At 41.0% G+C, this 119212-nt stretch overlaps 1 protein-coding gene across 3 annotated transcripts; it reads right to left on the bottom strand.

The window, feature by feature from the left end:
* Nucleotides 1-3974: 3974 nt before the first annotated feature.
* Nucleotides 3975-105183, bottom strand: LOC113144503 (A disintegrin and metalloproteinase with thrombospondin motifs 2-like). 3 transcript variants are annotated; one of them, XM_026330598.1, is made up of 22 exons: nt 105001-105183; nt 103038-103462; nt 60143-60311; nt 31454-31659; nt 23433-23516; nt 21595-21751; nt 20806-20911; nt 20396-20539; nt 19966-20098; nt 17891-18004; nt 17646-17791; nt 17233-17408; nt 15449-15582; nt 15238-15361; nt 14796-14876; nt 14527-14690; nt 14219-14375; nt 13966-14101; nt 13560-13767; nt 13214-13343; nt 12785-12871; nt 3975-9487 (listed from the first exon to the last, which is right to left on the bottom strand). In XM_026330598.1, exons 1-22 carry the CDS (start codon nt 105086-105088, stop codon nt 4923-4925), a joined length of 7734 nt encoding a protein of 2577 aa, XP_026186383.1. In that variant the 5' UTR covers nt 105089-105183; the 3' UTR covers nt 3975-4922. The 3 variants fall into 3 exon arrangements, with proteins under 3 accessions (XP_026186383.1, XP_026186384.1, XP_026186385.1); XM_026330599.1 differs by lacking the exons at nt 103038-103462; nt 105001-105183 and adding an exon at nt 85788-85997; XM_026330600.1 differs by lacking the exon at nt 3975-9487 and having other exon boundaries at nt 12000-12871.
* Between the last annotated feature and the right edge of the window lie 14029 nt (nt 105184-119212).

The raw sequence follows: 119212 nt of genomic DNA, 5'->3' as shown, positions 1-119212 counted from the left end.
AATGGGGCAGCAGGTGTTTGGGTGATCGGCTTTTTTTATTTTCCAAATGCAAAGAATGAGTTGCTCTCCTTTTCTTTCAAAGCATTTTTTTGACACTTTGACAGGTTTTTAGATACTCTTCTATTGTACAAAATTACTTTTAAAGACCCAATTCAGGAGGAGCTTATACAATACACAAATATGATTTTGACCCACCTGTCCAGGGTGTACCCCTGCTTTCCACCCAAGAAGAGAGCTGGGACAGGCTCCGGCAGATCCCTGTGACCCTGGTTAAGGAATAAGTGGGTATTAGAAGATGGATGGATGGATTTTGACCCCCATTTTTGCAAATTAACAAAGAACATTTGTTGTAATGTTTCTGATGTTACAGTTCACTGAATGCCATAAAAAATGGTTAAAACCAAACATCTTGTTAATGCAATAATAACCCCAGTGGATTTATACACAAGAACCCCCTTGCTTTATATTGTCCAATCACAAATCTGCTCCTGTGTCTGGGGAAAAAGGCTTAATGTCTTTTTTAAGTGAGTGTTTGAAAGTGTGTGTGTGTGTGTGTTTATGTTTGTGTATTTGTGTTGGGGGCAGCATGACCCCCAATGAGTCAGATGAGTCACGTCGTCTTTCCATCCTTCCTATATAAAGATTTTTGGCTTTTTATGGATCTTTAATGGACTAGTCACAAGGAACTAAATTTGCCTCAAAGACACACACACACACACACACACACACACACACACACACACACACACACACACACACACACACACACACACACACGCAAACACAGTCACGCACATGCCCAGTATGTGGCGTTTTAAGTCTTGAGAGACTGTCAGGCACCACACTGACTGCATTCATCGATGTGCTTATAGTGACAAACACCAGGCATACATCTACCAGGCTTCATAGATGTAAATTCATGGGGAAAAAAAAAAACAAGTTTAAAACACCCACTTTGCTGGTATTTATATCTATTACTCTGTATGTGTTTACAGTGAAATGATTATCAGCAGGTATAGCAGGCATACTAAAGAGATTACAAACAGGTCCAGTTTTCGGATTACTTTCAGCAGTAACACCAACTGACAATGTATAAGCTGAAAGTTTTTCATTTTTAGTCCAATACTTAAAAAAAAAAAAAAATTCTCATTATCCACATCAGACACAAACAGGCCCTTTATGCAGCGGACATTTTGACTTTTTGAGAACAGGCCTTACTAATTGCATTAACAATGGCTCAGATCTCCCATTAACCCGTAACAATGTGACAACACCAGGAGGCTGAAACTAAAGCAGCTGTGGCGTTTTTATTTACTGTAAACCCACGATTTTCCATATGAAAATGTCTTGAAACAAGACATTAGATTTCATCTACCAAGAGATCAAGATTAAATACTCAGTCAATTATCGAGTTCGAGCTATTGTCTTAAGTATCCAGTTCACAACAGACTACAGTTACTAATTTGGAGTATTTCATCCCAGTGACAAACTATTTTTTAAACAATACTGTAAATCTGTAGCAAAAATACTAAAGACATGATGGTTTTTGAAAAAGTAAACCTTGATATTTAGTGAAAAGGAGGTTTTACCACATCCGGTCTTCCCCCCCCCCATCTACTTATGAGCTAAATAAGAATTAGATTGATACAGGAGGATGCTTACGTTTTATGGGTGTTAAAAGCGTCAGTGTGTAGGAAAAGAGAGCTGGACCCTTTGAGATGAAGGATGGATAAATGGAAAGACTCCGATTGTTGAGGTTGTTTATTGATTTTTATCACTGAGCTTCCAGCTGTTGGAAGAATTCTGAGAAATGGTTTAACAGTATATCTGTCTACTGAAGACCAGAGGGGGTGTTTCCTCAGAAAGATGACTACTACTTCCAAGAAGTTGTTTTGAAATAGTTCCAATAGTTTTAAAATAAAATTTCACACAGCGCAGGAAAAGGATCACAGTGCAATGTAGTGTAATCCAATACAAATGATAAAAGTCTAAAAGAAGTATTGTAATATTCATAATTTGACACTATCCGTGTGGCAACTGTATTGCATTAGACTCTAAAGTGTTAACCTGCTTTATTATTTTGTCCACCCAAAATGAGTCAGCAGAGTTATTTTATAAGACCAGATTAAAGGTCCTTGTCATACTTTAGTAAGAAGAAAACATCAGTGTTTTTAATTAGGATTGTAATTAATCATATCACACTTCCAAGCATTCTGTTCTGCTGCTCTCAAGGCTTTGAGTCATGTAGTCCTTAAAACCCATCATTCCTTGGTTTGAATAAATTAACAACAAATATTTGAACAGCAAAATAGTCACTATTACCTCCTACTGTATACAAAATCCCTCTCTATTTGGGACTCACTTTACTCTGAGCTCATCGAGATATGAACAATTTTTGGGGGGGATCTAACCTTTATATCTTGATATGTTATTTTCCATTATTATTTGGACACTATGCTTTTTGCTTGTCTCCTTGGGGGAAAATGGTAACTGGCACTCAGGATTATTGACCATGCAGTACTAATTAGCTGCACAGCGTTCCCAACAAGATTTTATGAGTAATCTAATATTCTGATGCCAGGCATGTTGTTTAAAAGTACTGACAGACACAGTAGAACCTCTGATGACTGTAACAAGAGTGGCGTAGACACTTTACAGGGGTCACTTAAGGCCAGCTTTGGAAAACAACCAAAATGGAAAAATATATGACAGAAAAATAATTGGCTTATGAAAAATATAAACAATGAGGGGTCAATTTGAAGTTTTGTATGCTCAAGGAATGAGAAAAATGCTCTTTCCTGTTTGTTTACTCTCGAAATGTTTAGTGTTGCATATTGAAAGGAGGAAAATGTAATTTTTACTGTCAATAAACCAAAATATGAATAGAGTGCAACCACATGCAATGTTAAATCCTAAACCTGGAGAACACAGTGAGTGCAATCCAGTGGTATATGTTATGTGCCACAGTAGTTTTTGGGCTCATTTAATACAGAAGGTCAAATAACCCATATCTGACAAAGCTCATCTTTACTATTTATTAGTTTGAGTTTTCATAATCACTGACATTATAATTTATACTTTTTATAAAGACAATTGTGTCCTGACCCCGACTGTGTCAAGATAAATGAAAGCAACAAAATAGGTGGGTTTGAATGAATACAGTCATTTTAAATACAAGCGCCATGTCTCCCCCTGTGTACCATTTATTGAATTACATTACAACAATACAACAGTGTGGGCACTAATTCCTCCCGTCATTAATTTGACCACTGTATTGCTGTAATGTAATTCATCAAATAGCAGACAGGGGGAGACACAAGACTTGTATTCATCTTGACTGTATTCACTCAAACTACCCGTTTTGTTGTTTCTCTTTATCTTGACAGGATAAGGATGTCAGGGTCAGGGAACACTTATTAATGTAAGATTAATACACTGTAAAGATAAGCTCAGCATTAGTTTTACCTAATATACTGCCAACTGAGTGTAGACTGGGCAAGAGCTCGTAAACATGCTACTGTATTGATCATTTCATGAGATAGTTGCTTACAGGAGTAGAATAGCTGTTTCCCACATTTCAGAATTGACAGGGTGATATAACTATTAGTTAGATAAGAAGATAAAAGATGGTTAGTATGGTTGTTGTCACTAAAACAAAATCACACACACAGAATGTGCAAAAGACCACAGGCGCTTGAACTTTAATAAATATTAAACATTTTTCATATGTACAGATATACAGAAAGATCCATAGATGCTTCTGCTGTTGCCGCATGCCGCATGTTATACCAATGATAAAACTTTTAGAAAAGAAAATATATTCGTCCCTCAAAGCTTCTCTGCCGATACAGGTAATGCAAACAGGCTTTTTAAATAGTGTTTTTTTTTTGTACATGAAAGAATGAGGGACATTGCTTTCAGCACCACTGACAAAAAAAGCACCATACTTACACTGACCATTAAAAAAAAAAAAAACAAGAAAAAAAAAAGCTTTTTTTTTTTTCTGCTTTAATTTTATTTTTAAGCCTAGCTTAATGAGATATGAAAATATATCATCAAAATCCAGGAAGCACCAAGTGTTTGGCAATGTCCCTCAACAGTCTTCAACAGGGTATCTTCACATCCCGAGAGACAAGAGATCCCCTTTTTTTATTTGCTTTGGAAAACGCGACACAATCTAAGCAGTGCAAAGTTTCAGAATGCGATTAAACCAAAGGAAAGGTGTGTGTGTGTGTGTGTGTGTGTGAGAGAGAGAGAGAGAGTGTTTGGCATTACTGTATTGCTTACAGATCTTCAGATGGTCCAACTTGCAGTGGGTATAAGGTCTTCAGAGTGTTGAAAAGGAGACATTTTCATCTAAAAGTAGCCGTTTTTAAGGGCTGAGATGTACTCATATCTGTTTGGGGGAAATGAGCTGCAGTCCTGGGCTGTAATCTAACATGGGATAGAGTTTTGGCTTGTTGTTGGTAGATTTTGTTGTGCTGGAAGCGCCAGGAGGGATAATACCATTTTACAAACTACATTATATCTTATCAACATCATCCACAGAGTGAATCCTCAAACAAGACTGTGGATGGTTTGGCAGAATAAACGCTGGCATTGTAAAGTGCTGGTCAGACTGGATGCACACTTTTCATCCCTTCTGTTTCTCATTATTGTGTTTACACAGGCGAGGCGATTTGCTTCAAATCTGCAACAGTCTGTACTCTAAAGGGCTTTTCTTTATTCAGAGCAACTGTGCAAACATTTGGCAATGATATTCTCTCTCTGAAACAGTCCTGATTGTAATGATGGTGATACGACAGAGGCTTTTTATTAAGACCTGAAGAAAGCATCATGGCAGTTCAGAAGGTTTTAGACAAGGCTTACAAAAGTCTGTAAAGAAAATATTAATCTCTATAAGAGAAATGAGAAGGCTTTCTCTATTTTGCTGTGTGGCCTCTCTTCATCCTGAGGAGAAAGTTACGCTTCTCCTCCAGAAGGTCCTGAATGCGTTTGTTCCTGGTTCTTTCTCTGAGGTCGACCCGACGCTTTGGAATCAGGTTGTTCAGCAAGATGTCGTCCACACCGGTGATCTTGCTGTATAAGATGTCGATGGAGTTTTTCTCCCTGGCTGTTTGGTGAGGTCTCACAGGAGAGCTGGTGGTGGTTGTGATGGACGTTTCTTCTCCTGTCGAAGTGAATATGGTAGGTGGTGCGGTGGTGGCAGGATCTGAGGTTAGAGGGATGAACTCAGACAGATCCAACCCAGCTGAGGAGGCAAAACTTGCCATGTACTCAGAGTTAATGGTTGGTATCACTGTGGTTAGATGGTCGTCCAGCACCATCATGTCTGTAACTGCTTCCACCTTGCCATAGGACACACTCATGTCATCACCGCTGAGGATGGTCTCGCTGGTTTCTATGACATCACCGCTGCTGGTCACTGTGACATCACTAAACGCAATGGTTCCACTGGGCGTTGTGAGAGCATCCCAATTAACGGCACCAGTGTGTGCTACAAGATCATCAAAAGTGCTGCGTGTCGTCACTCCACTGTCTGTGCTGTCATGGTTCCACAGCAGAGTTTTGTCTGTAGCAGCTGTGTTGTTCCTGATGAATGTGGCATTGATTCTTGTCTCTTGAAAAGGTGAGCTTGCTGTATCATATACATTAGTGCTAGAGGAAGTGGAAGAAAAGTATTCTCTTGATGGTTCTGGGCTTTGAAAAGAATAGGGAGATGTGGTGTAGTAAGATGATGTTTGAAGTATTTTCTTTTTTGGATTATTTTTTTTCACTGTGGCCTTATTCTGATTAACCTTTACGTGAGAGTTTGCCACAATTTTAGGTCCAGGTTTTGGGTTGTTTTTGGAGTTCGTGCTTGTTTGAGTTTGTTTTGTCACTTTTGTCTGCATGTTCTTTTTGGGACCAACCTTTGGCGGAACCTCCTTCTTGGGCGTGGATTTTGGTTTTTTCATAGGAGCAGTCTTTAATGGAGGAGTCTTTTTTAGAGTGGTCTTTATGGGAGGACTCTTTTTGGGAATAGTGTTTGCTGTAGGTTTCTTCTTGGGAGGTATTTTTTCTGGAGTAAGCTTTTTGAGTATCATGTTTGCAGAACTAGTATTTGTAGGAGTTATGTTTGCTTGAGTAGTGTTTGAAGGAGTAGTATTTTGGGAATTTATGTTTGTTGGAGCAATATTTGTGGGAGCCATGTTTTCAGTAGTAGTACTTTTGGGAGTGGTATTTAAAGGAGTATTTTTAGGAGTAGTGTTTGGAGGAGTTGTGTTTTGGGAAGTAATGTTTGCAGGAGCGGTATTTGTGGAAGAAATCGTAGAAATAGTATTTTTGACCGCAGTGTTGGCTGAAGTAGCATTTTTGGGTGTAATATTTGCAGGAGTAGTATTTGGATAAGTCATGCTTTTTGGGGTTATACTTTGGGGAGTTGACTTTGCAGGGGTCATATTTTGGGGAGTCATGCTTGCAAAAGTAGTATTTTTGGCAGTATTGTTGGCTTTTGTCTTCTTAGAAATAGTTTTATCTGGAGTACCTTTTGGAGTTTTTTCTGGAGTAGGCTTTTTGGGGCTCATGCTTACTGAAGCAGGCTTTTTCAAAGTGATTTTTTCTGGAGTAGGCTTTTTGGGGCTCATGTTTACTGAAGTAGGCTTTTTCAAAGAGCTTTTTTCTGGAGTAGGCTTTTTGGGGCTCATGTTTACTGAAGCAGGCTTTTTCAAAGTGCTTTTTTCTGGAGTAGGCTTTTTGGGGCTCATGTTTACTGAAGCAGGCTTTTTCAAAGTGATTTTTTCAGGAGTAGTCTTTTTTGGAGTAGTGTTTGCTGTACTAGTTTTTTTGGAAGGTGTTTTTGTTAAAAAAGACTTTTTGGGAGTTATTTTTTCTGGAGTAGTCTTTTCAGGAATACTGTTTGCAGGAGTAGCATTTGTGAGAGCTGTGTTTGCTGGAATAGTATTTGCGGATGTAGTGTTTATAGAAGCAGGATTTGGGGAAGTCATGTTTGCTGGAGTAGGAATTTTTGGAGTAGTGTTTACTGGAGTAGTAGTTTTGGGAGTAGTGTTTGAAAGAGTAGGATTTTGAGAAATCATGTTTGCTCGAGTTGTATTTGTGGGAGTCATGTTTGCAGAAATAGTATTTTCTGGAGTACTGGTTTCAGGAGTAGTAGCTTGAGAAGTTGTGCTTGCTGGAGTATTATATGTGGAAGTTGAGTTTGCAGGGGTTGTATTTTGGGGAGCCATGTTTGCAGTAGTAGTATTTTTTTGAATGGTGTTTGCAGGAGTTGTACTTATGGAAGTGCTTGCTGTAGCATTCTTTTCGGGACTTGTTTTTTCTGGAGTAAGCTTCTTTAATGAAGTAGGCTTTTTGGGAGTAGATTTTACAGAAGCAGACTTTTTGATAGTTTTCTCTGGAGTAGGCTTTTTGATAGTTTTCTCTGGAGTAGGCTTTTTGGGAGTAGATTTTTCTGTATTAGTCTTTTTAAAAATTGTTTTGATTTGAAAAATCTTTTTGGGAGTTATATTTTCTGGAGTGTTATTTTTGACAATATAGTTTGTGGAAGTGGCATTTGTGAGAGCTGTGTTTACAGGAATAGTATTTTTGGTAGGAGTGTTTTCAGGAGTACTACTTTGGGAGGTGATGCTTGCTGGAGTTGTACTTCTGAGAGCTGTGTTTGCTTTAGAATTCTTTTTGGGAATGATTTTTTCTGGAGTAGGCTTTTTGGGAATGGTGTTTGATGTACTAATCTTTTTGGGAGGCTTTTTTTCTGGAGAAATCTTTTTGGGAGGTGTTTTTTCTGGAGAAATCTTTTTGGGAGGTGTTTTTTCTGGAGAAATCTTTTTGGGAGGCTTTTTTTCTGGAGAAATCTTTTTGGGAGGCATTTTTTCTGGAGAAATCTTTTTGGGAGGCTTCTTTTCTGGAGAAATCTTTTTGGGAGGCGTCTTTTCTGGAGAAGTCTTTTTGGAAGGCTTTTTTTCCGTAGTCGTCTTTTTTTCTGGACTACTGTTTTTGGGAACTGCATTTGCACCAGTAGCACTTTTGGAAGTTGTGTTTGCAGGAGTAGTATGTTGAGTAGTAATATTTGGGGAAGTAGTATTTTGGGAAGTCATGGTTGCTGGAGTAGTATATGGGGAAGGCATGTTTGCAGATGTAGTACTTGGGGAAACAGTATAGGAATGAGTAGTAGTGGTGTTTGGGAAAGTAGTATTTTGGGAAGTCATGTTTGCTGGGGTAGCATTTATGGGAGTCGTGTTTTCAGTAGTAGTACTGTGAGGACCGGTGTTGGCTGTAGTAGTAATTTTGGGAGTAGTATTTAATGAAGTAGTATTTTGGGAAGTCATGTTTGCTGGGGTAGCATTTATGGGAGTCGTGTTTTCAGTAGTAGTACTGTGAGGACCAGTGTTGGCTGTAGTAGTAATGTTGGGAGTAGTATTTAAGGGAGTAGTATTTTGGAAAGTCGTGTTTGCTGAAGTAGTTCTTTTGGGGGTAGTGTTTGCAGGAGTAGTATTTTGCGGAGTAATGTTAGGAAGATTAGGGGTTTTGGGAGTAGTTTTTGGAAGGGAAGTACTTTTGGGAGTGATGCTTGCAGTAGTATTTTCAGGATCTGTATTTGCTGGAGTTTTCTTTTTGGGAGTTTTGTTTGCAAGAGAAATCTTTTTGAGTGTAGATTTTTCTGGCTTATTTGTTTTGGGAATGCTGTTCCCAACAGTAGTGTTTGTTTTCTTTTTTGGATTGATCTTTGGTGGAACAGCCTTCTCTGTAGTATTTTTTAGTGGAGTATTCTTTTTTAGATTAGTTTTTGGGAGAATCACCTTTTTGGGGGGTTTCTTTGGAGGAACATTCTTTTTTGGCTTGGATTTCAGCAGGGTGTCTGGTTTGGTGCTGCTTTCCGCTGGGTTTATTATTGTTGGACTGGTTGTTGCTGGAAGGTCTGTGCTAGTTATCATGCCAGATGTTGGACTATCTGTAGTGCTCTGTAATGGTGGGTCTGTGCTCTTGTGTATGTCTGGGAGAGGCACGGATAGTGGATAAGCAGTACTGCTGGGAGAGGTTGTATTAACTGAGGTGGTTGCTGTGGAAAAGCTAGTAGAGAGATCAGGCGCACTGGTGGAAACAGGTGGATGACTGGTAATCATTTCTGTGGTGCTGAGTGAAACTGAAGCAGAATGTAGAGCAGTAGTGCTGAATGTAGGAGGATCAGTGACAGACCAGGGACTTGGCTTTAGATAGGATTTGGTTAAAGCTAAAATGGTGGTGATGACAGATGTTTTGGGCTGGATGGTGGTGAAGCCAGAGCTGAGGGTGCTAGTGGGCAGAGGTGCTGTTGCATTGCGCTGGCTGGATGTGATGGGGGTGGACCTGGAGGTGGAGTTGGATAGACGAACTGTGACGGTGAGATTGCTGCAGGACTTGCAGCACATGCGCCGGTACTCCGGTAGGGAGCAGTAGCGTTTCAGCACCTCCATACGACAGAACACAGAGCGATCTCCATGGCAATGCTGGCCTGCGAAGGAGAGAACACACAGCTGAGACTGGGCATAGCCAGGGTCAGATACTATGTGGGGGTGTGCGTGTGTGTGACTTCAGGGGTCTTTTTGAAAGAATGTGCAAAAATAAAAGTCTATATATAAAAGTGTATTATTTAGCAGTAGACTGTGACTGTTTATACAGTACATAAAGTAAAAGCACATGTGTAAGTGTGTTGGTTCGACACCGTGCAGAGAACAGTAGTAAAGCCAGACCAATAGCAGAGGATGCATGAAGAGGAGGAGGAAAAAACCCCAAACATTAAGTCATAAGATTAGTCCAGGAGAACTGAAATGGAAAAAGAAAGGCCACCAGTCTTGTGTTGTAAATACTGTGTTTCAGACATGACGCTGCAGCGTTGTGTTGCCTTTGCCTCAGGTGTGCATCATTCAGCAGTTAGGTTTTAATCTTTTACCTCTCGACTTGTCCCCTTCTAGTACCATGCTTTCAAACATCCGTACTCTCCTGACAACATTTGACATTTTCTCTTACAAAGAATCTTATCAGTGAACATTCCTAGTGAGAAAAAGATCACTTTTTAAAACATTTTTATTGATACAACTTTGCTGTTGAGAATGACAGGAACTGAAACAATGAGATGTACGCCCCCCCCAGCTCAATATATAGATATATTCTTTTCTTAAGAAAAATAATTCAACTGTATCGAAAGGTACAAGTTCACAGTCACTTTGGTAAAACACTTCATTACTTGGAAATCAACCAGTCAATCTGTTCATCGATTGACAAAAACCTAAATAAATAAATAAAAATAAAAAACAGAACCAAAAAAAAACATGAAGTACATAAATGATATTTGCTGTTTAAATAAAATACAGAATTTCCATGATGATGTAAAAACTGGAATGGCACATTAAGTGTCATATGAAACATTTACAAAACATTAATAAAATTTCCCTGATAAATCAAAGTGCATATAGACGCAGTGCACGTAGTCCATCTGAATGTTTCTTCAACGTTAGCCAAATGTTAGCCAGCCCCACGCAGCAGGCCAGTGAAGCCACAAAACAGTTACCCATAGTATAGAATATTATAGAAGAAGATAACAGTCATGAACATTATTAAATACAGTCAACACCAATGTTATATACACTGCTAGGTCTGGCTTGGTCTCAAACAGTCCAACTCCAGCAGAAGGAAACCTTGGATAGCTCGCTACATAGTCACAACAGAAATATGTGATCACAATACAATGACAAGTCTGAAGTGTTTTTTTTTTTTTTTTTGTTTTTGTTTTTTTTTCTAGATGCCATATGTGTCAATACCCTAGGCCCTTTGTAAACCCTTCCCAGAAGTTGGACATTGGTCCAACATCACCTTGGTAGGATTGATGGTTGGCGGGTGTGAGTTTGTTAAGTTGGTTTGAAGCTGCCTCTATTCCGAGTGAAACTTTGAATGAGTAAAGCCATCTCTTTCACAGATAAATGCCATTACATTCAATCCAAGATAAGGCATTGTTCATGTGGTTCATGTTCATCAAAGTAAAATGAGATCATCGGACACTCTCAAATCAAAGTTTATGAGGTATTTCTGTATCTGATCGCGAGGTGTAAAAGCCCGAATGATGAAGCACCCTTACATACACACAGACACTCAGGCACACAAACACACACACACACACGCACGCATGCAACCACATACACAGATTTACACAGATGCACCACACACACACACACACACACACACACACACACACACAAACAAACACTACAAACATTAACAACCAAGTATTTCACATTTACTCACACATTCATTTACTCACACACCTAAGCTTACACATCGGACACACATGCATGTATACATCCATACACACACAGATGCATTTACACACATATATGCACACAGGTGATGGATGCAAATGTGCATGACAAAATGTGATTCTATCCTTAAAGAAAAGAAGTGACAATAAATCACTGATCCATCTGAGAAAATGGAGAGGCAACTAACTGACCAAGTCCTGCATAATATAGATCTAACCCCTTCCCCCATAACACTTTACCTTTATTAAATATTCTTCTGTATTCATGTAAAATCAATAAAAAAATACACATAACAGTCAAGGATCTATGCGATCAATAGCAGTCCAAAGGTTTTAGGCAAATAAGCTACAGCTTATTTATGGTAAAACATTATTTATATTATTGTTACTCATATAGATTTAGATTTATAGGTGTATATATATATATATATATATATATATTATATATATATAAATACAAATATATTAATAGATGTATTTGTTTAAATTCTGCAAGCACAAATAAGCTGCATTTATTGAACTTTAGTATAACAGTCAGAGAGAATGGCTGATGATGAGGTGAAATGGGAAGCAACCTCAAGCGGTCAGACTACCCTGTTTATTTTTTTTATTTGCCTTTATGTCAAGACTTCACCTCACAGTTCCCTCCCCCCAAAAAATCGAAAATGTTAACTTATGTCACTTCCTGTTCCTGTGCTGAGTTCCTGTCAATCTGAGAAGGGAATGTAGAATGAGACGCCATTCTCATCCCCGAATGGAACCAGGATGTCAGATGAGCACTTTAGCAAAGATGTCCTCATTGTGACAAGATCACATTCACAATAAAGCTTTCATATTTTTAAAACTTTTTTTCTATATAGATATTTATATACCTTTTCTGTTTCTTTTCACACCTGTTTCTCCCCACAATGACAGTGCGCTACAAAAAGAAAAAAGCGCATCTGCATCTCGGGAGTGGTAACCCATGACAACACGCAGCTAGTTGGCGCAAAACATGGCCGCCATATGCAGAGGGGCCCCTCACACATGAACGGCTCTTTGACACGTCTCGAGAGGTGTCCATAAAAACCTGTTCGCCTTGCCACTTCGAATCCGTTTCACATCAAATTTTTTGTGTTTCTTTTGAGTTTTCGACTGGCCAGCGGTTACAACACAATGCTCCACAAAGGAGAGAGAGAGAGAGATAGAGAGAGACAGAGCAAGAGAGAACCAACTAGCACACACAGGAGCCAGAGACCTCCCCCTAGTCAGAGCCGTCTCAGACACACAGAGAGAGAGAGACAACATCCCCCCCAAAAGAGAAGCAAAAGCTTTGCCGCTCGCTCACGGGCGTGGGCACAGGCACGGGGCATGTGGGAAGGGCGGGTCAGGGGGCCAGCCGAGGCCAGCCCTGCAGAGACAGGAGAACAGAGATGGGCAGGGCCCAGCAGAGGACAGACATGCAGCTGTGGCTGCCGCTGTGGAGGCCAGGCTGGGAACTATAGAGGGAGGTTTTACGTGAGGAGATCTTCGGGAAGTTGGGGTTGGGGCGAGACAGCCACTGGATCAGGATGTTGCCATTCTTGTTGAGGTCTGATGAGCCCTCTGCAGTGAAAGAAGGAGATAATAGAGGAGTTAAGGTGGGAATTAAACACTTATTGTATTTTTTTGTCTGATCACCTTCCCCTCTTTCCCTCTGTACTCATGTCAGGTTCTATTTGCTGTTGTTACCCCATTTTGTGCCCTTGAATAGCTTCAGGTGTTGGCTGTCTGACAGTGTTAACATCATCCTTTCTGCATGCCCTATTTTTTCTCTGCATCCCCCAAAATTCTTTATTATCAGCAGTGTTGAAGAGGTTTGACACTTCTGTGCGTGATCATTTACTTCCACATAGTTTGGTTTACGCTGACAGAATATTCACAGATTTGAGTTTACGTAACACTCACTGGGACACGGATCCATGCGACAGACCCTGATGGTATCCGGCTTACTGTCCAGACAAAGGCCAATAGTGTTGTCCCTGGTGTGGCACAGAGCCTGCCTCTGCTGGGTCCCATTACCACATGTCACTGAGCACTGGACATACAGGACATTTACACGAACTGTCACATTATAACAAATCACTTGTGGACATAAAGTGTAAAGTAGTACAAATACACTAAATGCACACAAATGTCCTAAAATCACAAGTACAAGTACTTCTCTGCATAAACATTTGTTGGTCAAATGTTATTGTATAACTTTTCAGTTTCACTTTTGGAAACCTTGTTGACCTATGTTCAGCCTGAATACCTGTGACCAGGGTCCAACTCTCCACTGGGTGGGACAGGGGTGTCGGTTGCAGGGCCTGCGGCTCTCAGGTCGGTCGTCACTGCAGTGTTTATTGTGGATGGAGCGTGTGCTGTTGTCATCTGACGGCTGGACACAGCTGACAGAGCGGATTTGCATGCCCGTCTTTCCACATGGTTTGCTGCAGTTCTGCCACTCCCCTGTCACCCAACTGGAGAACGCCGCAGGAAAATACAGAAATAAGAGCACTGAGGGCATTAGAAATGTCACAGTGCTGATTAAAACAATCAAAGAGGAGAAAAAAAGCCCCAGCTGAATGTAGAGAAAGACTAATGTTGTCTTTATCACAGTTTTGCTACATTCCCCAAGTTATATTTTTACAGTTGGTGAGATATAATGCAGTGCATACATTGGTGGAGGGCATGGCTTCTGGTTGCAGTCTCTGATGTCTCCTCTCGGTTTCATGTTGGACTTGTTACAGAAGCTCTTGTGGACCATCTTACTGTCAACTTTTCTTCTGCATCCATAACGCAGGTATTGCTTCCCTATAGTAGGTGGAAAAATATAAATGTAAGAAGAGAAACATAAAAACACGAATGCAAAGTGCACATAGGTGATCTCAAAGACGTAATTTCACAAGTATTATCCTTGCTGAACCATACCTCCCCCGCAGGGCTTGGAGCAGTAAGACCATTTCTTTGGGGCCCATTCATAGGCGCTGTCCTCTACCAGCATGTTGTTTTGAATGGCAAAATCACTATCCATGTTCATCATGTACTTATAAGACAAATTTACATCCTCATCTCCATGTAATTTCATCTACAAACAGAAAGAGCATCATAAAATGAGGGGAAACTTAGAAACTTATAGAGAACAGACATTAGTTCATGCAAAAAGTGCCATCATGCAATGTGTAATTTAGATCATTGCATAATGTGCAGAAAATTAAACACTATTGACGTTAATTTACCATGACAAGAATTCCATGTCTGAGAGGGCCTGTGGTCTGAAGCGTCTCCTTGTCATTGTCATTCTCATATTCCCACTCCACACCTTTCTCTATGATGGAGCAGGATTCTGGGTATTCATCTTCCCCGTTCAAGAAGAACAGTCCTGATGCTACATTCTTCACAGCTACAGAAGTGTCAAGTATACATTAATGGCATTTATGATACACACAAACTCAATCATTTACTATACCCGACACATACATACACACACATAAATGAAAACAAATACCCAGTGTGTGTGAGGTTGCCTTCAGTTCTTGGATCAGTAAGTGTCTCGCACCTCTGGGGATTTCAAGAACTTTGAGAAAACCTGAAATGAAACATACGTCTGGTTAATTACTTCAACATCATCAAGAACTAATTTACAACTTACCAGACAAAGAGTCTTTACTGTTTTTAACACTGAGTAAAAATTTGATTGATTGTACTATAATATAAAAAAAATATTAATATTAGCTTCCATGCAACTTCTTGGCAGACCTTGTCTCACATGGAAAGTGTTAAAACTTCTCCCCTAGAGGGCGATATTTAGCTAAGCATAATACATACAGAGGAAAAGGACCAACTATTTTTTTTGTGCATTTACCACCATGACAGAGAGCTGCTACACTGATGGGACCAATTCAAGTCTTTCACAGATTTAGATATTCTGACCATTAGTGTTTGTTCACCTTGTTTCTTGGCTGTGCGTGTGATGGTGTCTTTGAAGGTTTTGCAGCTGGAGTTGTCACCTCCACACACTCCACACTTGTCTTCCTGCTTTGAGGAGCTGACCACACCATCGCAGCCCACTTTCTGTTCATGAGGACGCAGAAAGTTTAACAAGAAGTTCTGAACATATGCACCTGTCTCGCTCACACTCGCACACACAATATCACTCACCTCACACTCCCCACGCACACACACACTGTGCGGGTCCTTATATGAGCAGCGTGTCCCATCCAGGACCATTCTCTGCATGAAGACCACATCTCGTGTCTCCTTGGATTGACAATGCAGGTGGCAGCGTTTATTAGCTGGGAAACACACACACACACACACACACACATTACAAATAATCCAATATTCAAATGATGGTCAGGTTGGCACATTTCTGATCTATTCCAAAGATACTGCATGAGCCTCTTCTAAAGTGAAAACAGACTGATAATAGAGGGGTCATGTGTTGCGTGTACATCATCATGCTACACTCTAAGTGAATTTTGATAAATGTATACAATTACATATGCTTTTAAAACACAATAAACCCACTGAAGCCCAGCAGTTTTACATCAACATTGCACAAATAAATATGTTGTGATAAATGAGAATAGCTACTGAAAACATTTTAAAACACCTTTCTTAAAATTATTTCCAAACAGTCTCAGCACATGGCCATGTTCATCTAACTGTATACTGTATGGATTAGCAATTGATTTTCAAGGTTCAATGAAGTCCAGGATGTTAATTTAAGGGGCAGAAGCCCTCTGAGACACCCCATATTTTGCACAATGTTCTGCAAGACATTTTAGGGGACATGAGATCCAATCTGTGCAAAAACAGCAAACAATGTCCCCACATTGTTTGCTGTTTGGATCTAATATGACAGACCAAAAGGTTGGATGAATTGGTCTAACCAGTCAACTGAACGGCCAGTCATTTATCTCCTGTTTCTCTGCTCAGGAGTATTTTAGAGTATATCTGTTGAGTTGGGAAAAGGCCCAAATAGAGACAAAAAAGCAACACTGTGTCAAACGTCTCTAAACAAATAGTACAATTTCACACTCAGAGCAGACACTCTTTTCTCGCCTCATACTATCTGGAACTCAGGAGATGACAGACCATGAATGGAATTCAATTTCACCTCCCTGTTCACGTTTTTCCTCTTTCTCACGCACACAAAAATGCATGTGCCTGCTCGCACACTCACACACGCTCAGGCAGAAGTAATTTGAGACTGAGAAAGCGTTGCTGAAAAATATGGCATTTAGAAATGATAAGAACGGAGAAAAACAATTTAGCGTGGTCCCTCTTTAGCTGAGTGTGCGTAGCGTGACCTCCGATTAGATATGAAGACAGCTCAGCACTTTTCTCTAGGGCTGCCCTTTAGTTGGATGATTATTTAATACATAACAGGAAGGCAGTGACACCTCCACTTAGAGGCAGGGTGGGTCTGACAGCTACACATACACACACACACACACTTTAAAACTTCTCAATAGTGAAAAGTGGTTTTGAATAATAAGTGGATAACTTTGGGATGAATGTGATGGCATGTCTGCATGCACCAGCTGATGCGTAAATGGAGAAAAAGATTGAGGAAGAGGGGGTTAATGAGGCTTACATGCAATCAGTGAATGTGTGGAGAATGTGTTCAAAGAAGGTGATTTTTTAAAGACATGAAGTGTCTTTATGGGAGGGTGTTGTGGTACCTCAAAGCTGTATTTAGGAGTACAGGCAGATGTCAATGATCATAACAGAACACAACCTACAGTATATATGAACCCTTTAATAACCCAACCTCATTCAAACTTATGTTTTAGTTCCCTGGTTTTTCATTTTATTTGTATTTTATCCATCACTTACGGTCTGTCATTCTCAGGTCGGTGTCTCTGTTTTCACAGCCTCTTTGTGTGTCATCTTAAAATGAAACTATTCAATTCCCTTTCCTGTGGGTGTGTACTCACAGTCTGGGTGCTCATAAGGCAGCCAGTGGTGCTTGTCGCTGTAAAATTCAAGGCGAGGGTCCCAAGCATGACACTGCTCCTCTCGCGGGTCACTGTAGATATCCTCGCATTCCTTGATGTTGCACATCTGGAACTGGTAAGTCGCTCCCACGCAGGTACGGCCCCCATTGGCTGGTCTGAGATTTAGGCAGGCCAGCAAAACAAGAATATTTTACTGGTCAACTGGTCAAAACGTGTGTTTGGCTTCAGATATCAGAAGCCGACACTTCATACTGAAATATGCCTCCAAATAAAAAAAACCCTTAGAGGTTAAGGTGAATTTTGCATAATTAAGCCCAGACTGAAAACTTGGAATTTCACTTTTTACCTACACATATATAAAGTGCAATACACACTGGGAAAGTGCTTCATACCTTGGATTGTCACAGTCACGTGTGCGAAACTGTACTCCTCCACCACAGGTGCGGGAGCACTGGCCAAACTCACTCCACGAGCCCCAGTTTCCATCTTGCTTTATGATGTCAGGGGTCAACCAGATGCAGTGACCTTTAAAGCAATGCTGCGATCGGCCAAGAGCACGATACATGGTTAGTATTTCGACACAGCATGCCATCATCTTCTACAGAGTGAATGTTAAATTATACTAGTGTATAAATACCTTCCCATTTCCACACATAGTGCCGTCAATGGGCGGCCCTTTCTTGGTCTTGCAGAAGAAGGGATTGTCTGGGTGGCTACACCACAGCTGCTTACATGGGTCAAATGTACGATACTGCAGGGCACAGAGACAAAGCTCTTCTTACAATTGAAAGGTATAACACAAGGTACATAGAAACAGTCTGACCTCCAATAATACAAGTCAAACATTATGAGACAGCACTGAGACTAAACACTGAAAATAGGAAATAGAGAGAAGACAAGATAGATATCACAACGACAACAACCATACCTGTATTTTAACAATAACAACACCGACCCTGTGCTGTTTCACTGCACTGTACACTACGCTCCACTGAGAAACACACTCATGCAAACTAAATCAAAGGATGACACAAGACTCTCAAAATGAGACAACCCACAGTTTAATTAGGTCACAAGGGAGGTCAGAGGGCAAAAAGTCAAAAGGCCAAAAGGTGAGGTCTCAATGACCTCTAAAATGCCCCTAGACACAATGAAGTACCAAATTTTCCTCATGTCTTATATGAGCCATTGATGAGGATCCCACCAACGTAACCTGCAGCCCAGTGTCTGGGGGCTGTGCCCTCCTCCCTCCTTTCCACAGACTTTTCAACCCACCATGACCCCAGGAGACATTTGCAAGTCAGAGGGTCACGATCAATGGCTAGGCTGTGGTAGGTAATCACCAATGACATCAGACTGAAGGATCCTAAAAGCTGTGAAACATGGAAACACAGCCTCTGTTCTGGCTCAGCCATTTTACCCCAGATGGAAAATCCTTCCAACCTTTTCTGTTCGTTTAGAGTCATGTGTGTGCCAATATATTGAGGCTCCTAAAGCCAGTGCTGCAGTGGTTTAACACAGATTGCAAGAAAAGTCAGGGTGGTGCTCAAATTTTGATCTGCACTGAACCAATGAACCAGTTGTCACAGGTTGACAGGGCCAGATTTACTAAGGCCTTTGTGCCTGATATTCAGTTACAGAATATCACGTGCTGTACTTAAAGAGTTGCTGTGGGCTGGAGTTATCATTTGTGCGGATCTCTATAGTGTCCATCTCACTCCTGTCTATGGATTTAGACAGGTAGAGCTGATCTTTGGCCAAGCAAATATTTTCTAATCATCACATTAGAAATTTTTTCATAGTAAATCTGGCCAACACTGTTTTAAGATACTTTAAAGCCACTTTGTCTTGAGCATTTTAGAATCCTGCAGACTAACATCCAAAATATGACAATGGGTAGAACAGAGAAACAAAGTATAGTAAAAAAGAAACATAAGTAGCAACATTACAGACAATTACAACTTTTAGAGGACAAATAAAAAAGAAAAAAAAAAAAAGTCTGAGAAAACAAATGATGGGCCACATGTGGGGTTACCTTACCTGCGTTCCTGACTGGCCCGCCTTTTGTAGCTGAGAGGAATGGGTTTGACAAGAGAATAGAGGGTAATCTAGCAATGTGTGCAAAGCCCCCTGAACAAGCCCTTTGTCAATTAAGCAACAGCTTCCCAACAGCTTGCCACAGTGGCTTCACAGTCACAGAACAGGTGTGGGTGAAAGGGGGAAGGTAAGATGCTTGGGCGGATGCTGCAGCTGGATGAAGCTCATCTACAGTGTGTCGTTTTTGTGTTTACACAAATACTTTTTGTGACGGGTTCATGTAAAGGCACTGTGGTATCAAAGTAAATTTAGTGTTAAAATAAATGATTATTTATTGGAATTAACATAAAAAACAGAAATAGCTATCAAAACCAATTACCTGCTTTTAAGCAAGATGTCAATCCCACCAGTGGCCGGGAGAGCAAAGCAGAGGACATCAGAAGAATGTGAATAACTATGTACTGCATGTGTGACTCTCATTTCATTACAGTGTAGAGCAGAGATAGATGGTGGTGGGTAAAGCCCATTATAATAATGCTACAATCGAAAAAAGTTCATGGCAATTGTTATAGAGGTTGCCTTCACTAGGTCAGTCGCATTATTAGTGCAGACCTTAAGTGTCAGTGTTAAGTCTAGCTATGTGAGTAACGTGACTGATAACGTGAGATATCTTACCGCGGTGCACATCGTGTAGCCCACGCCGAAGTCAAAGCGACACTGTTCATTCATGGAGTAGTGCAAACCGGGAAGCTGAGGCAGTGAGGGCCAGTTGTGGTCAAAGGGGTCGTCACGAAGACAGTCATAGGAACTGCAAGAAGAATTGAACATTTAATTAATTTAACTGTCTTCATCGTCACACTTCACTTTAATTACCCTTATTCACAATCTATAAGTAGTACACAAACAATGAAAAATGGTTTATAACACAGTAGAATACAGTTGTACCCGATAAAGGCTCGATTTAGTATTAATTAATGTACAGCATTTGTCAACAGGTTTCAACAGTTTCTCCTATGAAGACATTCTGAAAATCATTACAACAGTGTTTTACTGTGCGTTGTATCTGTATATATTGATGATCATTTTGATCCAGTGTGTGTCTCACTGAAGGTAGCGTCCCAGCTCTTGCATGCTACATCTGGACCAGTGAAATCGGTGGAACGCAGCTTGCACTAGTGGAGCCATGATGCTGCCCATGTGCACTTCGTCGCCACAGCGGTTCCCCTGACCATCATGCTCCATCCCCAGCCTACAGAGGCAGAGAGAGAGAGGGAGAGAGAGAGACAGAGTGAGGTGGGGGTGGTGGGACAAACCAGTGGAGACAGATTAGGAACGCGTGGGAGGAGAAGAAGAACAGGGAACAAAGGAGGGAGGCACTGGCAGTTCTCTCATCAGAAAGCAGATGAGGTGACCACTGGATCAAAATGGTAATAAATGAATACATTCCTTTAAGTGACTGCTTTGTCTTTGCCACATTAGCAGACTTGAAGATATTATTATAGCAGATGCACTTACACATGTCCGGTCTCATGTGCCACCACAAAGGCAGAGGAGAAACCGTCCTCGTGGTTCAAAGTGCAGCTTCTTACTGGATGGCACATGCCTGTCACTGGGGCGTAACCTAAGTGACCGGGATGAGAGAGACACCCCTTAAGATCTCTAGACATTTTGTTATGTTAGGGCAAAAACCTTCAATAACAGCAGTATATGTTAGAGACACAAAACACTTGACTCAGCAATTGAAAAGGTCATGAAACTGATTTAGGTAAACTCCACTTACTGTACAGCTCAGCATAAATCAGACTCATATAAAGATATACACATACACACACAGAGTAACCTGCCACACACAATGCACAAATGTGTGTGTTGGCATGTGTGATACTAACCCTAAACCATCGACCTCCACCCCCATATATGCCAATCACCAACTCCCTGTGTGCATGTCTGTCCCGTACTGCCTTTAATTGTGAAACTGCGGCTGGCCCTTCTCTGTCTATCGATTTTCTGCTGCTGAAGGCTGAGCCCAAGGGCAGCTGAAGGGCTTCTGGATAGCTAGGCCACTGCCTTAAGAGGCCTCTCCCCTGGGCCTGCCTGTTAGCCTGCACTCTGCTGCATAGAAAACCACCAACCACCAAACCCACAGTGCACTACTGCAGCTGTATGAGGCACAGGAAGGAAGAGGGGACTTTATGTATACATATGAGATTTTGTTCTTCTTGTGTATGGTCATGCGGTCTGTACATGAGTTTGTTCTATGTTTTAAACAGAAAGCAAATACAGCGTGCTCATAACTTTCATTACCCTGCATGCCTGTGGGGCCAAATTCCTGTCGTGTGAGGAAGATGGCATGGTCATGATACTCAGCGTCCCCTGTATCCTGCTTCTGCTGTAGGAAGGCCCAGCGACACACATTCTCCAGACTCTGAGACGGGTTCCCCAGTTCAATCAGACTCATGGACTGGAGAGAGAGGGCGACACACAGACACACACACTCTCAAAAGTAAGAAGAGGGTATAAAGATTACACAAAACAATGAACTATACCTGCTTCTTGTTTCAACATCATTTTATTCAGCCCTGTAGGGGGCAGTGTCATAATGTTTTATATTGTCAGCAAATCTTGCATATTGCTGAAGTGTACAACACACGCGCACACACGCACACACACGCGCACACACACGCGCACACACACTTAAGGATGTATGATTTAAATAATGAACCTGAAACTAGACAAAGTTATGCACTAATAGTCAAAAACATGTCTAATTAGAGAATATTTACTTATAATTAGTTGCATTATACTGACAGTCACAGAAACATCCAGATACCAGCAATTCCTTCCATTCACCTTCACCTCTCATGCTCTTTCTCATTAGGATTTCTCCTCCCCTCCTCTCGCTATACATTCTGCTGTTCAAGTCTTTCTGTCTTCCAGTGCTTCCGTTTTTCCTCGGATGCTACATCTCCTCGCTCTTTCACACATACACAATGCACAGTTGAATCAAACAGTGACAAGTGTGTCTGGTGCGAGTATGCTGCAGTGAAGACATATGGCCTGCCTCTGCACACATGATGGAGTGTTAAGTCTGCATTCTGCACAAACCCCCTCAGACAGAGTGTACTGTACATGTGTGTGCATTTTCTCATGTTCATCAGGTGCTTGTGCGAGTGTTTCAGTGTATTTCTATGATCTTAAATCAAGTGTCCGCAATGCTGTGTTATGTGTTTATGTCAGAGTCTGTGTGTGTGTGTGTGTGTGTTTGTGTGTGTGTGAACTGTGGGTGCGCCTGCATTCAGGGTCACATAGGCAATCTGCAGGATGTCTGGGTGCAGCTCTGTTGCCACGGTAATTGGGGATGATGGACAGCCGGAGCTTTGGCTGAAGCTGCATAGGGATTGGCCCAGAATGACCAATGTAGGAGTGTGTGTGTGTGAGTGTGTTGTCTGGGCTCCACTGGGACTGTAGACATGTAGAGATGAGAGGAAGAGATAAGGCTACAGCAGCATAACTGTATCACAGAGCCCTTATCCAGCAATAACATCATTTGTATCATCCTATGGGGTAATCCCTGCCCCTTTTCCATTCCTGCCATCTCTTGCTTTATCTCTTTCACTCTTTCTCTCTCCCTCTCTTCAGTACAGACAAGCAGATAGAGTTACAGTCAAGAAGCGAAGGATGCTATCCCCACTGTCCGGTCTCTCTGTTTATGAATGAGGGAGGGCTATCATTGATTGTTTATCTTTGCCTGGACTTCCCATGATTCTGTGCTGCAGCCTACTGGGAGGAAGGCTGATTGCATAACGGGCAGAGTTTCTGTGTGCTTTGGTGCTGAACTGTGAAGGCGTGCGACTTGAAAAAAATCCCCTGGGATGCTGCATGCTTTTAGTTCCTCTTTTGCTCAGCGCGCTGGAATAACAGGCTTCGGGCGTCAGTGAGTGCTGATGAGTGTGCATGTGTGTCTGTATGTTTGTTTATGAATATTTGTGTATGACTTGGCTGTGCTTACTGTACTTAAAGCAATTACAGCAAAATCCTAGTATCAAAGCAAGTGATGACAGAGAGAGACAAAGCATCTACTTTTCAGGAACTGCATTTCAGTTGACTCTTCAACAGCAGTGCTTGTTACTTGTCAATCTTACCTTGCCATAGCCCAGCATGATAATCCGCACCAGCACCACATTGATCTTTGCTCCCAATGACTGGTCATGGTAGATCTCATTCACCTCGAGTCAGACAAAACAAAACAAAAAAAAAAACACACACACACACAAGAGAGAGAAAACACGTTTCAGCAGCAGGAAAAAAAACAATCAAATCTAAGATCTAAACAGACTGAAAATGGTACTGTGACTATTGACTTTGTTGAGTTAATTGACAATTTGGTATTGTTTGACAGAGTTATAAGCCTATCAGTCTAAATCTGCAGCTCCAAATGTTGAAATGCCAATGGAATAGTTTGACACCTTGGGAAATACACTGATTTGCTTTCAGGCCAAGAGGATCAATACCACTCTATAATAAACATATTTTCTAAAATGTCAAAAAATTCCTTTATGGAGTTTTGGTCTAGATGCTCTGTAGTTCCTTTCTATTAAAAAGAAAATGAGTTAATTGGAGTTGTGTTGCCATTTTATTAAAAAACTAGCTAAGAAAAAGGAACACTGGAGAGAAAAAAAAACAAAAAAAAAAAACACCCACCACATTAACTTGGAAGCTCAAAAGTTGTTCTTATACATGGCTTATAACTTTATCCACCCGTGATGAAGGGTAGCTTATTAGAAAGCAGTAAATAGAACACAAAAGAATAAAGAGCAAGTGAAAATCTCACTAAAGCTCCCCAATAGCAACACAGTTATATGAGAGATGAGTACAGAAAAGACAAAAACCAAAAATTAGGAAAAAAAAAAAAAATCAAGTGCAAGGAACTCAGTTTGCCATGAGCATGGGGGCAGCAGAGATGAAGGTAGAAATGTGCAAAAGAAGGAAAGAGCCTAATGTAAGGCAACAAGGTAATATGCGACAAGGGAGATGCAGAAAGCACCAGGAGAAACTAGCAAAAACACACACACACACACACACACAAGTGTGAGAGACAGGGGTTGGGGTGGGGGGTAAATTGGGGCTAAATTGGCGTGGGAGTTGAGGCCTGCTGTCCTCTGTGGCTGTGTGTGGTGCCTAATGAGGCAAAGGGATGTAAAACAGACAGTCATAATGAGATGGCTGATGGACAAGCTGCGGAGAGCGACACACACGCACACGCACGCACGCACACGCACACACGCACACACACACACACACACACACACACACACACACACACACACACACACACACACACACACACACACACACACACACACACAGAGGTACGGAGATGAGGAACAAAGTTGCAGACACATCCAGTGAGAGAGAGGTATGAGAGAAAGTTTAGGAACGATACGAACAGAGAATAGAGACAGGCAGAGGGAAAGAGACAAGAAGCTGAGCAGAGAGGGGAGAACAGAGGCAAAGTGAGAAAAGAGCTTTGAAGAAAGTGGAAACGATGCATTCTTAGACAACAAACACAGCAAAGAACTGCGACGACAGCTTTTTAAATAGGAGAGGAAAAATTTGGATTAACCTTTTGAATATGTGATGCAAAGCTGGAAATTCCAGCTTCATGATAGGTAAAATCCAATGAAGTAAAAATATTTAGAATTAATATGTTCACCTCAAACTTCCTAGAAATGAATTATATAAACATGACTGCAATGTAAGATCTTAACAGCTTTATATCAAGTTCAGAAACCTCAAAAATTAATATCTGATTTTCAGCATTTTCAGTCTGGATGATAACTGATGAAATATCCTTAATAAACTTCTCAAATACAAAGTTTAGTCTAACTTGTTATTATAGGAATATATCACTAAAACCAGTGTCAGTGGAAGCTGTGTTTTAGGCACTCTAAGAAAATCCAAATCTTGTGGATATCCATGGCTTTCCAAGCTGGAACAATATAAATAATGGAGACTGTAATTACTCTGTCACACTAACTGTGACTTTCTGACCTTGAACTGTTGATTGAACACAGCATTAAGTGAGGGGAAAATATCCCTTGCATGGGTCAAGATCCAAAAGAACTGGATCCTACACTTTTATTTTTTTTAAACCCTCACTGACTATAGTCACCAGACACGTCGCTGAAACTCCAAGTGCCCAGTCAGGCCATCTGTTACAATTTGTAGTTTCCAAGCCAAAACTGAGATTATCCAAGTAATGAGTCTTGAGCTTTTTTTTTTTTTTTTTTTCCTGAAACCTGAAAAAAAAATGGCGCAGTACAAGACAATTGGCTGTCCTGCACAATACCTGCATGTTTCCTACAAGTCTCCCTCACAGCTGATGCATATTCCTGGAGGACTGTTTTGTATCTTACCCTAAACTGACTGCATGTACTCTGACATGTACTAAAAACAAGTTGATATCTCTAAAATGGTCTATCTTCACATCACAAGTGCTGAGGTATTATTATTAGGAAATACAGCTGTCAGATGATTGCAGTGGGTGTAAAAGGTGCAATATTTTCTTGTGAAATGTTATGGAGTTGAAGCATAAAGTAGCATAAAATGGAACGACACAAGTAAAATTCAAGTAACTCAAAGCTGTACTTGTAAATGTACTTTCCACAACTAAATCCAAAATGAAAGCTGTCCAGTGGGGATAATTGCATGTAGCCTTGAACCTTCCTGAAATGAGGACTGGAAGAGCAGATGGGAAGAGCTTCAGAGGGGTGGGGGGGGGGACACAGGAGAAAACGGGAAAGTTTTCTTCGTGCAACCTTCGGTTTTATGTTTTGGATGCTTTTTTTTGCCACACATTATGCAAACAGTTGCTAAGCAACCACCAAACAAAGACTGGACTCTCAGTTTAACCCTGTCCGAGACTGAGTTTGTGTGTGTCTGCCGTTTTCATCTCGCCTGTCTGTCTGGCTACCTCCTGGCATTTCTGTCTCTCATTTGGTAACATTTGTCTCACTCCCTCGTTATCTTGGCAGGCTGAAGTATACACAAGGAAGTGACACACAATGACTGCGCGTGTGTGTGTGTGTGTGTGTGTTTGTCAGAGATGAAATGGACACTTGGGTGGGTCAGTTCACACTTGGCCAGATCCAGCACGTTTCCTTGACAACTGTTACGCCAATTAGGAGTGGTTGACTTCCAGGTGACCCAGACAACACAAGTTTCACTTTAATGAGACATACACACACACACATACATTCACAGTGTCCCTTCAGTCCCAATTTGAGCTTCATGTGTCTTCATGCAGTCGCATACAGCTGGACAGTATGCACCCAAATGCTCTACACTAGAGGACAGATATGCCAGAGAAATTCAGAATCCCAAACACGCCCACATATTCACTGAGATGTGCTTAGCCATGCATGCACACATAAACACACAGCACACACACACACACACACACACACACACAAACCCACCCACCCACCCACCCAGAGTTCCCTGTTACAGTACAGGTATGTCTCTCAATAATACTGGCGTTGCTCCGACGTGGTGGTGAAGGGCGACACCAGGTGTCATTACCTACCAACCGGACGACAGATATCTATGATAACATAGATGTGTCCAGATGTCCAGATGAAGTGTGTGTGTCCATAATTGTAAGTAATGCAGGTCTAGATGTCATCAACGCACAAAATCATTATTATCAGATAAATAATGCAGAGTCTGAAACTGGGGCAGGAGAAAATTAGCAAGATGAGGAGTTAGGAGTGATATTATACTAAAGACATCATCAGTAATTGTTTAATCCTATAAACATATTAGCATATAAATAAAAGGTACTCCAATGTTTGACTTTAAAATTAATAATGGGGAATTATGTGCATTATAATTGGAATATATAGGCTTATTTTAGTCATGTTCACAAATAGAAATAAACCTTTAGTGGCATCAGAGAACATTAATAATAATTCTGCCATTGTTAGTCAGTTTTCTCATGAATTTATTGTTGGGTTAGAGATTGAATTAAAGCTAAAGCACGAAAATGGAGGAGGACATGCAAAATGCTTGAAAAGAGAAAAATATTGGAACAATTTAATATTGGAACAATTTATAAAAGTGAAAAGGAAGGAGAAAATAAGGAAGACAGTTTAGACTGTCATGGCCTCAGCAGTCACTGATGTCTCAAATCCAAGAACAAGACAGCGACAAGCTGTTTCGTTGCAGGGTGCTACTTTTAATCGGCATTTTATTAGCTGCTGGTACCTCATCTGCAGGTTCACACCTACTTTTAATATTACAATGATACCTTATAAATTCAAATGGCATAAGGGAAGAATGGTCTGTCTCTGTCTGCATTTCTTACTGATGAATACATACTGGAATAAATACAACCATACAACCATTAAACACATTCAAGTTAACTGTGTAAAGATATTTTCACAGCACTTCATACTCTGTGCTCATGTGTTTTAATCAGCTCATCATGGAGATGGGCTTCGTTTACTGTAATAGGCAATGAAAATTTCATGGCAAACATTTTGGAAATGTGCATTAAAAACACTCTCAGCTGTTGATGAGGCAGAATTGAGTCATCTATTAAAATCTGGCTAGAATGCTACATAAATTAGATAAGACTTTGGACAGCTTTGCTATATCTTTTTGTCAACACACATGGGAATTTTTAAAAAACTAAGCCCTAGAATTTGAGCTCTTAGTCTGACAGTTCTTCTTACATAGCTGTGACACTTCCAGCTAACAAGGTGTCTATTATTACCTGGAATACCTCCCTTTTCCCAGGTCTTCGTACGGCTTATTAATATGAATTTTTTTCCGGCTCCTGGAGCTTTGGTAAAGACAAGACTGAACGATCTGCACCACTTCCAGACAGCTCTTATAGAAGTCACACCCATGACATGCTGGAGACAAAAGGTGCAGACACCTCAATACACCTCAGTACACCAATATGCATCATTAAAATTAAACATGCACGCTCACATGTGAGCACACCTCAAACACACCTACATACACCTCCCTCATTAGCAGTGAGTATTCATATGCACGGAGAGTGTGATTAATACATTGCAGCTCCTCTCTAAAGGTCTCCTTTAATGGGCGAGACAGACTGGTAGACAGACAGATCACCGCTGGCTACTGAATCGATCACCACAATGTCCGCCACAGGAAGATTACCGTACAATGTCCTGCACTTGGCATTTGGTACAAGACATATTTTACAGGATTTACCACAAAACTACTACCCTATTTTTTTTTAAAAATCACCTTCATTGTAAAATATTCATGTAAACCTGTAAACATGCAATTCTAATATTGTTTTTTGTACAAACTGACACTCTCTGCTACACACAATATGCTGGCAATGCATAGACTTTCATGAAAAATATAATCGCAACACAAAACACAGCACATTGGTACGTTTTTTTTTCTATTAGATGAAAATGCTTGATTTGACTCGCTTGTATCTAATTTCCTATCAAGTAAGTTTTCTAAGTAGTAGTAAAATTTACTATGTTTATAACTATTCAAATATTATATTTGAATGACAAACACACTTGTGAAATGAGGAAACAAGTTCTCTAAACTGAACAACAAAATAACGTTAAATGTCTCTTGATTTGATGCTGTAATGGGCTAGATGACAACGTTGGCCAGTACCTTCCAAACGTTGTAATGATGACTGATGATTGGTTAAAGGTAATCTGTAGAGTTACCTATGGATAGGTTTTTCTGCAATTGAGTCCCTGTTTTATTTGTCAGGTTTGAAACTTAAGATAAATCTATGTGTTTGAAAAGGAAACACATTTATCATCTTTGAAAGACTTCGGTGACACACATGGGTTCTGGTGAGTAACAAAGTAGAATCAGAAACTAGAAACTTTTGTTTTTTCACAAAAAAAATCCACAGTGAACCTTCAGGTAAAGGTGACTAATAAGAAAATCCCGTTGCATCCCATGTCAAGTCACACATCTGTTAAAGTAAATGGGTTGAGGTCAATCAGATTCGTTCTTATATAAACAAATTCTAGTAAATTCAGTGGTTTCCAATTTTAGTTGTTGTCCTCACTGTGTCCTGATGTCTCCCCTGTCTCTTCAACAGTGAAAGCTGTTTTAAACTTCTTTTCTACCAAAAAGTTGAAGACACCATCAGTTATCCAACTTCATCTATCTCCTCAAATATCTTTAATATCTCTTCAGTCGTATTGAAGGAATAATTTCAAATGAAATTGTCACTTGTCCAACAGTTTACCAGCTGCTAGAACAGAAGACAGAGGATCACTTCCAACACATTTTTTTAAAAAGTGTAAACCTGAACATGTAGGCAGGAAATGGAAATGAGATGTGAATTCACTGAGAAAAGAACAGCTGAAAGCAGGAAAAAAAGTGGGGTGGGGAAGAAATGGAGAGGAGACATTATGACATAAATTCAATGACTTTACAGTGTCCAGATAGTGTCCATATGCCTTTGGGTACGTATTAAATATAAATTGCAATGATTAAATAGAAGTAGTTACATAAATGTGTTTCTCCATTAAAATTAAATTAGAAGAACACTACTTCCTAACAAAAGTTATACTAATAAATGGCAAGAAAATATCAAGAAAAAAGAAGAAAAGTAATTTTATCTTTATTGTGTTTAAGCAGTTGCACTATAACAACATCTCATGTACGAAGAGGGCACTTGTGGCAAATATAGCTTTTACAGTCTCTCTGCTTCTCCTAAGTTTACCTTGTATGTCTTCCCATAAAGCTATGTTGTCCCTCATATTGTACTTTTTCACTATTGTTGAGGAGTCGTTGCTATAAACTACTCAAGTCAGTGCTGCTGAGAGAGAGAGAGAGAGAGAGAGAGAGAGAGAGAGAGAGAGAGAGAGAGAGAACCCATTCTAAAGTGAGCAAAGCAAACTTTCAAGAAGAAAGTCGCTTAGTTGCCACGCGTGGGAGGCAGCCCTTATTTATTTATTTCTGTTTATCTGGCTGTCAGTAATTTATTCCAAATGCGCTGTTTAAAATACTCCTTTTCCCTCTGTCTCACCATCGCTTCCCCACAGATTAGAGGGGGGCTGCGACAGGGCTGCGTATTCCCTTTTCCTATATTGTCTAACAAATATCTAAAAGGGGAGGCAGAGAGTACAGCAGCTCTTGTTTTTTCTCAAGCGCTGAGCTGAGACAAAGAGGTGTGGTAGAATTTGTTGCTGTATGCTTGCACCTGCTTAACAGTCATAGATTGGTTCCTTGCGCAGTGGGTCGCAACATGAGGAAAAGCAAACACGAGCACGCACACAAACAGATATGACTACGCACGTGCAAGCATGCACGCGTAGGAATGTGTGCAAACAGCAGCCTCACCACAGGTTTAATTTACAGAGATTAAAGTCTGCAGTGTCACACCAATACACAAGCACGCGAATGCACATGTAGACATACACCTTCATGTAAAAACACCTGGGAGTGTGAGTGCTCGGCTAAGTGTTGTGGCCTGAAGCACACTGCCTGCTGTCTCTTTTTTTGTGTACACACACATACACACACACACACACACACACAAAATGAATGATGACATGACACAAAGCCTGATGAAACGATATGTAGAAGCCCCTTCAGAGCACAGGGCTCACCTAACACACACATACACGCACACAAATGAAATCTCATCATATTCAGATAGAGAAGAAAGGATTACCCCTGGCCGATTGCTAGATGAGAACATGTAGGAAGGGAATTGAATCCTCATTCAGCTGCTGTGTGTGTGTGTGTGTGTGTGTGTGTGTGTGTGTGTGTATGTGTGTGTGTGCGTGTGTGTGCGTGTGTGTGCATGCACGTTACCCTCTCTTTTTTGACCTCTCTATGACTTGCTTCCCATTCAACTCAAATGGAATGGTATGCCCATTTAAAAATTAAATGTTTAAAAGACTAGAAATACCCCTCTTGGGGATTTAGGACCCTGTGTAAGATGTGAACATTAACATGGATTCATACATTGATGTGACATCAATCTGAGTCAAAGCCTCAAATTACATCAGTTTACATGGTCGCTGGTCACGCTTTATTTTCTTTGATGCATCTTCATCCAGTCCTTTGTCTGTGTGTGTCCGTTAGTGTGTATATAAAACTGTAAAACTGGGTGAGTCACTTGAACACTTACAATGTTCATGAGTGTGAGCAGGTACTTCTGGACGTGCTCCTTTCCGTGAAACTGGACTACAGAGTCATCGACGCCCAGCAGCACCTCAATGTTGTAGGCCCTGTCCAGGCTCTGTCTGCGTGTCCTCCCTGCACGTGTGTGGTTGATGCTCTGCTCCACACCACGGTACAGAGACTCAAGGTCCATCAGACCACCAAGATCAGCTCCTGGAGTTGAAAAGACACATTTTACAATAAATATTATGCAATGAAACCAGTAGATTAGAACTGGCACAGTTGAATAGTATAATATACCAGCCTGCAATCTGTAACTCAGTGAATGAACCTTGAATTATCTATTCCCAAACAATATATGGTTAGTTGTGAGAATGAACCAAAACTCACTATAAATGATAAGCAGCTTAGAAATAATATGCAGTCAGGTGATAATTTAGTGATGTCTCTCACATTATATGCTGTCATTTCATACATTATCACAAAAGTTTTGATTACAGCCACTTTACAAACAAATTTATGTGCAGGTCATGCTGTTTTGTCTTACCCTGTTTATTCACCTTTACCACACTGAACATCTGCAGGTGTTTGTATAATTTTGAATATGTTCAGCTGGAGTGTGTCTACTTCCCTCTGCTACATTATGGACTTTTAAACACTACCATCGAACGCACATATGCACACGTGCACTTGCACGTTGGTGTCTCTGTGTCTGTCTTCTGTTTGCTTTCTAAGACACCAGTTGACAGAACTGAGCATGTGTGTCCCTTGTAACCGGTGGTTACGGTGCGGCTATCCCTCACAGATCCTCTCCTAATCAACCAAATATTTCTACTCCCATCTGAATAAAAGCAGCAGATGGTGCTTGCTAAACACATGGATTAAGACAGCTCCCTCACACAGGGGCTGCCCACCCTGCTCTTTTCTTGGCGCAATATATGCTGGAAATATTACACAAGAAACTCAACTTGGGGTTATTCCAGTGGAAAGTGTGCAACCTACAGCAGCCCTAATTTGTTCAGATCACTAATTGCATCGCTGGTTCTGCCTACACAGGTGTTGTTGGAGCACATGTTATGTTTGGACATTTTCTGATAAACTGCAGACCTGGCTCCTTAATGACTGTGTTCAGTCTAGTCTCGTCTAATCTTGTTTCTTTCTTCCTCTATTTTTTTAACCAAGCAAAGACTTGCAATCAGTGTGGATCCAAAAGATGAATTGTCCTGTCTCCAGAGCCAAGGCCATCCTTCCTTCATGCGCTGTGCACTCATCCCTCGCTCTATTTTGCTCATCCTCCTGGTATGTAGACACAGCATGGCCTTGCTTGTATGGAAGCCATGAAAGGTCAAATCATGCAGTCTTGAACATGTGGTCTCAAGTGGAATCAACAAAGCAGTATCCTCCCTGACTCCAGTCAAGGCCTCCCACAGCCAATGAACACACTTCATGGTGTAGTGTGCACAAGCGTGTCTATGCAGGTACACACTGTGAGGACAAACATTTCCAGTTGGGCTATAAATCACTGTTCCAACAGGAGCTTTAATTGAGTTGAATCTTGGCTGCAGGACCAACTAACTGTAATAGATATGCTGTTTTTGACTGCAGAGCTCTATTTGGAGGTGCTGGGTACAGAGTTGATTCAACATGTGGCATGAGGAGATAGTTGGAGCGCCAGTGTTTTGACACATACAGTTAGAACATGTATTGAGTGGAAAGAAAAGAACAATAAAGGGAAGATGAGAAGAAAAAGAGAGCTCTGCCACCTTTTCTCCCAATCAGCAAGGGGCATCCCGCTTTCCCACTCCCTCTTATGCAACGTTTCCTAGGCAACGGGCTCATGGGTAAAACAACGACCGCATGGCTAATATTGGCTCCTGAGTCGCTAGCAGAATGAATCTGGAAGTCTGAATGTGATCCCATATCTGCCCACATTCCAGTGAGTGACAGAGGACCAACACAGAAATGGAGAGAGAAACAGGAGGTGGGGGGGGGGGTTGAGACAGAGATTAATATAGAGAAAGACAAGAATATGAGAGAAGAATTTAAAGATTTTTGCACCACATATTGTTATTCATTATATCTCACACACATACTGAACATTTCGTGTCCTTGTTAGTAGAAGTTAGATTGAAGGTGGGCTACTTCACGACAACCCTTGGCTCTTCCTAGTTTATAGCTGCCATTAACAAGCCCGATGTCATAACCACACCATCTGCTTCTACAGACATGTCCAGATATTTTTACCTTTTGCTTATGTAATGTTAACATGAAACAGAAAAATAGTACTGTGTTTTGTTTTCATAAAATTGAGAAAATGCAGGGACAATGCATAACAGGGGGCCACAGCTATATGGTAAGTGGAGGGAATCAGGTAGAGGTAAATCAAAAGTGATACAAGCAGAATAGAAAACAAGACTAAACCGAAGGTTGGAAGGTGCTTGACCAGGTGAGCTCTAACTATTTAAACCTCTCCCTTTCATTGCACCGCTGTCCTTGCTTACGCTTGCTAGAACACTATTTTTCTCTTGCTTCAGCTGTTTTGGAGCAAGTTTGTCAGAGAAAATGTGGAGAAATAAGGTGCAAGAGAAAGAGACTGAGGGAGGTGAGAGGTAGAGCTGAGGGGTGTGATGGATGAAAGAGAGAGAGAGAGATATGAGAAGCGACCAGGAGGACCTTGGGTGTTTGTTGTTGTTTTGCTTCAAGCTCCTGAACTGATGGAGAACCTCGTTCTCTTGTAGAGCATCCAAGTTTGTCTGTGTGACTGCGGGGGAAACATCAGGTTGTGTTGCGGTGTTTTTCTAAGTAATAGCATACACTGACTTTTGAAACTAAACTGTTATCACTCTCAGCCTACAGATGGCACTGATCATAACAATGTTCACTTTTCCTCTCACTATAAAGAATCACTTCTGGTCTCAACCCCCCCTCCTTCCATGCTTCTTACCTGTGCACACACACACACACACAACCAGTCATGTCTCTTCCTTTTCCTGTCCTAGCCACTCATTCTCAAAACTCATTTACAATTTCACACTCCCATCTGTATCCCCGTATACAGTACCACCATCCCCCCCCCCCATCACACAGACTGCCCACTCTTTCCCAGTATTTTCATTCAGGTGGGGTATAGAGCACAGCCTTATTAGGAGACAAAGGTTCTTTGTCTTTCAACCTTTGCAAAATGTCAAGAATGTCTGGTTGCTCACTGAATACGAGGTGGGGAGGTGAGGGGGAGTAAGTTGGAGACTAGATGTCACAACAGGAGAAAGATAGAAAGGTGACGATAGCAGGTCAAGTCACATCTTACAACAGAGCAGTGGTCTTTGATTTAAGGAGCCAGTTTAACAGTCAGGTGTGGCACATTGGCCTGCTCCACATTCAGGAGCTCTATTGTATAATGACCAGCTGTGATCTTATGATGGTCATTCTGGTCACACTCAGGGTGTGTGTGTTTTTGCGAGTTAAGAGTGCACATATCTGCACTGCATCTTATGTATGTTTCATAGACTTCCAACACAACAACATAACTGCCAAACGTCTGTAACACAGAGTCTCATGAGTATCATGTTCGTAGCTCAGTAATTACAGAATAGAGGAATTATAGTGTAACTAATTACAGCATATTGTATTGAAAATACGCACATGCATAGAAGGAATGCCATGATAATGACAATGAAAATCTATTTAACAGGACTGGGTGAATGGCAGTGCGTGAGCTTTTGCAGCAATGGCCTGTTGACTTTTAAAACAGAAGCAAAGAAACAAAAAACAGACATGGACAAATAAACAGGCTTAATTAAAATCATGACAGACAGGAAGAAGATGATTATTAAAAATGACCGTGACTGAATTGTGATTAGTGTAAGGATGTACTCCAACAAACTTTCATATTGAAATGTCTGAAACTTTCTTCCCCTAACACTTTTTTTGACTTTGGAGCTGAAGGGTCTGTGTCTGAAACTTTCTACAGTCACATGCACTGCATGCCATGACTGTGGCCAGTTCATGGTCCAGCCTTGGGAGACATTAAACTAGATAAAGCATGAAGTGCTTGCTTTTGAGTGACAGCAGGTAGGAGGGGATATGGCGAGCTCAGTAGTGCTTACCTTCATTCTGTCTGTCCATAGTTACCCGCACGCATGAACTAATTTACTTACAGACGTCTTGGCCACACAGCTCAGGGCATGGATATTTTGTGTCCCCAGTGATGGCTTTATGGGATGTCAAGGTGATGAGTGTTTCAGACAGCAGGCTGTTAATGCTGCTGCTAGTATCCAGGCAGGTAGCACCATGCCATCCTGTCCCACACAATGTCCTCATTCTGAATGCTTATTATTTCTAAGCTGCCATATGACAGGTTAAAGGCTACAGAGCATGGAGCACAGTGAACTGCACTTCCTGTAATGATATTTCCAGTAATTATTTATTTTGGCAATCAGCATTCTAATTTTACATGGACAGCTCCCTGAAGACCATAATAATTATTCATACATCAAGCACTGAACTTTGCCCATTTATTAATAATCGCTTTAGGTTAGGGCTATTTATTTTTAACTATGATTTCTATAATGCTGATGAGATGTTTTGAATGGTCTAGCCTTACCTATGATTTTCTTATCCAAAGATTCATAATATTTGGACTGATGCATTATATCAATCTGTGCTCCCTGAAGTGGAGCAGAGGACCATTTTTAATATTGCATGAAGCAGCCTTTATAATCAGCAGGAGAGAGGGCCACCTATCCTCACCACTGCTTGATGTGTCTGTGTGGATTTCTGGTGGTTCAGGAGACAAGGCAACCTTTAGCTCTCCCCTCTTACATAACTGTCTGTCTGTCAGAAACACACGGGGCTGCTGGATGCTGTATCCTGCTGTACCATGGTTTCATTAGCCTGGCTGAGCTGTTTCTTCATAAAGTCTGTAATGCATGCAGAGTTACCTACACATTCATAATGCAAAACCTCCAAATTAAATTAGCTCTACTCAGATCTGAAACTGACAGATTTTACACTCATGATTGCACATGGTGTCACAAATGAGCTTAAATTGAGTGGTGATATTTTCTCACAAGCTGCGAGGAGCCTCGTGGGTGTCTCTTGTAACATCAATAATTACAGCAAAAAAAGAACAGGCCATGTAAACACTGCAAACACATCTCAAAATACGGTAATCCAATCACTGCCATCCACAGATGCAATATTGTTGGCAAAGATCAATCATGTCCCCAAACTCACTCTCTTTTTTGCTCTGTGGTTGGCTCTACGGAGCTCGGTGTAAACTAGAGAGCCAATAAGACAGCAAAGCCAGGCTGATATAGGGCTTACCGCAAGACTCATCCAGTCTGAAACTGACCTGTCTGAGTGCCTGTCTGCCTGTCCTTCCCTGTGTCTGCCTATATCAGCCTCAGAAAGCCAGACATTTATAAAGGTCTCTTATGAAATCAAAAACAAGAAAAACCTCTCCTGCTATGACAGGGCTGCAAAGATAAACACATAACAGTGCGACTATGGACATGATAGCAATTGTAGACGAGAAAAAATTGTCATCTACATATCTTATTATTGTCTGATCAAGCTCCACCGCCTTTGTGTCTACTTTAAGTAGATGCATACATCTATAGATTAATCTTACCGGGAAACTGTGTGCATCAATAGGAAGATAAAGAGTGAGGCTGACAGCAAGGTGCAAAGTCCAGCTTGCACAGTACCAATAAATCTCAGCAGAGACAGCCTCCTGCTAGCTTGAAGGGTTTGTAGCCCCCTTGCCACCTCTCCCCCTTACCCTGCAATTCCTCTCTGCCTGTCACCCCATCCCCTTCTCATATATATCCACCCTGCCTTCTAAAAATAATGTCCATATACAACTAATTTGCAGTAGCCGATATGATTTGTAGGAAATCATTTTACCTGGATTATGTTTTCATCAGCATAAAGAGGAAATGTTTCATTGAATGTACCTGCAAAATGTTCTCTCTCAGCACCTCTTTTGTGCAACAGAATTTGCTCCTGCAACTATAGCGTGATCAGTGGTTTCAGCTATCTTTAGGCAAATAAAAAGATTTGAGACTTTTTTAGATTTTAATAAGCTGTTGCTTTGTTTTCACTCCTTTTATTTATGAGCTTTTGGCAGATCATTGTGTTTATGAGTGGTACAATATGACAATGGCACAGCTTTAATGAAAAAATGCTCCATGCACTTTAAAATCTGTTTTGGACAGTGCAACAAGCAGTGACCACAGCTGGTTTCCTATAATTTATCAATATCAATTTTACAATTAATTCACACTCACAAATTTTACGCAAATCTCAGCCATGGAATAAAACTGACATTTACTTAATCGCTACAATGTCTGTGGATCCAGACTCTGGTTTACCTTATTCGTCTGTGCTGTAGACCTCCATTATTGTTCAAAACTGACTGGACTGCATGTATCTATCACATGTACTGAGAAAGAATAATGAACCAATATTAAAATGAATGAATTATCCTCATTTCTCCTTCCCTTACCCATAGCCCAAGGCAGTGTCCTGTTCTCTCCTAGCTGTGAAGTACTCAAAGAGTAACCATCGCCAGCCACCTGAGACACCCTGCACCACAGTTTTTATGATCAGCCAGTTCGCCAAACATCTGTCAACCTGAGTGCTCTGGGGATGGAAGTAAAAGAGGCAAAGTTGGGGGAAAGGAATGGAGGGAGGAGGAAAGGAGACAGGCAAAAGTTGATGAAGAAAAGATCAAAAAGATGGCAAAAAAGTTGGGAAAGTGGAATTCGGAACTGCCATTGAAAGATCCTGTAAATGCTGAGAGAATACGTTTGACTGTACAACTTATTTTAATAATTAGCACCATTTGGCAGTTTGTGAAGGCAGTTGGTTTGTAAAAGTTCTCGTAAACGGGACTCAGGCAAAAATAAACTTGGCCAAAGTGCAAATAGCAAAGCCTTGGTGTTAAAGCTCCAAATCTCCAACCTGCAGCAAACCAAAACTGTCAAACAAAGTGTGTCAAACTGTTTCATCTACTGCATTTAGTCTTTACTCTAGGTGCTTTAGTTTCTACCTTTCTTTCTGAAGTGATTAGATATAATCCTGTCACATTTCACACCTGGATGACTTGACAAGATGTCCTACAGGTGAAAGAGGTGGAAACAGCCATAGTAAAGCAAAGCCACAACAACAACTCGCCTGTGTAAATGAGCTGCACACCGATAATGCTGTCTAAGCCCGCTGACCAATGACCACCCCCATGTTTTCCTTTACACTTTACATTCCTCTCCATGCCTGCTTCCTTCCTCCCTCTGATATTCATTACATGTACCTTTGAAAGTGCTTTTCAAAGGATATATATGGAGTAAGAGTGGGTGAGAGAAAGTCTAACTAGAGGTGTGAGACAATATGTATGCAAATGTTCTCTCCAACCACCTCAACAGCAGAGTGAAGCCTAAGCACGCCTGCCATAGGGCATCACGATGAGGATTTGTCATCTTATATCACCTTATCATAAATGATAATGATTACCACGTAAGCCAGGCTCTTAGATACAGTAGTTATACACCATACTCCAAACTAGCTACTGCACATAAAGGGTACTAAATACACAGAGTTGTAATAGTTTAAACCATTAAGGAATGGAGTACTTGCATACATCAAGGACTTGGACGCGGGGAGGTGAATAAAAATAAAAGTATTTTGGCATTTAAAAACTGGCATGTTCGTACACCAAGAAATATTACTGGCTAGTCGGCCCACAAACGCACAGACAGAGCTCTTTTCAATTGCGCAGTGCTCAAGCCAGACGGAAGAGAATTAACAAAGCACTACAGTGTATCAGTGTTACTAAATTGGCGGTGTTTCATAACAAAGTCTTTCAGAGCAGTTATCAATTAGAAACAATTAAAAGAGCCATTCATCATTCTTACAAAGCCGACTCCGTACAGGGAGCAGCACTGACAGAGAAGCTGATAAAATGTAATCAAAACCATAATCAACTGGCACTCTTTCCCAGAAGCCAATGCTGACAGGGCGGAGGTATGTTTATGTAAAGATCACACCTCTGACTAGCTCCAGTGGACAGAACACTGTGCAAGTCTATCAAACACATGGTCACTGAAGCAGAATCTGTGCAAAAAAAAAAAAAAAAAAAGTGCCAACAGGAGAGAAAAACAGGATAAGAACAGGTTTAAAGTCAAGCTGTGAAGAAACTTCAAAACAAGCCAGAGAAATCACAAAAACAAGTCTGTCCTTAGGCCCTTGGCAATCGTCAGCATGGCATGTGTCTGCCTGAGTATGAAGCCATGTGCTGGTCATTCTGTGTCATTTTTGCTGATTGAAATATAGATTCCTTCTTTCCTGGAAAAACTTGCCACGGCTTCCAATATTAACATCCAGGCTATTAGCAACTCTGCTTTGCTGGTAACCAAGGCAGATATGACCTTAATTCAAAGATGCACTGGGGGAAAGCAGATTCCTGTATATAGTGTGTGTCGTTCACATCCAGTTTCCTCAGTTTTGTCCTCCAGTGGTAATCCTGATGGCAGGGGGTGAGGCTACAACTTCCCCAGCCTCCCGAGCATATGGCTAATCAATGCAGCCTCTTCCGCGCAAAGGTAACTCTATACTCAAGCAGGGAGGATAGAAGAGCTACCGGCATGGCCTCCCCTGTCTCTACTTCCCTAATGAAGCTCCCAGGTAATCAAATCACTGTACACACAGGCAGATGGCCAATGAGGGAATAACTACCGGGCCTCTTTGATCTCGACAAAGTTTTTAAACTTACCGTTGAGTCAGCAGCTATTTATCATTAACTAAAACTGAACATGTGGCTTCATTTTCTCAGCGTGTCTTTACTTTTTTGTGCCCCTTACAGCACTCTCAGTGACGAGGCTTGAAACAGAATCAGCTGAGAAAACTATTCTTAACGCATAGCCACAGGTAAAACAAAGACCTGTGTTAATTATGGCTGAAGATGTATGAGCTGGACTGGACTAAAGCACCTCCTTGGAGCACCGTCAAGTCATCACCCAGATGATCAGATGACAAAATATAGAGTACAACTCACATGGAATAGACCTTTATCAGAGAAAATATTCTGATTTGGTAAACCCCAGTGTGACTAACACCATCACTAATTGTTGAACTGCATGGCCAGAACTGCTGGAACAGACCTACCACCAGTGTGATTAGTCCCACATGTGCTTCAAAAATGTTTGCAGCAGAAAAACATCGGTGAATGTTGATTCATTTTGGAGCTACGATGAAAAGTGTTCTGTTTGAGTAACATGCTAAATCAGGCAAAATGACATGACATGAAAGTTTAGAGTAACTGCTGACAGGGAAGAAATGTCAAACTGGAGATGCTCATTATGCAAACTTAGTGAAATCCAAAATATGTAGAAACATTAAAATTTCCAAAGGGGGCATGACAGGTGGTTTTGGAAACACTGGCACAGGCGAGTCGGGCATTTGAAGCACATCCAAGGCTTGGATGGGCATTAAAATGTCTCCCTGTTTATTCATGAGTGCAGAAGATGAGCAGCTGTGTCGAAAATGATCTGGCTCTACGATAAGAAGTCAAAGAAAAGTTGTGAACATGAAGTGATTCTGAATTTGCTACAGCTCTTGTTCGCATTTCTCACCAGCATCTTTACAACAGCAACTGCCCCAGAGGCCCATACATGTTTAGAGCCATTCACAATGCCAAAAAGAGGGAAGAAATGGTATTTCTCTGAAACAAAGAAAAGTGGTTGTAACAGTGGCCCTAACCCTGTACGGAACATGTAGTTTTGTTAAACTTTCCAGGATACTGACATGCAGTGTTGAGACACTTTGTACAGAAAACTGACAGAGCAAATGTTCACTGGAAAAACAAAAAACTTCTGGAACCTGACCTTTTTGCACTGCACTGCTTTGAAAGCATAATGGCATAGAAGAAATGTCAAAAACAATGGACTTAATATTTTGTTGACATATTTTTGGATGTACAGCTGTTAAAAAACACATTACCATTCTCCTTCCAATAACCAATTTTGTTAGCAGCTGGAAAAGTGCACTGACACTGACGAGTTCGACAGAAGAGAACCTATGGAAGATAATTTAAATATTATTCTAAAATCAAATAGTATTTTGTATGGATGAATTCTCAAAATTCCCAAAAAACTATAAAGTGCTTTACGGTGGGATGAAACTCATATTAGAACTAAACCTATTCATAGCAATTATTATTATTGCCATTAAATAATTATCCTTTCAATCAATATGTTAACCATGAGTCAGTCAGAAAACTTGGCATTGTTGAAGACAACTGTTGACAGGCGACACACACTGTCACACACAAACAGTCACACACACAGCCAACTGGCTAAGGGGGCAAATAGGGTGTTGTACGTCCTCCAACTAGATTTAATAAAGAGAGGTTATTATGAAGGAATATTTTCCCTGCTCTCCCAATCTAGGAACTGGCAGTAAGACCTGTCTAATTCTCCTCGCTCTGCAGAGCAAGTAATACCCACTAATCCTAGGCACAAAACGAGACTGTGGGGACGACAGAGAGAGAGAGAGAGAGAGAGAGAGACAGAGAGAGACAGAGAGAGAAGAGCTAATGTCATTGTTTTATGCTAAATCCTTTGCTCAGCCACTCTCACCCTTAGGCCCCATCATTTTGGTCAGTGTGTGTTCATTTGTGTGCGCTATGTGATCAGACCATACTCAGGTACTACAGGTCAAAGAATCTCAATTCCCAACAGTATTCATTTAGAGGGGTCATGCTAGCTGTGTGGACATGCACGCACGCACGCGCCACACACACACACACACACACACACACACACACACACACACACACACACACACACACACACACACACACACACACACACACACACACACACACACACACACAGGAAGCTCCCAGGCCCATCCTATCCAATGTGATGTAATGAGATATGTGCTGTTTCCCATTCGAGCTTCTTCATCCTCCACAGAACAAAAACAACTGATGGAGGGGAGGAGAGGATGCGAGCTAAAGGACAAGGAGCAAAAACCAATTCTCATGTTTCTGTTGTCCCCTCCCTCTCTGTTTAAAGGAGTAATATGTCTCTATCTATCTGTCTATCTTATTGTAATGGAGCAGGTCTCACTACACTGCCTGAGGAAATTGCCTTATAGTCCCCCTGCCCCTCTTCTATATGTGTACACACACACACCCAGACACACACAAACAAAACAGACCACACACACACACACACACACACACACACTCATGGCTGTGGCCCCAGTGACACTGCTTAAATATTAATGACCTGATTCTCTCTCATTAATAATAGCTGCAGCACTGATTACTCTGTGAATACCACAGTGTGTGCATGGTGCATATGTGTATATGTGTGTGTGCATGTGCGGGCGCGCGTGCACACATATGGAAGTATGCCTACTCACAATGTGTGAGCCAAGTATTTGTTCTGCCAGCCACTGGCATATTACATTGTGAATCACTCCAAAAGGATTACTGACATTGCATTACTGAGGTAAATTAAATAATATTAAGTTATGTAACAGCGAGAATGTCAAAGGTTAATTTCTAATGATAAATCGATTATCACTTCTTCAGTGTGTGTGTTCATGTGAGTGAGAAAAGAAATGCAGGGGTTGAGGGGAATACGTGGAATACAAGCAGACCATGCAGATGTGTAAAAAAAAAAAAAAACATGAATAAGCAACACACACGGATACAAATACATACACTTCACACAGTAATTTTTTCAATCCTCATGAGGTGTGTGAGATTCAGCTGGTTTAAGCCAGCTTCATACCAGACACAAAACACACTCTGGGGCCAACAAAAAGCACAAGCGGACAATAGTATCCTTTTGGGTGTAAGAGAGAACTTTGCGTCCACCTGCTAAAAATAGCAGTGCTGTATCAATACTGCCATGAAACAGGAGAGAAAAGGAGCCTGTGGGTAGAAAAAGGAGTGTGATACGATGAGCTGTGTGTCCTTTAGTAACAATGAGACAGCGAGTTATGGTAGCACATGTGGTCAATGGAAAACAAGCCAAATTAAGGTGTTCACCAAATGAATAAAATTATGCTTACATTAAATCAACACTTAAAGATTAAGTATTTGTGAAGTATGAGCAATGATGCAATATTTACTCATAGATCATTACCAATGTACTATTGGCCCTTGATTATTCAGCGTTTATATGACTGGACAGTGTACGAAGTAAATAGATGTAAAGCTCCCATGAGGAATGAAAGCAAACATTTGTGCGTTATGCAGCCAATGATCCCATAAAACTCCCATTTCCCTGATGAATTACTCTGAAGTGCATTGAGACATGAACAGAGTGAGAAGAAGTGAAGGAAAAAACCAGAAAGACAAAGACAGGGAAGGTAATAATTGTTTCTTGAGATTGTGATGCTGTTAAAAGATGCTAGAACGTGCTTAGAGTTTGAAAACAAACAGAGTCCCCCAGTTCTCATCGGTCACACATACACACAAATATACAGAACTAGCTCTGCCATTCACGCACGTGCACACACAAACACACACACCACCCTGCTCCTCTTCTATTCACCTGACTGACACCCTTCTCGCAACCCATCCCCCCTCCACCCCTGAGGCAGAGTCATAAGTCAGACTTCACTCCTCATCCCACTGGCCACGCACCCAGGGTCTCTCTGGCCCTGGCTGCCGTTACCTGCATTGTCAGGCTATGGTTGATGGAAATCATCTTATTAATGCTGTGCTAATGTCTGCTCTGGATTCCTGGGACACTCTGGCTGCCCCTGTTTTAATTGGCTGGCTCTATTAATATTTCATTCGCTTAAACACAGCACACATCACCTTTTCTTCACTGACACTGACCCCATGTCTGTCTGCTCAGTGTGTCAAATTGGGAATAGAGATGGGGGAAATTCTTTACACAGTTACCTGTCACAATATTGTTTTAAATTTGTGTGTGTGTGTGTCAGAGGATAACTCTTCATTTAACTTTATCGTTTTCAATTGGAAATTTAGGAATTTAAAGGCCAATTCTGTTAGGAACAATTTCTAATATTGTCTTATATGAAGGTACTAACATACAAAAAGGTAAAGGAAAAATAAAACATACTAAACAGTTATTTCAAAGAAGACATATACAGTGTGAGGCATATCCAAAATACAATGAGTTGGTGAGTTTAAGAAAAGAGTGATAATTTTGATCAGGATTTCAAGTTTTTTCTGGCCTGTAACCCAGTTTTTGGGCCAAATTAGTCATGGCCCCAGAAATTATAGTACTGTTAAAATATGTGAATATAAATATTAAATACAATGTTTTCAAGATGCAAAACTCAGCTTTTAAAGACATTTTTAAAACAAATATTTTTCTAATTAGAGAAATTATTAAATGTTCTTCACTGTAGTAAGTAAATGTAAACCTATGTCTCTATTCCAGGTGACTGAAAATGAAGTCCACTCCCCAAACTGTAGTTTGAAAAATGAACAGAGAAGCATCACTGGAGACAATTCAAATGTTCAATGAAGCACTGACATAATGATTCATGGCCAGAGAGAACAAGCCAAGTGAGATGTGGATACATCTTGGCTGAACAAATCCAATAAACTTTAAAGTAAGGTGTGGTTTCTCTGCACCCTAGTTGTAAAAATGCAGCTGAGTATGCTGCTCAGTCAGAAATGCGCACAGACACACAGACACACACACAGACACACACACACAGACACACACACAGACACACACACACACACCTGGCAGCCCTGGGGCTACCTCCAGGACAGAACAGGTGATGAAGCAGAAGAAAAGAAAGGAAAATACAAGAAGTGGAATAAGCTGGGGAGGGTGATATAAAAAGACAAAACAAAGAAAAGTGACAAATTGATTTAAATCAACAAAATTCATTCTATAAATATTTTAGAGGTTGTGCTAGAATAAAATGCATTATGAGATGATCATGATCAACAGGGGTGTAATGGTATACACAAAATGACGGTTTGGTGTGTATCTTAGGTTTGGTTTCAAAGCAGTTCATTTTCTGTGTGGTAAAGTGGTAAAAACATAAAAGACATACTTAGCTGCTTGTTACAAATAAAGTTTTAAATAAATCAAAAGTAACAAATTTTCTATAGATTTCGAGGTTTTTGGTTCCTACCAGGGCTCAGTCACCTCCAATGTGTTTAAGACGTGGGCTCAACAACTGAATATGGTTGCACACTCGCTGCTATGAAAGGACCACTGGCATTTGTTAGTGCTTTGGAACGATCTGAAGGACCCGGGAAAGACTGTTTAATAAGCAATGGAGTGGCATCCGTGCTAATGTTATGCTCATCTTTTTTCTGCCAGCACAAATGCATTCATGTTTGTGTGGTGCCATTTCAAATAAGTCAGCAGAAATTAGGATCTCCATTCTGGAAATGTCCAGCAGAACAAATAAAATATTGTAAATATATTCAGCTAATTTTTACGTGTAAACGTGTGAAAGCTACATTGCTGACATTACTTAAGGCGACCAAAAGGTAAAGTTTGTTGTGGTACATCAGGTTCGATCCTTTATCAAAACTTTCCATTCTGAGTCTGACACTGTTACAGGAGTGCAGTGCTAAATCTCTAGAGTACTCAACATCTTTGTACAAGGTAGATTATTTCACTGTCACAGTATTTTGAGATATTACTGTATTTACCTGTTGTCATGGCATGAAAAACCAACTTAAACTCTTGGTACAGATTTAGGGAAGAAGAAATGATGCTCCACTGTGAGGTTATGAGGATAGGTGGGCCATGGGAATGATCTTTTTGAAGTGGTATTTTAAGCGATTACAATCAGCCCAGACTGACAGGAAACGCACATAATATGGGACAGTTTTCCACTGAGTAACGCCAAACAGATACCTCTTCTTAAGTATTTACAGCGAGTCTTTCAGTGTAACCTATTTCTTGTGTGAGCCAATATCAGATTAGGGTGAGAGACAGAAATCAGCTTACTGAAATGTAAATCCCATGATCCAGTGTTTATTCATCATCTCACTCTGAATTTCAATATTGTTCCCCACATGTTAGCGCAACACTGTACTGAGCCTCACATGTTTCCGCTGGGTAAAAAAAAAAAAAAAAATCACAGACTTCCTTTAAAAGCAAAATCAAACATACAGCCTCCATGAGCCCCTAAGCCTGACACATTTAGGCTCACAGGCCAGAGAAAGCAATCAAAGTTAGTAAGAAGTTACGTGTTTGCAAAGAAGTGAGGATTTAGCACATTGGAGATTTAAGGTCTCTAATGGTTGACAGAGTGAGGATACTCAAAACCTGACATTGGACTAGACTTTCTTTGGCAGCCCTAGAGGTGAAAATTGGTGCTAGCAGGAATGTAAGCACAGGTAGGGTTATAATGTGACAGCTTTGGCAGCTAGAAGTTTGTGCATGTGTATACGTGAGTCATGGCTGCTCCTAAGGCCTTTAACACCCAGTCATCTGTCACCCATCGGCTCAGCTCTGCACTGCTGTCTCAATCACCTGACATAACACTGCTCTCAATTTCTGTCTTCCTCCGCCTCTCTCTCGCACACAGACACAGTATTTTGACAACGTGCTGCCAGCACCAAGTGTGAGCGACACAAACACACACACACACACACACGCGTGCGCACACACACACACACTGTGTCCCCACACTGTTTCCTGATTAACGAGATGGTGTGCTCTCTTTCTCAGGCCTGGACCAATTGGGCATGAAGACACAAATCTCTCCCCGCTGGTGATGCTGAAGGCCACCGGCCACTATTTATTGGCAATCTCAGCCCTAACTACTCAGACAGAGAGAGCCACACGCTTGCCACAGGCAGACAGCACCACCATCTCTGCCGCGCTGTGTGTTTTCCATGTGCTCTCTGTAAATTTTTCTAGGGGAAATAAACATGTGCACCAGTGTCATGAAATAAGAATTGGGAAAAACATCACACAGACTCACAGCATGATATACTGACGGATCTCTCATTTGCAGATTGTGTGGGTGTGTCAATAGAGTAGAGGCATTAGAGCTACTAACTCATCAAAGCTGTGATTAAAGCAGATTAGAGCTCTGAACTAAAAGAATAAAGTCTTCTTATATCTCAATGGAATAATTCCTTTGTTTTTCTTACCTCTCTGGGCTTAATTGGCAGGATTTAGCAGGTTTGGTGCTGTAGCAGCACAGCTAAACATTAGTAACTGCTGTGTTTGTCTTCCTTCAGAGTAAAAATAACCCACACAGAGAGGTTGTGACAGTGTGGCTGCCTTCACCAAAGCAATATTGCTGTTTTGTTTGCTGAAAACAGCTCCTCATGGCAGATTTTTATTTTTATTTTTTTACTGAAAGGCCTCGATGACAGCTTTGTTGGTGAAACATTTAACAGTGTTCCCAGCGGTTATTTTAGGAAGACTTTAATTGTTTACAGTGTTTCTCTTCTTAATGGCTTTACCATCCTAAACAGCTAAATTACAGAGCGACCCGACATAAACTTCAACTCAGAGGTTTGAACTGGAGTGATGAGAACTTTAATGAAAAGGCACTGTAATTCTCATCTCCTCATCTCTCTACTCTTTTCTGTCCTTCACTTACTCTTCACTTACTCTTCACTCAGTAGCTTCTATCTTGTACGTGTCTAATGGGAGAAACCGCTGATATCGGTTGAGTTATTAGTGGTTTATCCCCAGACGACGAACAGCACAGGTTAGTAACTGAGGGAGGACATATTCAAAACAGACACAGATATCCCAGGTATGTACATCTATCACACTTAGCATTACTAAACTATGCGATAAATTTATGGCCTACAAGTGGAGAACACAAGCGGTGCCTACTACACACTTGTGATAGTGATATTGATACTGGTGCCATACAAGAATTCAAATGGAGAGAGACATAGTGGGAGGAAATGTGGAAGAAGAAAAGTCAGAACTGAACTTGGCCCATATTCCTTGCAGTAGTATATGTGAGTCATCCTTTGCATAGTCAGACACGCTGTGATTGTCTGGCTCAAAGTCACTACAGCAGTGAGGCCAGAGGTGATTCAGGCAGGAAAAATGGGGAATGAGGCATCTTTTATTTTTTAATTTTTCCATAAATCTAGACTAAAACCAACAATGAATTTTATGCACTCACCGTAATGTCTGTGAATCCAGGCCTTGGTTTAAATCATTTGTCTGTGCCGTAGACTTCCATTGTTGTCCCAAAACTATTAAAAGGCACATGAGTACACTAAGTGCTTCTCTTTGACAGCAAAAAGGGGTTCAGTCTGTTTTCACAAATTACTTCCAAATGCTAACAGCTGTAAACTATTTAAGGTAGTGCAATAATGTAAAAAGAGCAGAGCTCATGCACATGTGCAGTTGACCCTGTCTTACTCCAGATACTTTCCCAGCTGCAAAAAAGTGCTGTAATTACAATTATGAACATGCATATTTGCTGCAGTCACAGCTAAAGCTAGAAGACAATCAGAGTATACATATGGACTATTATTTGATCTTCATCTCAGGTAAGAGTGTTTACTGAACTTTAGTTATTCAACTTTTCCCAAAGAAAAGCATTTTTAAAAAAAAAAAATCAAATCTGTTAAAAAAAAAATAATCAAAAAAAAAAAAAAATCAGTGATGCTTTCTACTGCTCAGTCATACCCCATCTGTGTGGGTTTGAATACATTACTTGAATTTGGGAAGGACAGCGCTGTCAAGTTAAAATGAGGGGCTGAGGAGCTTGTTAAAAACTAACTGACATTCAGTGGTTTGACTCCTCTTGTTGAAGCAGTGACATAGAAGTTTACTCCAGATTGTTTTGGCACTCTATTGCATCATTGTTGGACCATCCCTGATTACAGCCAGCGGGTGAAACTGACCTGAAACTTTGAAAAACACAGAAGGAGGCAGAGGTTAAAAAAAAAAAAAAAGACATGGATCCAGGACAGGTAGAAAAAGCTGAAGAACAGAGGTCACAAGGAGAAAGCAAAGGGGGATTAGCTACTGTGTATGAGCAGGGTAGGCGCACACACACACACACACACACACGCGCACACACGTGCACACACATGCACACACACGCACACAGATGATCACAAGCCAGAACGCTGGGGTTTGCCAGCTTGACTGGGAATCTTTTCAGAAACCTCCCAGAGTTCTGAGTAATGGTAGGAAGTCTGGAGAAATAGAAGGATCACAGGGGGAACGTGGGTAATACGCCAAGGAAGTGAACTAACTTTTCTCTGGCGTCAGCACATCTGCTGTGGAGGATGATCTATCTCCCTCTCACTGCAGGACGACATGTATGGCAGGTGAAGCAGCTTTTACACATAAGCTGCTCTGTGACAACACACACACACACAAACACACACACACACACACACACACAGCACAACAGTGAAGACATGCCAGTGTGCTCAGTAATTGTCTCAGCATGATGGTGACGACAGCTGAAGAGGACACGTTACATAAAAGCAACGGGCTGTGTAAACCAGCAGCTCAGTTTTACACACTCCTTACATGCAGATCTTCGCAGTGGAACAAACTAAATCCTCTAAAACTGCCTAACCCTTAATGTCTGGCTCTCCCAACAGAATGAAGCTAAACAACTTCAAGGGAGCTCTGAACTATGCAGCCACACAGTTTCCACAGAAAAACCTTTTCATTACCAAAACTTGCATTATAAATACATTTTGTGTAATGTAATGCCAGACAGATTATGCTTTTTATCAACTTAACAAGAAAACATTTATATTGAACACATCTGCAAACTGTTCACTAGCAAGAGAAAATGTTCATTCTGCACTGTCAGTGTGTATTACAGGCACTTCTGGCAACTAAAACTTAATAGGCCTTTTCGTTTTCTTCTGACTAAACAAGTCTGGGGAACATTTTCTTTTCATTAGCTGAGATTTTTTTGTCTTCAAGAGAACCTTAGGGTTACAGCATGTCCTTTGTGGTATTTTTTTTAAATCATTGATGTTTCAGGAAAAGATTGTGCTCTTGATAAAAAGTAATGGAAATGATTTATTTAAAAATAAAAACACACTGATACTAGGGTTGTAATTTTACTGCATGTACCTTTACAAACTTAAATCTGACCATGGCCTCACATTTGGACCAATATCAAGTATTGCTTACTATAATACATCATATGGAGAGTAAATAAAATCCCTATAGTTTTTTTTTCCAATTTTGAATATGCACTTCTATTAATTCGCAGTTAATTATGGTATCTAACTGTGGATGAGCACCCGAGAGTGACTAAATCCTTCTGCTGCAGCCACAATATACACGGTATGAACCCTGCGAGACAAGGAAAATGCAATTAAAAATATCATTAGATTACTGTAGCTTTGAAAAATGAAGACTAATAACCCAGTCCGCAGTTTGCCGCCTACCACCACCGTGCTATTGTAATTGCTCCACACAAGCAGACACCATTACAGGTCAGGGATCAACATCATACAGACGACCACAACATGACCAGTCTGGATCTGACAGTCACTCTGGTTCATTGGGTGCAGTAAACAGAATGACAAATGTGTATTTTCAGCTTTTGCTAAGCTTCCAAGCAGGCGTTGTTTTCTCCTCGGTCCTCTGATCTCTACAGCCATTCTCCACTTTGAATTGAGCTCTATCTGAACACATCAGACTAATGCTACAAGACATTTCAGCCAATGTGGAAGAATTGAAGACATACAGTGGGGAGATGCAGATTACTGGAAATTCTCTTACACCCCCCCTCTTTTTCTCATTTACAGAGATCCAAAAAATTGATCATACTCAATATTCACTAAAATACAAATATTTTACATCTACCCGTTTTCAACCTACTAACTGAGTCTGAGTTGGAAAGTAGTGTGTCTGTCTCGATGCTCATGGCCAGTATTATGAAGAAACACAGGACTGTTTTTATTCAATTAAACCTCCCTAGGGGGGCACAGAGGCAAATGAACTGCAGCTTTAACAAACTCCCACCACCACACATCACTCTGCTAATCTGGCAGCAGCCATGAGGAGCACACTCCACTTTGACAGTTACGCTCTCACTACATGAATACACTACATGAATTCTGACTTCACGTTCAAATTAAGTTTTTAAAAACAAAACACAAATAGCATTTAGCTGACTTCAGCATGCATGTATCATTTGGAAACCTCTCCAGACAACCCTCTTTTGTTTTACCCATTCACAAGGGAAACTTGTGGTGTGTCTTAAATATTTTGTTTAATAAAATCATGGGCTTGGTCACTTGGTTACGTGTATCTTTTCTTCACTTTGGGTGAACAACTACACCGGTTGTCTCTTTATAGACACAGTTTAAATATCCAAAAGAAGCGAGTAAATGCTTGTTGACTTAGAGTTGTTCTGGCAAAGATTTTAAAATGTCTTTGGATGAGATTTAGTTTTCATACAAATATAGATTTAATCACAAACTGCTCAAAGGGCAAAACCACACACTTCCCCCCTGAGTAATAATTTTGCACTTGTGGAACATATTTAATTCTCAGTGCACTCACAGCACAGAGACACAAATAGGACAAGGAATCTGCTGTAGTGTTAAATGTACTTCAGCTCCAGAGCAATGAAAGCCTCATTCACATGAGCAGCTCCATTAACCCATGCTGCCATAGCATTAGATACCCTTTGTACATGTTACTACATAAAACTACATAGGGACCATTATACTGCAGTTTAAAGGCTCTACACGCTCACACAGGTGCTTTTAGTTCTTCTGGCTAATTAGAGCTCATTTCAGGTTGATGTTGGGTGGAACCATGCTGGGAGTCACTAAACCATGTGTACTCAAAAAGATGACAAAGTGCAAATTGTCATCCTCTAACCGATGCAAGTAAACTGAGACTAGATCACCCAGTAGTAGAGAGAGGAAAGTTAGTCACTGTAACTGAAAACCTTTTGTGGTGGTTTTTTTTTTTTTTCTACAAAATTTGTGCAGAAGCTTTAATGTAACAAAATAACCCAACATTTTTCTATCCAAGCATGCACATCAAGGAAACTCATTCAGTGATGGCAGTGCCTCCCAAACTTCTCTGAGGAGTGCCGGATTTAACACAGCATCTGTGTGTGTGTGTGTGTGTGTGTGTGTGTGTGTGTGTGTGTGTTGAGTGTTTTTGCAGCACTGTGACTGTAGTGGGAGGAAGGAAGTCACACGCCATCTCATCTTCCATGAGCTTCTGTCCCTTAGGTTGGTTGGTTGCATAACCGATGCAAACACAGAACACTGGCCATCTCCGGGGTGTGTGTACCGTTGCATGTAACGGTAGTCACATAGCTGTACCTGCAGCTGTGTGTGAGCCTTTTGGTTAGACTAACATACATAAAAATTAAAGATTAACTGGTGAGTAGTGGTGTTCTGAGCACTTTTGGGCGTTTACATTATTGCCTGAATGAATACTGTCTTCTTGGCCTTGGAACACATAAACAAAATTTGAGAGTTGGTCAAATTTATGCATTCCTTTTTTAACCAAGCAATAATATAACACATAGAAAGAATAATAATGAAACTAGAATAAAAAATAAATATTAAGAAAGTGTAACCTCTTGAGGGATCACAAATCCAGAATGGGAACCACCAATTTGCTACAGTAATTACAACCAATAACCTGTATCCAAGTCATTGTACCCAAGTGTACCTGCTCATCATAAATATAACAAAACCAGGACACACACTTAGTTGTGTAGAGGGGATTCAACATCAGGAGTCTGGTTCTGAAAATACAAACACCACACCAGAGGAACCAAGGCTCAGCAAGGTGCTAATTTTTTTCAAAACACTATGATCATTTTGATTATAGTGATGCTCTCAATCACAGGTTGTAATAACACTATAGCTCTTCATCCCTCCAAGGCCTGCCGCCTTCTTCACCTCATTCTCTCCTCACGCGCTCTCTCTGTCTTGCAGACAGACAGAATCTCACACAGCGACGTTTTATGCTCAGGCCACATAGGCGGTTGCCCACAGCACCACCAGGACAGAAAGGATAAATATAGAGATCTATATGCATGTTTAGGATGTTGTAATATTAATGATGTTAGCTTACTTAGTAACATTAGGTAGCTTGCTAAACTAGTTTATCATAATCACATACATACAGGTTTTAGTTAGCCGACTAAAATTTCCCAGTGTCTGAACTTTAGCCAGTTAAACACGTTACATAATTTACTACAGCACAGCTATTTACCTGGGTGTTTACATTAGGTTACAAGGCTGAATTTAAGTGGTTAAATCATGAAAAAGGCCTATTTGATCAATTTAGGATGCCATTTAGGATTTGTGTTTAGTGTATAAACTTTACAGATGTGCAAAAGAAGTTTTTTGCAACTTGAAAAAGAAGAAACTGCTGCTGAGGGAAACGGGCTGTCATCAAAGTCTGACTTTTCAAGTAGGAACATAAAACTTTCTGTGCATCCCTGTGCAGTAATGGTGTCTGGTGTAACAGCTGTGTTGTATTTTCTCAGCATCATCGTACTGTGCTCATAAATACGCCGTATTGCTTTTGAGACATACCCATGCGACCTGAGGCATTGGTACAGTTTCCTACATTTAGGCCTATTTCATTAGTAGTACTAGCAAAACACATTAAACGAATGAAAATCGCAAAAATATGTGTAATGTGTTATTGTAATACCTTCTGTGTGAGACTGCAGTTTTTTTTCCAGTGTTTACAGCCATAGTATTTATTCTGAAATGAAAATGCACATTAGCATATTGTACCTTATTGCAGTATTAGATTTTTGGTGTTTTTGTTTGCATTCAATGAATATGTTTGTCTGTGTACATTTGTGGAGGCAAGTTGAGTGTGGTGTGGTGGATGTCTGTTTTCGTGGGTGGTGGGGCAACAGGTCATCTTGCCTAGGGCACAAAAAAACTCCAGAAATGGCCCCGCACACACAGACACACACACATGCATGCAATGTGTGTGGGTCAGTGAAGCAGCGGTGGCTGCAGAGTGGACCAGAGGTCAGCCGCACCCTGCTATTATTCTGGAGTCTCCCTCTGCTTAAAGGCAACACTGTGGCACACTAAGTGATGACTCGATGGAAGGCCTGCTGGGAGCTTACTAGCAAGGTGAGGACTCAGACAATCCAGAGGGAGAACACACAGAGGGACACAGAGAAACCACATGAACAAATATACACTTACATAATTGTAGCCACCCAACTGCACTTAGTCAGTGAGTGAAATGGGCAAGAGATAGAACCTAGAAACACATTTCAAAGCACATATATGTGCAGGAATGCATGACTGTGCATACACACACACACATGCTGAATGCGGTAATAAGCCAGTCATTCTCTCCAGGGATAGAACCAGTGGCCGCAAAGAGGGAGAGAGGAAGCAGGTGGCTGCCGAAATGCTTCCCCTCCTAGCTCTGTAATTTCCTCCTGGGTACAGCTGGGCCTGGACTCATTCACACATATCTACTATATCTGTGTTGGGCATGTGCACATGCATGGTATTACTCTGTAGGATCTGAAATTGTTTACACCTTCACATTGAAGGGACTTTCAGATACTGATCCCCACCATTTAATTTAAAATCAAAGAATTTTAGGGCGGCCACGTTGTTTAAGGTTAGGTTAGAGTAAGCCTAGGAATGAGTGTGTGTGTGTGTACAGAGCACATGTGCAGGCATTTATACACATAGGTAAGTGTACTTCTTGGATGCGTATGTTTGTATTTTATTATTATATGATTTTTGTTAGGGAAATCAAATCAAAACCTTTTCTTTTAGAGTAGAGAGACGATGTTAGACACGAACACACTGAATCCTGTGGAAGTCTTAGTCACTGGATGATTCCTAGTTAACACCTTGTTTCTGAAGGCTATACTGTATGTTTATGTTGGACTACTATCTTGGGCTTTGCAGACCATGTTTACACAGTGAGGTCCACTGAGGTTTGTGTTTCCAGAGTCTGGAATTTGCTGCTAAACTTTGTCTTTCTCTGCTAAAAATACTCAGACCTTGGAAAATGACATCGTATAGGATATACACAGTGAAGGAATCCTCCTACTCTAAAACCAGTGGTTTCAGAGCTTAAAACAGCAGCCCAAAGACTTTTGGGTCAGATGGTGTTTGATTTCATTCACACTAGGGCATAGGTGCTATCTGGCTTTAGGGCAAATGGGAAGCGAGTGCTGCAGTTAGAATGCATTGCTTGGGGTGCATAATGAAAATAGATGCATTCATACATAGTTAAAAATGAGAAGAGTGGTGTTTACAGAAAAAGAAATCTAATCTCTTAATCAGTGATTATAGGAACTTTCCTGAATATTACAAGTAAGAGGTTAAGTACAAAGACCTAGAAGCAAGAATGTTAACAACTTACATTATTTGAATCACTTTATTTGGAGGTAAACTAAAAGCAGGCACACCTAAAATGTTGCTAATAATCCCTCAATGCACAGGATAGTTGGTTAAATTTGATCTTTAAACTGATGAATGATGATGAATGTTGTGGATTTGCACTCAGCTGTGGAAGTGCAGGTCCTAGGGAAAGTGTTGAGAAGACGTTCTCAGCAGTCTCTTAAATAAGCCTCATAATGACGTCAAAAGAATCTCACCGTCTGAGGGTTTTCAGGTGGCCATTTCCAACAAGAGGCACTCTGCACTGCTCAGTGTCTGCTGGGACCCCCTGAAGATATGTTCAGGCCATTTGTGAGATGTGTGTGTGTGTGTGTTTGTTCACATCTCTTAAGTGCTTAGTCACGAGTCTCCTCTTAAAACCCTGGCACTATATGAGTGACAGCAACAGGGACAGAGCAGAGGGGAGAAGGAAGGGGGAGTGAAGTGAGAGAGGTAGAGGGAGAGTGGGTTCTCAAGGGGACTCCTTCATTTTCTAGATGTGAGAGGCAGACATTAAGCTACATTGACTAGCATCATTGACCTCTGTCTGACTGTGTTCAACTTGCTTTCAGCTCAGACCAAGGCTGATGTGTCATTGTGTCAGTGCTGTGCAGAGCAGCATACAACAACAATAACAGTAACAACAGTGACCTGACAAGAGCTCAGAAATGTAAAACACAACATATTATGGCACAAAACTTACAACAGCAGCACAGAAAGTCAGCACCTAAGGCGTAAAACAAATGCTGGCTTAGTGTAGCTGCACAGGGTCTTGTGTAGCTGCCTCAGTTGCCTGGTGTCAGCCCACTAGCTAATTGCATTCGCTTTACCCCTGAGGCTGCAGGGAGCCTTTCTGCGTTGGGAACAATACAGAAGTCTGAAATGTCAATGAAAACAAGTCAGCTGCATAGGACTATATTTTTGTAACACAATTCTGTTGTCTCCTGTGTACAACAGCTCAGAACAGAGCTGAAATATACCCTGCTACCAAAAATATAACACCGTTGGTGAAAATTGGTTACATTTGTGCATATTTACATGCTATTTAAATCTAGGTAGCAGATTGGGAAAAGGGGATTATGGGGAAAAGAACTCCAGTAGTCCATGTGTCTGGACATGTCTCAATATCCTGGACACAACACCGGACTTGCACGTGTACACATGCTTGCGTATGCACAGTTGAAGCGACACACCTAGACAGAAAATCCAGTCCCCTTAGAAAAAAAGACTAAACTCCACCTTCGCTGTCCAGCCTCAGAGGGGGGATGGGGGAAAGCAAGATTTGAGCTAATTTGAAGCAATAAAAAGTAGCATGGGAAGCTAAAACCAGTGTAAAACTGAGAAGAGAGGAAAAGGAAATAAAATTTGCAGAACAGGAAGGCACGGATCAAAACTACAGATATAAGGAGATAAAATACAATTGTAAGGGGGGGAAGAAAAGATAGACTGAGGGATGCAGCTCTATCTGCCTGGCAAAAAAAAAGAAGAATGCCAATCCTTCGGGTTTTATTGCTGCAGTGATTAATTGACGAATGTGCCACATTAATAACAAAGCTTGCTCTCTCCACTTAGGACATTGATTCACACCTCCTCAGCTTATGTTGTAAGAAACCGATCAATCTCGCTCCTTCTTCATCTCTCCTTCACTGCTTCTTAAGCTTCTCTATTACCTTGCTAAATATAACTTCCTTCCCTCTGTCTTTAGCCAGGAAATGATACCAACATTTAATAACTGTCTGTAAATTAAGCAGGCTTGGCGAAGGAGATCTCCAGAAATGATTGATTGATTATTAATTAATTCACTAATGTCCTTGAGTGATCTACAGGGGTGGGTGATTGTCTCAGAGTTTATGGGGAAATAAAAGAGGAGAAGAAAGGAGCTGATTTGGGTTTAAGTGGGGAGAAAAAGCAGCAGAGTGTAAACATTGAAGGATCTATAATGTGCTCCCTATGTGCCCATGTGACTCTGATATGACAGCGGTGCGATGTAATAACTGGAAGGTAAACCTTATGTTTACATAATGTTGTGCTCTAGAATAGCTAAGACACAAGATAAAAAGGAAAAAGAGAAGAGAAACAAAGAGAGAGATCCACATCAAATGCTACTGGGAGCAGCACATGCCTGCTCGTCTGTCTGCCTGTCAGTCTGTCTGTCTGCTTAGCCTTGAAAATCCCAGCACTCAAAGCCAGACGACCACAGAACTCATGCCCACGCCATGTATACAGGCAGGCGCGCACACACGCACACGTACACGTGCGCACACACACACACACACACACACACACACACACTGTGGCCTGTTCTATCCTACGCTATTGATCTGCACCCCACTCTTCATTAGAAAGAAAGATTCAAAGGCAACAAGGAGCAGTGAGACGTGTTTTTTGTGTGTTTGCGTGTCTGCGTGCATTCACCGTGTTTGTGTTCAGAAGTGTAAACGTATGATCAAGGGAGTTGTGTAAGCTGCATGTGGTTGCATCCTGTATGTGTGTGAAAGTTTCTGTACAGGCTTTTTTTTTATGTTTTTTTTTTTTTTTTTTAAGTGTGTGTATGCTCATGCTTATACTGCATGTGTGCATGTTTGTGGACATACTCCCAGGTATCAGTAACAGTGGGAGCAGATCTGTGCTACTCTAATGCAGTCTGTCCTCACTGGGTGTTCCTATGGAAACTCTCTCTCTCTCTCTCTCTCTCTCTGTATATTATTAGACGCTCTTCAGTCAATGCTCAGAATAGGAAGACACAGATCTCATCTACTGCGATACACTTTGACTTGCACTCGTACAGCATGGGAGACTCACTGTAAGAATGTTTTTGCTTTGGTGATTACTTGAGATGCAGACTCCTGCACTGGTCTGGGTCATAATTGATTGACTTGTGGGCATCAGATCAATTACAGTGATTGGACAGTAACCTCTACTGACACAAGCCTGAGGCATGCATTGCAGTTTTGTTTTTTTTTTTTGGTTTGTTGTCTTTTGTTTACAGCCTGCCAAGTTCTTAAACCTGATAGTACAGCTGACACTACTGAATCCTCTATTTTCTGGATTTTTATTATTAATATCTGTTTGCCTTTCTATTTTTTTGCACTTATGTTACATTCAACACTGCAACAAAATGTGCACCTTTACAAAAACTACTTGCATACTGTATTTCCAATATTTTCAGCTTAATTAGCAGAAGTAACAGCTTTTCCAAACTGCACTCCATATGTATTTTAGATGTCCTAAAAGTGTAAGACCTACTCTTATATCTTAATATGTAGGGTTTGTAGGGTATCATATGTGTCACACTCATATTATATCATATCACATATTCCTTCCATATCCTTATTATTCATGCATAGTAAATGCTTTACCCAGGCTTTCTTAGTGTAGAAAGTTACTCAAAGAGAGTAGCATCATTAAGCACTTTTGAAGGTGAAACATTAGACTGGGATTTGTACAATTAAAGAGACAATTTTGGTGCTTCTTGTCCCTTTGGGTTATGTATGTAAAATCATTTTAGCTAAAAAAAAAAAGATAAATTGATTTGATTAACTGAATTCAAGTGCAGCCCCTTTTTGTATCTATTTTTCATGTGATGCTTCATTACCTTGAGCAAAGCTAAAGGCACAGTTCTTTGTATTTTATTGTAATTTGGGAGTGATACCAAATAAAACAGATAAATACATACTGAAATTATATATTTGCTTGTGTGATAATATTAGCAGTGTAACAGTAGTAGTGTATTATTATTATTAAACTCTACATGAATTAATTTGTCTCCGTTTTAATATGCTTTCTCTTCTTGTTGTTTCACTTCATTTATTTCATCTGTGGAGTGGAAAATGGAGGCACACGCAAAGACAGCCCAAAGACTTGAGTGCCAGCTGTTAATTGTTAAGGCAGCTCAGGCAGTGTATAATTCTGTAAAAGACACAGAGGGTGCTACCTTACCAATCAAACACGTGTCTCTGCATATGTCACTTCTTTCACACTGGAAAAATTTGTGCAATAATAGGAGGATGCATTTGAACGTGTGTAGGTGTAATCTTTTTGACAGCAGGGTGTGCTCACACTGTGGCTCACTGTCTTTGTATACAGTAGTTTAAAATGATCATATAACCAGATGTGCATAAAGAAGGAATGGGTTTAAGATGCTTGTGTATGGTATATTGGAGGAAGAATTTGCATTTTAAAAGTATTTGGAGATTTAGGTTTCAGGGCGTGTGATCAATGGCTTAGCTTGCAGTCAGTGGTATTAAATAAGAAGAAAATGAAGTGCAACTGAGTACAGTGCATGAGAAGCATCCAGAGAAGAGTGTATAAATGTGGAGGATGGTACAGTGTGAGCCACAGACTGACCTCTGGAGTGGTAGTCTGCCGCCGCGCTACTGATGGGCGCTTTCTTTATGGCTGAAGAGCGGTAGACGATGTGTGTCCTTCCTGCTCCTCTCTCCTCTTCTATCACTCCATCACCCCTCTCCACTGGCTCAATAAAAAACTCCTCTTGCTCCGTCTTGATCATACCAGCCTGAAAGAGAGTGCGGAAAATTAATTGGATGAAGTGAATACCCGTAGGCGAGCTCTAATATCATGTTGATGCATGACCAAGACACCCAGCGTTTGTTTCTTTGCTGTTTGACTCTGACTCTCTTTTCCAGTCATCCCTCTTGCCCTAGCAGCTTAACGAAGAAAACAGCCCTTTGCCTTACTTCATTGCTATGTAAAGGGCATGCTGGGATGAAACAGAAGAAGAAGGGACAGCAGTGATCCCTCTTAGTCTCTGAAGAGGGCCAGAGTGACACATGGCATCTAAAATGGCCAACACAACAGCAGGAGATGAGACTGTCCCACTCTCATCCCTGGACTTGCACATTCTGTCAGGTAATTCCCCATGTCCATCTTACAAAGACACTCACTTACACAAACACACGCACATTCACACAAACACACATGACCGTGCACAAACGCAAACTCACAAGAAAAGAGGGAGAAGGGTGGAAGGAGAAAACCTAAAAGAGAGAAAAGTAAAGAAGCGTGCATACAGAACACACACGCAAAAAGCAGTTGCGTGCACATACACGGGGAAAATAGGCACTGGGAAAATTGCCCGTCACTCTCTCTTATTCCATCTGTCTGTTTAAGACAACTGGTAATTACCAAGGCAACGCGCTGCTGTAGAGGAAAGCCATGGGGGAGAACACACAGAGAGGATGGAGGGGCTTGGAGAGGATGAGCACAAAAGAAAGAGGCATAAATGAAGAAGAGAGAAAACATCGATCTGATCAGTGCTTGTCTGCCAGTCCCTCTACTCTGACAGCAGAGGGAAGGGATGATGAGTGAGTTGAAGAGTAGAAAGTGAGCTCATTAAAAAAAAAAAAAACAGAATACATTACAGAAGAATGTGTGATAAGCTGTGGATTGACTCTACTACATGCAGACACAATATGTGTTTTCAACTTGCAGGCATAATTTAGAATTGGAAGAACGACATATCTGCAGTTCAAGTCACCTTAATATAAACTCAAAAAAATAATAACAGTAAGTTAAAAATACTAAGTGAATTTTTTGCCCTCAGCCTCAATTGCACTTCCCATCATCTGCATATAAAAAGTTTTAACGTCTTTCACTTTACTGTGTTGGTTTAATGGACTAACTGTGTTCACTCCCTCACAGGCAGCTTTTTTTAACAAAAAAACCTCTAAGAATACAACTGTTATATTACCTGCCCTGCACCAAACATAAGTTGAGCTGTAATTTACCAACCAGCCAGTGAACAATGCATGAAATTTGGCAGCTAAAGAACTACGTATTTTTTTCAGGAGTTGGTGGAGACCAAAGCAGAGGTAAAAGGAGTATGACTGTGTGCTTACATTTACAAAATCAGTTTGACTTCTACATATGAAAATAGACAAGTTTGACAAATAAAGGTCAACAAACAGTTACTAAACAGTTAAAGGTATAAGAAAACATGGCATTACAAAATGGCTGCCTTTGTGAAAGGAGACCTTGATTAAGAAAATGCAATGAGTGGTATTTTCCAGTGATTACACACTAATAACGTATTTATGAATACTAAATTCAATTTCTACTAAAAGATTGTGGCAAATATTACACATTAAACCTTTATAGGCCAAACAGAGACGTATAGCCATTTATGCAATCGAAATATTACAGCTAAGATAAAATTTGCAGGCCTATTTGATGAGTGTATTCATTAGTTTTAAGTGCCTGTGGAAACTTTCATTGTATTTTGTATGATTTGACCGAATTTCTGTATTTGCTTGCCTTTTCAGTTTTTGCAGTGCATGTGTTGTCAATCAGGTGTTGATGTTTACTCTACATTTATCTTGTTTTGTTGCATGTTATCTTAAGGGCCAGTGAGTTGAGCTTTCCTTACCACCGTACAATGACTTCACATAAATATAGCAAACTGCAGTAAATATTGTATACACTATTGTATATACTGCCCTGTGCATTATTCCTCCGGGGGCCAATGAGACAAATCTTTTCACTGGTAACATCTGTATTCATAATGTTTCTATCATGTATAGTAGAGGAACCTACCATACTTGGAGCCTAAAAATAACAAAGCAGTTTTTACTTATGAAAGCACCTGGACAAATACACTTGAGGATACAAGTGTGCATTCTACTGACTAAATCTTTTGAGCTCTAAAGGAAATGGAGTTTAGGAACTTGTATGCTCCACGAATACCTCTGAGAAGCTGATTTGAAAGGAAACGGATATTAACCAATGCAGCCCCTCAGAAATAAAAATGGTTCTCTTTTTCTTGCCTTTCCTCTTGTCCTCTCCCAGTCTGCTCTCTCTATTCTCTCTTTCTCCCTGTCAGCCTGAGGCTTTGGTCCCGGAAGGATGTCGACAAGCCACTGACCTGCCCCTTCTCTCTCTCGCTCCTTTCCTTCCTCTTTTACTCCCTTTCTCTCTACACCTCTCTCTCTTCTCCTCCCTCCATTTCACCGAGCCGTGGTGCGGCATTCCAATTGGAGCTGATGGGTCTGCGATGGTGCATACATTCCCACTCCAGAATACCAAGCAGTGGGGAGAGGAGAGCTGTGTCAAAGAAAAAAGATGACATGTGGGACCTGGAGACGTGGTTGGATCGATCAGAGCCGGCATACTGGGGGCAGAGGGTTAGAGAGAGGGGAAGGTGTGCCGGAGCAGAAGAACTGGACACATCCTTTGAAAAGCCTAAGTGAATAAAGCATCAAAGCATGTGCACACATTTCCATAGTGAGAAGCATTGTCCTCAATTCCTCTAAAGCAGGAGCAGCCAAGTCCTAGTCGAGGGGATTACAAGGAGGCTTGTCCAAACACTGTCCAGAACAAGCGAGAGAAATTCAGATTCAACTGCAGTACACTACCAACCCTAATGTGCTAACACAAATTTTTTTAAAACTCAGGGTTGAGGACCAGATTGTCTTAGGGTATAGACAATGCTCAACCATGATGACACATGAAATGCTACTATCAGTCTGTGTGTATATCCCAGATTTACACAGAAGGTTTGCTGGCATTTGTAAGATAACATTTTTTAACTATCTACAATACTTAATCCTATGATAACCCCACCTCTAATAAGACGTTCCCTAACATCAGCTCTTTACTCTCTTGCCTTCTGTCAAAGTCACACAAGACTTTCATTGGTCCAGGATTCAATATCAAATCATGGGGTAAAAACACTTGGGGTAACATCAGTCAGGTTTTATCCTGCACTGTCCAACAAGTATATAGAAAGTAGAAAAAAAAGACAGATTAATATCAAACTTAACCTTTCTAACCCAGCTACAACTTTGGCAAATTCTTTAAAAAAAAAAAAAAAAAAAAAAAAAAAAAAGGGGCAAGACCTAACCTGCATGTCTTTTGGCCATGGGAGGGAGATGGGGAAGTCACACATAGATGAGGAAGACATTCAAACTTCACACAGAAAGGCCACAAGTTACACTAGCTTTTAACTGAGAACACTTTTGCTGTTTAGGCAACAGTGCTCACTCCACCAGTGCTGCCCATGGTTTTTAAAAACATTTAATTATCCAGTGATTTGTGCCACATAATTGCTATTCTGTTTCTATGAAATTTGCAGTTTCTTCAATTAATCTTTCTTGTTCAAGGTTTGCTGTTGCATCAGCAGCCACAGTTTGACAAGTTAAAATTTTACTTATTAGCCCCCACATCTTGTTGAGAAAATGAACTCCACTAACACAGTCGCTCCCTGTGTTTTATTATCCTCTTTAAAAGATTTTCACATAACACACAGGAAGTATCACTGCACTAGCTGAAAATATTGTGGTTTCTGTGTCATATGATTTCTGTTCTCTATTTGTGTTGCCACCATGAGGTCTGAATATCTGCATACAGTCAAGATCGGATATGCTGCTATGTTAAGAAATGCCAGTGTTGAGGTTTTCAATTTTTCTTTCAATACCTTTGGCCCTACAAACAAAAATCAGTTCGCTTTAACATTTTGGAGTGGTGACAGTCATCGCAGAACTATCTATCTAAATACCATAAGTACTAGTACAAAAATGTGTTTATGGGATTAACTGACCCTTTCAGCACCCATCTTGAAGAATTCATACTAAAATTCAACACTCTCAGACCTCTAGTTCTTTTCCTTAATGTCTCAGATGTTGCCTTGATTACAGTAAATGCTTTATGATGTTAGCAGAAGCAGACTAAACATGGTCAGTGTATGCACTATTGGCAATCAGTGTCTAATCTGCAACACTTGCACTAATGCTCAATAAACCATGTGAATCAATGCAGTTATTTATTTAGACACATTTATGACACTGAAAAGCTGAAATATGTGCATTGCCGTCATTACTGTCAAATGACTAGGTCTTTGCTTTATACATAAAGAAAAACAAAAGTTTGTTACTGCTGAGCTGTCCGACCTATTTCAGGTCATATTAAAAAACAACAAAAAAACAAACAAAAAAAAAAAACAAAAGCACATAACACCTCGAATAAATCACCAGTAGAAGAAATAACACTGCAAATGATTTCAGAGTGAACAGCAGCGCTAGCACATTCTGCAGCTTGCACATCTGGCTCACCAGACATGTTCACTACTGAGAAATTATTACTCTCAGGGCCATTGAGATGGTGATTCCAACCACAACCCTCCCTCTGAGACCTGAAGTCCATCTACAGGCTCCAAATCTAGATCCTCCACACTGAGTGTCCAGTTACAACAGGAGGGTCCCCTGTGTTTGAAGGCACACTGATCTCTGTTTGAAGATCTGAAAGGAGTAACTTAAGTCCTGGGTAAGTGTCCAGAGGATCACGTGAGACAGATAAGAAGCAGAAATGCAATGTTGGAGTGGAAGAGCGGATGTTGTGAGGATCAAAGTCACACCCAGTCGGGGCCCTTCAGCTCTGTCCAACACAGGCAGTGTGTGTGTGTGTGTGTGTATGTTTGATCTAGTGTCACTATGTGTGTTTGATCCTATTCATAACCCTGCTACTGGTGGCTAACTTTACACACACAGTCACACACATCCACACAAATATAGCTTTGATAGTGACTCACTCATACTGTGCAAGCCTCCAATTCATTCACCCTTTGAGTCATAAAAGAATCGGTCTTGTAGTACAGTAAAGGCTGATTTGAAAATTAGACACACTTCAGAGAGCGACATTATCGGGGACACGTCATGGCAAATATTAATGGTGTTTTATTCAATCACATCAGCAGCAAATTGTACTTTAATGCCTCCCCCGCCATGCTTTGAGAAAGCCAGGTTTTTTGTTTGCATTATGAATATGTCTCTGGAAAGAAAATGTAGATTTATCTAAAATGTATGAAAGTGGTATGAAGCAAAGCTATTTAAAACATTCAGGGAAACAAAATATATAATACACATATGACACAGGACAAACCTTTCGTCTGTGCTGCTTCACTCTAGTCAAAGAAAAGATAGAGAGCGGAAAACTGCAATTAAGGTGCAAGTATTAAGACAGATTCATTAAGTGAATAAAATAATTTGCTTAGTGCCCTGATGAGCAAGATGATTTCCTAATTATGTCAATCAGGGATAATACAAGGAGGATGAGGAAAATAAATGCAATGCAGTAAAATAAATTTAAGGGGGCGGAGCTTGTCATACTTAAACCTTCTTATACCATTACCTACAGCCTAAAGTTTGAGTGTGTGTGTGTGTGTGTGTGTGTGTGTGTGTGTGTGTTTGTGTAAAAAAAAGATGCCAGTGTGATTTAAGTTCTGGCAACTTAGTGATGCAGTTCCATCTCTTTTACCCTGCTCAGCTCATTACATAGAGTGGTCTCTAAAAATGGTCACTCCAATAAATAAAAAAAAAAAAAACCTTAAGTACACACCTACATAAGCTCAAATGCATACATGTGTAGTTGCCCTGTCCTAGACACCCTCTATTTGTCTTTCCACATCATTTGCAAATTGTTCATTTTTGACCTACATTTTTGAGCGCCGTATAACACACACACACACACACACACAAACTGTCTGGATCCTTTCAGGTTTTAACTCTCCGCTCAGACTTGTACACATCAACTGTCTGTGACCCCCTAAAAGAAAAAAGGGGGCTTTGTAAAAATGCAGCAGTGGGAGGAAGAGGGGAGACATGAATAAACAGGAAAGGCCCTCTGTGATTCCACCTCTCCACCAACAAGGCATCAACTATCTGCAGAAACATCTTCCCTCTTTATGAGGCTGACCATGCAGAGCTTTGGTCAACCACTTCTCTCTTTTTGCCCTCATGTTCTTATTTCCACTCCTCCTCCATCTCTTTCCGTCCTTCTTGTTGTATCATCTGCTTCTCCGTTGCTCTCTCCTTACCTCTTTTCCATCTCATGTTATGGTTCTCCCTCTTTTTTCTTTTTTTTTTGCAATTCCATTATCCCATCCTGCCCTTCTCCATCTCTTTCTGTTTCTAATAATATTAACTGGTGGTAGCACTCTGACTGTGTGAGAGTGGAGATATGGCCCAGGTGTTGGAAAGACAGACAAAACAGAGCGCACAACATATTATTTAAACAGACACTGAATGGCATAGACCTAAGAATAGCAGTAGTAAGCCAAACCTGGTTAGTCTGACCATACGATCTGTGGAAATTTTGGTTTCAGGGTGAGAGTGTTGACAGAGTCAGAAACAGAGTCGCTGACAGTCTGGCAGATAGGGCCGAGAGACAGTGTGCCAGCCAGATAGACAGTTTGCAAAGGAGGCTGCCTCGCTTTCTCTTTCTCTCCCAATTCCTGTTGTTATTCATCAGGACAGAAGCTCCCTCCCTCTGTTTTCTGTCCAAACAAAGATTATGAATCAGCAGTATATGAGGAGAGGAAAAGGAGAGGAAACTGAGACAGAATGAGCAGAGGAGTTAAAGCAGAATAACTGTGTGATAACCAGCTGGGAAGAGGTGAAATGAAGTGCTATGTAAAAATAAGACAGTTTGAAAGTTATAGAAGGTAATTACCAAGAGAAGAAATTCAGAGAAAAGAAACAAAAGACATGAAGTAAAAGGATAAATAGAGGGGAGGATTTATAAATTAGATAAGGTTGTTTGGTCCATAATCAGTTCAGCAATGGTGTAAAGCCCCCCCCCCTCCTCCTCCTCCTCCTCCTCCCACCGTTTCATCCCTCTACCCTCAGCAGTGTGACAGCTCTCCCAGAGAGCCAAATGTTATTGGCCTGACCAACATGGAAGGAGTCAGGACCAGTGTGGGGAATATTTACAAGATCAAACCATCAGAAGCACCAACGCTTGGTCTCCACTGTTATATTTTCACAGAGTGGCTCATGTGTTCACAGGAGGGCCTGTACTTTTTGAAGGGGTGGATAACATAAAAACATGATACTGCTGGATCAAATGTAGTCCACAGCTTCACTCCAATAATGAGCGTCTGTATTAAGAGTAACTTATGTTGTGTACAGCATCTGCAACAATAACCAATGTGACATTAAGAAAAAGCTCTGAACTCTGAACAGACCCTGGAACAGAGCACCAAAGGCTACCTGTGAAGAAACGCCTTAGTGTTTAAGTCTTGGAAATAACAGATCTCCACATGTACTGAGACTAAGTCACTGAGTCTTGCAGAGGAGCAAATCTCAGCTGCAAACCTGAGCACAAAGAAAGCAGATTGGCTGTTCCAACAAATGCCCATGCACGTGCAACATCCAGTTGCCTCTGTGCTTAATGCTTTCATCAGAATTCTGCTCACAAAGCAGCTTTTCCTGTGCAGCAGCTGCAGGTATTTGTTGTAATGAAGACTTGAGTTGACCTGACTTTCTAACTTGTTGCTTGTAAAATAAACAATATTCCTACATTAATTACACAACTTCATTCTTGACTCAAAGTGCACTTAGTAGCTATGTTCTGAGATTTCAACCACATGGTGGTCCTGAATGGATGGAGTTTTCTATGTCGTTCTGGAGATTTTATAGACAGATGCATTGACATACAGAGCAGATAAATTAGAGTCATCTGCACGTCAGCTGAGGATATTCCATCTGCTGTGATTAAAAGTTGTGGAACAAAACAGTAGAAGAGATCGCTTTAATCAAATTGTAATGAATGTGTACAATTTCAGGGGAAAACTGTGGGAATACTTCAACTAAAGCAATATGATTTATTGTGCTGCCCAACTAATTTGTAAGCGACAAGCCTGATACACATTTTAATCGACCGGAGGTTCATCTTTGCAGATCTTTAGCTTTTGTGTGTTCCCTGCCCTCGCTCATGCCAGCACCCTCATACACACACTCACACAATCACACACAAAGCACTAGCCAAGCACCCATCAATCCCTCTTACCAACCCAGCCCAGCCATCGATCAGTGTGTGTGTATTTCGATGTGTTCACATTTGTGTGTGTGTGGTCTTCCGGATTGATAAATGACCCCGATTAGTGCCGACTGACCGCTCCATGATTGCAATCTAAGTGCAGAGGAACAGCTGTTCTCAGAGCAGTGTTGTCTAAAGCAGTCTGCCATTAATACAACAGCACTTTAATGAATTACAAACCAACCACAGGCCTGGGATCTGTTGGTGGGACATAATTACACAACTATACCTATAAAGTTTGAGGAGGTCTGTGGAAAAACATGACATTTTGAAACCATCTCTTGTATACAAGTGTTATAAAATGAAGAATGTTTAAAAACAAACAACATGGAGCAGTATTTTCAGATCCCTCCATATTTAATCCATTACAGCTGTTTGGATAGGCTGTCAGATTGGATTGTCGGAATGTGGATAAATGATGTTTTATCTATGTAAACAAGATCCTGTGCTAAAACAAAATAAACCTACGTTTTAATTTTTACTTACAGCAAATCCCACTGTCTTTTTCATTTGTTGTTGCTCCTGTTTTGTCTCACTCTTCCTCCCACCCTCCTGACCCTCAGTCCTAGGGACCCCTCCCTGATATTGACAATCCTACACACACACACACACACACACACACACACACAGAGACCCACACCCATCCTGATCCTTATCTCTACTCCATCTCTATATCTCCACATCTATTGGGTATACCTGTAACCTAGCAACAGAGCAGAGTGAAGACCCTCCAATACCTGCTCACTGCGCTGAATGCCAGACCGTTGAGCCAATCAAACAGTCTCGGGGTAGCAACAAGAGCCAACCAAATGCCGGCTATAACTGGTAGTTGCCCCCTGCTCTTCATCCTATTGACCCCACATACGGGCAAAGAACTGAGCACGTGCTTGCACATGTAACACACGCTTGCGCACACGCTGCTTTAGACAGACTCTACCACACAAGTGCCTTAATGCCACCAGTGAGAGATCACAGGATTGGGCTGACTTGCCTGTTAATGTCAAAACAACCCATTCTTCACTTGCAGAGTGATGAACGCAACATGTCAAAGTACACTACGTGTGTGTGTGTGTGTGTATAAGCTTCTATGATATAAAACAACTCCAGACTTGCATAAAATGCATGATGTAATGGTAGGTGAAATGCATTTCTAAGACCAGCTAATTTTGTCACAAGTGATATAAGTAGTTCTCTACCTACTAGACATACTGACCTCATAGTTTAATCAAATACATCCTTTCTGTTGTGTTCTCTCTGCTGAGTACTTAAGTTACTACTCTGTGCATGTAGTGATGAATGAAATGTGTAATGCTAAAAGTGTAGGACCAGTGGCTTCCTGTGGTACAAAATCGACATGTGTTTGTCAATAGGCATTAGTGTTGCTACATGCCCACAAAACATCAAAACGGGTCATGTCTTAATTCTCTCTCTGCTTTCCAGGTCACATTCTCATGCTCTTCCTTGGTGGATCAGACATACAGAACAAATATGTTTCCTTTGCTTGAAGTTCATACTCCATACTGTTATTTTGAGTGTTTTTAAATGCTGAAACCAGGCAACAAGCATGTTGAGTATGTGAGTTTGTTTCTTCCTAACTGGCTCAGAGCTGGATATGGTAGCAGGAGTGAGCATGCTCCACAAGCTTAAAACAGCACATTAGCAAATGCTGAGTGCTAAAACCTTTTTTTTTCCTGAATTAATGGCGGCTTGCCATTAAACAGTCTCATGCTGTAAGATCCTCAGGCAGGGAACTGCTGGCTGAGACATAATCTAGATTTCAGTGAAAAGGTAACCACACCTTTTGTGTCAGAGCTCCGGCCTGACATGGCTGAAACTCACCCTTGCAAACTTGATATGCCTACCTTGTTGCTTTGTGTCATTCTAAGCACTTTGCATATGCAATGTTATATCATAAGAATGTAAACAGCATATTTTTTCTTTATTTGTTCCATTATATATAATCTAATCTTCAATACCAGTATTGCTGAAACTATTCATTGATTAACTGTTTTAGCATTGAAAAATAAAAAAATGTAAAAAAAAAACAAAATCGGGACCAAAAGCCCCCAGCATTTCCCATAAACTTTTGACATTTTAAAATGCTGTTGTGACCAACCAACGCAGTTTAGTATCATTTACATGAGACAAAAAAACAAAACAAAACAAATGTTTCATTTGAGAAGCTACAAATAGCAAATGTTTGGCATACTTCCTTGAAAAACGACTCAAAGCAGTATCAAAATATTTACAGATTAATTTTGTTGCAACTGATTAATCAACTAATCTTGGAAGCTCTTCATGTCACAAAGATGAAATTTTCTCTTTAACCTGTTAATCCCCCTTCCATATCCCTCTATCTTTTTCTATAAACTGCCTCCTGCTTCTTTGATTTTCAAATTCTTGTTAATTTCCAGGCAAGGGATCTGTCAAAGTGCCATGGAACTGAATAGGGGGAAGGGCAGTGTAGAGGAAGACAGTCCCTTGTCTTCCTTTCGATTCTAAACGCTCTCCCTCTCACTGTGTTGACAGTTCTGGTTGGACTTCTGTAGGGATGCGGGGGGGGGGGGGGGGGATCAAAGAAGAAAAACTGAGAATTAATCAGACTCTGGTTGGATAGATGGAGAGAGAGAAGAGAGACAGAGGGAGAAGAGACAAGGAAGTGGGAGAAATGTCCCAGTCTGCACAAATTTACACATCTGTTAGAAATACTCCCTTTCACATGAGGCCTTACTTCTAAAATATAAAACCTTCAGCATAAAATCTGTAATCAGAGCAGAAAACTTCCCAGTCCCACTATCAGACATGTCAAAAGTGAAAAAGGCATATATCTATATACATATATATCTACTATTCCAAGAATCTCAGGTATGAAACCCAGCATAGCTCCTTATGAACCAAAGTGTGCGTATGCATGTGTAGGCATGTGTGTCTGTGTATTGGGCAGAGTGTAGATCAGATGAGGAGGCAGAACAAAGCGAAGCCTCCCCTTTGTTAGTGTGCAAATCCTCAGTGACATGCAGATAGCAAAACATTTGCCACTGTGCAGGTGGCTCACAGAGATGCTGATTGGGAGCCATCCTCATTGTCAATTGTAAGACCACTTTTCTTCACTGACGTTCTACTGTGTTATCTGGACTATAATTCGCACTGGAATATCAGTCACTGTTAGCAAAAAAGGCCTTGAACAACAATGAATATACAGTATATATAAGTCGCATCAGTGTTTAAGTCACATTTCTAATTAATATGAATTAATGACTATAATATGAATTATAGTCTAAATTAGCCTATGAACAATGTAGGCTAGGCATAACAACAAGCAGAAGTGTACGGAATTCATTTATCAGTGTCAATCTTAAACTTCGCCCATGTCTGGGTAGGGGGAGATGAAGCGGCGTGTCCTCCTCTCTTGGGTTGCCTGAATGCCAACACTCACTCCATACTTTGATTTAGCTGCATAGTGCAACACATACAAGTCGCTTCGCTATATTTGTTGTACAACAAGCCAGAGCACTAAAAAAAAGAAAAGTTTCCATGACTTTCATGATTTTTAAGCTACATTACTGTATGTTTCCTTTCAAAATGCATTTTGGTAGTTATAGTTAACTTCTCCCTACTTGTACCTATTAAGGATCATACATTAAAACCTTTGCATTAAAGAAACAAACATTGATCCATCCATCCATCATGGATATCTGTTTATTCCTTAACCAGGGTCACGGGGATCAGCTGGAGCCTATCCCAGCTCTCTCTCGGGTGAAAAGCAGGGGTCCACCCTGGACAGGTCCCCAGTCCATCACAGGGCCACATAGAGACAAACAACCTCACACACTCACACTCACTCCTATGGACAATTTAGAGTCACCAATCAACCTGACATACATGTTTTTGGACTGTGGGAGGAAACCAGAGTACCTGGAGAAAACCCACACAAGCACAAGGAGAACATGCAAACTCCACACAGAAAGGCCCCTGCTGGGTTTTGAACCAGGAACCTGGACAGGTAACAGTGCTAACCACTAAACCACTGTGCTGCCCAGAAACTAACATTTTCTAAAGAAATCCTCCTTCTTTTGAACAGGTAGTTCAACAAGTTTCATGACAATCCAAGCTGTAAAAGAAACACTGACAATATTTAAAGAAAATATTCCTTCAGGACCACCGACCCCCTTGTACATTGCTGCTGTATTAGTGGATCAGCTCCTGATGTGTGTGTACTTTTGACTTCATGGTGATGTTACAGGGTTGTGAACAGCAACAGTAACATCCCTTTGGCATTTATAGTTATATCATTATTTCATCTCAGGCTATTTCCCTGATAATCTTCACTGTATCAGTTCAGTTCAGTGGGAACTGATTTTCATCTCTGTGGGGATGGAGATTATTTTGGTCACCCAGCACCTCTGGATACAGCATGGGCTCAAACAGAAACCTTATATGACACATGGATAACAACAGGCTGCACAGCATGTATGCAACAGAAATTTGCAATGATGAATTATTGTTTCATGAGTTTTATTGCCAATTATTGCAGAAGATACAGTTGTGCTCATAAATTTATATACCCCCGGCACAACTTGAGAAATACTAGCAGTTTTTAAAAAGACATAAATGATCACAAAGGAAACATTTCTTTATAAGTGGTCAGATATTACCTTTCATAGCTGCAATTGTCATTATGATTTTAACAAGGCAGAGGTGCTGCATGTTCAGTTATATTTTCCAAAAAAAAAAAAAAAGGGCCAATATTTCTCAGGGGTGTGTTAATTAATGAGCACTATATATCCTGTATGACACAAAGCTGCTGCAAAAAATATACAATTCATGTTGCGCCTTTAAAATGAAGATCCAAAATGACCCTACACAGCATTTTTTAACAAGCCATGCATTAAAGTCACAGTATTCATTACTGAGAGTGCTGGTATTGCCTCAAATACATGAAGACTCAAAATTGTCAGTTTCTAGTTACACTGTGCTGATCTTAACATCTGCACAGTGCAAAGCTGTGACAACTCCAGAAAAACGCAAGGATGAGAGCCCACAGTGTATACTTGACTGGTTGTGGACGGATGGGGCGTGAAGCATATTGGAGTCTTTAGAGCATGAATGAACTGATGCCACAAGGACCACGGAGTGACCATGTTCTCCACCCAACTCACTCCCCTTTGCCTTTCTATCTCTCCGTTTCATTCTTACTGCAGCATTTCCAACATACGTAGGTGAACCTCGGCACTAACTGCACACAAGATAAAGCTTCTGCTGCAGTTCAAGAGCGTGCACGTTTTACCTCATGTGTTTGTGTACATTATATGGCAATTGTGTGCGTATGCTGACATGAATGTATGAATATGAATATCTGAATATGAATATGTATGAATATCGCACATAAAGAGTCTCAAAATCATTTAGATTTATGTGCAAACATCTGACAAAATCAGAGATGAACTCTTCACTTAGCCCCACCAACCTGTTACTGCTACTACTCTACAAAAGCAAAATATTTTTCTAAAGCTACTTTTGTGACAGATTTTTAATTAAAAACAACATGCAAATAAAGGCAAATTAATTACAGTGACATCGAAGTCAATCAAGAAACATGGCACGTTATAATGTGATAAAGAAAAACGTGGCTACAGGCCTTTTGAGATATGTGCAGCAAAGAACGAAGTCAAAAGTTCTGTTTTCCTAAAATCTGTATAGTCACAGTCAGTAAAGTTAGCTCAAATTGAATTGGGGCCACATCACAACTCACTAAATGCCATGAAATTCCACAGAGATTTCAAGCCATTTCTCTAAGCGACGTGTCTATTACCACCAGAGGGCAACACTGTGATGTACCAAACCTGGAGGAACACAGTGGGCAGTGAGGTCTGCGAGGTCTGTCTGGTGGGCAGAACACAGAGAAGAAGACTGAGACGGGGGGGAAGAGGCAGAATGTGTGTGGGAGACAAAAAACACTAAACAGAAGGTGAGGCGAGACAACTGAGTGGGGGGCCATGAGACTGAGATGTACTCAGCTGAAGTATGTGTGTGTGCAATTGTGTTGTGTACATGAGGCTTAAGTATAAGATCTTGCATAAGCGCAGGTGTCAGCAGGTGCATGCAGGCACAAATATGTGGTGCATTGGCATCTGTGTGTGTGTGTGCGTGTGTGTGTGCATGTGTGTAGGTATGTGTGCGTTTGCGAGCCTAAGGACAATGCTGTTCCCTCATTACCCAACTGTTTCCTCCAGTCCAGCACTAATGAGGAGCCTCACCGTCACCGTGGTAATCAAGGTCAAGCCTAGGCCAACACACAGAAACAGGCAAATGCACAAAAACAGACCTTCACACACTTTGCAGAGAAAGCGTACGTGTGCGTGCATGTGCACAACTGGAATTAGCAACACGTTTACATCAGTAAGCTCACGTCATATACAAACAGAACAGCAACAGAAGAAACGGGAGGCAAATGGGTGGAGTATTGGAGGATCCCACATGGTCCAAACAGTTTTATAGGAAAGATGGGTTTGTGATGTTATTTCCCTAAATGTTTCTATCTCTTTTTGCAGGATGAAGAGAGGGAGAGAGAAAAAAACATGACACAGAGGACGCACACATGAAGAAATGTAGAGGCAGGTAGAAAACGAGGAACAGACAAAGAGCCATAAGGATGAGACACAAAAGAAGGAGAGGAAGGAAGGGAAGGAAGGCAGAGTGTGATATACAGGGGAACACGGCTGAGGGATGGAGGCGAGGGGGGGAAAAAGAGGGTGGAGTAATTAAATGAAAAGAGCAAGAGTTAGCTCTTTAGTCTCATCCCTCAAGACCGGCCTGACAGTGCTACAGCTAGCTAATGTCATAGCAACAGGGAGAAGGAAAGTCTAATGGGTGCGGCATAGAGTGGAGGAGTGAAGAGCAGGTAAAGGCGAGAGAGAGGAGGAAAGGGAGGAAGAAAGTAAGTGAGGGGAGGATGGAATGATAGAAAGGATCAAAGGAAGGAGAGAAGGAAGGGGCTGAAACAGATTAACACTGCAGAGTCAAGGACAGAGACATCAGGCTAGGAGTGATGGGAATGATATAAAAATGGAGGAAAGGGAATGAAACAGGAGGGGAGAGGTACAGAGAGTGAGAGGGCTGGCAAAGAGCCAGAGCAATAAAGGCCATACCGTCCCCTTCTCGCTCTCCATTTCATTTCCCCTCTCGCTTCTTCTGTTATGCAGCTGTACCTGTGTTTACATTGTTTCTATATCTAATTTTCCCCTCTGAATAATTCACTAGGGAATCAATAATTCAGCTTTAATTAGCTAAGACACAACAGTCAGACTTGGGCCTCACTTTAACACAGAGCAGAGCATCGTCAAACAGAACCAAACACACGTTCACAGCAGTGCAGCTCAGGATGGGCTGAAAGGGGAGTGGCATGTGTGAACGTATGACATGAAACCTAACGAATTACCTAAAAAGGATAATGAGAGAAAGTTAACAACACTGAAACTTATTAGCTGGATAAACATATTTGACTGCAGTTGACCAGAGAAGTAATGTGAGGATTTATTTTTAGATCCAACATAAATGGATAAAAGTAGGTTGTTTGTACTTTTAATACAGTACTAACTCCCCCACATCTGGAGTTACCCAATATTGTTAAGACGCTCACAGATGTGTTTATATAAGTATCACAACAGTTTCCTTATTAGCACAATGTGACATTATTCTGCTGGATTCCAATTAATTACTGTTCTAATTACTGCTGCTGGGGGCGCAGAAACACTACAGCTCCCAAAGAAACCTTATTCAACAGGATTTATGACAAGAGTGTACCATGTCCAGCAGTGTGTTTGGGAAACCCACACACAAAACTTATTTGGGCTTCTTGACATGAAAGAGTTTGACGGTCATTCACACCAAGCTAAGAGCAGCCAGCTTAACTCTCTCAGTCTCCACCAACTCTTCAGCTTGTCCATGTTCTCTCAGTCTTTTTATTTCAGTGTAAATCCTTGGCAGGTTAAGCACAGAACTGGGACTCTTAAAGGAGCCCGTTTCATCCGTCAACTCCCTCGATATTTTCCAGACTCACTCACTCACTCACTCACTCACTCACTCACTCACTCACTCACTCACTCACTCACTCACTCACTCACTCACTCACTCACTCACTCACTCACTCACTCACTCACTCACTCACTCACTCACTCACTCACTCACTCACTCACTCACTCACTCACTCACACACACACACACACGACTTCTATGCAGACTTCCCCATCACAACATCTATGTGGTAGAGACGGATTAGCAACTAGGACAAAAGCCACTTTTAAGAGATTCCTACATAGAGCTTATGACTCATTTCTGTGTATGTCTGTGCAATGTTTGTGTCTGTATGTGTGTGTATGTCAGTGTGAGTGTTCCAGCCCAAACAGAGTACACCAATAAGATCTGCCTCCACATCGATTGGACTCAGACTGTGCCTCAGTTGACAGCCCAGAGCTGTTGTTGCTTTGATTGATCCGACCTCTCTCGTGTGTGTGTGTGTGTGTGTGTGTGTGTGTGTGTGAGCACATATAAAAGACAAAAAAGAAAGGTTTATAGCCAATAATGTTTAAAATATTTGTGTGTATTTTTTTTTTCAAGCTGTGTGACCAGTTTCTGTTTAAAAGCCTTGCTCAACTATGTTCTTCACTTTATGGATGCTGTCATTTACCACTTCACAAAAAACAAAAGTACATTTTTATCTAAAAAAAAAAAAAAGAAGCAAAACACAAAGCTGGACACAAGCATAATACTCATCTATCATAACTTTTTACTTTCACAAGGAAGCCTTCAACACTCATATGGCGAAATGACAAAACCCATAGGAACAACTACTGACAATCTGTCCATCACTGTGACCAGTAGTAGGCGTGTTCACTCGAACATAAACGTTAAAAAAAAAAAAAAAAAAAAAAAAAGATGCTTGATTCCTTGACTTATTGTCAAGGTTCTAAACATATATACAACATTTTGCTGAAACTCATCATTTCCTTGACATTTTATGATCAGAGACCATTTACTCCACAACAGAGTTCAGCCAACATCCTTCACACATCTGGGGTTCACACAAACACGCCCGTTTTTTTGAACCAAACCACGTTTTAACATGCATAAGACACAGGCAAGGGAGCAAAAGGACAAAAATAAAGTTGAGAGAAACAAAAGAGGGGAGAGGATGAAGCTGAGAAGCAGAAGCAGCAGGTTAGCACTAATGGTCAATGACATGTTAGTGCTGTGGCTAGGCTAGCACGGGCGCCTGAACTGCTGAAATATTTACCGAGCTTACGGAACGAGAGACTCATTCACTTCAAATCAGCTGGAGCAGATGGAGAGAGAGCCAGGCCAGTTTTCTACCTCTCTACACTGAGGTAACAGCACATCAGGTTCAAATGGACAGCACCACATGAATAATGTGCACGTGTGACTTTTTGTTTTACTTATTCATTTTTGCCCTGGCACATTGGACCTTCAGTTTCAGTTTGTTTACAGGCAAGTTTTAAAAAAAAATGAGGACATGCAGAGACAAACTTATTTGTCCCTATTTGCTTGTACAGTGCCTTATCTAACCATGTTTTTCCTCTAGCTCAGCTCTGCTCATACATGCACACACAAGAGATTTATTTAAAGTTTTGTGCTAATTCTTTTCATGCCAAATGTGCTTTTGGACCAAAAGGACTAATCTGGTCTTTTCACAACTCTGCATCTCACTCTTCTACACTAATTTCTTCCATCTGTAAGATGAGAAGGACTCTCTTCATATATGATGGGGGTGTTAAAGACAGAGGGTGCTTCAATGACTGACAGGTCCCAATCAACTTTAATTTCAACACTTTCATGCAAGCCCACCCCTGCTGTACTTTATATAGTACCTAGTATCTGAGACCTGGTTTACTGCGTGTGTGTCTGTGCAGTGTGTCTGTGCATGTCTCTAAATCTGTGTGGGGGTGTGAAAATGAACCTTCCAAACTCCTCAGTGTGTTTTTCGAGCGCTTGTCAGCTTCAAAGATGGGGGGTCACATCGGCACGCACCTGACACAAGCTAACTTCACTACCCACTGCCATGACAACAGAAAACAAACAAGATGAAAATATAATGCGTTTTCATAATGACAGCTTAGCGGCTCTCTCCCCTCCTCACTCTCTCAGACTGGACAGATGACTGAAGAGAAGGATGTGGGAAGATGGACAGAAATCTGTCACTTGTGTTATAAATTTTTCACTCTCTCTGTAGTAGTGTTTTTGTTTTCGCCTTCAATCACGAATGATTGAGCTTTCTCACCTCCTCCCTCTCATTTTTCCTCCCTTGCTTGCTGGGAGCCTGAGGTGGACGTGTCTGGAAACAAAGTTCCTCCTGAGCAGGCCTGACAGTTTCAGCTTAATATTTAACCACTGGACAGATCCACATGCACAGACATGGAGCTGGGCATGCACAGAAAAGCCCAGACACAAGCAAACCAAACACCATCTAAAAGTTCAAATGCAAGATGCAAAGTTTGATGGTGACAGCAATAATAAAAAGAGGCAGCTGTTCCTCCAGGAGAACTTTCTGTGTCTTACCTAAGTGACAGGCTTTTGTGGCAGAACCCACAGGCTTTAACATGGTGGTTGCTGATGGCACTGCTAATGACAAGTTATGTTTTCAGGCAAAGCTGCATGAGGTTGTCCATTATCTTTCTCCCTACTGGCCTCTCTCTCTCTCCTTCCCTCCCACTCTCCCCATCTCCCTTGCTCCCCCTTGTTCTTTCTCTCACTTTTCTTTTTAATTACCTGATGTCTCCTCTTCTGGTCCAGACGCCAATAGAGATGTGAGCGGCATCGTCTGCAGTGAACCGTCTGTGTACATCTGATCTCTGATCTTTTCTCTGTCTGCCTCTGTGTGTATATACTGTGCGTGTGTGTTTCCCTAAGTGTGCCTATTATGTGCATCTCTAGACACAACCTGTCTATAGTTCCTGTCTGTGAATATGATCTTTTTTTTTTTTGCAGGTAATCACACAAGTAAGTGTCTTTATACATTTTGAGCCAATACTTTCAGTCAGGAGCAAATACGATGAACAATCATGTAGAAGTTAGTTATTGTTTTGTCATTGGGTGATTCTATCAATTCAGTCTTTTCCATGCATCCATCCATTGTCTACTGCTAACCCTTCCAGGGTCGTGGGGTGGCTGGACACCCATGGACAACTGTGGACAGATCACCAGTCTGTCATAGGGCTGACACAGAGTCAAACACAGTCATGTCCCCACCTACAGGTAATGTAGAGTCACCCATTAACCTAACTCCAAACTACATGCTAGAGCACTGTAGGAGGAAGCTGCAGTACCTGATGAAAACCCACATGGACACAGAGAGAACATACAAACTCCACACAGAAAGATCCCGGGGTCAAGCAGGATTTGAACCCAGAACCTTCTTGATGTAAGGTGACCGTGCTGACCAGCACCATGCTGCCCACATTAGTCTTTTAATATATAAAATTACAGGAAATAGTTAATTATACTTTCTCTGATCCAGAGTTGAAATATTAAGACAGCTTGTTTTGTGTAACCCACTATCCAAAACCAAGAAATAATCATTTTAGTATGACAGGAAATTAAGGAAACTGGCAGATTTCAGAATGCTGGACCCAGTAAATTTTTTTTTTGTATTTTTGCTTAAAAATATACTTAAAGCAATTAGTGACTTTAAATATATGACTGTTCAATAGACTAATTGTTTCCCCTCTGAGTACAACTAGTCCCTGGAAATGTGAACTAGTCCAGATGTTCCCAACAAATCCAGACAAGCATCCAATCAACAAAAACACTGATCTGGCACATTTGACTGCCTGTTGGTGTATAAATCAGCTTGTGCTCTCAGTACTGATTTCGTTATACGTCACAAGAAAAGACAAAAGGGATTAGAATAGAAAACAAAGGGAAGAAGACAGAGGAGACAAATGACAGCGAGAACAGAAAATTGGGTTTGGAGGGATCTGGGAAGATGATCATAAACTAACTCTGTTAAGCTGACAGGACAGAAATATAGAACCTATACAGACGGGATTCAGTGGAAGTGACATGGGTGCTTAAACGGATTTTGGCATACCCTCACTCCTTCTCTCTCCACTTTTTAGATCACAACAAGACACTGTGCATGAGCCATGTACTTTCCCCATTTTCATGTTCATGTTTTTGTACTTTTTTCTGTTTCCTGTTACCAATCTCATTTTCTCTCCTCATGCCAAGCTCGGTTTCCCCATCTGCAACGTGTATGAGGACAGAGGCAGCTTGTTGCGTTTCAAACACAACCGAGAGGCCTCTGGCACCCTTGGCGTTGCAGCAGAGGGACTGGATACTGTAGCAGGAAGTTACCTGCCAACAGATTCCTGTCTGTGTGTGTATGTGCATGCACTAGTGTGTGTTTGGCAGGAATTTAAGGGGCTTCATTCCTCTTGTCATTGTTGGCATGAAAAAGGCAACATGAGGAGGGTTTTACATTGTGGTTTGTGAAAGAAAGCATTCCTTTGTATCATCAAATACTCCCCTGCTGTGGACTGGAAAGGATGTTGTTAAAATTTCTATAAAGGATAAAACATGTTAGTCATTTATCACAAAAATAATCTGTAAAATCATATTGTTTTTAACAAATCAAAGGCATATTCTGTAGACTTTTATGGAAGTTGGACCAAATAGGATCAAATAGGTTTAAAAAAAAAAAAAAAAGATTTTACCGGTTATGTCAAAAACTGGGGCTAAAGCTAATTATTAAAAATTTATTTTTCAAGTCAAAAATCTTTCCATCCAAGAGGTGGGATACACCCTGAGCTGACCACCCTTCATAGGGTTCACACACACAGACAGTCACGCATACTGGCAATTTACATTCGCCAACAAATCTAACCTGTACCCACAGAAACCTCACAAAAGCACAGGGAGGAGAACATGCAAATTCCACACAAAAGGCCCTGGCAGACTCAAGCCCAGAAGATTCTTGCTTTGAGGTGACTGTACTAACCACTGCTGCCCCAAGTCCACTGCTGCCTCTCACAATTTCCCAGAGGGAAATGTGACATTCAAACTGCTAATTTTTGTCCTATTTTGTCCAAAAGAGAAGAAGGCAGCAAAATCTTATTAGAAAAGCTGAATCCAGATGTTTTGCATTTTTCTTGGTGATAAGCGACTAATTGATTAATCATTTAAGAAGTACTAATGGCTGTAAAATCTCAATCAAACCAGAAAACCTTGGTGTGTTCAAAAACATATAGCCCTAAGAACATGCCACATTGAGAGAAGTATCAGCATTGGACCATGTTTCAACAAGAAAAATAAAATCCAGAGCATAGGAAGTGATAAAATCAGATCTTGAGTTCCACAGGGAGCATTTGAAAATGGAACGATTAAGCCCTGACAGAGTCAACAGACTGTGTTTATAGTGAGGAGGTTAGATACGATCCTCTGAGGTCTACAAGCCTTAAAAGCAGATCAGTCAGCCATCTTTCTTAAACATTCTAGCTGTGTAATGTGCAAGGATGAACGATACTCAGGGCGAGCCAAACTACACCTCACAGTGTGAGAACTGATAACCTTATAGTAAGCACTGCAACAAGTCAACTCTGGCAAATTAGAAGAAACTACTGCAAATGCCTCTATAGACTGGTTGACCAACCACACAGTTAAGAATAATGTAAACTATATATCTAATTTTCCATCAACATTTAATCAGCCTTGTTTAAGTAGAGGTCACCCTGGTTCTGGTCATCATACTGATCAAATCTATAAATGAATCAATACACTGGATATTGCACAGTGCACATTTTGCCTGGATGTGCAGCTTAAATGTGCCAGAAACAAAAGTTATCAAAAGATTATTATGCAACCTCATGTTCTTCCTTTTAAATCAGACTACACCTCAAATGTTGTATTTCAGGTGTGAACTAAATACAGTAGGAGCAATGAATGACATTTGCACTTATTAAAATGGAGTGCTTCTGATTGTGAAGAACATGAGGGAGAACAAAAACAACAGAGAGAATGAAAAGTTGAGCAAGATGACAAGATAAAATTATCCATTACTGTCACCAAGTCAAACATTACATCACACTAATAGTTAAGAACAGGACAGTGGAAAAATGTGGCTAAAATAATTTTTTGTTTAAATCATGGGTTCTTGACTCAAACTATAAATAATAAACAGCTATTTACTGAAGGTAAAGCCTGTAATAACATACAGACTTCACCGCAGCATGTGAGATAAGACAATGTATACGGTGAAATGATATGAAGCAGTCAACTGTCAGAGATTTTGCTATAAAATGTACTATACATCACAAATATCTACAGTATAGGAGCATCAGGCTGAGTGGGCCAGTTTTAAGGCAGTACTGGGTTAATTATGATCTTTAAGATGTTTAATTGTCTGAATTGTTTATTTCTGTCTTGTAAGCAGTTCTTTAACTGATTTTAATTTGATTTTTGTATGATGACATGCAATAAAGTTATCAATATCATGGTAGAAGACATTAGCCTATATCTCCCACTTACTGGCATCAACGACTACACAACCCAACTTTATGTTATGTGTCACTGAAACCGCACCAACCCTATCAACCTAGCACTGATATACTATGATGTCTGCAAATCCCTGGATTATGATCCATCACTCTAATCTGTACATCCATGTACTTTCCTCGTCACCATATGCTGCTTCCTACACAGTCACTGAAAAATTGATTGTTAGCATTTCCAAGGTAAGCAAATTCACTGACTACACTGCTTCCAATTAGAGTGAGAGATGACGGACACACACAGTTAGCCATGCAACTGACATATGAACGAGCCCTGATGCAAAAGGAATTTTAAGAGGCATAAGAAATCCACTTTCAAATAACACTGCATTGTCGTCTTTATGGTCAGGGAATCAGTGTTGTGCTCAGTGAACAAGAAAAGCAGTGAATACTTTCAGCTGGTGGTATGGTGTGTTGCAAGGATAAAGTAGTAGGTGTAAACACAAACACTATACTGCATTTCTTCTTAAACCTTTGCCTCATATCTCTCAGTGATCAAGCATGCGCACACACTTGCACAAACACACTGGAGGTCAACTCCTCTTTATGCCAGAAATCTTGTAGAAGGCCACCCTGTGAATAGCAGTCATAACGGTTCTGCACAGCAGGCAAGACCCTCAAGAGAAGGACACAGCATGCAAAGCAAAGATATCTGTCAGAGTGGCCGGTCTTTTGAAAAGCATCACATCATCTATCAGCTAAAATCTTGTACAATCTGTGTGGAGGAGATGCTTCAAGTCGTGTCAAGGAAAGCACAGCGGTAATGCTATTGATATTCCCGTGAGCTGTAAGGTTATGCTTTCAAATTAAACCAGCCTTCTTTGAAAAGAGGCAACTGTTTAGACGCTAAGAACAGAATCACAGAAACAAAGCTGCTTTTAGTTTTACGGGGGGGGGGGGGTATAAAGGACTGCAAGTTTTCAAAGCATGCGTGACACACCAAAAGTTCAAGAAAACTGATGCAAAATCAGTCCATGCAGCATTTTATTTGCTCACCCCTGGTTGCTATAGAAAAACAGTAGGTCATGAATGCATGGTTTCGCAGTTTAGTGATTCCAGTTATTTCTGGCTCTGGCTCCATGTCTGCATCTATCCCACATCTAACATGACCTCCCTCATTAGCTGGAATTAGCCTAATAGTTCCTGGACAGGGCTGGGAAAGGGGACAAGAAATCTGCCACATTCTTTCAAATTCCCTCACACTTATTTTAATGGCTGGAATGATGAATTAAAGACACATTGTGCCAAGCTCAAAGCTATACCTAAAACCCATACGAACATAAAAGAAAAAAGAAATACAAAAGCTCTTCAAACAAACATAAAACGTACACTTAACCTGTCTGAAAAAATATTTATCTTTTTTATCTGTCAGTATCTTAGACTTTATGACTCAAGAATGTTTGTCAGTAGTGTAACCCAGGCAATATGAAGAATTAGTCATTTTCAATAGTAAACATAAGTTAAAAAGAAGGTTGGTAGCAGCTGTCCTAAATGACAAATGCCTCATGTTATGCAATGTCTGCCAAGTATTTTCACTGCAGCCTTGTCAAAAACACAGAAGTGCTGAAACAGTGCTTTAGAAGAAGTTGGTTTGCATGTAATTGGGGGAAACTGTATTTCCTGTCTTTACTTCATCCCTCTATAAACAATATGTACAATACACATGAGGACATGTCAAACTGGGGGTTCACTGTGAAGATATCCTCCCTCTGTAATACTTTCTGACACCCACCAATGTGCTGAGAGAACGGCTTCAGGAGTAATTTCCACCCCTCGCTCCTCTCTTTGTTGTTTTTCTCCTTTGTCTCGCCCCCTCAGCCGCCTGGCACTTCTTTCAGTGCTGTGATCCTGTCTGGTTATTAATTCATAGTTAAATCTAAAGTGTCTGGACGCTCCGGTAACCCTTCAACTGCTGTTCATTTTACATTTGGAAGAACCAACATGGTGTATCTGCTAATGTGTCACAACCCTCCCCCCGATTCTCATTTGTATGCATGTATATATTACTATGAAAAAATCCTTTTTTTCATGTGACCTTCTCAACTTCATTGCAAATAGTATGATCCTAATATAGTTTTGACACATCACAAAAAAAAGTGAAGTATGTGAAGATTGTCTGTACTTGGTGTGAGCATTAACCTAGTATAGATGCAGTCATTCTGCTAGCACAGTCTCAAGTGTCCAACTACAAATTTGTACACAGGTCCGCACTCACTATTTCAACATGCTGCTTCAAATAATGCATGCACGCACACACAGACACACACCACCTTGCTGTCAGGAAAGTGATAAATTGCAGGGAAAATGAAAAGGAGCAGTAATCTGACACCCCCAGTTCTGGGCAACCAGTAATTAAATCCCTTCATTAGGTCAAATATTTGATTATGAAAACCTGGACGGGAGGATCTAGTAATGACCACTTGTGGGGAGAGTAGCAGGAAAAGGAAAGGAATAGAGGATGAGGAGGACAACAGCAAAGCTTGTGGAAACAGAAAATGGAAACCAGAGATTTGAGGTTGAGGGAGAAGAAATAAGGAAAAAAACAGACATGGCAGTAACGTCATCTACATATTGTCTGTAGTTGGTGACTATGTTCTTCACACCTCCTCCCCGCTTTTTCCTCTGTCTCTGGATGGCGTCTGTGTGTTGTTGTAGTAAGTCGAAAACGCTGGCCGAAGCATTTTGCTAATGTGTTGATGAAGGCAGCCTAGGCCAAGGGAGTCTCTCTCTGGTGGAAGACAGACAGTGTGCGTGTTCGACAGACGAGTGAACATCGCTGGCCTCCGCCTCAACCCTCTCTGGGAAGCTGCTAGCTTCAGCCTGTGAGTGCATCTCCTCCACTCTGCTGTGTTATTCCTTGTACATTAGCCTGGGATGACACAGGGAAGGATTATGCACATTAAAAGGCAGGAGTGCGTAGGATTAGCACAAAGTAGCAAACTGAAAAGAAGACGTCAGTTCATTTTGTTCTCACTGGTGTTCATATATATATTATTTTTAACTATCAAGTGTTATTTTCTCTGTACTGATTTATTAAAGTGACAATAAATGGGGTGGCTTTTAGAAAGATGCTGTTGTCTAAAATACTAAATTAGCTTAAACAATATAAGAACACATTTAATTTATAAAATCCCAACTTATAATGCAATTCAAACTTCCATCTGCAGTTGCATTGGGTTCATACTGTGTTGTTCCAATTGCTAATTTCTCTATTGATTAGCTTATTATCCAATCCAATAAAAATAGCAGCCATGCTGAGAAGGTGTATCTGTGGTGCTCTGGAGATGCAGTATACAATACTGTTGATGAAGCACAATTAGTCAGCCATAAATCACACAAAGGGGCCTGTCCTGGTTCTCTGGCCTCATAGGCCCACAGGGAGAGGCATGAACACACTACAGTTTATACAATAGAAGTTTATAAATTATAGAAACAATTATCCTCTTCTCTTATGAGCTGCCAGCTTCCACAATTAATTAATGTTTATGCAAGAGTGTACCTGAACTTAGATGCTCCTGTTTCATATTTCACAGCTTTCGCTCAATCTCAATCTCTCCCCTTCCCCTCTTCTCTGTCTGTCTGTCTCTGTGTGTGTGTGTGTGTGTGCGTGCGTGCGAGGCTGCTCGAATGCCAAAGCCGTCATCAAAGGATACGTCAAAATGAAGGCTCTAGCAGGGGCTGCGATCAGGATCTCAGACACGCACACATAAACATGCATACACGCACGCACAGTTCCAACTATGCTTTCATATCACGCCCTGGCAACGCCCACTGACTGCAGCATATCTCCACCAGTATCACCAAGGTTACCAGCGGTAGCCAGGGATACTGTCAGAGACGCCTGTGAAAATGTAGTAAATGGGTGTGGTCAAAATATACTTGGTAGAAGTCTGCGTCTTCGTGTCAAAAAAATTCCACAATGAAGGATAAGATGTAATGCTTCAATATGCATTTATATAAATGAATAACAGGGTAACCAGCTGGTTAATGATATAGTAAAATTAATCAGAAAAAAAAAATGAACAGATTCACAAAACATTTCCTGTGTGTCAGATGTGCAAAAAAACGTTTTCGCTAATTCGCTCACAGTCTATCACAGTATTGCTTTTTTTAATATGCTGTGAAGGAAGTATGACTCCTTTCCAAGTCTCAGTTAGCACTTGGCCCTTAACAGCTATCAGGATGCTGACTTTGCCACAATCTAGCCACATTATTAAGAATTCCAGGTCCTTTACACTTCTGCTCATTTCATACTGCTTTTTCCCCTCCACACCAGAACCCCAGCTTCAATGCAACCTGTGTGCAACTGGGTCTGACAGACATTTCAGATGCATCAACATACCAGGGTACATGCATTAGTCAGTGAGTTAGTTAGCTGATGTGAAGCTTGAATTCACTGGTTTGACTCGGATTAAAAATTGGTGTTTCCATGACAAAGGAGGGCCTCCGCCAGCAACTGTGCATTCACAGCACTTGCACACAAATTGACAAAGAATATTCCTAGGCATGCTTCAAGCGTCACTCTCTGCCTTGAGAGGGCTGTGTCTGTGAGTTTGAGTGCGTGTGAGTGTGTGATACAGAGAGGGAGATTGCTGTCCTCTTTAGGCATCAAAAATATTGTAATATCTGGGATCCATCAAGCTGAGGGACAGTAAAACCAAGAGAAGCTGAAGGGGAAAACTGTGTGTGTATGTTTTACCATGGCAACTTTTCAAACCAGCAGTCATATACACGTTGTGTTTACCAAGCATTTATACACCTTTTCACAGTATTTATGCAGACAAAAGACAACAAAGATATTTTCTCTGTCTAACGTGCCATGCATCCATGCAAGTGAAAATTACATAGATATACTGTGGAGCTGTCAGTGTCTAACAGCTGTGAGTATGTGTGTTAGGTGTGAGAGATAACAAGACCAGCAGTGACTTTAATTTATATCTGTTTCCATGTAAGCCTTGCGAACACAACTTTGAGGTGATGTGTCAGCTCTTCCCCCACCCCCCCATCCTATTCCTGCCTAACGAGAAATTTAAAGTAAAACGCTAAAGTGCATAATGACCTACAACGGAGAGAAAAAAAAAACCCAAACCCCACCTCCCCCCAAAAACCCATTTATATGCTGTTCTGCAAACAGCCACAGAAAATGTCAAGGTCAAATATTCTAGCAACATGGACTGTATCTAGCAACAATGTCTTACTGTTGAAGTGTGCAGCTGTCGCTAGAAGTACTTGTTAAGAGAACTGAGTTTGTGGAGAAAAATACAGCAAAGTTTTGAATCACTTCTTGAAGATGGACAGCATATGATGGCCAAAAATGTAAGGAGTTTTGAATTTTTGTTTTAATGCTGAATGCAGGTCAGTTCTTTGATGCTTTAGTTTTAGAACACAGTTTAGAGTGGACATTACAAATAAATACCTACTTTAGAGATACAGATCCACATTGTGCTTGTAATATGTGTTTGCATCAAATCAAAAACTACCACCAATAAGTGGACAAGTGAAGAGCAGACTACGAGGCAGCAGTTGAATCCCTGGCCATGAAATGATGGGCATTTTAAAAGACAACAGCTTGGAAGATAAATGATCTCACATGGCGCCACTGATATACAGAGGCATGGTGTTATCCAATGATCTGAAACTCTACAAATGAACCAAATTTTTTAAATGATGTCAATTATTAACCTGCCACAATAATATATGCTAAATAATAGCTGTTTAAAAAAAAAAAAAAAAAAAAAAAAAAAAAACTATAGCCTGCTACTCAAAAATAACAAGAACATGTACACACAGAATGAGAAAAGGGGGTTTGTAGCCTGAGGCTGTGTGAGTGTGTAAATACATACATGAGTTTATGTAGTACCATATAAATTTTTGGGTGCCAATTAAAACTCTGACCCATCGACACAGCATCCCTGTTCCAACTTCTGATCCACAGGCTTTAGTTAATACAATACATCAGGTTGAAGAGAGATATCCATAATCCTGGATTTGCAAACGGTTCCAAACCCTGTCCATCCATCTACAGTATTATTCACTAGTACACATGCAGTCACACATACAGAAAGAGAGATTTATACAGAATCTCCTCGGGGAAAACTCACCACTGGCAAAACAAGAGACAAGGCATGCTATCAAATTTACAATCACTGGGGAATCCCACCACTTTCAAACAAATAAATATGTAAGTATAAAATAAAAATTCAGCACCCATAAAGGCGCACACACACACACACACACACACACACACACACACACACACTACCTCACGCTGCACACACATGCACATTGACACACACTGCATCATCCTCCTTCCTGAGCAGAGGAATACAGCAGACACTGTAATTCACACCCTGTCTGAGCTAAACAAGAGGATTCATCTGCAGGGGAAACACCAGGCTCCTCTATTGCCCCCAATTACTGGGGGCTGGAAGCGAGTCAACAGCCACCGTTTTACACAATCACATCGTCTGGAAGGAACTCGGCCCCTTTTTGCTTCTACTTTGAGCCGAACACCGCCAGCCGGGGCAGCAGCAAAAGCCACTTAAACCATCATATTCTAAGAGAGCAAAAATTATGTGAGCTCCTTGTGAAAAAGGATTTTATAGAGTTCCACATAGTGGCGTCCTCCACATTATTCTTTTTTTATGTAATATAATGAATGGGATCATACAGTCATCTTAATCCTGAAAACACACAAGGGCTTGTGCTTGGTGGAAGGAAAGCATGTCAGTTCAATTTGTGTGTGTGTGTGTGTGTGTGTGTGTGTTGGGGGGGGGGGTCGCGCAAACCATTCTGCTCTCTGCAAGCTCACTCGTATTGCCATTATACATCACAGAAGAGCACCAGCAAGTGGCTGTGTCAAAAAGCCTGCCTTCCACTCCTCCATATCTCATAGTTACCTCCCCTAACCAAATTACCCACAACCCCCGCTTCACCCGCCTGCTTCTCCTGTAGACTCTGAGAGATGAGCTTCAGAAACAGCTGCCTCAAAAAGACAACAGCAATGTCCGGCAGCATTTGAGAAAAATGAGAGTAAACAAACACACTCAACAAAGATCCTGGCTGTCATACTTTTACAGAAAATCAAACCCCATTTAGAAAATGAAAAGGCAACATTTATTCAATGAAAATGAAAATCTCTCATATTTTCATGTACATACTTGTCCATTTTATTTCTTTTTATAACCTGTACTCTAACATTTATAGCCAGTTCAGGCCAGCTTTTACATTCAGTGAAAATCCCTTGGCACACAAAAAAAAGCAACAAGGAATGTTTTGTTTGAAATAAGTAGAAGAACAAGAACAAAGAGCTGCTATTGCCAAGAAGAAAAGGCAACCACCTACAAAACTCACTCACACTCTCTTCATTAACAAGCAAACAACAACCTGCACTTTCAGGGAAAAACAGAAACTTTGGAGCACAACAGCTTATTGCTGGGGCAGCATATTAAAGTTACACCTCTCTCTCTCTGTCAAGTCACTATTTCATTGGCATCTCAAGTGGACAAATGGTAGTTGTAGTATAAAGAATTATACAAATATTAGGCAAAACTGAGGGACTTATTTTACAGTCTATGTTTGATAGGACCATGCTGTGTTTGGAGCCCTGCAACATCCAGGTGCCTCAGTCAGGAACTACTGCTTTAAATCAGTCAGTGTTACAGTCTTCGGTGTGTGGCAGATTCAAATTAGTGCCTAGATGCTGCATCTGTACTTTTCTGTATGTTTTTTGGGAGCCCGGAAACTTTTCAATATAAATACCCAATGACAAAATATCTTGCCATTTCCATTACAAGATTAAAGCCGCCTGTATGTGATCTTCTCCACACGGAGCTTGGAAATAACATGATAAACTGGGCTTGCTGGTCATACTAGCAGGTAGAGTAGTCAGTGTGAGGCAACAACAGCTTGTGACTCAGCCGGGGCTATGACCTCTACGCACTGTAGGGGGGGGGGGGGGGGGGGGGGGGAGAGACATGAAGAGGGCAAAAAAAGCGATGAAGATGGATGGGCAGTGGAGGAAGGAGAAAGAGAGAGGGAAAAAAAGGCACATCAGACACACAGCGCTTCAGCTCAAAACATCAACCTAATCTGAGCACCTTTCTCTGTCGCTGTTGGGCTCTAGACCTCGTCCTATTAAAACACAATGCATGCATTTAGTTAGAGGCCAGATAGTTGAACTAACACACAAAATGGTACTTAATGCATTTGTCATGGAAAAGACATTGGTTGTCGCCCTGGTTATTGTTTATTATACTGCCTGCATTTACAACTGCATTTATATTTCATCCCCATCATCTGCAGAAATTATAAAACCACTTTGCTTTCCAAACACACCAATTTGGCGGGAAACCTGTGGAAGTCACAACCCTAACACTACACTACTACAAAGTCAGTGTGACTAATACGGAATCCCACAAAGCATTTGGAGGCTATGAAAAAATTCAAAGCTGTCTGTGTTGAGTCATATTATGGCAATATGGCAAATACTATTTTCAATCCTAAAATTAGACACCTGCAATTTAGCAGCTGAATAAAATAAGGTTGGTCAATGCTTAAACTCACTGTATTTTTTGGTTCCTATGAGTACTTAAACTAACCTGCTAAAATACAATTTGTCAATTTTAATACTGATACAATGCCATTCAAGACAAAGCCTGGATTTCAGGAACATAAATAAGGCTCTAGAGTAGATTTATAACTACACTGAAGACATTTAGGAAGACATTTTGTCATTTTCATTATACAAGTAACTTTGGAATAAAACCTAAAATAATGAATACTGAGTAAGTTCGATAATTCTCAGGCTTCAAAAATGGGCAATAAAACCAATAATCCCTGGCACCTTACACAACATGGGTAATAGTGAACACTGAATGTGCCACTACATCTGACAACTGATCCAGGGGCTCACATCAACATGAACACCATCAGTTCATCTGGTAAAAACACAACACAATCACACAAAGAAAACAGTGATATTGGAAAACGACAATGTGCTTGGCTTTAAACAGTCTATACACAGTGGAACGCTGCCTGGCCATTGTGACCATAAACTGAGAAATACTGAGTCCAGATAGAGTCTGAGTTTAGCACAGTGTGGCTGTGGAAGCAGGCTAACACAGCTACAGAAGTGATAACTGGAAGGTCAACATGCTCTGAAAGATAAGTGTGCGCTGCAAACACTGCCAAAATATTAGGGAATCATACTTTGCAAAATGTCAGAATAAATGCAATTTCAAAACTACCACGCAACTCCAAATACAGCTTGAAGAGTGGAGACACTGCGACACAATAACTGCAAGTCCTCTGAGTTTACAGGACTATTTACTGATCAGAACATCTTTGAGAAATTCTGCACAGATGTTCCTTATTTTTTTGCATTGTTATGTTTTGCTCTGGCCACAGATACAGTGGTAGTCCATGATCAGCTGAGTAAAGAAAGATGTTCAAAGGTACACACACCTCTATATCATCCTAAACAGTAACACTCAGACCATACAGATTGAGAAGGGCACTAAAGCTTGTCCCTGACTTGTTTTTTTCACCAACTACCATTCACCATGAGAGAAAGTAAGGGATGGAATGAGGATAGAGATGGAGGTGGTTGACGGCTTCATGCTGTCACACGCCAGCAAAAAGGACAGAGACGAGGGCTCTGTCACATCGCATCAGAGTCAGCTGCAGCCACACCCGCCCTGCGAGCATACACCCTGCTGCTGGGAGAGGAGAGGAAGAAAGGGAAAAAAAAAAAGCATCCCCTTCTGTTCCATTCCTCCATTAGTATCTCCCCTCCTGCCGGTCTCATTTCAACTGTATCTCATTCCTCATCCAGCCTGCTTCATGTCGAGCACTCTCCTCTCCAGTATCACCACATTGCCAGTCTCCCTGATTTGGCCAAAATGGTGACGTGTGTGGTGGATCCCAGCCTTGGGACAGAGCATCTACTGGTGGCAAATATACTGTATGTGTGTAAGAGTGGGCTAAAGTGAGCTACAGCATTAAAAGGGAAAAAGAGGATTAGAAATGAACTGTGGCAATAGAGCACAACCTGACAATAGGTTCCTTCTCCCCAGAGTGTCTGCATCTGCATGTCAGCGTGTGTGAAAGAGAGAAGTAAAGGATTAGCTGGATGGAAAAAAAAATCATTCCCCTTTGTGTTCCAAGTGATGCTGTCAATCATCATACTGTAAAAGTTGTGTGTGTATGTGTGTGCAAGGAGAGCAGCTATTACAGATGCCTGACTTTGGCTATGGTAATAAACATGACCAATACTAAAGAAAGCATGACAGCAAAGCTACTTTACCATGTTTCTTTTGCTCCTTTATTCCTGTTTCAACAGCTGAGCACACATGAAGCCACAGAAATGACACCACACAGCAACAAGTCCTCCGACTCCAGTGACTATATTGCTTGTCTGTCTCCTCCCATAGCAGTGTTCCCATGGGGTGTCCCTGGGCTGACTGGACTTTTGTCATCATGGTTATAGTAACAAAGACGCAGGAAATGCTATGGAACATTTGTGGTTTGGTTCAGTTCAGGTGCAAAAGAAAAATAAATAAATAAATCATGGTTAGGGTTAAAATAAGTATTTCCATTAAAGTTAGAGAACCACACAGTTAAAAGAATAAACAGATAATTTACATTACAAAAGAGTAATGGTTAAATAAAAACAGAAACTTATGGTTCTAAACAGGTAAGTAACTGTGATGTCCGATGTCAAAGTCCTGTGTTTTGCCTTCCTACTTCCAAATTTCTTCGCACCTACTACATCAACTGGCTGTCTCCTATGCCCCGTCATAATTACTACAGCCACTAGAGGTCATAAAATGTGGGTCATAATAAGCTGCTCGCACAGACAAGCTATAGGGTCAGTCTCCACATTCTCACTATATAAAGAGTCATCTCTTTGTAGGAGGCTTTAACAGCACTTATATGCATAACCATGCACATTACAGTAAGAATCTATTTACTATTAACATAGCTATTTATTGATCCCCATTGGGCTTTTCTTTCCAGCAAGTTCAGAGGTCAAGGCCAGCAAAGAGCAGCAGCCTGTGGCTTCGATTTAGAGAGGCAATAAAAAAAAAAACATTAGCACTGACAGCAACATCAGATTTCGTGTAAAGCAACTTATAAACTTCCATATGATGTTGATACGATATATTTCTTAACTACAGAGTAATAACCTAATCCCAACAGAGTATCAAAGCAGTTTCTAACTAGTCATCTGGCAGTCTTGTACGACTGGGTAGACCCCTCCAGAAAATAGGCACAGCAGGATTGGAGTTAGCTTAACACACCATATGCCAAAGCCCAGTTTGGCCATAGGAGACAGTCTCAGAAAGGGCTAGGCTATTGTTACTTTAAATCTAACATCAAACAGGTGCCAAAGAGAAGAAATACCACAATGTAAGTTAATCACCTAAAGCACTGTCACCCAATAATACACACAGAGTGCAAGAACTTATGTTTCCATTAATGATTAGACTTAATGAGCAATGAACCCTTCAACAAATGATAATGTTAAATGTCCTTCCCCTCCTTAATATGTTACACACTCCATGGTTCTCATAAAAAAAAAAATTCTTGATTTTTTTTTTTTCTTAATGGCTTACTAGGAAATTTTTGGATAATCTTAAGTGAAACGGCTTGTCCCTGTCCCTCGTTCAGATGATATATACTATATAGTAAACCACATGTGGAGCTACACAAGGACAAGGTCATCCCAAAGTCTCTGACTCACCATGGTAAACATTATATAATTTTAAGGCAGAATTCAACACTTTCCTTGTACACACTGGTAGATTACCAGTCACAGCGATCAAAGCGCTAGATGTGTTTCTTTGTTTCTGCTGCTTCACTCCAGCCCCCACAGAGTAAGTTATTAGAATGCAATATATTATTATATAATATATTACATATGCTGGTACACTAACAATTCCCAAGGTCTTTATGCACTGGCAAAAACTCCCAAACATAATACGCTGGGAGAGGAAAAAGTGATTATTTCTCTATTGTAGAAAACAAAAACAGGCAGTCTTAGTAAGATGAGGAGGGTGTGAGTTTCTGCTATGAGGTGCGATTAGCTGCCTGCTGTACAAAACACCAAGCAAAATGATTTTTAACCACAGATGCTGTATGCACACAGACGGAGATGCAGACAGACAAACCGCTCTGATCCATTAAGGAACATGAAAACAGAAAATACAAATTGGACAGCTAAACAATTCAACCCAGAGCAAGAACAAATACAACTAATTAGATCAGGCTTAGATGAAATACACTCATTTTGGGGTGGAGGTGGCTCAAGTGTGCACTCATGTAGTGACATTGACTAGCAAACAACAAAAAAAAAAAAAAAACCCATGTACTAGCTTCTGCAGTGAGGCAAGTAAAGTTAGTTTATACTAGGAGACAATTAGAAGCTAAATTCTTCAGGGTAATCAGAAAGACTCTCTCCACCTTCCCGCCATACTCCATCTCTTCTGACTAAGCTCTGAGCATGTGGTGACCGTTTTGATGTTGCTGTTCTTGTTCAGGTTTGGGCACATTAAGATTCCACCATATTGTGCCTACTTTCCCCTTTGTCTTACTCTCTTTCCTCCACCTAACCTCCTTTCAGTCCCCCCCTCCCTCGTATGTTGCGCTTTATTTGTGAGGGATTATGTTGGGAAAACTTCCAGGCGAGCAAAAGCTTTAAGAATACAAAGCCACCTGTGTGGTTGCTGGGACGTAAAACTGCAGGGCCGCAAGAGACATGGGGTCAGCCAGGAGTAGGCAGGTAGAAGGCCTGCTAAGTCTCGTCCTATTTTCCAAGATCATCCACAGAGGCTGCTGATATGGCTATCATTGATCAATGTCCTGCACAGCCCTGTGGCCTGCAGGACTAGCTGACTGACTGATTGACTGACAGTCACACCAGTGATGGCTGTCCATCAGGCAAGAAAAAAAAAATTCCTATGAGGTCTGGTCTATTTTCTATTTTATTTTTTACTGACTGCAGAAAAATATCATCCACTTTGTGCAGTACTACCACACAGGTGCATCTGGACTTTAGAGAATGTTATTTTGGTCACTGAAACAAGTATTCTTCATTTTGGTCTGTGAGCCTGTGAGTTAAATACTGCAGACATGGTTGTGACATTTGCTCATTCATTTGGTCATTTTTGTTTGCATAAAGTACAAGTCACTGTACTTAAAAGTCCTTTTACATGATTAACATAATGACAACGTTTCCTTACTAAACAAGCCCAACACTCAAAGATATATATAGTCTGCCTTTCCTGTACTTCTCAGAGAACACAATTTTCCTGCTTTAAGAATCTGCACTCACCTAAACATCAGAATGGAAGTAGTGCAGTTGTGACTGGTCCAGCTACTGTGAATACAGTAATTAACAGTGCATTTAAACACACAGTGAGTGAGTGGGTTTACTCTGGTAAACAAAAAGCCCAAGTTCTTGAATCCGTCTTTCTCAGTGTCATCACAGAACCCAGGGAACCCACATTCCTTTATGACATCACAGGTGCATTCCTCCTCACATGGCTTCAGCTGATTTCAATATCAAATCAACAAAACCTGCTGTAATCCTAACATCACAGAGGTGTTTCCCTATAATCATTGGGGTTCCACTGCTCTATTTTCCATGGTGAATCCTGTTATTTCAACCACTCAAACAAACCATGTGCTCTGAGCCAGCACTCTGTGAATGACAGAGAGCGAGAGGAAAGAGAGGCAAGGGGGCTGGTTAAGTGCACTGAGTGAGCGGCAGTAATCACAGCTCTGGTAAAAGCACTACTTTGCTCTGTATAGCGTTGCTCAGAATGGGCCTGCTCTCTGTCTGCCTCTCTCTCTCTTCCTCTATTTCTCTCCCTGTCTGATAATAGCTCTAGATTGAGTAATTGTGTGTTTGAGTGGAACTACAAAGCACGGTGCAACCTGCAATCAGATACGGACAACACGTTTCTCTCTCTCTCTCACTGTCTGTTTCTCCATTCATACTATGCCTCTGCAGTCTGACCTCGCCAAACCCAACACTCCCTCCAGCCCTGCGGTTCCTGCAGGCGCTCCTCCACCCTGATCGCACCTCTTTTATTTATTTTTTTTTCCTACACACAGGGCTTGGGTCAATAACAGCTGTGCGCCGTACTGTAATTGATGTCATCATTTCAATTTGAACTGATTACAGTTGAGAGCTGCTTATCGTGTGACCTGAGGGGGAATAACACGCTGTAAGGCCCAGTGAGTTGCCACGCATGACCAAGCTTAACTGCCGGGCTGGATGGATGGATTGTCTCAGCCCAGGGCTGCTTCTCTATTGACTCCTAATGTGGAGGTAATGACTGAGCGTATTCCAGGGGCGTGGCTGGCACAAGTGTCCGTGTCACTGGCATTTAGTGCAGTTCTGGGGCTATTATTGTGATTCCCTGGCCCCCTGTCAAGACACTCTCCCATGATTAAGCCCTCTGTTGGCACAGAACTGTGTGAGTGAGAGTATGTGCGTGTGCACTTTTTATACATTGTGAGGGCCAATTTGAGTTTTAAACCACAGGATAAAGTGAGGCTTTTAACTGTGATAGTCAAAGTTGCCGTAAGTGGCTAGAGAATGCATTATGTTGTATTATCATCAGCGCCTTCGCAGCGATAGGTGTAAAAATGTGTGTGCATGAACTGTGTATGTATGTGCATACTGTACATGCAGTCAGTGGTTTTGTAGTATAAACTTTACAACCATTTTTAATTTTAGTAATATTACAATGAGAATATTATTCTATTAAATTAGCTTTGTAACCCTGAAATTGTCTTTTATAGTATTTGCAATGAATGAGCCATCTCCAAGCACCCGCCTACAGAATAGAAATAAAATACCTGTCATTGCTTTGGCATTGCTTCTTACTGTTGATGTCTTAGTCTTTTCAATGAAAGCACCAAAATAACACAGCTGCCTTCCAGCATTCCTGCTGTGCACTAATAACACATGAACAGACTCAGCTACACAGTCATACACAAATACAGTACAGTGTATGAATACAGCATATCATAACATCCAAAGGGCAACACATGTACAGGGTTGGGGCTAATTATCTGCCAACAAAAAGATGAGGCCCATACTATATAAATAGAAGGGACAAACTATCTTCTAGTCAGGAAGATGAGGACCTGGCTCCTTGGCTCTAAACTTTGTTCTGCATAGACAGCGGATAATGCTCTTAACCCTCAATACCACTTGTCTGATCAACGCTTGGGAGCATAACTGCTGCTAAAAACAGACAAAGGCTGCTCACTAAAGTAACACCGTCTCTTGCTGTCGCTCTTTTTTGCCAGAGCCCTGAATCTGTGGGTGTTGGGGAGCAAAAAGCTGTCTGCCACATTTTTTCCCCTTTCTTTTTCTCTGTCATTTTCCTGACTCTTTTAATAACATCATTAGGAGAGCTCTCCTGCTTTCTGCTACTGCTGCTGGCCAAAAAACACAAGGCAGCATGAGAGAAAGAAGCAATACAAGTAAGGGGTGTAGATAGTAAGAGAAATGTGTGCACAGGTTTGTTTTTTTTTGTTGTTTTTTTGTCATGCAGTGAGGTAAAGACGTTTTAGGCGAAATTTGCTGGTGACTGTCTTCTCCTATGTGTCTGAGAGTCTGACAGACTGTACTGTGGGTGTGATCGCGTGTTAAAGGATGATTCCCACTTGGGCAAAGGCATTCAAGTCTGTTTACTGCATGTATGTCTGAAGGTGTACAATATACATCACAGCTGTGGAAACGTGTCTTGTGATCCAGGTGTGCATCCACCTGGATTTTAAGAGTTAACCCCAAGATGGCAGGTGACACCCTTCCCCTGTTACAAAGTGAGACATGAACCCAGGTGGATCTCATTTCTGGCCTGCGTGCATGCCTATCAGCTCCATAGACCTGTCTGACCCTATGTTCCCACGGTAACCTAAAGCTGCCCCACCATTTGTCAGAAACCACTGATTATCTCAGGTGTTGTGACCAATCTGGAAGGCAGGAAGCCTCACACTAGAAATATATTACTAGATGTGCAGCACTTCAGCAGCATTTGTCACTGTCATTTCTCACTGTGCCTCAATGTGGCAATAATTCTAATTATGATAAACCAAGATTATTTATATCTGGTGTCAATTATTAATATCTCCAGGTAAGAGATGATCCTTAAATACCAACTTTAATCAAAGATAATAAAAAAAAAGAAAACACAAAAATAACCAATCAATATTTTGAAACTAGTGGCATGGGTTATGTGATGAAAATGTATAGACGTGTAAAGTGAATTGTGGGCTGAGACATTGACAGTGTTCCTATTAGATTGCGTAAGCACACTACATACAGTATGCCAATCCCCACTTGACAAATGACAAAATGATCATGGTAAAATGAAATTGCAGCAACCTTTAATGACTCTGTCTCTCCTGAAAAGAGGAAAAGTAGGAGTTTTGCTGATATGTAACTTTCCACATATGACCCAACCAAGACATACACATGAATGCACCTGACCTCACACCCATAAGTGTACAAAACTCAGGTCTCCACTACTCTGAAAAAATGTTGCAGCTGAGGCTGAGTGAAAGACCAGACACACACATACAATACATGCATACATCCATGTATGAATTCACATAGCATTGATGTTCAGGAATAGAAACCTTGGTTTTCATAGTATACAAGAATTTCTCACCAAATCCACTCCACTTGGCAAAAAACTACATGCTTAACCAACATGGTTGGTTAGTCTGTATAGTCACAACTATAATCACTTTCACACTCAACTTTAAACCTGAAATGCTCAACTTCATTAGATGCTGAAATGTTGCCTTACAGTTCACTTGTATGGCAGCAATTTATTCGATTAAAGGTCAGTGAACACTGTAAAAATCTGTAGGCTTATTTAAAATTCACAGGCCAGTCAACAAATAGCTTGATCCAACATGAAAGTCTACAATCCCATCACATGCATCATAGATGACAGCCTTGATATTACAAGCAAAGCTCCTAGAACAATACTCGCCTACCTTCATAAGTGAACACAATCGTTTCCAAAATGAATGACACAGACGCTTCTTCCATGGTGCTGTATGCTCTAATTATTTGGCACTAAAAAGATCAGAGTCAAAAAACTAATGCCACAGAATCTAATGTGTTAAAGGATGATAATTTTAATTTGCAAAATGAAAGTAAATTTGTTAAAAGCCACAAGTAAACATGTAATGCACCTGCAATACAAATACATGTTCATAGAAACACTGTACATACGCTCATGCATGAAGTGGAAGCATCCTAAGCTTGTAAGTTTTTATTTTATTTGATTCCTGTAGACACTTATGCTGCACTCTGCACACTCAGAGATGCACAAATACAGTCTCAGCTGCAACTTAATTTCATTTTGCCCTGCACCGATCTAGTGCTAAAGACACATGCACGTAGCATACTCCCTGGTTCTCATACACAGAACTGTGTTGTGCTGTCTCTTCTCAGCCATCCAGAGCGCTAACCAGGTGATCACAGCTTCTATTCACAGAAATCCAGTTCCCTAAAAAGGTCATTTGTCCATTGAAACATTTTCCTTTTCTCCTGTGCTCACTTTTCCTTTTATTTATTCTGTTCATTTTTTACTTCTAAAAACCTTAAAATCTATAGCCTCTGCTCTCTTCAATTTCTCTATTCTGCCTTTTTATTATTTTTGTGTATTTTGGTTTGAACTCTTCCTGAACACACACTCTGTATTAGAGCCAGCAAGAGGTTTTTGGCTGTGAATGGCAACACAGGGCAGAAAAGACTTTAACCAGGTGTCTGGGTCACTGAGGAAGTGGGCACAGCAGGGCAGAGCTTGGCTGCAAGGTTTAAAAAGGCAGATATAAGCAGTGCAAAGAAGAGCCTGACAGAGCTTGGCTGCATTTCTTGCCATGGCTAAGGAGGCTGTAAGAATTGATTAACAATGACATGAGTTGCTCAAGAGCATAGAGGAACAAATTAAATGTAAGTGGATGGCACTAATGTGATTATTAAAAGGGTTTTCTTTTTTTTTGGCATGTCTATTTCTGCACTGATATCTAATATATTTAAACACTTTCACTGCAGAATTGTTTTCCTCGAACATTACTATCAATCCTGAAAGATTACACTTTGAAAATAATAACTTCAACAAATATGATTTCAAAGGATAGGTTTACATACACCCCCCCCCCACAAAAAAAAAAACCCTCAGATGACCATATGTAAGGCACAGGCTTTGGTTTGTGTAAGCATTTGCACAGCCCATACTGACCTTGAAAAGATCCCATCCTGCTAGGACTCAAGTATAAGAGATGCATGACCAAACTGTTTACTGTGAACATGTATTAAGTTTAGCCCAAGTTAGTATGAAGTTTCAGTGGTATGATGGAGTTTTCCACCAGTTGTATTCTTTTGAAATTCCCTATTAGTTTCTTTGTTTTCTTTCTGAGCTACAGTGGAGAGAAGGCAACACAAAGTGGAAATTTGTACTAAAATGACCAGAACCTGGGAAGACACCCGCCTGATTTGCCAAAATCAGACTGCTGATCCAAATATTGGCATCAACTGCATTTAAACATCCCCATAAGAGTGACTTGTTAAACAAAAACATTATGTTTGTTTTTCACCAAAATGCACTGTGTGGATTCTGGAGGCCCAATGTGTCAAATGCATTTTCACTCACATCACTTTCAAAGCCAATGTCCTAAATATAACTACAGTATATGTATCATCCAGCAAGTGTCTGGTGCTGACTGGTGATCTGTTATATATAATCTGCTATACCTTGCATGTAGCATTTCATAGAAAAAAATAGGCCCTGGAATAACAGGCCAGCGTGAGCAGCAGCAGCAGTGAGCTGCTGCTGGCTGGTGTCAGGCTAAGTGGGAATGTCAGGCCTGTGCTGTCCTGGCTCCCTGCCTGCACTCTCAGCTGCTCGCTCGGTCCCTAGTGTCCTCAACCCTAAACGGATCCAGTTGCTGCTATTCAGCTCCAGTGGTGGGCAGATCTGGCTGACTAATGAACAGTTTTTTCTAATGAGGGAACCTCCCCCCCCCCCCAATCACACAGATCCTCATTTTACTCCTATTTACTTGCCCTTTTTCTTCTGTCCTGAAGTTTATTTCTGACACTTGTCCTTTCCACCTCTTCCTCAGGCACTGGTCACCATCTTTCTGCATCCTCTCATCTCAGCAGTTCCTGTGCTCAGTATTCACACTGTCTGTATCTCACTTCTCTCCCTCGCCAACAGCCATTCACCAACTGTTTGCTATCTCTTTCCTTTTCCTCTATTCATCATCAGCTCTATTAAAAGAATTTACAATTCAGGCTCTTTGAGCAACTGTTGTGCAACCAAAATATTTTAATTTAAGGAGGCATTTTCAATTCAAATGCTGTTGTAGTGTCAGCTATTAGTCCATTGCTACTGTATTGAAGTGTAGCAGCTAAAAGTTATTCTAAAAGCATTGTGCTGTGATAGTTTCCTAAGTACTGAGGTTATCAGTGAAACATCAGTGTATTCCTTTAATGATGCCTTCCTCCCTTTAACGTAAGTAAACTAAAAGGGGCAGAGGGTAGAGGAATGAAAATATGACTCAGGTATTTTTCATGCCAGGCCCAGTGGTAATACCAGTTTAGAGCACAAGAGGGGGAACAGCAATGGGAATCATAGGCATAACCCCATTGTAACCTCTTTCTGGGGCTCACCCAGAAAGACTGAAAGACCATGATCAACCAGCAACAATCTCTTGATTTTGTTATTAAAATAGCCTTACTGCAAACTCTGAACACTACAGCAGCAGAAGCATAAGAACAGAGGGCAGGTTAATGCAGACTGTCCACTCACCAGGCCATCACAGTTGCTGATAGCCACAGTGGCTCCTGGTGTGTCTGTGATGTCACCCACGTACAAGCATTCATCATGCAGGGGCTCAGAGTGCCGGGTGCTGTCACTGTCATCTCGCCACTCCATCTTGGCTCCGGGTGCCACCAACCTGGCGTTGTGACGCAGGCGCAGGTGGAATTCCCGGCCGAAGACGGTGACGTTGTAGTAAAGCCTTTCCTGACGGGACCCAGGATCTTCGTCCTCCTCGACTCTTCTTGGACCTTCCCACTCATCATTGCCTACTCCTACCTCCCTCTTCCAGCGCCTACGGGACTGCCCTCCTGCCATGCGGCCAGCCGAGACGGCGTGTGACAGGAAGCGGCCCTCTGCATCCACGCTGATCGGCCTCACCAGTCCATACTCCCCCAGGACATGCTGCAGGGAGTCTGGGAACAAGACAATTAGGGAGAGGGGGAAGGAGTAATGGGTGAAATGAGAAAGAAGAGAATTAGGCAGGAGTAGGTGAGAGGGGAGGGGAAAAAAAAAAAAAAAAAAAAAAAAAATCAGTATATATACGAATAAAAGGTGAAAGTTTGGGAAAGGTTAAGAAAGGAGAAGATAAAAGGTTAAAAGAAAAAAAAGCCACAGTACAGACAGAAGGAGACATGGAAGAAGCAAGGGGGATAAAGATGGGGAGTCAAGGGCAGAGGGTGAATAGGAGAAGAAAGAGGTGGGAAGAAAAACAACGTTTTAGAAAAATGTCAAGCAAGCCAAGGAATTATTTATTCCAAGTTCCACCACAGGGAACAAAACAATGAATTATAAAAAAAAAAAAAAAAAACAAAAGCAGCACCTTTCACATGCACACGCACACAGAGCCCCACCCATGAACCCAGAGGCGACCCTGGTGCTCGGCAGTGCGCGTTTGGAAACGACACCCTCAGCAGTGCGCGCAGCGCGCCTGACACCTTCTGTGCCCTTCCACCATCAACAGGGAAGCCAGTACAAGATCAAAGTGCTAATTGCGGCTTTCTCACGCTGTTTTCTCACTGCCAGGCTGCTCAGTCCGAGAGAAAAGATTCCTATGGCCTCAACACTGACTGAGTGTAAAAACCCAAACTGATCCGAGAAATAAAAACGACACCCCTTCTTATAAAACACTTTTTTTTTTTTAAATTAATGATTCATATCTCATTTGGCAACCATCTATCCTATCATCATCTTAACTGCATACCAATTACCACAATGAGAAAAGATACACGTTTTGGATTGACACCTATTATAAAGACAGTTCGTGTGGCTGACATTTTCCTGGATTCAACATTTCCCTTGCTCATATGTGACAGTGAGAGATGGTGTCCATGTCATCAGACCTAGAATATCAACCTTGCATGTGGTTCTCAAGTGCACTTCATTTTTATTTTCTATCCATCAGTCATGTTCTGATTTATAAAGTTGGCTGACTTGAAAGACCAAACACACTGTTAATATTTCTTGACCCCCTGTGTTGAAGGAATGATTTGATAATAGTGTGATCAATAAACTGACATCCGAGTCCAGTGTCCTGTAACAGATCGATAGATGCGACAGCGGCTGAGTCGGATCATGTTAAGCTACTACCCTGCAAAATCCCACAGTAAAGCGGTGCATCAGCTGCCCTCTTCACACCCCTGATAACACTGTCCCCTGGATGGGTAGAAGCAAATCACAATACTGCTGAGGGACCTCGGTAAAGTCCCTGCAAGCATCACAGCAGGACGAAGCCTACAGAAGTTGCAAATACGTCCTACGTTATTTTGCAAAAACTATTAAAAGCGGGTCAAAAATTATACACAAACAGGAGAAACCGGACAGTGCGTTGCTGCTACGCTGAGCTTCACTTCCAGTGAGCGCACGAAGAGCCCCGCGCAGCCCTGCTGATGAGAGATCAGCAGATAGGTAGAACAACATAAACACTGGCCACGCTTAACTGTACTGTACGTACCAACGCTACTGGCGATGTAAAGGCCGCTGGCGTGCAGCAGAAAGGCCGGTAGAATAATTAGGACAGTAAATCCAGGCGAGAGACCCATGGCAGCTCCGAACTGCGCAGGTGAGAGAGTGGGACTCCGGGCTCCAGTGTGGTGAAGTTCCCCGCCTGGCGCGACCAGCCACGCCACGACAGCAACAGCACAGCAGCCCGCAACTAGACTGCCAAGTGCACCGGGAGAGACGGAGCTCTCCTCCCCTCTCTCTCTCCTCCTCTCCGCCGAGGTCTCTCTCTCTTTCTCTCTCTCTCTCTCTCTCTCCCACTCACACACTCTCACTCTCACTCAACTCTCCTCCTCTCTTTCCTCCTCTGTCTCTTTCTCTCAACTCTCTCGCGTTGTGCTCCCCCACTCTTTCCCTTAGTGTTCAGACAACTCCCCGACTCCCCGACTCCACACACAAACACACGCACACCGGGACACCAGGCGCCCACACACTCCCCGTGTGTCTCGGCAGTGTAAGATGAGAGGATATTTCAGAAAGCGCTGGCCGTGCTACGGACTCGCTGACTGACAGCTCCGCTGACAGCTCGTTTCGACAAGAAATGCGGTGGAATTAATGAGCAAGCGGCTTTTGCGCACATCCAGCGTGCGGCGCGCCGGAAAGTAATGCAACAACTTGCACGTTACTTATGGGACCCATAAGTTATTCCTGTTTAACTCTCTGCTCGGCCGGTGTTCATGTTGTGGTGCAAACCTTGCATAAACTTCGACCATCCCGTCCAGCGTCCCAGGCTGGGTGAGCTGCAGCGCCCCGTGTGGCTCACTCCATTTCGCAGGGCCCAAGAGTCCAATTTAGAGAGGAAAAAAAAAAAAAAAAAAAGCCTTACTAGTTCTAACCTGCAATGCCCTCATTTACCACATAATTTAGTCGTCTTGACCACTAATCTTATATTGTTGTAAACACTGATGAGCAGTATAAGCAAACTAGTGATGTGACAAACCCAGTTAGATATTTTCAGAAGCTTCTCTTGGTTGCTTTACTGTTTTGGGTTTTTTTTTTCTTTGAGTAAGAACCCAAACAGGAGCAAAGTAACAACAAATGGTAAATTACCATCTTTGAAGTAGTGAGATCAGCTATTAAGGGACTGTTTTGTACCCCAATTAGCAGTTTGTCAACTTCAAAAAAATTCTGACTTTATAGTCTTTGGTTTCTGTTCGGGGGGGGGTGACATGGTGATGCGGTGCACGTAAGAAGGATCTGACACTGGCAACCAAATGGAGGCTTTTATGTGTGGAGCTCACTTGTTCTCCCCTTGTCTTTGTGGGTTTTCCAGCCTCCTCCCACAGTCCTGTAGAGGTTAGTTTAATTGGTGGACTCTAAAATTGCCCTGTGGTGTGAATGTAATTGGTTGTCTCGATTTGGGGGAGGGGCAGGTATCTCAAAGCAACACAAAGAAATAAAAGGCGTCCAGAAAAGCAAAATCATGGTTCCTTACAGGTGCAGCAGTTACTGCAAAAGATATGACACATAAACCATCACAGTAATCAGTAATTATCAAAGGGTGCCTACAGGAACAGATCAATGACAGCAGTAATAGAGTTGAATAATTTTAACAATACTAATCATAGTTATATTTGAAGTGTCCGAATTCTGGGAAATATTTTTCAGTTTCTCAGTTCAGGTCCACCTTTATTTAGTGTTGCTATGTTAACTTACTGACAACTGACTGCTTAGCTGTTTATCTCTTATACACACAAAATCAGAGAGACATGTTAACATGTCGGTCATTTAGCACGCAAATTAAAGAAATTCATTTTTATTTTTCTGCACACTTAAAGGAACCTTTTCAGTTCTAAGAACTGTATGACCATCACACTGATTTCCACACCAACACTTGATCAAAAAGCAAAAGTGCAAGTGCAAGAACCAAGCACAGTGGCAAAAGTGCTGTTTCTAAGAGGCAGGCATGTGCTCAATCCACACTGCCCCTACAATGAGGTTTGTTCTTCCTCCTCTACTGCATATCAATACTCACATCAGTCATGGCTATAACCTCCACTGGCAGTGGAGGAAAAGAAAACAAAAAAAACCTCAACTTAATCAAATAAAATTCAGCAAAATAAAATAGACAATTCTTGACTTCAGCGGCTTGAACCAGTAAATATGTGAATTTTCCTCAATAATTTTTCACTATTAATGTTTTGTTAATTGCTACAGCAGAAACACTATTTAAAGCTGACATCTTTTTGCATTGTAAGTAGAGTCAGTAAGAGGAAAGTACCATTAATATTAATGACTAAGACGCTTCCTGAGCAGAACAAGCAGAGGTCTGGAGATGAAAACTTTCTGATGGGATTAGCTAATGTTTCTGCACAGTGGAGGTGGTGTAGCATAGTGCAGCTTGTTTGAAACTCAAAGGCAGACTGTAGTGATTTTTACATAAGGGTTATCTGTGTTGGTGGCCATGCCATCAGCTGCAGGAAACATCAGTAAAACGGTTGTACCTCTCTTTAAACCTTACTTCCTGGTTGAGAGGCTCAGTGGTGAGGGGTTATGGGGGCAGGAGGGTAGAAATGTCTCTTCCAGCATTTGTGTAAACTCATTCACATTAACTTTGGAGTGCAGTCATAGTAGATCACTCCAAAGGGCTCTCTCTAGTAATAGTCTACGTCTACAAGATGACCAATTAATGCAACGACTGAAACTAGATGGGGCTATATAAAGGCTTGTGTCACATTACATTATGTGCAAATATCGCATTGACCCATAGTAACTGCCTGTTCCAACCATGAGTGTACTGTATCACGTCCTGTTGTGGGTGTGTTGTGTCGCTACCAAACCAAGTCACGTCCGTTTACTGTCCAACACATCTGCCTGAGGCTGAGACAAGTCCACTTTTTTCAAACCTACAGATAATTACACTTTAAACAGTACACATACATGCCTCTATCCACTCACCACAACTGGTCGAAGCAGGTAGCCGCCCAAACTGAGCCCAGTTCTGCTGGAGGTTTCCATTAAAGGTAGTTTTTCCTCTCCACTGTCACCAAGTGCTTGCTCATAAGCGATTTATTGTTGTTTTCTTGTTGTTTGTAAAGTGCCTTGAGATGATTGTATTGTGATTTGGCACTATACATATAAAATTGAGTGGAATTCTTTATCAATCCTCTAAAGATGTTTTGTGCAAGTTTGTTTGCTATATTGTTGAACTTTGCATTAACACCTGTGTAACTCAGCCTGCATCACAGCCTGCTGAAATGCTATACACACCTCAAGAGGCCAGAGACAGGCTGCAGACAGGGGAAAGTGCAGGGGCAGAGGAGGAGCAAGATGGAAAGAGAACAAAAAATTCACACAGAGAACTTCAAACAAAAAAAGGAAAACTAGATGTCAGGCAAAGATAGAAAGATAGACAAGAAAGCAGAGGAGAGTAAAGGTCAAGAGACAGAAAGGAGAAAAATGCACATGGGTGGACATATCTAGGCCAGCATGAACACACGCACATGGAAACACAGTGCAGTCATACCTGGTGGTCTCTGCTATACAAACACAGACACCAACCCCCCACCCCCGAGAGAGACTGTGTGTGTTGTACAGTACGAGGTTATCTCTCTCAAAGCATCGAGCTCACACATGGTGTATAGATCTCTACAAGGCTGTTCGGTAACACACACACACACACACCTCTAGAACAAAGCCACACCCTGTTTGCCTTCAGTTCCTGCTGTCACGACACAAAAATGTCACTGTGGTCCAAAGTGTATGCACCCAGCATCCCTATCTGTGACCGCAGGACCCCGTCCCTCTAACACATCAACACCCCTAACAACCCCGATCCCCACCTCCATTCCCACCGCCCTACCCTCCCACCACTCCTGGTCGCATTGCTGTTGCCATGGAGATACCAAGCCCTGCACCTTGAAAAGTGTACTTGGAAGGAACAGAGGAGAGACAGACAATAATACCCCCAGACAGACACACACACACACACAAACTCTTGTGCTTGTGTGGGTTATTATAGCTGTGTATATATAGCACTGTGTGTGTCTAGGTACATGTGTGTTTGTCTGGGAGGTGGGTGTTCAGATGTCCATTGCCTGTGCATGTGCAAACAGATTGTGAGTGAAGAAATAGAGCTACATGGTCAAATGAGGCAAATGAAGGAAAATCTGTTGTGTTCTCAGGTTAATGCACTGTTTCAATGCTGAATGTGGATTATATAGTTTTTAATTACTAGTTATGTTAGCTGATTCCTGTATGTTCATGCACCACTAGTGCAAATGGCAGTCAACTTGGCAAATTCTTAGAAAACCATTTCTATTATAGAACGCAACTGCAACACAGAAATAAAACCTCCACAAACACTCTTAATTTATAAACAGCACCTCCAGTTGTCAACAGCAAAAGTATGTCATCTTGTTTGTAAGAATGTTTTAAAAAAATTTAAAGTTTACAAATCAAACAAGTAGATTTTGGTTTTCACAGATTTGTGGTTTTTTTTTTTTTTTTTGGTCAAACTAAATGCTGTAAGTCCACTCAAGGATTATGCATCTTTCCTCTCTATCAAATTGATTATGCTGCATGTGTTAAGGGCTATACTGCGTGAGCATATGCCACAGTCCGTCCTGCAGGACCACCATGACCTGTCTCTTCAATGACTCCTGCTGTCCTAGCAAGGTCAGGCAGCAGGCCACCATGTGTCTGCATGTATTAGCATGCCTTATGAGTGCGAGGACAGGTGTTCCCAGTGTCTCCGAGAGGTTACATGATGGGGCATCAAAGCCCCATGACAGCACATCAGGCCAAAGCCATGAACCCCGACACAGGTGGTTGCTGATAGTTAATTCATAAAAGTTCACATGGAGATCAATGGATAGAGGATTGTAGGTGTACAATGTACAGAAATGTAGGCAGGCACATCACAATGCATATGAAAATACAGGGACATCATATGGGTTTGAATACACACATACAGTCCTGCCATTGGACAGATTGAGCTTAAAGTGTATTGTGTCACCAAGCAAGATCCCACATGATAATGAATAATTGCATTTGATCATGTTAATGGAAAGGGGCCACAACTTAACAGCTTAGCTCTGACCTATACTGCAGTTTAGGGTAAAAACATAAAAACAAATGAAGCAAAGCTAGAAGGAGACATTTCAAGGAAACAACAGAACTAAAGACCAGCTAAACTTTGCATGAGTGAGGCAGATTTCAGCCTAGTGGTTCTGTGCCAAAACGTAAGTGCATTTAGCACTATATGCTAGTGGCTTTACACCAATTTGTCATTTTTCTCCAAACTGTGCTGGAATCAGTTGTGTAAAATGATCTTAACAGCAGAAGCTGGCATCAAAAGAAAAATAATACTGAAAAATCCCAAACTAATTTGGATTCTTTAAACTATAGAGGGACGTTATAATAGCATTTTGTCCATCTAATAGCTAAAACCATAAAATATTCACCATCTAAACTCTCAGTGGATCCCTGTGAACAATTTAGACTAACAAAGTGTTTTTCATGCTATCTTTACAATATTATTAGATTTAAAAAAATAAAAACTAGAAAATACTTTTCAACCAGCTGTTCTAGGAAATAATCTATCCTGTTTTCTACTCTAAATTCCTCTCTTTTCCAGTACTAAATTAATATTTCACTCTCTTAAGAAGATTAGAATTCAATCTTTTCTATTTCTGGATGATAAAACTTTGTCTGGAGCTGGCTTGTGCCAGTGACCAGGGCAATGGACAAGTGGATTTTCCCAGGCTGCCTTAAGTCAAAAGGATCCAGGATGATCGAGGGCAGTCCAGCCTGTAATTCCAATAGCTCCTCATCCCACAGAAAAGCAGTCATGCCAGCAAAGACAGACTCTCTCTGACCTCTGTGGCACAGTGGCCACCGAATTTAACCTGACCACAGGAAGGTCTAGGTCCTGCCCAGAAGTGAGTACTATTGTTGTACTGTAATTATTGGTGGGAAAGTATGTGTGTGGGTTAGAGAGCGAGAGAAAGAAAGACTCCATGTCATGTAAAGCTAAGAATGAACTGGGTTGTTTTTAAAGCTCCTGTCACAGGATAAAGTCAGAGAGTGCAAAAAGATGGCACATTGGCAGACAAAAGATACCTTCCCTTCTGCTACATTTAAGTGTTTTCTATGGTGGCCCTGAGAGCTCAATGCGCTGCAAAAGACAACACAACCAAATACACAAACAGGCGGCAAAAAGACAAAACACGACCAAATATACAAATGTTCTGCAAATAGCAAAGCTGACAATGGCAATGTTTCCAGGAGCAACCAAATCTAGACACTATGTCTGTTACTTTTTAGTGTCCCTTGGAGACATCGCATACAATTATGCCATGGTAGTTTGTGATGCAGAAAGTTCCAGGAGTGAACCAACCATTGCGGGTCAGAAAATGAAGTAGCTTAAGTAAAACTTGTGGCAAATGGACAGTAAGTCGAAAGAAAAAAAAAAAAAAAATAATTAAAGCGTCAGAGAAAATACAACTGCAATGACAGTATAAGTATGATGTTTTATGGACGTTATTTCATCAATGCAATTTGTCGGTGTGTTTTTGCTGTCATGACAAGAGAAAATGTCTGGTGTGACAGTTAAGGCATAATGCCAGACATATCAAAATATCAAATGTTACAGTTTTTCTTGATTGCAGGAGTATTTCCTTTTGATTGTGTTCTCTCTTTTTGCAGCTTGTTTGTGGATTTGGTTGTGTTTTGTCTTTTTGCAGCGTGTTTCTGAATTTGGCTGTTTTCACACTGACAGCTGTGAAATCTGGAAAACCTCTGTTTAATTCAATAAAATGAGTGCTAGGTTTGGACCAAGAACATACATATGTGATCTGTGAGATCTGTTACAGAACTGAACCGTGGGGCAGGTTGTGTGCAGTCTGTACTACCACAGGAAGAAAATGTTTGAATTTCCACTGGCACTAAAAAGCAAGCCAACTTAACTAAGCTGAGCCTGCTGAAGTTGTCATTTAGTAAAGTCCACAATGGAAGAATGTCAGGCCGTCAGTGAACGTCTGTTGCATTAGCTTTTGTAGCGTTCCACGCTGTCAGCAATAGTCTGACCACGGTCTGCGGTAGCAGATGCCATCCGTAAGAAAGAGCACTCCGATTGGTTGTGCTAGCTTAGCATGTCAAGCTAGTAGCAAAGACTTCGCCCATCGTAGTGTGGTTTCCCGGTTTTTCACCTCTATCTCTTTGTATACACAAAAAGGCCAAGGACTAACAAAACCAGTGTCATTTGCAACTTATCTGAATTCTTCTCAATCAGAAGTCACTATGAACTGGTAAGCAAGAGTGGTGTGTATATGTTTTGTTTATCGGCAGGAAACAGTAAAGATTTTCCCCTACTGCCAAATACTAGTATGTTATTTCCTCTCATGCAGGCACAGAAACATACATTCTCATTGGCTGTAGTCTGCACTGCGTTCAAGTGCCACTTTTTCGGCAAAGATGAAGGTGATGTGATGCTTCTGACTCGGACTTTTAGTCATAGCGCTGGTCACGAGGCGGAATAATCGCTTAGAATCATGCTTTCGGGAGAATGAGAGGTATGAGAGCACAAACACCCACACATACACGTGTACTGTAGGTACATTATCACGTCTGCACAGTGCAAAGGGGCAAGGGGTCTGGTAATTGAATGGAAATATTTCTTCTGCTCTCCTGCATAGTGTGGTTTCAGGGTCAAGGCTGACCCAGTCACACGTGAAGCATTCAATTCTAAAGAGACTGGCGTGACATCGGTGCTATGCAGTCGTGACACACAGATAGAAAGGGCTTTTACTGAGGCAGTACTGATGTATTAGTATGAGTCTGGTGAGAATGTTATCTCCAGTCGAGTGGACTCCTTTAATTATTTGCCTGTTAATCAAATGCAGAGTTGATATCAATGTACAAGAAGTCAATGTTAATCGTGATATGGAATCTTGAGTGTGTGAAGATGTCATCTGATGAGACACAGTGGAGGTTTTGTAATTGCAATACAGACACATGCACTGTTGAGGTACTAGAGCTGAGCTTACTTCAGTGTATGATGCCAGACATTTTGTTAAGGGTTTCAGAGAAACCAGGCAGAGGAACGTTATCAACCCAAGATTTCTCTAATCTCTCTCTCCTGAAAATTACTTTAAAGAAACAAAATTAATCTTGATGTGCATCATTCCTTCATCTTTCTTCATCTTTGTTCCTTCATTCATTAACTTCATTAATTTAGTAGAACTAAAAAACAGATTTTAGAAATTTTTTCGCTGTAAATTTTATGTTTTGACAATGATAGTCAATATTTCAAACTTCCATCACACAAATGTAATTAGGCAAAACAGCCTGGACTGTGTCAAACCAGCAGCAGTAGTAGTCCTGTAGTCCCTGCCACTGGTAGCAATTTCAGTAGGGTCAGGCATCTAAGGCCAAAGGTTAAATGAGTGAGAGTGTTAGGGTGAGCAAAGGAGGTGGTTGGCTGACAAATTAGGGCATTAGTGAGGACAGAATGATAAATGGGGGACCAAACGGAGTGAAGCGAGGGCATGGCCAAGGCTTCCGATGACAGACATGGCAAGAAGTGGAAGGAAGACAAGGACAACAAAACAATGAGAGGAAATGCAAAAAGCCAACAATCTTTCACGAATTATCAGTGCAAACTAAGACTACATCCTTACTAAGCCCATTGAATTTCAAATCATCAGCCTTCTGTTCAAACTAAGCCAGTGTTTTTCTTACCCCAAAACATTCTCCAGAGGGGATACACCAGCTGTATGTATTTGTAGGAAACTATGACTCTGAGATTACCCTGACAGCTTGCAGGCTGTGCCACAGTTAGGTTAAAAAAAAAAACAAAAAAAAAAAAACTGTCACCTCTATGATCTCCTGTGATCACTCATTTTAAAAGTTATGCACCACAGGTGTTGTTATTAAGCTGCATTTATGTTGATTGCTTTTATGAACAGTGAGCAAATGTTTATACTTGTTTAGTCGTAAAGGGTAATAGATGTAAAATATGTGAATGAGAACTCCTAAATAGTGTGTTTAGAAGTAGAGCTGATCACAGAGAGCACATCTGAGAACACACTGAGACTATGACCTAGTTTATATCCAGACAGGAACGAACAAAAAAAAAAAAAAAGTCTGCTTCAAGATTATATACAGCTTTAAGGTTAACATATCACTCAAGCCACATGAACAAACCCACATCTGAATTTTGTTGTGCTGAAGGAGCCACGTCATGAAGTTGAGTCATAAATGGGGAATGACCACTCTTGTCCTCCAGTGAATATTTATAACCTGTCAGGTTAATGACTTCCACCATGACCAGACACTCCCCACATGGAATACATCAGGACTGATCACTATTTTGGCACACACATGCACTCATTCAGACATGTATGAAGGCCATAACTGATTTGACTTGTTGTTCATCAGTGTTAAAAGATAAAAAATATGGGAAGACTGGGGGGGGGGGGAACTATTACAAGGCCTGATCCAAATTGGGAAAAAAAAAAAAAAAACCCAAAATTAGACAGCAAGAAATCAGTGTGGAGAAAAATACACAATGTTCCAATCCATATTTGTCTCTGTATTATAAATACTTATCCTCGGATTAACACAGCTAAATGTAAAATGTGTCATACTATTATTGCTATGTTAATAAAACATAATCACTGCTCTAATCCTAATTAAGCTCATGGTGTGTTTTGATGCTATTTTAAAATAGTGGGACACTCACTGCACTCTGAGCCATGATATGAATACAAGAATTTATGATTCTGGTATTTACCAAACATTGATTCTGTACAGAATTTGCGTTGTTGAGACTGAAAGCAGAAAGGAGCAGAGCTGAAAAGTTCATATGTGAGATTCTGAACATATTGGAGTCTTTTAGATGTTAATGCATACTGTGTGCACATAATGTTGCATGACTTATGTGTTCTTGCCATTTGTGTATCTGAGGGAAAAGCCATGCAAGAGGATAAAGGAATAGATTAATGCATTCCTTTGGAGCTCAGGTGGCCATTAATTACTAAGTTAGTTCTACGGTAGTATGTGCTGATGCAAAAAAAAAAAAAAAAAAAAAAGTGTGATGTAATATAAGAAAGTAAAACTTAAAAGGTGTTGAGGTCGAGGCCTTTGATCATTTTTGCCTTCTATACCTGTTGACCCTTTACAAACAGAAGTTTTTTGTAGTTTTTTTTTTTTTTTTTAAACCTTATGTTAAAAATACACTACTCAATATTTATTTATAGAATTAACACCTGATTAACATCTAAGGGCTATTTCTGGTTTGAGCTGTAACTGTTTTCAGCCAAAAAGCTTTGATAACTCCACTGTGCACTCCAAAGAGTAACCAAGGTTAGTACCTACCTCGTGAACAGCTAAAGACCCAGATATTTGGTAAACCTAAAAGAAGAATGAGTATTGAACATATATTTGCCATGCGGTCAGTAACGCAACTAAAAAAAAACATATCAATGCTGCTGTGTCTGCACTGAATGTATAAGAAGCAACTGCATATGTTTACACAAAAACTTTATAAGGGGATAATATATAAAATAAGCAGCTGTGAAAACATCTGAATATAATGCAGAGTTATCAGAAATGAACATCATCATATTGAATAAGACTGTACAAGAGTCTCTTGAGAAACTAAACCCCACACACACACACACACACACACACACACACACACCCTCACACACACACACACACACACACACAGGTCATTTTCAGCAACAGCAAACAAGCCAGAGAGCAACCACAGAAACTGACATGACAATCAGAATTGCCAAAAGTACTTTCACTGTCACTGAATCACTGCTAACAGTGATACCATGGTTTATATCACTTTTGTACCAGCATGCTTTCTCTGCACATGTGAGCTTATGTGTGTATGTATGTGTGTGTGTGTGTGTGTGTGTGTGTGTGTGTGTGTGTGTGTGTGTATCCTCTGCAGCACAGAAACATTTTATGCACCCCAACACAATTTAATTTAGTTTAATCTCAGCCCTTCCACTGGGAATGCAACATATAATTAAAGTTTATGGAACTGCCCTGCAGCTCATGTGGAGAAGCAGATTGTCTGTCTGTCTGTCTGTCTCGCTCTCTCACACTCACGCGCACACATGCACACAACCACAAATACCCGCACTGAGGATGCAAAATAATTTGTGCCAATGCATAATCAAATCATTATATAACTTATGATTTAAAATTCAACACCTAAAAATAAATATTGATAAATCCTGAGAACACAGCAGTGCATAATTGAAAGAACAACATGAATAACCATATAAACCTATAATGCATCTTTTCTATTACATGCAAGGGGCTGGATTTCATTGATTTGATCTTGTGCTTCATCATTTCTTCATACACATTATACAGGCAAATGCTGTACCACCAGTTATTAGGAATCATACACAGAAATTGGTTCTGAATAAATAAATAGATATTAATAATAAACCCAACATTGTTCCTATCTGTTCATAGCTGCTGAGCGTTAAATGGTGTGTTTATTAGGTTGCTGAGGACATAACATGGTCATGGTAGCTGCATGGTGCTTAGAGCAGTGAATTCCTATTGGGGTTTCCATGGAAAAGGAGTAGTCAGGACAGTAATGCCTCCATAATACTGGGCTCAGGGTCTGAAGACATGGCCCCAAAGATAAAGGCAGATCAGCTGAGCCTAGATCTGCAGATTAGATCTGGAGATGGACACTGGAGATGCACTCTGGGTCCAGCCAAACATGGGAGAAACGATGTGTCTACATGTGTTCATGCATCATATGTAGAGACATACTGGGTATCTGATGTGTTTCCTGCACCTCAGGGAAAGGCCAGAGGCATTGCGTTGATACATCTTTCTGTATCCACCTCCTATGTGGAACAAAGGCCTATTCCTTAGAGACCTCCCGCAACTCCCTCTGCTTCTCTCCCCTGCCCTAGTTTATCTGATTGATTTCTACCCAGCTGGCCACTTGTATAACACTGAACAACCCTTGTGAGTATGTGTGTGTGAGTATGTGTGTGTGTGTGTGTGTGTGTGTGTAGATATGGTCAAATTATCAATGTGCTCCACACAAATGGATCTAGAATATAGTTTTACTTTAACATTAATTGAATTCTGCCTCCCTAGATCCAATACAAGTGTAACATAAACACAATCTATCCAACAACATTTAGGTTTTTTACCACATCATTCTTTTCTACTTTCCAATCTCTTTTTTGAGCTCTCATTAGATTATCTCTTTCTTTCTCCCTCTCTCCCTTGGTCTAACCCTAACTTGAGCTCAAATTAAGTTTGTCAGCTTACAATGCCATACAACATGTTGAGCAGAACTATTTTCTCAAAGGATGTAGCAAAATGAACTGTTTTTTTAGGCAAGTCCATTTCTCAAGCAACACGACTCTTCTTTCCAAATAACCTCAGTATAGTCCATCTGGGTTCCACACACACACACACACGCACGCACACGCACACACACACACACACACACACACACACACACAATAACTGAGTGTACTGCCAGTACTGCTCCTCACACCCCCTTCATGTCCCTTTGGCCTTGCAAAGTCTGTTTCTCACACGACCACACTATTTATAAATTCACTTTTTCGTTCTTTTTCCCGTCTCTCCCTCTCTCATCAGCTACACCCATGACTGTCACACAATTCCAAAGTAATGATAAATTCCCAATTATATGATATTAATTTTGTGCTGTCGCTCCAGGGAGAAATTATAAGTCAAATGTGCAACGTTGAAGCAAGGCAAACAGTTTGGCTATGCAGCATTGACTCAGAGAGCACTCTGAAAGCTCCTCAGGTTGGCTTTAATTCACCACTTTTTACCGTTAAGGTTTAGGAATTACTGGTAGAACTTGTGACATCATCAAGGGAGGTAGTATAACTGCTGTCATGTCACTGAGCAGCAAACTGGTGGGAAAGGTGTAACCCTGGCATCATGGTGGGGAGCAAAAGATAAATTGAGTAGTCCACATAGTCCACATAGTCCACAATGAACACAGGTTCTTCTAGCAAATGCAATAAGCAGCAAGTAGTAAAAGTAGTCAGTAACAAATATGAGTGCATTTGTAATAAGATCAACCACAAACATTATCCCTGCACCATTTAATCTGAAACATTTAATTAACTCACCGTTGTTCAGAGTTTCAAACACATATTTTCTCTTTGTCTTTTCTCATCTGCTTAAGAAAAAGTCCTCCTCCCTACTTCTAACAATTTTCCACCATAGGAGCTCTTTTAAGGTTTAAGATGCTTCATCAATAACTTTTGTATTTACTAGGATCTAAGCTTAAATTTTAGCAAAATTGTAAAATTTTCCTTTGATTTTTGTCACTAGAAATATTTATGAATATGGCCCTTGGTACCTTAACATCTATTGAAAAGGCTGGAGTAACAGTGATGCTGTGGTCTTGAGTCTGTGTGCTCCAGATTAGTGTTTTCTGGGCACCCAAACTCTGCCTAAGCCACAGGCTGTGAGTCACTGGATTGGGAGGAAGAATTCACAGCTAAACAAACGTAGGCCACCAGCCAGGCCAACCCACTCTACTGGCAGCCAAGCATGGACATAAGATCACATACACACACACACACACACACACACACACACACACACACACATACTGTGTGACACTTACACATGAGGCAATGCAGGACTTACACACCTAACGATTCACACGTCACACATCTCTGCTACTTGTACCCTTGTCCATTGAAGCATTGTTTGCTTTTATTCTCAATCTTTCTGATGCAGCTTTTGATAAATTTGCTTTTTTTGCCCTTATCTTTATCTCCTCCACTGGCTTTTCCTCTAGCTGCTGCACTTGCCATGTTTCAAGTCTACAACATCTCTCAAGCTTGCAGAGATAAAGTCCTTTTAATGCTGTGGACATATTGCTTTAAGTCAGAAGTGGCTCACAAGAAGAACAAACATATAGGTGGAGGGTCATAGAGTTCTTTAGCTATCATTTCACCACCTCCACCACCATCCACAGAAAAGGGCAAAGAGCACATTTATCTTACAGGCTATTATATCTTCTTACTCTGTTCTTTTTATTCCACCCTACTGACAACATAAATGCAGCCAATTTATTTAACAGGATTAGGAGATAAGGCTGCTTTCCACTTGACCAGGGCACAAATGCCATACAGAAATCCTCGCTTGTCCCACAGCCTGAGGCTAATACTCAT

Source organism: Mastacembelus armatus, chromosome 10 (genome assembly GCF_900324485.2).
Source record: "Mastacembelus armatus chromosome 10, fMasArm1.2, whole genome shotgun sequence".
NCBI lineage: Eukaryota > Metazoa > Chordata > Actinopteri > Synbranchiformes > Mastacembelidae > Mastacembelus > Mastacembelus armatus.
Note: the sequence above shows the minus strand (reverse complement) of the source record. Positions and strands in the feature narration are given on the sequence as shown.

What these genes read in the sequence shown, in the direction of transcription:
- LOC113144503 (XM_026330598.1), bottom strand. Translation starts at nt 105,088, where the DNA reads ATGGGTCTCTCGCCTGGATTTACTGTCCTAATTATTCTACCGGCCTTT. An exon ending in GCACATGAGACCGGACATGT is followed by an intron (nt 20,540 to 20,805) that starts GTAAGTGCATCT and finishes CTGCCTCTGTAG; the next exon opens with GCTGGGGATGGAGCATGATG. An exon ending in GACATGGAATTCTTGTCATG is followed by an intron (nt 14,376 to 14,526) that starts GTAAATTAACGT and finishes TTCTGTTTGTAG; the next exon opens with ATGAAATTACATGGAGATGA.